Source organism: Pongo pygmaeus, chromosome 19, assembly GCF_028885625.2.
Source record: "Pongo pygmaeus isolate AG05252 chromosome 19, NHGRI_mPonPyg2-v2.0_pri, whole genome shotgun sequence".
In the NCBI taxonomy this organism is placed as follows: domain Eukaryota; kingdom Metazoa; phylum Chordata; class Mammalia; order Primates; family Hominidae; genus Pongo; species Pongo pygmaeus.
The window spans coordinates 41,651,666-41,795,132 of record NC_072392.2 but is presented as its reverse complement, the minus strand read 5'-3'; positions in this window follow the sequence as shown (position 1 = coordinate 41,795,132).

Below are 143,467 nucleotides of genomic sequence, written 5' to 3'. Positions count from 1 at the left end.
ATATTTCCTTTTCCAGGATAGGCCTCAATGCGCTCCAAATAAACACTTGCAGATTTTACAAAAGGAGTGTTTCCAAACTGCTCTATCAAAAGCAGTGTTCAAGACTGTGAGTTGAATGCACTCATCACACAGAAGTTTCTGAGAATGCTTCTGTCTAGTTTTTAGGAGAAGATATTTCATTTCCCAGCATAGGCCTCAAAGTGCTCCAAATATCAACTTGCAGATTCTACAAAAAGAGTGTTTCAAACTGCTCTTTCAAAAGGAAGGTTCAAGTCTGTGAGTTGAATGCACTCATCACAAAGAAGTTTCTGAGAATGCTTCTGTGTAGTTGTTATTTGAAGACATTTCCTTTTCCAGCATAGGCCTCCAAGCTCTCGAAAGAAACACTTGCAGATTCTACAAAGGAGTGTTTCAAAACTGTTCTATAAAAAGGAACGTTCAAGTCTGTGAGTTGAATGCACTCATCACACAGAAGTTTCTGAGAATGCTTCCGTCTAGTTTTTAGGTGAAGATATTTCATTTCCCAGCATAGGCCTCACAGCGCTCCAAATATACACTAGCAGATTCTACAAAAAGAGTGTTCCAAAACTGCTCTTTCAAAAGAAAGGTTCAAGTCTATGAGTTGAATGCACTCGTCACAAGCAAGTTTCTGAGAATGCTTCTGTCTAGTTTCTATGTGAGGATGTTTCCTTTTCCAGCGTTGGCGTCTAACAGTTCCAAATGTGCAATTGCAGATTCTACAGAAAGAGAGATTGAAAACTCTTCTATCACAAAGAAGGTTCAACTCCGTGAGTAGAATGCACTCATCACAAAGAAGTTTCTGAGAATGCTTCTGTCTAGTTATTATGTGACGATATTTCCTTTTCCAGGATAGCCCTCAAAGCGCTCCAAATAAACACTTGCAGATTTTACAAAAGGAGTGTTTCCAAACTGCTCTATCAAAAGCAATGTTCAAATCTGTGAGTTGAATGCACTCATCACACAGAAGTTTCTGAGAATGCTTCTGTCTAGTTTTTAGGAGAAGATATTTCATATCACAGCATAGACCTCAAAGCGCTCCAAATATCCACTTGCAGATTCTACAAAAAGAGTGTTTCAAAACTGCTCTTTCAAAAGGAAGGTTCAAGTCTGTGAGTTGAATGCACTCATCACAAAGAAGTTTCTGAGAATGCTTCTGTGTAGTTGTTATTTGAAGACATTTCCTTTTCCAGCGTAGGCCTCCAAGCGTTCGAAATAAACACTTGCAGATTCTACAAAAGGAGTGTTTCAAAACTGTTCTCTCAAAAGGAACGTTCAAGTCTGTGAGTTGAATGCACTCATCACACAGAAGTTTCGGAGAATGCTTCCGTCTAGTTTTCAGGTGAAGATATTTCATTTCCCAGCATAGGCCTCACAGCGCTCCAAATATACACTAGCAGATTCTACAAAAAGAGTGTTCCAAAACTGCTCTTTCAAAAGAAAGGTTCAAGTCTGTGAGTTGAATGCACTCGTCACAAGCAAGTTTCTGAGAATGCTTCTGTCTAGTTTCTATGTGAGGATGTTTCCTTTTCCAGCGTTGGCCTCCAACAGTTCCAAATGTGCACTTGCAGATTCTACAAAAAGAGAGTTTGAAAACTCTTCTATCACAAAGAAGGTTCAGCTCTGTGAGTAGAATGCACTCATCACAAAGAAGTTTCTGAGAATGCTTCTGTCTAGTTATTATGTGAAGATATTTCCTTTTCCAGGATAGGCCTCAAAGCGCTCCAAATAAACACTTGCAGATTTTACAAAAGGAGTGTTTCCAAACTGCTCTATCAAAAGCAGTGTTCAAATCTGTGAGTTGAATGCACTCATCACACAGAAGTTTCTGAGAATGCTTCTGTCTAGTTTTTAGGAGAAGATATTTCATTTCCCAGCATAGGCCTCAAAGCGCTCCAAATATCCACTTGCAGATTCTACAAAAAGAGTGTTTCAAAACTGCTCTTTCAAAAGGAAGGTTCAAGTCTGTGAGTTGAAGGCACTCATCACAAAGAAGTTTCTGAGAATGCTTCTGTGTAGTTGTTATTTGAAGACATTTCCTTTTCCAGCATAGACCCCCAAGCACTCGAAATAAACACTTGCAGATTCTACAAAAGGAGTGTTTCAAAACTGTTCTATCAAAAGGAACGTTCAAGTCTGTGAGTTGAATGCACTCATCACACAGAAGTTTCGGACATTGCTTCCGTCTAGTTTTTAGGTGAAGATATTTCATTTCCCAGCATAGGCCTCACAGCGCTCCAAATATACACTAGCAGATTCTACAAAAAGAGTGTTCCAAAACTGCTCTTTCAAAAGAAAGGTTCAAGTCTGTGAGTTGAATGCACTCGTCCAAGCAAGTTTCTGAGAATGCTTCTGTCTAGTTTCTATGTGAGGATGTTTCCTTTTCCAGCGTTGGCCTCCAACAGTTCCAAATGTGCACTTGCAGATTCTACAAAAAGAGAGTTTGAAAACTCTTCTATCACAAAGAAGGTTCAACTCTGTGAGTAGAATGCACTCATCACAAAGAAGTTTCTGAGAATGCTTCTGTCTAGTTATTATGTGAGGATATTTCCTTTTCCAGGATAGGCCTCAAAGCGCTCCAAATAAACACTTGCAGATTTTACAAAAGGAGTGTTTCCAAACTGCTCTATCAAAAGCAATGTTCAAGTCTGTGAGTTGAATGCACTCATCACACAGAAGTTTCTGAGAATGCTTCTGTCTAGTTTTTAGGAGAAGATATTTCATTTCCCAGCATAGGCCTCAAAGCGCTCCAAATATCCACTTGCAGATTCTACAAAAAGAGTGTTTCAAAGCTGCTCTTTCAAAAGGAAGGTTCAAGTCTGTGAGTTGAATGCACTCATCACCAAGGAGTTTCTGAGAATGCTTCTGTGTAGTTGTTATTTGAAGACATTTCCTTTTCCAGCATAGGCCTCCAAGCACTCGAAATAAACACTTGCAGATTCTACAAAAGGAGTGTTTCAAAACTGTTCTATCAAAAGGAACGTTCAAGTCTGTGAGTTGAATGCACTCATCACACAGAAGTTTCTGAGAATGCTTCCGTCTAGTTTTTAGGTGAAGATATTTCATTTCCCAGCATAGGCCTCACAGCGCTCCAAATATACACTAGCAGATTCTACAAAAAGAGTGTTCCAAAACTGCTCTTTCAAAAGAAAGGTTCAAGTCTGTGAGTTGAATGCACTCGTCACAAGCAAGTTTCTGAGAATGCTTCTGTCTAGTTTCTATGTGAGGCTGTTTCCTTTTCCAGCGTTGGCCTCCAACAGTTCCAAATGTGCACTTGCAGATTCTACAAAAAGAGAGTTTGAAAACTCTTCTATCACAAAGAAGGTTCAGCTCTGTGAGTAGAATGCACTCATCACAAAGAAGTTTCTGAGAATGCTTCTGTCTAGTTATTATGTGACGATATTTCCTTTTCCAGGATAGGCCTCAAAGCGCTCCAAATAAACACTTGCAGATTTTACAAAAGGAGTGTTTCCAAACTGCTCTATCAAAAGCAGTGTTCAAGTCTGTGAGTTGAATGCACTCATCACACAGAAGTTTCTGAGAATGCTTCTCTCAAGTTTTTAGGAGAAGATATTTCATTTCCCAGCATAGGCCTCAAAGCGATCCAAATATCCACTTGCAGATTCTACAAAAAGAGTGTTTCAAAACTGCTCTTTCAAAAGGAACGTTCAAGTCTGTGAGTTGAATGCACTCATCACAAAGAAGTTTCTGAGAATGCTTCTGTGTAGTTGTTATTTGAAGACATTTCCTTTTCCAGCATAGGCCCCCAAGCACTCGAAATAAACACTTGCAGATTCTACAAAAGGAGTGTTTCAAAACTGTTCTATCAAAAGGAACGTTCAAGCCTGCGAGTTGAATGCACTCATCACACAGAAGTTTCTGAGAATGCTTCCGTCTAGTTTTTAGGTGAAGATATTTCATTTCCCAGCATAGGCCTCACAGCGCTCCAAATATACACTAGCAGATTCTACAAAAAGAGTGTTCCAAAACTGCTCTTTCAAAAGAAAGGTTCAAGTCTGTGAGTTGTATGCACTCGTCACAAGCAAGTTTCTGAGAATGCTTCTGTCTAGTTTCTAAGTGAGGATGTTTCCTTTTCCAGCGTTGGCCTCCAACAGTTCCAAAAGTGCACTTGCAGATTCTACAAAAAGAGAGTTTGAAAACTCTTCTATCACAAAGAAGGTTCAACTCTGTGCGTAGAATGCACTCATCACAAAGAAGTTTCTGAGAATGCTTCTGTCTAGTTATTATGTGAAGATATTTCCTTTTCCAGGATAGGCCTCAATGCGCTCCAAATAAACACTTGCAGATTTTACAAAAGGAGTGTTTCCAAACTGCTCTATCAAAAGCAGTGTTCAAGACTGTGAGTTGAATGCACTCATCACACAGAAGTTTCTGAGAATGCTTCTGTCTAGTTTTTAGGAGAAGATATTTCATTTCCCAGCATAGGCCTCAAAGTGCTCCAAATATCAACTTGCAGATTCTACAAAAAGAGTGTTTCAAACTGCTCTTTCAAAAGGAAGGTTCAAGTCTGTGAGTTGAATGCACTCATCACAAAGAAGTTTCTGAGAATGCTTCTGTGTAGTTGTTATTTGAAGACATTTCCTTTTCCAGCATAGGCCTCCAAGCTCTCGAAAGAAACACTTGCAGATTCTACAAAGGAGTGTTTCAAAACTGTTCTATAAAAAGGAACGTTCAAGTCTGTGAGTTGAATGCACTCATCACACAGAAGTTTCTGAGAATGCTTCCGTCTAGTTTTTAGGTGAAGATATTTCATTTCCCAGCATAGGCCTCACAGCGCTCCAAATATACACTAGCAGATTCTACAAAAAGAGTGTTCCAAAACTGCTCTTTCAAAAGAAAGGTTCAAGTCTGTGAGTTGAATGCACTCGTCACAAGCAAGTTTCTGAGAATGCTTCTGTCTAGTTTCTATGTGAGGATGTTTCCTTTTCCAGCGTTGGCGTCTAACAGTTCCAAATGTGCACTTGCAGATTCTACAGAAAGAGAGATTGAAAACTCTTCTATCACAAAGAAGGTTCAACTCCGTGAGTAGAATGCACTCATCACAAAGAAGTTTCTGAGAATGCTTCTGTCTAGTTATTAGTGACGATATTTCCTTTTCCAGGATAGCCCTCAAAGCGCTCCAAATAAACACTTGCAGATTTTACAAAAGGAGTGTTTCCAAACTGCTCTATCAAAAGCAATGTTCAAATCTGTGAGTTGAATGCACTCATCACACAGAAGTTTCTGAGAATGCTTCTGTCTAGTTTTTAGGAGAAGATATTTCATATCACAGCATAGACCTCAAAGCGCTCCAAATATCCACTTGCAGATTCTACAAAAAGAGTTTCAAAACTGCTCTTTCAAAAGGAAGGTTCAAGTCTGTGAGTTGAATGCACTCATCACAAAGAAGTTTCTGAGAATGCTTCTGTGTAGTTGTTATTTGAAGACATTTCCTTTTCCAGCGTAGGCCTCCAAGCGTTCGAAATAAACACTTGCAGATTCTACAAAAGGAGTGTTTCAAAACTGTTCTCTCAAAAGGAACGTTCAAGTCTGTGAGTTGAATGCACTCATCACACAGAAGTTTCGGAGAATGCTTCCGTCTAGTTTTCAGGTGAAGATATTTCATTTCCCAGCATAGGCCTCACAGCGCTCCAAATATACACTAGCAGATTCTACAAAAAGAGTGTTCCAAAACTGCTCTTTCAAAAGAAAGGTTCAAGTCTGTGAGTTGAATGCACTCGTCACAAGCAAGTTTCTGAGAATGCTTCTGTCTAGTTTCTATGTGAGGATGTTTCCTTTTCCAGCGTTGGCCTCCAACAGTTCCAAATGTGCACTTGCAGATTCTACAAAAAGAGAGTTTGAAAACTCTTCTATCACAAAGAAGGTTCAGCTCTGTGAGTAGAATGCACTCATCACAAAGAAGTTTCTGAGAATGCTTCTGTCTAGTTATTATGTGAAGATATTTCCTTTTCCAGGATAGGCCTCAAAGCGCTCCAAATAAACACTTGCAGATTTTACAAAAGGAGTGTTTCCAAACTGCTCTATCAAAAGCAGTGTTCAAATCTGTGAGTTGAATGCACTCATCACACAGAAGTTTCTGAGAATGCTTCTGTCTAGTTTTTAGGAGAAGATATTTCATTTCCCAGCATAGGCCTCAAAGCGCTCCAAATATCCACTTGCAGATTCTACAAAAAGAGTGTTTCAAAACTGCTCTTTCAAAAGGAAGGTTCAAGTCTGTGAGTTGAAGGCACTCATCACAAAGAAGTTTCTGAGAATGCTTCTGTGTAGTTGTTATTTGAAGACATTTCCTTTTCCAGCATAGACCCCCAAGCACTCGAAATAAACACTTGCAGATTCTACAAAAGGAGTGTTTCAAAACTGTTCTATCAAAAGGAACGTTCAAGTCTGTGAGTTGAATGCACTCATCACACAGAAGTTTCGGAGATTGCTTCCGTCTAGTTTTTAGGTGAAGATATTTCATTTCCCAGCATAGGCCTCACAGCGCTCCAAATATACACTAGCAGATTCTACAAAAAGAGTGTTCCAAAACTGCTCTTTCAAAAGAAAGGTTCAAGTCTGTGAGTTGAATGCACTCGTCCAAGCAAGTTTCTGAGAATGCTTCTGTCTAGTTTCTATGTGAGGATGTTTCATTTTCCAGCGTTGGCCTCCAACAGTTCCAAATGTGCACTTGCAGATTCTACAAAAAGAGAGTTTGAAAACTCTTCTATCACAAAGAAGGTTCAACTCTGTGAGTAGAATGCACTCATCACAAAGAAGTTTCTGAGAATGCTTCTGTCTAGTTATTATGTGAGGATATTTCCTTTTCCAGGATAGGCCTCAAAGCGCTCCAAATAAACACTTGCAGATTTTACAAAAGGAGTGTTTCCAAACTGCTCTATCAAAAGCAATGTTCAAGTCTGTGAGTTGAATGCACTCATCACACAGAAGTTTCTGAGAATGCTTCTGTCTAGTTTTTAGGAGAAGATATTTCATTTCCCAGCATAGGCCTCAAAGCGCTCCAAATATCCACTTGCAGATTCTACAAAAAGAGTGTTTCAAAGCTGCTCTTTCAAAAGGAAGGTTCAAGTCTGTGAGTTGAATGCACTCATCACAAAGGAGTTTCTGAGAATGCTTCTGTGTAGTTGTTATTTGAAGACATTTCCTTTTCCAGCATAGGCCTCCAAGCACTCGAAATAAACACTTGCAGATTCTACAAAAGGAGTGTCTCAAAACTGTTCTATCAAAAGGAACGTTCAAGTCTGTGAGTTGAATGCACTCATCACACAGAAGTTTCTGAGAATGCTTCCGTCTAGTTTTTAGGTGAAGATATTTCATTTCCCAGCATAGGCCTCACAGCGCTCCAAATATACACTAGCAGATTCTACAAAAAGAGTGTTCCAAAACTGCTCTTTCAAAAGAAAGGTTCAAGTCTGTGAGTTGAATGCACTCGTCACAAGCAAGTTTCTGAGAATGCTTCTGTCTAGTTTCTATGTGAGGCTGTTTCCTTTTCCAGCGTTGGCCTCCAACAGTTCCAAATGTGCACTTGCAGATTCTACAAAAAGAGAGTTTGAAAACTCTTCTATCACAAAGAAGGTTCAGCTCTGTGAGTAGAATGCACTCATCACAAAGAAGTTTCTGAGAATGCTTCTGTCTAGTTATTATGTGACGATATTTCCTTTTCCAGGATAGGCCTCAAAGCGCTCCAAATAAACACTTGCAGATTTTACAAAAGGAGTGTTTCCAAACTGCTCTATCAAAAGCAGTGTTCAAGTCTGTGAGTTGAATGCACTCATCACACAGAAGTTTCTGAGAATGCTTCTCTCAAGTTTTTAGGAGAAGATATTTCATTTCCCAGCATAGGCCTCAAAGCGATCCAAATATCCACTTGCAGATTCTACAAAAAGAGTGTTTCAAAACTGCTCTTTCAAAAGGAACGTTCAAGTCTGTGAGTTGAATGCACTCATCACAAAGAAGTTTCTGAGAATGCTTCTGTGTAGTTGTTATTTGAAGACATTTCCTTTTCCAGCATAGGCCCCCAAGCACTCGAAATAAACACTTGCAGATTCTACAAAAGGAGTGTTTCAAAACTGTTCTATCAAAAGGAACGTTCAAGCCTGCGAGTTGAATGCACTCATCACACAGAAGTTTCTGAGAATGCTTCCGTCTAGTTTTTAGGTGAAGATATTTCATTTCCCAGCATAGGCCTCACAGCGCTCCAAATATACACTAGCAGATTCTACAAAAAGAGTGTTCCAAAACTGCTCTTTCAAAAGAAAGGTTCAAGTCTGTGAGTTGAATGCACTCGTCACAAGCAAGTTTCTGAGAATGCTTCTGTCTAGTTTCTAAGTGAGGATGTTTCCTTTTCCAGCGTTGGCCTCCAACAGTTCCAAATGTGCACTTGCAGATTCTACAAAAAGAGAGTTTGAAAACTCTTCTATCACAAAGAAGGTTCAACTCTGTGCGTAGAATGCACTCATCACAAAGAAGTTTCTGAGAATGCTTCTGTCTAGTTATTATGTGAAGATATTTCCTTTTCCAGGATAGGCCTCAATGCGCTCCAAATAAACACTTGCAGATTTTACAAAAGGAGTGTTTCCAAACTGCTCTATCAAAGGCAGTGTTCAAGACTGTGAGTTGAATGCACTCATCACACAGAAGTTTCTGAGAATGCTTCTGTCTAGTTTTTAGGAGAAGATATTTCATTTCCCAGCATAGGCCTCAAAGTGCTCCAAATATCAACTTGCAGATTCTACAAAAAGAGTGTTTCAAACTGCTCTTTCAAAAGGAAGGTTCAAGTCTGTGAGTTGAATGCACTCATCACAAAGAAGTTTCTGAGAATGCTTCTGTGTAGTTGTTATTTGAAGACATTTCCTTTTCCAGCATAGGCCTCCAAGCTCTCGAAAGAAACACTTGCAGATTCTACAAAGGAGTGTTTCAAAACTGTTCTATAAAAAGGAACGTTCAAGTCTGTGAGTTGAATGCACTCATCACACAGAAGTTTCTGAGAATGCTTCCGTCTAGTTTTTAGGTGAAGATATTTCATTTCCCAGCATAGGCCTCACAGCGCTCCAAATATACACTAGCAGATTCTACAAAAAGAGTGTTCCAAAACTGCTCTTTCAAAAGAAAGGTTCAAGTCTGTGAGTTGAATGCACTCGTCACAAGCAAGTTTCTGAGAATGCTTCTGTCTAGTTTCTATGTGAGGATGTTTCCTTTTCCAGCGTTGGCGTCTAACAGTTCCAAATGTGCACTTGCAGATTCTACAGAAAGAGAGATTGAAAACTCTTCTATCACAAAGAAGGTTCAACTCCGTGAGTAGAATGCACTCATCACAAAGAAGTTTCTGAGAATGCTTCTGTCTAGTTATTATGTGACGATATTTCCTTTTCCAGGATAGCCCTCAAAGCGCTCCAAATAAACACTTGCAGATTTTACAAAAGGAGTGTTTCCAAACTGCTCTATCAAAAGCAATGTTCAAATCTGTGAGTTGAATGCACTCATCACACAGAAGTTTCTGAGAATGCTTCTGTCTAGTTTTTAGGAGAAGATATTTCATATCACAGCATAGACCTCAAAGCGCTCCAAATATCCACTTGCAGATTCTACAAAAAGAGTGTTTCAAAACTGCTCTTTCAAAAGGAAGGTTCAAGTCTGTGAGTTGAATGCACTCATCACAAAGAAGTTTCTGAGAATGCTTCTGTGTAGTTGTTATTTGAAGACATTTCCTTTTCCAGCGTAGGCCTCCAAGCGTTCGAAATAAACACTTGCAGATTCTACAAAAGGAGTGTTTCAAAACTGTTCTCTCAAAAGGAACGTTCAAGTCTGTGAGTTGAATGCACTCATCACACAGAAGTTTCGGAGAATGCTTCCGTCTAGTTTTCAGGTGAAGATATTTCATTTCCCAGCATAGGCCTCACAGCGCTCCAAATATACACTAGCAGATTCTACAAAAAGAGTGTTCCAAAACTGCTCTTTCAAAAGAAAGGTTCAAGTCTGTGAGTTGAATGCACTCGTCACAAGCAAGTTTCTGAGAATGCTTCTGTCTAGTTTCTATGTGAGGATGTTTCCTTTTCCAGCGTTGGCCTCCAACAGTTCCAAATGTGCACTTGCAGATTCTACAAAAAGAGAGTTTGAAAACTCTTCTATCACAAAGAAGGTTCAGCTCTGTGAGTAGAATGCACTCATCACAAAGAAGTTTCTGAGAATGCTTCTGTCTAGTTATTATGTGAAGATATTTCCTTTTCCAGGATAGGCCTCAAAGCGCTCCAAATAAACACTTGCAGATTTTACAAAAGGAGTGTTTCCAAACTGCTCTATCAAAAGCAGTGTTCAAATCTGTGAGTTGAATGCACTCATCACACAGAAGTTTCTGAGAATGCTTCTGTCTAGTTTTTAGGAGAAGATATTTCATTTCCCAGCATAGGCCTCAAAGCGCTCCAAATATCCACTTGCAGATTCTACAAAAAGAGTGTTTCAAAACTGCTCTTTCAAAAGGAAGGTTCAAGTCTGTGAGTTGAAGGCACTCATCACAAAGAAGTTTCTGAGAATGCTTCTGTGTAGTTGTTATTTGAAGACATTTCCTTTTCCAGCATAGACCCCCAAGCACTCGAAATAAACACTTGCAGATTCTACAAAAGGAGTGTTTCAAAACTGTTCTATCAAAAGGAACGTTCAAGTCTGTGAGTTGAATGCACTCATCACACAGAAGTTTCGGAGATTGCTTCCGTCTAGTTTTTAGGTGAAGATATTTCATTTCCCAGCATAGGCCTCACAGCGCTCCAAATATACACTAGCAGATTCTACAAAAAGAGTGTTCCAAAACTGCTCTTTCAAAAGAAAGGTTCAAGTCTGTGAGTTGAATGCACTCGTCCAAGCAAGTTTCTGAGAATGCTTCTGTCTAGTTTCTATGTGAGGATGTTTCATTTTCCAGCGTTGGCCTCCAACAGTTCCAAATGTGCACTTGCAGATTCTACAAAAAGAGAGTTTGAAAACTCTTCTATCACAAAGAAGGTTCAACTCTGTGAGTAGAATGCACTCATCACAAAGAAGTTTCTGAGAATGCTTCTGTCTAGTTATTATGTGAGGATATTTCCTTTTCCAGGATAGGCCTCAAAGCGCTCCAAATAAACACTTGCAGATTTTACAAAAGGAGTGTTTCCAAACTGCTCTATCAAAAGCAATGTTCAAGTCTGTGAGTTGAATGCACTCATCACACAGAAGTTTCTGAGAATGCTTCTGTCTAGTTTTTAGGAGAAGATATTTCATTTCCCAGCATAGGCCTCAAAGCGCTCCAAATATCCACTTGCAGATTCTACAAAAAGAGTGTTTCAAAGCTGCTCTTTCAAAAGGAAGGTTCAAGTCTGTGAGTTGAATGCACTCATCACAAAGGAGTTTCTGAGAATGCTTCTGTGTAGTTGTTATTTGAAGACATTTCCTTTTCCAGCATAGGCCTCCAAGCACTCGAAATAAACACTTGCAGATTCTACAAAAGGAGTGTCTCAAAACTGTTCTATCAAAAGGAACGTTCAAGTCTGTGAGTTGAATGCACTCATCACACAGAAGTTTCTGAGAATGCTTCCGTCTAGTTTTTACGTGAAGATATTTCATTTCCCAGCATAGGCCTCACAGCGCTCCAAATATACACTAGCAGATTCTACAAAAAGAGTGTTCCAAAACTGCTCTTTCAAAAGAAAGGTTCAAGTCTGTGAGTTGAATGCACTCGTCACAAGCAAGTTTCTGAGAATGCTTCTGTCTAGTTTCTATGTGAGGCTGTTTCCTTTTCCAGCGTTGGCCTCCAACAGTTCCAAATGTGCACTTGCAGATTCTACAAAAAGAGAGTTTGAAAACTCTTCTATCACAAAGAAGGTTCAGCTCTGTGAGTAGAATGCACTCATCACAAAGAAGTTTCTGAGAATGCTTCTGTCTAGTTATTATGTGACGATATTTCCTTTTCCAGGATAGGCCTCAAAGCGCTCCAAATAAACACTTGCAGATTTTACAAAAGGAGTGTTTCCAAACTGCTCTATCAAAAGCAGTGTTCAAGTCTGTGAGTTGAATGCACTCATCACACAGAAGTTTCTGAGAATGCTTCTCTCAAGTTTTTAGGAGAAGATATTTCATTTCCCAGCATAGGCCTCAAAGCGATCCAAATATCCACTTGCAGATTCTACAAAAAGAGTGTTTCAAAACTGCTCTTTCAAAAGGAACGTTCAAGTCTGTGAGTTGAATGCACTCATCACAAAGAAGTTTCTGAGAATGCTTCTGTGTAGTTGTTATTTGAAGACATTTCCTTTTCCAGCATAGGCCCCCAAGCACTCGAAATAAACACTTGCAGATTCTACAAAAGGAGTGTTTCAAAACTGTTCTATCAAAAGGAACGTTCAAGCCTGCGAGTTGAATGCACTCATCACACAGAAGTTTCTGAGAATGCTTCCGTCTAGTTTTTAGGTGAAGATATTTCATTTCCCAGCATAGGCCTCACAGCGCTCCAAATATACACTAGCAGATTCTACAAAAAGAGTGTTCCAAAACTGCTCTTTCAAAAGAAAGGTTCAAGTCTGTGAGTTGAATGCACTCGTCACAAGCAAGTTTCTGAGAATGCTTCTGTCTAGTTTCTAAGTGAGGATGTTTCCTTTTCCAGCGTTGGCCTCCAACAGTTCCAAATGTGCACTTGCAGATTCTACAAAAAGAGAGTTTGAAAACTCTTCTATCACAAAGAAGGTTCAACTCTGTGCGTAGAATGCACTCATCACAAAGAAGTTTCTGAGAATGCTTCTGTCTAGTTATTATGTGAAGATATTTCCTTTTCCAGGATAGGCCTCAATGCGCTCCAAATAAACACTTGCAGATTTTACAAAAGGAGTGTTTCCAAACTGCTCTATCAAAGGCAGTGTTGAAGACTGTGAGTTGAATGCACTCATCACACAGAAGTTTCTGAGAATGCTTCTGTCTAGTTTTTAGGAGAAGATATTTCATTTCCCAGCATAGGCCTCAAAGTGCTCCAAATATCAACTTGGAGATTCTACAAAAAGAGTGTTTCAAACTGCTCTTTCAAAAGGAAGGTTCAAGTCTGTGAGTTGAATGCACTCATCACAAAGGAGTTTCTGAGAATGCTTCTGTGTAGTTGTTATTTGAAGACATTTCCTTTTCCAGCATAGGCCTCCAAGCTCTCGAAAGAAACACTTGCAGATTCTACAAAGGAGTGTTTCAAAACTGTTCTATAAAAAGGAACGTTCAAGTCTGTGAGTTGAATGCACTCATCACACAGAAGTTTCTGAGAATGCTTCCGTCTAGTTTTTAGGTGAAGATATTTCATTTCCCAGCATAGGCCTCACAGCGCTCCAAATATACACTAGCAGATTCTACAAAAAGAGTGTTCCAAAACTGCTCTTTCAAAAGAAAGGTTCAAGTCTGTGAGTTGAATGCACTCGTCACAAGCAAGTTTCTGAGAATGCTTCTGTCTAGTTTCTATGTGAGGATGTTTCCTTTTCCAGCGTTGGCGTCTAACAGTTCCAAATGTGCACTTGCAGATTCTACAGAAAGAGAGATTGAAAACTCTTCTATCACAAAGAAGGTTCAACTCCGTGAGTAGAATGCACTCATCACAAAGAAGTTTCTGAGAATGCTTCTGTCTAGTTATTATGTGACGATATTTCCTTTTCCAGGATAGCCCTCAAAGCGCTCCAAATAAACACTTGCAGATTTTACAAAAGGAGTGTTTCCAAACTGCTCTATCAAAAGCAATGTTCAAATCTGTGAGTTGAATGCACTCATCACACAGAAGTTTCTGAGAATGCTTCTGTCTAGTTTTTAGGAGAAGATATTTCATATCACAGCATAGACCTCAAAGCGCTCCAAATATCCACTTGCAGATTCTACAAAAAGAGTGTTTCAAAACTGCTCTTTCAAAAGGAAGGTTCAAGTCTGTGAGTTGAATGCACTCATCACAAAGAAGTTTCTGAGAATGCTTCTGTGTAGTTGTTATTTGAAGACATTTCCTTTTCCAGCGTAGGCCTCCAAGCGTTCGAAATAAACACTTGCAGATTCTACAAAAGGAGTGTTTCAAAACTGTTCTCTCAAAAGGAACGTTCAAGTCTGTGAGTTGAATGCACTCATCACACAGAAGTTTCGGAGAATGCTTCCGTCTAGTTTTCAGGTGAAGATATTTCATTTCCCAGCATAGGCCTCACAGCGCTCCAAATATACACTAGCAGATTCTACAAAAAGAGTGTTCCAATACTGCTCTTTCAAAAGAAAGGTTCAAGTCTGTGAGTTGAATGCACTCGTCACAAGCAAGTTTCTGAGAATGCTTCTGTCTAGTTTCTATGTGAGGATGTTTCCTTTTCCAGCGTTGGCCTCCAACAGTTCCAAATGTGCACTTGCAGATTCTACAAAAAGAGAGTTTGAAAACTCTTCTATCACAAAGAAGGTTCAGCTCTGTGAGTAGAATGCACTCATCACAAAGAAGTTTCTGAGAATGCTTCTGTCTAGTTATTATGTGAAGATATTTCCTTTTCCAGGATAGGCCTCAAAGCGCTCCAAATAAACACTTGCAGATTTTACAAAAGGAGTGTTTCCAAACTGCTCTATCAAAAGCAGTGTTCAAATCTGTGAGTTGAATGCACTCATCACACAGAAGTTTCTGAGAATGCTTCTGTCTAGTTTTTAGGAGAAGATATTTCATTTCCCAGCATAGGCCTCAAAGCGCTCCAAATATCCACTTGCAGATTCTACAAAAAGAGTGTTTCAAAACTGCTCTTTCAAAAGGAAGGTTCAAGTCTGTGAGTTGAAGGCACTCATCACAAAGAAGTTTCTGAGAATGCTTCTGTGTAGTTGTTATTTGAAGACATTTCCTTTTCCAGCATAGACCCCCTAGCACTCGAAATAAACACTTGCAGATTCTACAAAAGGAGTGTTTCAAAACTGTTCTATCAAAAGGAACGTTCAAGTCTGTGAGTTGAATGCACTCATCACACAGAAGTTTCGGAGATTGCTTCCGTCTAGTTTTTAGGTGAAGATATTTCATTTCCCAGCATAGGCCTCACAGCGCTCCAAATATACACTAGCAGATTCTACAAAAAGAGTGTTCCAAAACTGCTCTTTCAAAAGAAAGGTTCAAGTCTGTGAGTTGAATGCACTCGTCCAAGCAAGTTTCTGAGAATGCTTCTGTCTAGTTTCTATGTGAGGATGTTTCATTTTCCAGCGTTGGCCTCCAACAGTTCCAAATGTGCACTTGCAGATTCTACAAAAAGAGAGTTTGAAAACTCTTCTATCACAAAGAAGGTTCAACTCTGTGAGTAGAATGCACTCATCACAAAGAAGTTTCTGAGAATGCTTCTGTCTAGTTATTATGTGAGGATATTTCCTTTTCCAGGATAGGCCTCAAAGCGCTCCAAATAAACACTTGCAGATTTTACAAAAGGAGTGTTTCCAAACTGCTCTATCAAAAGCAATGTTCAAGTCTGTGAGTTGAATGCACTCATCACACAGAAGTTTCTGAGAATGCTTCTGTCTAGTTTTTAGGAGAAGATATTTCATTTCCCAGCATAGGCCTCAAAGCGCTCCAAATATCCACTTGCAGATTCTACAAAAAGAGTGTTTCAAAGCTGCTCTTTCAAAAGGAAGGTTCAAGTCTGTGAGTTGAATGCACTCATCACAAAGGAGTTTCTGAGAATGCTTCTGTGTAGTTGTTATTTGAAGACATTTCCTTTTCCAGCATAGGCCTCCAAGCACTCGAAATAAACACTTGCAGATTCTACAAAAGGAGTGTTTCAAAACTGTTCTATCAAAAGGAACGTTCAAGTCTGTGAGTTGAATGCACTCATCACACAGAAGTTTCTGAGAATGCTTCCGTCTAGTTTTTAGGTGAAGATATTTCATTTCCCAGCATAGGCCTCACAGCGCTCCAAATATACACTAGCAGATTCTACAAAAAGAGTGTTCCAAAACTGCTCTTTCAAAAGAAAGGTTCAAGTCTGTGAGTTGAATGCACTCGTCACAAGCAAGTTTCTGAGAATGCTTCTGTCTAGTTTCTATGTGAGGCTGTTTCCTTTTCCAGCGTTGGCCTCCAACAGTTCCAAATGTGCACTTGCAGATTCTACAAAAAGAGAGTTTGAAAACTCTTCTATCACAAAGAAGGTTCAGCTCTGTGAGTAGAATGCACTCATCACAAAGAAGTTTCTGAGAATGCTTCTGTCTAGTTATTATGTGAAGATATTTCCTTTTCCAGGATAGGCCTCAATGCGCTCCAAATAAACACTTGCAGATTTTACAAAAGGAGTGTTTCCAAACTGCTCTATCAAAAGCAGTGTTCAAGACTGTGAGTTGAATGCACTCATCACACAGAAGTTTCTGAGAATGCTTCTGTCTAGTTTTTAGGAGAAGATATTTCATTTCCCAGCATAGGCCTCAAAGTGCTCCAAATATCAACTTGCAGATTCTACAAAAAGAGTGTTTCAAACTGCTCTTTCAAAAGGAAGGTTCAAGTCTGTGAGTTGAATGCACTCATCACAAAGAAGTTTCTGAGAATGCTTCTGTGTAGTTGTTATTTGAAGACATTTCCTTTTCCAGCATAGGCCTCCAAGCTCTCGAAAGAAACACTTGCAGATTCTACAAAGGAGTGTTTCAAAACTGTTCTATAAAAAGGAACGTTCAAGTCTGTGAGTTGAATGCACTCATCACACAGAAGTTTCTGAGAATGCTTCCGTCTAGTTTTTAGGTGAAGATATTTCATTTCCCAGCATAGGCCTCACAGCGCTCCAAATATACACTAGCAGATTCTACAAAAAGAGTGTTCCAAAACTGCTCTTTCAAAAGAAAGGTTCAAGTCTGTGAGTTGAATGCACTCGTCACAAGCAAGTTTCTGAGAATGCTTCTGTCTAGTTTCTATGTGAGGATGTTTCCTTTTCCAGCGTTGGCGTCTAACAGTTCCAAATGTGCACTTGCAGATTCTACAGAAAGAGAGATTGAAAACTCTTCTATCACAAAGAAGGTTCAACTCCGTGAGTAGAATGCACTCATCACAAAGAAGTTTCTGAGAATGCTTCTGTCTAGTTATTATGTGACGATATTTCCTTTTCCAGGATAGCCCTCAAAGCGCTCCAAATAAACACTTGCAGATTTTACAAAAGGAGTGTTTCCAAACTGCTCTATCAAAAGCAATGTTCAAGTCTGTGAGTTGAATGCACTCATCACACAGAAGTTTCTGAGAATGCTTCTGTCTAGTTTTTAGGAGAAGATATTTCATATCACAGCATAGACCTCAAAGCGCTCCAAATATCCACTTGCAGATTCTACAAAAAGAGTGTTTCAAAACTGCTCTTTCAAAAGGAAGGTTCAAGTCTGTGAGTTGAATGCACTCATCACAAAGAAGTTTCTGAGAATGCTTCTGTGTAGTTGTTATTTGAAGACATTTCCTTTTCCAGCGTAGGCCTCCAAGCGTTCGAAATAAACACTTGCAGATTCTACAAAAGGAGTGTTTCAAAACTGTTCTCTCAAAAGGAACGTTCAAGTCTGTGAGTTGAATGCACTCATCACACAGAAGTTTCGGAGAATGCTTCCGTCTAGTTTTCAGGTGAAGATATTTCATTTCCCAGCATAGGCCTCACAGCGCTCCAAATATACACTAGCAGATTCTACAAAAAGAGTGTTCCAAAACTGCTCTTTCAAAAGAAAGGTTCAAGTCTGTGAGTTGAATGCACTCGTCACAAGCAAGTTTCTGAGAATGCTTCTGTCTAGTTTCTATGTGAGGATGTTTCCTTTTCCAGCGTTGGCCTCCAACAGTTCCAAATGTGCACTTGCAGATTCTACAAAAAGAGAGTTTGAAAACTCTTCTATCACAAAGAAGGTTCAGCTCTGTGAGTAGAATGCACTCATCACAAAGAAGTTTCTGAGAATGCTTCTGTCTAGTTATTATGTGAAGATATTTCCTTTTCCAGGATAGGCCTCAAAGCGCTCCAAATAAACACTTGCAGATTTTACAAAAGGAGTGTTTCCAAACTGCTCTATCAAAAGCAGTGTTCAAATCTGTGAGTTGAATGCACTCATCACACAGAAGTTTCTGAGAATGCTTCTGTCTAGTTTTTAGGAGAAGATATTTCATTTCCCAGCATAGGCCTCAAAGCGCTCCAAATATCCACTTGCAGATTCTACAAAAAGAGTGTTTCAAAACTGCTCTTTCAAAAGGAAGGTTCAAGTCTGTGAGTTGAAGGCACTCATCACAAAGAAGTTTCTGAGAATGCTTCTGTGTAGTTGTTATTTGAAGACATTTCCTTTTCCAGCATAGACCCCCAAGCACTCGAAATAAACACTTGCAGATTCTACAAAAGGAGTGTTTCAAAACTGTTCTATCAAAAGGAACGTTCAAGTCTGTGAGTTGAATGCACTCATCACACAGAAGTTTCGGAGATTGCTTCCGTCTAGTTTTTAGGTGAAGATATTTCATTTCCCAGCATAGGCCTCACAGCGCTCCAAATATACACTAGCAGATTCTACAAAAAGAGTGTTCCAAAACTGCTCTTTCAAAAGAAAGGTTCAAGTCTGTGAGTTGAATGCACTCGTCCAAGCAAGTTTCTGAGAATGCTTCTGTCTAGTTTCTATGTGAGGATGTTTCCTTTTCCAGCGTTGGACTCCAACAGTTCCAAATGTGCACTTGCAGATTCTACAAAAAGAGAGTTTGAAAACTCTTCTATCACAAAGAAGGTTCAACTCTGTGAGTAGAATGCACTCATCACAAAGAAGTTTCTGAGAATGCTTCTGTCTAGTTATTATGTGAGGATATTTCCTTTTCCAGGATAGGCCTCAAAGCGCTCCAAATAAACACTTGCAGATTTTACAAAAGGAGTGTTTCCAAACTGCTCTATCAAAAGCAATGTTCAAGTCTGTGAGTTGAATGCACTCATCACACAGAAGTTTCTGAGAATGCTTCTGTCTAGTTTTTAGGAGAAGATATTTCATTTCCCAGCATAGGCCTCAAAGCGCTCCAAATATCCACTTGCAGATTCTACAAAAAGAGTGTTTCAAAGCTGCTCTTTCAAAAGGAAGGTTCAAGTCTGTGAGTTGAATGCACTCATCACAAAGGAGTTTCTGAGAATGCTTCTGTGTAGTTGTTATTTGAAGACATTTCCTTTTCCAGCATAGGCCTCCAAGCACTCGAAATAAACACTTGCAGATTCTACAAAAGGAGTGTTTCAAAACTGTTCTATCAAAAGGAACGTTCAAGTCTGTGAGTTGAATGCACTCATCACACAGAAGTTTCTGAGAATGCTTCCGTCTAGTTTTTAGGTGAAGATATTTCATTTCCCAGCATAGGCCTCACAGCGCTCCAAATATACACTAGCAGATTCTACAAAAAGAGTGTTCCAAAACTGGTCTTTCAAAAGAAAGGTTCAAGTCTGTGAGTTGAATGCACTCGTCACAAGCAAGTTTCTGAGAATGCTTCTGTCTAGTTTCTATGTGAGGATGTTTCCTTTTCCAGCGTTGGCCTCCAACAGTTCCAAAAGTGCACTTGCAGATTCTACAAAAAGAGAGTTTGAAAACTCTTCTATCACAAAGAATGTTCAACTCTGTGAGTAGAATGCACTCATCCAAAGAAGTTTCTGAGAATGCTTCTGTCTAGTTATTATGTGACGATATTTCCTTTTCCAGGATAGGCCTCAAAGCGCTCCAAATAAACACTTGCAGATTTTACAAAAGGAGTGTTTCCAAACTGCTCTATCAAAAGCAATGTTCAAGTCTGTGAGTTGAATGCACTCATCACACAGAAGTTTCTGAGAATGCTTCTGTCTAGTTTTTAGGAGAAGATATTTCATATCACAGCATAGACCTCAAAGCGCTCCAAATATCCACTTGCAGATTCTACAAAAAGAGTGTTTCAAAACTGCTCTTTCAAAAGGAAGGTTCAAGTCTGTGAGTTGAATGCACTCATCACAAAGAAGTTTCTGAGAATGCTTCTGTGTAGTTGTTATTTGAAGACATTTCCTTTTCCAGCATAGGCCTCCAAGCTCTCGAAAGAAACACTTGCAGATTCAACAAAGGAGTGTTTCAAAACTGTTCTATAAAAAGGAACGTTCAAGTCTGTGAGTTGAATGCACTCATCACACAGAAGTTTCTGAGAATGCTTCCGTCTAGTTTTTAGGTGAAGATATTTCATTTCCCAGCATAGGCCTCACAGCGCTCCAAATATACACTAGCAGATTCTACAAAAAGAGTGTTCCAAAACTGCTCTTTCAAAAGAAAGGTTCAAGTCTGTGAGTTGAATGCACTCGTCACAAGCAAGTTTCTGAGAATGCTTCTGTCTAGTTTCTATGTGAGGATGTTTCCTTTTCCAGCGTTGGCGTCTAACAGTTCCAAATGTGCACTTGCAGATTCTACAGAAAGAGAGATTGAAAACTCTTCTATCACAAAGAAGGTTCAACTCCGTGAGTAGAATGCACTCATCACAAAGAAGTTTCTGAGAATGCTTCTGTCTAGTTATTATGTGACGATATTTCCTTTTCCAGGATAGCCCTCAAAGCGCTCCAAATAAACACTTGCAGATTTTACAAAAGGAGTGTTTCCAAACTGCTCTATCAAAAGCAATGTTCAAGTCTGTGAGTTGAATGCACTCATCACACAGAAGTTTCTGAGAATGCTTCTGTCTAGTTTTTAGGAGAAGATATTTCATATCACAGCATAGACCTCAAAGCGCTCCAAATATCCACTTGCAGATTCTACAAAAAGAGTGTTTCAAAACTGCTCTTTCAAAAGGAAGGTTCAAGTCTGTGAGTTGAATGCACTCATCACAAAGAAGTTTCTGAGAATGCTTCTGTGTAGTTGTTATTTGAAGACATTTCCTTTTCCAGCGTAGGCCTCCAAGCGTTCGAAATAAACACTTGCAGATTCTACAAAAGGAGTGTTTCAAAACTGTTCTCTCAAAAGGAACGTTCACGTCTGTGAGTTGAATGCACTCATCACACAGAAGTTTCGGAGAATGCTTCCGTCTAGTTTTCAGGTGAAGATATTTCATTTCCCAGCATAGGCCTCACAGCGCTCCAAATATACACTAGCAGATTCTACAAAAAGAGTGTTCCAAAACTGCTCTTTCAAAAGAAAGGTTCAAGTCTGTGAGTTGAATGCACTCGTCACAAGCAAGTTTCTGAGAATGCTTCTGTCTAGTTTCTATGTGAGGATGTTTCCTTTTCCAGCGTTGGCCTCCAACAGTTCCAAATGTGCACTTGCAGATTCTACAAAAAGAGAGTTTGAAAACTCTTCTATCACAAAGAAGGTTCAGCTCTGTGAGTAGAATGCACTCATCACAAAGAAGTTTCTGAGAATGCTTCTGTCTAGTTATTATGTGAAGATATTTCCTTTTCCAGGATAGGCCTCAAAGCGCTCCAAATAAACACTTGCAGGTTTTACAAAAGGAGTGTTTCCAAACTGCTCTGTCAAAAGCAGTGTTCAAATCTGTGAGTTGAATGCACTCATCACACAGAAGTTTCTGAGAATGCTTCTGTCTAGTTTTTAGGAGAAGATATTTCATTTCCCAGCATAGGCCTCAAAGCGCTCCAAATATCCACTTGCAGATTCTACAAAAAGAGTGTTTCAAAACTGCTCTTTCAAAAGGAAGGTTCAAGTCTGTGAGTTGAAGGCACTCATCACAAAGAAGTTTCTGAGAATGCTTCTGTGTAGTTGTTATTTGAAGACATTTCCTTTTCCAGCATAGACCCCCAAGCACTCGAAATAAACACTTGCAGATTCTACAAAAGGAGTGTTTCAAAACTGTTCTATCAAAAGGAACGTTCAAGTCTGTGAGTTGAATGCACTCATCACACAGAAGTTTCGGAGATTGCTTCCGTCTAGTTTTTAGGTGAAGATATTTCATTTCCCAGCATAGGCCTCACAGCGCTCCAAATATACACTAGCAGATTCTACAAAAAGAGTGTTCCAAAACTGCTCTTTCAAAAGAAAGGTTCAAGTCTGTGAGTTGAATGCACTCGTCCAAGCAAGTTTCTGAGAATGCTTCTGTCTAGTTTCTATGTGAGGATGTTTCCTTTTCCAGCGTTGGCCTCCAACAGTTCCAAATGTGCACTTGCAGATTCTACAAAAAGAGAGTTTGAAAACTCTTCTATCACAAAGAAGGTTCAACTCTGTGAGTAGAATGCACTCATCACAAAGAAGTTTCTGAGAATGCTTCTGTCTAGTTATTATGTGAGGATATTTCCTTTTCCAGGATAGGCCTCAAAGCGCTCCAAATAAACACTTGCAGATTTTACAAAAGGAGTGTTTCCAAACTGCTCTATCAAAAGGAATGTTCAAGTCTGTGAGTTGAATGCACTCATCACACAGAAGTTTCTGAGAATGCTTCTGTCTAGTTTTTAGGAGAAGATATTTCATTTCCCAGCATAGGCCTCAAAGCGCTCCAAATATCCACTTGCAGATTCTACAAAAAGAGTGTTTCAAAGCTGCTCTTTCAAAAGGAAGGTTCAAGTCTGTGAGTTGAATGCACTCATCACAAAGGAGTTTCTGAGAATGCTTCTGTGTAGTTGTTATTTGAAGACATTTCCTTTTCCAGCATAGGCCTCCAAGCACTCGAAATAAACACTTGCAGATTCTACAAAAGGAGTGTTTCAAAACTGTTCTATCAAAAGAAACGTTCAAGTCTGTGAGTTGAATGCACTCATCACACAGAAGTTTCTGAGAATGCTTCCGTCTAGTTTTTAGGTGAAGATATTTCATTTCCCAGCATAGGCCTCACAGCGCTCCAAATATACACTAGCAGATTCTACAAAAAGAGTGTTCCAAAACTGCTCTTTCAAAAGAAAGGTTCAAGTCTGTGAGTTGAATGCACTCGTCACAAGCAAGTTTCTGAGAATGCTTCTGTCTAGTTTCTATGTGAGGATGTTTCCTTTTCCAGCGTTGGCCTCCAACAGTTCCAAAAGTGCACTTGCAGATTCTACAAAAAGAGAGTTTGAAAACTCTTCTATCACAAAGAATGTTCAACTCTGTGAGTAGAATGCACTCATCCAAAGAAGTTTCTGAGAATGCTTCTGTCTAGTTATTATGTGACGATATTTCCTTTTCCAGGATAGGCCTCAAAGCGCTCCAAATAAACACTTGCAGATTTTACAAAAGGAGTGTTTCCAAACTGCTCTATCAAAAGCAATGTTCAAGTCTGTGAGTTGAATGCACTCATCACACAGAAGTTTCTGAGAATGCTTCTGTCTAGTTTTTAGGAGAAGATATTTCATATCACAGCATAGACCTCAAAGCGCTCCAAATATCCACTTGCAGATTCTACAAAAAGAGTGTTTCAAAACTGCTCTTTCAAAAGGAAGGTTCAAGTCTGTGAGTTGAATGCACTCATCACAAAGAAGTTTCTGAGAATGCTTCTGTGTAGTTGTTATTTGAAGACATTTCCTTTTCCAGCGTAGGCCTCCAAGCGTTCGAAATAAACACTTGCAGATTCTACAAAAGGAGTGTTTCAAAACTGTTCTGTCAAAAGGAACGTTCAAGTCTGTCAGTTGAATGCACTCATCACACAGAAGTTTCGGAGAATGCTTCCGTCTAGTTTTTAGGTGAAGATATTTCATTTCCCAGCATAGGCCTCACAGCGCTCCAAATATACACTAGCAGATTCTACAAAAAGAGTGTTCCAAAACTGCTCTTTCAAAAGAAAGGTTCAAGTCTGTGAGTTGAATGCACTCGTCACAAGCAAGTTTCTGAGAATGCTTCTGTCTAGTTTCTATGTGAGGATGTTTCCTTTTCCAGCGTTGGCCTCCAACAGTTCCAAATGTGCACTTGCAGATTCTACAGAAAGAGAGATTGAAAACTCTTCTATCACAAAGAAGGTTCAACTCCGTGAGTAGAATGCACTCATCACAAAGAAGTTTCTGAGAATGCTTCTGTCTAGTTATTATGTGACGATATTTCCTTTTCCAGGATAGGCCTCAAAGCGCTCTAAATAAACACTTGCAGATTTTACAAAAGGAGTGTTTCCAAACTGCTCTATCAAAAGCAGTGTTCAAGTCTGTGAGTTGAATGCACTCATCACACAGAAGTTTCTGAGAATGCTTCTCTCAAGTTTTTAGGAGAAGATATTTCATTTCCCAGCATAGGCCTCAAAGCGATCTAAATATCCACTTGCGGATTCTACAAAAAGAGTGTTTCAAAACTGCTCTTTCAAAAGGAAGGTTCAAGTCTGTGAGTTGAATGCACTCATCACAAAGAAGTTTCTGAGAATGCTTCTGTGTAGTTGTTATTTGAAGACATTTCTTTTCCAGCATAGGCCCCCAAGCACTCGAAATAAACACTTGCAGATTCTACAAAAGGAGTGTTTCAAAACTGTTCTATCAAAAGGAACGTTCAAGCCTGTGAGTTGAATGCACTCATCACACAGAAGTTTCTGAGAATGCTTCCGTCTAGTTTTTAGGTGAAGATATTTCATTTCCCAGCATAGGCCTCACAGCGCTCCAAATATGCACTAGCAGATTCTACAAAAAGAGTGTTCCAAAACTGCTCTTTCAAAAGAAAGTTTCAAGTCTGTGAGTTGAATGCACTCGTCACAAGCAAGTTTCTGAGAATGCTTCTGTCTAGTTTCTAAGTGAGGATGTTTCCTTTTCCAGCGTTGGCCTCCAACAGTTCCATATGTGCACTTGCAGATTCTACAAACAGAGAGTTTGAAAACTCTTCTATCACAAAGAAGGTTCAACTCTGTGCGTAGAATGCACTCATCACAAAGAAGTTTCTGAGAATGCTTCTGTCTAGTTATTATGTGAAGATATTTCCTTTTCCAGGATAGGCCTCAATGCGCTCCAAATAAACACTTGCAGATTTTACAAAAGGAGTGTTTCCAAACTGCTCTATCAAAAGCAGTGTTCAAGACTGTGAGTTGAATGCACTCATCACACAGAAGTTTCTGAGAATGCTTCTGTCTAGTTTTTAGGAGAAGATATTTCATTTCCCAGCATAGGCCTCAAAGTGCTCCAAATATCAACTTGCAGATTCTACAAAAAGTGTGTTTCAAAACTGCTCTTTCAAAAGGAAGGTTCAAGTCTGTGAGTTGAATGCACTCATCACAAAGAAGTTTCTGAGAATGCTTCTGTGTAGTTGTTATTTGAAGACATTTCCTTTTCCAGCATAGGCCTCCAAGCACTCGAAAGAAACACTTGCAGATTCTACAAAAGGAGTGTTTCAAAACTGTTCTATCAAAAGGAACGTTCAAGTCTGTGAGTTGAATGCACTCATCACACAGAAGTTTCTGAGAATGCTTCCGTCTAGTTTTTAGGTGAAGATATTTCATTTCCCAGCATAGGCCTCACAGCGCTCCAAATATACACTAGCAGATTCTACAAAAAGAGTGTTCCAAAACTGCTCTTTCAAAAGAAAGGTTCAAGTCTGTGAGTTGAATGCACTCGTCACAAGCAAGTTTCTGAGAATGCTTCTGTCTAGTTTCTATGTGAGGATGTTTCCTTTTCCAGCGTTGGCCTCCAACAGTTCCAAAAGTGCACTTGCAGATTCTACAAAAAGAGAGTTTGAAAACTCTTCTATCACAAAGAATGTTCAACTCTGTGAGTAGAATGCACTCCTCCAAAGAAGTTTCTGAGAATGCTTCTGTCTAGTTATTATGTGACGATATTTCCTTTTCCAGGATAGGCCTCAAAGCGCTCCAAATAAACACTTGCAGATTTTACAAAAGGAGTGTTTCCAAACTGCTCTATCAAAAGCATTGTTCAAGTCTGTGAGTTGAATGCACTCATCACACAGAAGTTTCTGAGAATGCTTCTGTCTACTTTTTAGGAGAAGATATTTCATATCACAGCATAGACCTCAAAGCGCTCCAAATATCCACTTGCAGATTCTACAAAAAGAGTGTTTCAAAACTGCTCTTTCAAAAGGAAGGTTCAAGTCTGTGGGTTGAATGCACTCATCACAAAGAAGTTCCTGAGAATGCTTCTGTGTAGTTGTTATTTGAAGACATTTCCTTTTCCAGCGTAGGCCTCCAAGCGTTCGAAATAAACTCTTGCAGATTCTACAAAAGGAGTGTTTCAAAACTGTTCTGTCAAAAGGAACGTTCAAGTCTGTCAGTTGAATGCACTCATCACACAGAAGTTTCGGAGAATGCTTCCGTCTAGTTTTTAGGTGAAGATATTTCATTTCCCAGCATAGGCCTCACAGCGCTCCAAATATACACTAGCAGATTCTACAAAAAGAGTGTTCCAAAACTGCTCTTTCAAAAGAAAGGTTCAAGTCTGTGAGTTGAATGCACTCGTCACAAGCAAGTTTCTGAGAATGCTTCTGTCTAGTTTCTATGTGAGGATGTTTCCTTTTCCAGCGTTGGCCTCCAACAGTTCCAAATGTGCACTTGCAGATTCTACAAAAAGAGAGTTTGAAAACTCTTCTATCACAAAGAAGGTTCAGCTCTGTGAGTAGAATGCACTCATCACAAAGAAGTTTCTGAGAATGCTTCTGTCTAGTTATTATGTGAAGATATTTCCTTTTCCAGGATAGGCCTCAAAGCGCTCCAAATAAACACTTGCAGATTTTACAAAAGGAGTGTTTCCAAACTGCTCTATCAAAAGCAGTGTTCAAATCTGTGAGTTGAATGCACTCATCACACAGAAGTTTCTGAGAATGCTTCTGTCTAGTTTTTAGGAGAAGATATTTCATTTCCCAGCATAGGCCTCAAAGGGCTCCAAATATCCACTTGCAGATTCTACAAAAAGAGTGTTTCAAAACTGCTCTTTCAAAAGGAAGGTTCAAGTCTGTGAGTTGAAGGCACTCATCACAAAGAAGTTTCTGAGAATGCTTCTGTGTAGTTGTTATTTGAAGACATTTCCTTTTCCAGCATAGACCCCCAAGCACTCGAAATAAACACTTGCAGATTCTACAAAAGGAGTGTTTCAAAACTGTTCTATCAAAAGGAACGTTCAAGTCTGTCAGTTGAATGCACTCATCGCACAGAACTTTCGGAGATTGCTTCCGTCTAGTTTTTAGGTGAAGATATTTCATTTCCCAGCATAGGCCTCACAGCGCTCCAAATATACACTAGCAGATTCTACAAAAAGAGTGTTCCAAAACTGCTCTTTCAAAAGAAAGGTTCAAGTCTGTGAGTTGAATGCACTCGTCACAAGCAAGTTTCTGAGAATGCTTCTGTCTAGTTTCTATGTGAGGATGTTTCCTTTTCCAGCGTTGGACTCCAACAGTTCCAAATGTGCACTTGCAGATTCTACAAAAAGAGAGTTTGAAAACACTTCTATCACAAAGAAGGATCAACTCTGTGAGTAGAATGCACTCATCACAAAGAAGTTTCTGAGAATGCTTCTGTCTAGTTATTATGTGAAGATATTTCCTTTTCCAGGATAGGCCTCGAAGCGCTCCAAATAAACACTTGCAGATTTTACAAAAGGAGTGTTTCCAAACTGCTCTATCAAAAGCAATGTTCAAGTCTGTGAGTTGAATGCACTCATCACACAGAAGTTTCTGAGAATGCTTCTGTCTAGTTTTTAGGAGAAAATATTTCATTTCCCAGCATAGGCCTCAAAGCGCTCCAAATATCCACTTGCAGATTCTACAAAAAGAGTGTTTCAAAGCTGCTCTTTCAAAAGGAAGGTTCAAGTCTGTGAGTTGAATGCACTCATCACAAAGAAGTTTCTGAGAATGCTTCTGTGTAGTTGTTATTTGAAGACATTTCCTTTTCCAGCATAGGCCTCCAAGCACTCGAAATAAACACTTGCAGATTGTACAAAAGGAGTGTTTCAAAACTGTTCTATCAAAAGGAACATTCAAGTCTGTCAGTTGAATGCACTCATCACACAGAAGTTTCTGAGAATGCTTCCGTCTAGTTTTTAGGTGAAGATATTTCATTTCCCAGCATAGGCCTCACAGCGCTCCAAATATACACTAGCAGATTCTACAAAAAGAGTGTTCCAAAACTGCTCTTTCAAAAGAAAGGTTCAAGTCTGTGAGTTGAATGCACTCGTCCAAGCAAGTTTCTGAGAATGCTTCTGTCTAGTTTCTATGTGAGGATGTTTCCTTTTCCAGCGTTGGCCTCCAACAGTTCCAAATGTGCACTTGCAGATTCTACAAAAAGAGAGTTTGAAAACTCTTCTATCACAAAGAAGGTTCAACTCTGTGAGTAGAATGCACTCATCACAAAGAAGTTTCTGAGAATGCTTCTGTCTAGTTATTATGTGAGGATATTTCCTTTTCCAGGATAGGCCTCGAAGCGCTCCAAATAAACACTTGCAGATTTTACAAAAGGAGTGTTTCCAAACTGCTCTATCAAAAGCAATGTTCAAGTCTGTGAGTTGAATGCACTCATCACACAGAAGTTTCTGAGAATGCTTCTGTCTAGTTTTTAGGAGAAGATATTTCATATCACAGCATAGACCTCAAAGCGCTCCAAATATCCACTTGCAGATTCTACAAAAAGAGTGTTTCAAAACTGCTCTTTCAAAAGGAAGGTTCAAGTCTGTGAGTTGAATGCACTCATCACAAAGAAGTTTCTGAGAATGCTTCTGTGTAGTTGTTATTTGAAGACATTTCCTTTTCCAGCGTAGGCCTCCAAGCGTTCGAAATAAACACTTGCAGATTCTACAAAAGGAGTGTTTCAAAACTGTTCTCTCAAAAGGAACGTTCAAGTCTGTGAGTTGAATGCACTCATCACACAGAAGTTTCGGAGAATGCTTCCGTCTAGTTTTCAGGTGAAGATATTTCATTTCCCAGCATAGGCCTCACAGCGCTCCAAATATACACTAGCAGATTCTACAAAAAGAGTGTTCCAAAACTGCTCTTTCAAAAGAAAGGTTCAAGTCTGTGAGTTGAATGCACTCGTCACAAGCAAGTTTCTGAGAATGCTTCTGTCTAGTTTCTATGTGAGGATGTTTCCTTTTCCAGCGTTGGCCTCCAACAGTTCCAAATGTGCACTTGCAGATTCTACAAAAAGAGAGTTTGAAAACTCTTCTATCACAAAGAAGGTTCAGCTCTGTGAGTAGAATGCACTCATCACAAAGAAGTTTCTGAGAATGCTTCTGTCTAGTTATTATGTGAAGATATTTCCTTTTCCAGGATAGGCCTCAAAGCGCTCCAAATAAACACTTGCAGATTTTACAAAAGGAGTGTTTCCAAACTGCTCTGTCAAAAGCAGTGTTCAAATCTGTGAGTTGAATGCACTCATCACACAGAAGTTTCTGAGAATGCTTCTGTCTAGTTTTTAGGAGAAGATATTTCATTTCCCAGCATAGGCCTCAAAGCGCTCCAAATATCCACTTGCAGATTCTACAAAAAGAGTGTTTCAAAACTGCTCTTTGAAAAGGAAGGTTCAAGTCTGTGAGTTGAAGGCACTCATCACAAAGAAGTTTCTGAGAATGCTTCTGTGTAGTTGTTATTTGAAGACATTTCCTTTTCCAGCATAGACCCCCAAGCACTCGAAATAAACACTTGCAGATTCTACAAAAGGAGTGTTTCAAAACTGTTCTGTCAAAAGGAACGTTCAAGCCTGTGAGTTGAATGCACTCATCACACAGAAGTTTCTGAGAATGCTTCCGTCTAGTTTTTAGGTGAAGATATTTCATTTCCCAGCATAGGCCTCACAGCGCTCCAAATATACACTAGCAGATTCTACAAAAAGAGTGTTCCAAAACTGCTCTTTCAAAAGAAAGTTTCAAGTCTGTGAGTTGAATGCACTCGTCACAAGCAAGTTTCTGAGAATGCTTCTGTCTAGTTTCTAAGTGAGGATGTTTCCTTTTCCAGCGTTGGCCTCCAACAGTTCCAAATGTGCACTTGCAGATTCTACAAACAGAGAGTTTGAAAACTCTTCTATCACAAAGAAGGTTCACCTCTGTGCGTAGAATGCACTCATCACAAAGAAGTTTCTGAGAATGCTTCTGTCTAGTTATTATGTGAAGATATTTCCTTTTCCAGGATAGGCCTCAATGCGCTCCAAATAAACACTTGCAGATTTTACAAAAGGAGTGTTTCCAAACTGCTCTATCAAAAGCAGTGTTCAAGACTGTGAGTTGAATGCACTCATCACACAGAAGTTTCTGAGAATGCTTCTGTCTAGTTTTTAGGAGAAGATATTTCATTTCCCAGCATAGGCCTCAAAGTGCTCCAAATATCAACTTGCAGATTCTACAAAAAGAGTGTTTCAAAACTGCTCTTTCAAAAGGAAGGTTCAAGTCTGTGAGTTGAATGCACTCATCACAAAGAAGTTTCTGAGAATGCTTCTGTGTAGTTGTTATTTGAAGACATTTCCTTTTCCAGCATAGGCCTCCAAGCACTCGAAAGAAACACTTGCAGATTCTACAAAAGGAGTGTTTCAAAACTGTTCTATCAAAAGGAACGTTCAAGTCTGTGAGTTGAATGCACTCATCACACAGAAGTTTCTGAGAATGCTTCCGTCTAGTTTTTAGGTGAAGATATTTCATTTCCCAGCATAGGCCTCACAGCGCTCCAAATATACACTAGCAGATTCTACAAAAAGAGTGTTCCAAAACTGCTCTTTCAAAAGAAAGGTTCAAGTCTGTGAGTTGAATGCACTCGTCACAAGCAAGTTTCTGAGAATGCTTCTGTCTAGTTTCTATGTGAGGATGTTTCCTTTTCCAGCGTTGGCCTCCAACAGTTCCAAAAGTGCACTTGCAGATTCTACAAAAAGAGAGTTTGAAAACTCTTCTATCACAAAGAATGTTCAACTCTGTGAGTAGAATGCACTCCTCCAAAGAAGTTTCTGAGAATGCTTCTGTCTAGTTATTATGTGACGATATTTCCTTTTCCAGGATAGGCCTCAAAGCGCTCCAAATAAACACTTGCAGATTTTACAAAAGGAGTGTTTCCAAACTGCTCTATCAAAAGCATTGTTCAAGTCTGTGAGTTGAATGCACTCATCACACAGAAGTTTCTGAGAATGCTTCTGTCTACTTTTTAGGAGAAGATATTTCATATCACAGCATAGACCTCAAAGCGCTCCAAATATCCACTTGCAGATTCTACAAAAAGAGTGTTTCAAAACTGCTCTTTCAAAAGGAAGGTTCAAGTCTGTGGGTTGAATGCACTCATCACAAAGAAGTTTCTGAGAATGCTTCTGTGTAGTTGTTATTTGAAGACATTTCCTTTTCCAGCGTAGGCCTCCAAGCGTTCGAAATAAACACTTGCAGATTCTACAAAAGGAGTGTTTCAAAACTGTTCTATCAAAAGGAACGTTCAAGTCTGTCAGTTGAATGCACTCATCACACAGAAGTTTCGGAGAATGCTTCCGTCTAGTTTTTAGGTGAAGATATTTCATTTCCCAGCATAGGCCTCACAGCGCTCCAAATATACACTAGCAGATTCTACAAAAAGAGTGTTCCAAAACTGCTCTTTCAAAAGAAAGGTTCAAGTCTGTGAGTTGAATGCACTCGTCACAAGCAAGTTTCTGAGAATGCTTCTGTCTAGTTTCTATGTGAGGATGTTTCCTTTTCCAGCGTTGGCCTCCAACAGTTCCAAATGTGCACTTGCAGATTCTACAAAAAGAGAGTTTGAAAACTCTTCTATCACAAAGAAGGTTCAGCTCTGTGAGTAGAATGCACTCATCACAAAGAAGTTTCTGAGAATGCTTCTGTCTAGTTATTATGTGAAGATATTTCCTTTTCCAGGATAGGCCTCAAAGCGCTCCAAATAAACACTTGCAGATTTTACAAAAGGAGTGTTTCCAAACTGCTCTATCAAAAGCAGTGTTCAAATCTGTGAGTTGAATGCACTCATCAAACAGAAGTTTCTGAGAATGCTTCTGTCTAGTTTTTAGGAGAAGATATTTCATTTCCCAGCATAGGCCTCAAAGGGCTCCAAATATCCACTTGCAGATTCTACAAAAAGAGTGTTTCAAAACTGCTCTTTCAAAAGGAAGGTTCAAGTCTGTGAGTTGAAGGCACTCATCACAAAGAAGTTTCTGAGAATGCTTCTGTGTAGTTGTTATTTGAAGACATTTCCTTTTCCAGCATAGACCCCCAAGCACTCGAAATAAACACTTGCAGATTCTACAAAAGGAGTGTTTCAAAACTGTTCTATCAAAAGGAACGTTCAAGTCTGTCAGTTGAATGCACTCATCACACAGAACTTTCGGAGATTGCTTCCGTCTAGTTTTTAGGTGAAGATATTTCATTTCCCAGCATAGGCCTCACAGCGCTCCAAATATACACTAGCAGATACTACAAAAAGAGTGTTCCAAAACTGCTCTTTCAAAAGAAAGGTTCAAGTCTGTGAGTTGAATGCACTCGTCACAAGCAAGTTTCTGAGAATGCTTCTGTCTAGTTTCTATGTGAGGATGTTTCCTTTTCCAGCGTTGGACTCCAACAGTTCCAAATGTGCACTTGCAGATTCTACAAAAAGAGAGTTTGAAAACACTTCTATCACAAAGAAGGATCAACTCTGTGAGTAGAATGCACTCATCACAAAGAAGTTTCTGAGAATGCTTCTGTCTAGTTATTATGTGAAGATATTTCCTTTTCCAGGATAGGCCTCAAAGCGCTCCAAATAAACACTTGCAGATTTTACAAAAGGAGTGTTTCCAAACTGCTCTATCAAAAGCAATGTTCAAGTCTGTGAGTTGAATGCACTCATCACACAGAAGTTTCTGAGAATGCTTCTGTCTAGTTTTTAGGAGAAATTATTTCATTTCCCAGCATAGGCCTCAAAGCGCTCCAAATATCCACTTGCAGATTCTACAAAAAGAGTGTTTCAAAGCTGCTCTTTCAAAAGGAAGGTTCAAGTCTGTGAGTTGAATGCACTCATCACAAAGAAGTTTCTGAGAATGCTTCTGTGTAGTTGTTATTTGAAGACATTTCCTTTTCCAGCATAGGCCTCCAAGCACTCGAAATAAACACTTGCAGATTGTACAAAAGGAGTGTTTCAAAACTGTTCTATCAAAAGGAACATTCAAGTCTGTCAGTTGAATGCACTCATCACACAGAAGTTTCTGAGAATGCTTCCGTCTAGTTTTTAGGTGAAGATATTTCATTTCCCAGCATAGGCCTCACAGCGCTCCAAATATACACTAGCAGATTCTACAAAAAGAGTGTTCCAAAACTGCTCTTTCAAAAGAAAGTTTCAAGTCTGTGAGTTGAATGCACTCGTCCAAGCAAGTTTCTGAGAATGCTTCTGTCTAGTTTCTATGTGAGGATGTTTCCTTTTCCAGCGTTGGCCTCCAACAGTTCCAAATGTGCACTTGCAGATTCTACAAAAAGAGAGTTTGAAAACTCTTCTATCACAAAGAAGGTTCAACTCTGTGAGTAGAATGCACTCATCACAAAGAAGTTTCTGAGAATGCTTCTGTCTAGTTATTATGTGAGGATATTTCCTTTTCCAGGATAGGCCTCGAAGCGCTCCAAATAAACACTTGCAGATTTTACAAAAGGAGTGTTTCCAAACTGCTCTATCAAAAGCAATGTTCAAGTCTGTGAGTTGAATGCACTCATCACACAGAAGTTTCTGAGAATGCTTCTGTCTAGTTTTTAGGAGAAGATATTTCATATCACAGCATAGACCTCAAAGCGCTCCAAATATCCACTTGTAGATTCTACAAAAAGAGTGTTTCAAAACTGCTCTTTCAAAAGGAAGGTTCAAGTCTGTGAGTTGAATGCACTCATCACAAAGAAGTTTCTGAGAATGCTTCTGTGTAGTTGTTATTTGAAGACATTTCCTTTTCCAGCGTAGGCCTCCAAGCGTTCGAAATAAACACTTGCAGATTCTACAAAAGGAGTGTTTCAAAACTGTTCTCTCAAAAGGAACGTTCAAGTCTGTGAGTTGAATGCACTCATCACACAGAAGTTTCGGAGAATGCTTCCGTCTAGTTTTCAGGTGAAGATATTTCATTTCCCAGCATAGGCCTCACAGCGCTCCAAATATACACTAGCAGATTCTACAAAAAGAGTGTTCCAAAACTGCTCTTTCAAAAGAAAGGTTCAAGTCTGTGAGTTGAATGCACTCGTCACAAGCAAGTTTCTGAGAATGCTTCTGTCTAGTTTCTATGTGAGGATGTTTCCTTTTCCAGCGTTGGCCTCCAACAGTTCCAAATGTGCACTTGCAGATTCTACAAAAAGAGAGTTTGAAAACTCTTCTATCACAAAGAAGGTTCAGCTCTGTGAGTAGAATGCACTCATCACAAAGAAGTTTCTGAGAATGCTTCTGTCTAGTTATTATGTGAAGATATTTCCTTTTCCAGGATAGGCCTCAAAGCGCTCCAAATAAACACTTGCAGATTTTACAAAAGGAGTGTTTCCAAACTGCTCTGTCAAAAGCAGTGTTCAAATCCGTGAGTTGAATGCACTCATCACACAGAAGTTTCTGAGAATGCTTCTGTCTAGTTTTTAGGAGAAGATATTTCATTTCCCAGCATAGGCCTCAAAGCGCTCCAAATATCCACTTGCAGATTCTACAAAAAGAGTGTTTCAAAACTGCTCTTTCAAAAGGAAGGTTCAAGTCTGTGAGTTGAAGGCACTCATCACAAAGAAGTTTCTGAGAATGCTTCTGTGTAGTTGTTATTTGAAGACATTTCCTTTTCCAGCATAGACCCCCAAGCACTCGAAATAAACACTTGCAGATTCTACAAAAGGAGTGTTTCAAAACTGTTCTATCAAAAGGAACGTTCAAGTCTGTGAGTTGAATGCACTCATCACACAGAAGTTTCGGAGATTGCTTCCGTCTAGTTTTTAGGTGAAGATATTTCATTTCCCAGCATAGGCCTCACAGCGCTCCAAATATACACTAGCAGATTCTACAAAAAGAGTGTTCCAAAACTGCTCTTTCAAAAGAAAGGTTCAAGTCTGTGAGTTGAATGCACTCGTCCAAGCAAGTTTCTGAGAATGCTTCTGTCTAGTTTCTATGTGAGGATGTTTCCTTTTCCAGCGTTGGCCTCCAACAGTTCCAAATGTGCACTTGCAGATTCTACAAAAAGAGAGTTTGAAAACTCTTCTATCACAAAGAAGGTTCAACTCTGTGAGTAGAATGCACTCATCACAAAGAAGTTTCTGAGAATGCTTCTGTCTAGTTATTATGTGAGGATATTTCCTTTTCCAGGATAGGCCTCAAAGCGCTCCAAATAAACACTTGCAGATTTTACAAAAGGAGTGTTTCCAAACTGCTCTATCAAAAGGAATGTTCAAGTCTGTGAGTTGAATGCACTCATCACACAGAAGTTTCTGAGAATGCTTCTGTCTAGTTTTTAGGAGAAGATATTTCATTTCCCAGCATAGGCCTCAAAGCGCTCCAAATATCCACTTGCAGATTCTACAAAAAGAGTGTTTCAAAGCTGCTCTTTCAAAAGGAAGGTTCAAGTCTGTGAGTTGAATGCACTCATCACAAAGGAGTTTCTGAGAATGCTTCTGTGTAGTTGTTATTTGAAGACATTTCCTTTTCCAGCATAGGCCTCCAAGCACTCGAAATAAACACTTGCAGATTCTACAAAAGGAGTGTTTCAAAACTGTTCTATCAAAAGAAACGTTCAAGTCTGTGAGTTGAATGCACTCATCACACAGAAGTTTCTGAGAATGCTTCCGTCTAGTTTTTAGGTGAAGATATTTCATTTCCCAGCATAGGCCTCACAGCGCTCCAAATATACACTAGCAGATTCTACAAAAAGAGTGTTCCAAAACTGCTCTTTCAAAAGAAAGGTTCAAGTCTGTGAGTTGAATGCACTCGTCACAAGCAAGTTTCTGAGAATGCTTCTGTCTAGTTTCTATGTGAGGATGTTTCCTTTTCCAGCGTTGGCCTCCAACAGTTCCAAAAGTGCACTTGCAGATTCTACAAAAAGAGAGTTTGAAAACTCTTCTATCACAAAGAATGTTCAACTCTGTGAGTAGAATGCACTCATCCAAAGAAGTTTCTGAGAATGCTTCTGTCTAGTTATTATGTGACGATATTTCCTTTTCCAGGATAGGCCTCAAAGCGCTCCAAATAAACACTTGCAGATTTTACAAAAGGAGTGTTTCCAAACTGCTCTATCAAAAGCAATGTTCAAGTCTGTGAGTTGAATGCACTCATCACACAGAAGTTTCTGAGAATGCTTCTGTCTAGTTTTTAGGAGAAGATATTTCATATCACAGCATAGACCTCAAAGCGCTCCAAATATCCACTTGCAGATTCTACAAAAAGAGTGTTTCAAAACTGCTCTTTCAAAAGGAAGGTGCAAGTCTGTGAGTTGAATGCACTCATCACAAAGAAGTTTCTGAGAATGCTTCTGTGTAGTTGTTATTTGAAGACATTTCCTTTTCCAGCGTAGGCCTCCAAGCGTTCGAAATAAACACTTGCAGATTCTACAAAAGGAGTGTTTCAAAACTGTTCTGTCAAAAGGAACGTTCAAGTCTGTCAGTTGAATGCACTCATCACACAGAAGTTTCGGAGAATGCTTCCGTCTAGTTTTTAGGTGAAGATATTTCATTTCCCAGCATAGGCCTCACAGCGCTCCAAATATACACTAGCAGATTCTACAAAAAGAGTGTTCCAAAACTGCTCTTTCAAAAGAAAGGTTCAAGTCTGTGAGTTGAATGCACTCGTCACAAGCAAGTTTCTGAGAATGCTTCTGTCTAGTTTCTATGTGAGGATGTTTCCTTTTCCAGCGTTGGCCTCCAACAGTTCCAAATGTGCACTTGCAGATTCTACAGAAAGAGAGATTGAAAACTCTTCTATCACAAAGAAGGTTCAACTCCGTGAGTAGAATGCACTCATCACAAAGAAGTTTCTGAGAATGCTTCTGTCTAGTTATTATGTGACGATATTTCCTTTTCCAGGATAGGCCTCAAAGCGCTCTAAATAAACACTTGCAGATTTTACAAAAGGAGTGTTTCCAAACTGCTCTATCAAAAGCAGTGTTCAAGTCTGTGAGTTGAATGCACTCATCACACAGAAGTTTCTGAGAATGCTTCTCTCAAGTTTTTAGGAGAAGATATTTCATTTCCCAGCATAGGCCTCAAAGCGATCTAAATATCCACTTGCAGATTCTACAAAAAGAGTGTTTCAAAACTGCTCTTTCAAAAGGAAGGTTCAAGTCTGTGAGTTGAATGCACTCATCACAAAGAAGTTTCTGAGAATGCTTCTGTGTAGTTGTTATTTGAAGACATTTCCTTTTCCAGCATAGGCCCCCAAGCACTCGAAATAAACACTTGCAGATTCTACAAAAGGAGTGTTTCAAAACTGTTCTATCAAAAGGAACGTTCAAGCCTGTGAGTTGAATGCACTCATCACACAGAAGTTTCTGAGAATGCTTCCGTCTAGTTTTTAGGTGAAGATATTTCATTTCCCAGCATAGGCCTCACAGCGCTCCAAATATACACTAGCAGATTCTACAAAAAGAGTGTTCCAAAACTGCTCTTTCAAAAGAAAGTTTCAAGTCTGTGAGTTGAATGCACTCGTCACAAGCAAGTTTCTGAGAATGCTTCTGTCTAGTTTCTAAGTGAGGATGTTTCCTTTTCCAGCGTTGGCCTCCAACAGTTCCAAATGTGCACTTGCAGATTCTACAAACAGAGAGTTTGAAAACTCTTCTATCACAAAGAAGGTTCAACTCTGTGCGTAGAATGCATTCATCACAAAGAAGTTTCTGAGAATGCTTCTGTCTAGTTATTATGTGAAGATATTTCCTTTTCCAGGATAGGCCTCAATGCGCTCCAAATAAACACTTGCAGATTTTACAAAAGGAGTGTTTCCAAACTGCTCTATCAAAAGCAGTGTTCAAGACTGTGAGTTGAATGCACTCATCACACAGAAGTTTCTGAGAATGCTTCTGTCTAGTTTTTAGGAGAAGATATTTCATTTCCCAGCATAGGCCTCAAAGTGCTCCAAATATCAACTTGCAGATTCTACAAAAAGAGTGTTTCAAAACTGCTCTTTCAAAAGGAAGGTTCAAGTCTGTGAGTTGAATGCACTCATCACAAAGAAGTTTCTGAGAATGCTTCTGTGTAGTTGTTATTTGAAGACATTTCCTTTTCCAGCATAGGCCTCCAAGCACTCGAAAGAAACACTTGCAGATTCTACAAAAGGAGTGTTTCAAAACTGTTCTATCAAAAGGAACGTTCAAGTCTGTGAGTTGAATGCACTCATCACACAGAAGTTTCTGAGAATGCTTCCGTCTAGTTTTTAGGTGAAGATATTTCATTTCCCAGCATAGGCCTCACAGCGCTCCAAATATACACTAGCAGATTCTACAAAAACAGTGTTCCAAAACTGCTCTTTCAAAAGAAAGGTTCAAGTCTGTGAGTTGAATGCACTCGTCACAAGCAAGTTTCTGAGAATGCTTCTGTCTAGTTTCTATGTGAGGATGTTTCCTTTTCCAGCGTTGGCCTCCAACAGTTCCAAAAGTGCACTTGCCGATTCTACAAAAAGAGAGTTTGAAAACTCTTCTATCACAAAGAATGTTCAACTCTGTGAGTAGAATGCACTCCTCCAAAGAAGTTTCTGAGAATGCTTCTGTCTAGTTATTATGTGACGATATTTCCTTTTCCAGGATAGGCCTCAAAGCGCTCCAAATAAACACTTGCAGATTTTACAAAAGGAGTGTTTCCAAACTGCTCTATCAAAAGCATTGTTCAAGTCTGTGAGTTGAATGCACTCATCACACAGAAGTTTCTGAGAATGCTTCTGTCTACTTTTTAGGAGAAGATATTTCATATCACAGCATAGACCTCAAAGCGCTCCAAATATCCACTTGCAGATTCTACAAAAAGAGTGTTTCAAAACTGCTCTTTCAAAAGGAAGGTTCAAGTCTGTGGGTTGAATGCACTCATCACAAAGAAGTTTCTGAGAATGCTTCTGTGTAGTTGTTATTTGAAGACATTTCCTTTTCCTGCGTAGGCCTCCAAGCGTTCGAAATAAACACTTGCAGATTCTACAAAAGGAGTGTTTCAAAACTGTTCTGTCAAAAGGAACGTTCAAGTCTGTCAGTTGAATGCACTCATCACACAGAAGTTTCGGAGAATGCTTCCGTCTAGTTTTTAGGTGAAGATATTTCATTTCCCAGCATAGGCCTCACAGCGCTCCAAATATACACTAGCAGATTCTACAAAAAGAGTGTTCCAAAACTGCTCTTTCAAAAGAAAGGTTCAAGTCTGTGAGTTGAATGCACTCGTCACAAGCAAGTTTCTGAGAATGCTTCTGTCTAGTTTCTATGTGAGGATGTTTCCTTTTCCAGCGTTGGCCTCCAACAGTTCCAAATGTGCACTTGCAGATTCTACAAAAAGAGAGTTTGAAAACTCTTCTATCACAAAGAAGGTTCAGCTCTGTGAGTAGAATGCACTCATCACAAAGAAGTTTCTGAGAATGCTTCTGTCTAGTTATTATGTGAAGATATTTCCTTTTCCAGGATAGGCCTCAAAGCGCTCCAAATGAACACTTGCAGATTTTACAAAAGGAGTGTTTCCAAACTGCTCTATCAAAAGCAGTGTTCAAATCTGTGAGTTGAATGCACTCATCACACAGAAGTTTCTGAGAATGCTTCTGTCTAGTTTTTAGGAGAAGATATTTCATTTCCCAGCATAGGCCTCAAAGCGCTCCAAATATCCACTTGCAGATTCTACAAAAAGAGTGTTTCAAAACTGCTCTTTCAAAAGGAAGGTTCAAGTCTGTGAGTTGAAGGCACTCATCACAAAGAAGTTTCTGAGAATGCTTCTGTGTAGTTGTTATTTGAAGACATTTCCTTTTCCAGCATCGACCCCCAAGCACTCGAAATAAACACTTGCAGATTCTACAAAAGGAGTGTTTCAAAACTGTTCTATCAAAAGGAACGTTCAAGTCTGTGAGTTGAATGCACTCATCACACAGAACTTTCGGAGATTGCTTCCGTCTAGTTTTTAGGTGAAGATATTTCATTTCCCAGCATAGGCCTCACAGCGCTCCAAATATACACTAGCAGATTCTACAAAAAGAGTGTTCCAAAACTGCTCTTTCAAAAGAAAAGTTCAAGTCTGTGAGTTGAATGCACTCGTCACAAGCAAGTTTCTGAGAATGCTTCTGTCTAGTTTTTAAGTGAGGATGTTTCCTTTTCCAGCGTTGGCCTCCAACAGTTCCAAATGTGCACTTGCAGATTCTACAAAAAGAGAGTTTGAAAACTCTTCTATCACAAAGAAGGTTCAACTCTGTGAGTAGAATGCACTCATCACAAAGAAGTTTCTGAGAATGCTTCTGTCTAGTTATTATGTGAAGATATTTCCTTTTCCAGGATAGCCCTCAAAGCGCTCCAAATAAACACTTGCAGATTTTACAAAAGGAGTGTTTCCAAACTGCTCTATCAAAAGCAATGTTCAAGTCTGTGAGTTGAATGCACTCATCACACAGAAGTTTCTGAGAATGCTTCTGTCTAGTTTTTAGGAGAAGATATTTCATATCCCAGCATAGGCCTCAAAGCGCTCCAAGTATCCACTTGCAGATTCTACAAAAAGAGTGTTTCAAAACTGCTCTTTCAAAAGGAAGGTTCAAGTCTGTGAGTTGAATGCACTCATCACAAAGAAGTTTCTGAGAATGCTTCTGTGTAGTTGTTATTTGAAGACATTTCCTTTTCCAGCATAGGCCTCCAAGCGCTCGAAATAAAGACTTGCAGATTCTAAAAGAGGAGTGTTTCAAAACTGTTCTATCAAAAGGAACGTTCAAGTCTGTGAGTTGAATGCACTCATCACACAGAGTTTTCTGAGAATGCTTCCGTCTAGTTTTTAGGTGAAGATATTTCATTTCCCAGCATAGGCCTCATAGCGCTCCAAATATACACTAGCAGATTCTACAAAAAGAGTGTTCCAAAACTGCTCTTTCAAAAGAAAAGTTCAAGTCTGTGAGTTGAATGCACTCGTCACAAGCAAGTTTCTGAGAATGCTTCTGTCTAGTTTCTATGTGAGGATGTTTCCTTTTCCAGCGTTGGCCTCCAACAGTTCCAAATGTGCACTTGCAGATTCTACAAAAAGAGAGTTTGAAAACTCTTCCATCACAAAGAAGGTTCAACTCTGTGAGTAGAATGCACTCATCGCAAAGAAGTTTCTGAGAATGCTTCTGTCTAGTTATTATGTGAAGATATTTCCTTTTCCAGGATAGGCCTCAAAGCGCTCCAAATAAACACTTGCAGATTTTACAAAAGGAGTGTTTCCAAACTGCTCTATCAAAAGCAGTGTTCAAGTCTGTGAGTTGAATGCACTCATCACACAGAAGTTTCTGAGAATGCTTCTGTCTAGTTTTTAGGAGAAGATATTTCATTTCCCAGCATAGGCCTCAAAGTGCTCCAAATATCCACTTGCAGATTCTACAAAAAGAGTGTTTCAAAGCTGCTCTTTCAAAAGGAAGGTTCAAGTCTGTGAGTTGAATGCACTCATCACAAAGGAGTTTCTGAGAATGCTTCTGTGTAGTTGTTATTTGAAGACATTTCCTTTTCCAGCATAGGCCTCCAAGCACTCGAAATAAACACTTGCAGATTGTACAAAAGGAGTGTTTCCAAACTGTTCTATCAAAAGGAGCGTTCAAGTCTGTGAGTTGAATGCACTCATCACACAGAAGCTTCGGAGAATGCTTCCGTCTAGTTTTTAGGTGAAGATATTTCATTTCCCAGCATAGGCCTCACAGCGCTCCAAATATACACTAGCAGATTCTACAAAAAGAGTGTTCCAAAACTGCTCTTTCAAAAGAAAGGTTCAAGTCTGTGAGTTGAATGCACTCGTCACAAGCAAGTTTCTGAGAATGCTTCTGTCTAGTTTCTATGTGAGGATGTTTCCTTTTCCAGCGTTGGCCTCCAACAGTTCCAAAAGTGCACTTGCAGATTCTACAAAAAGAGAGTTTGAAAACTCTTCTATCACAAAGAATGTTCAACTCTGTGAGTAGAATGCAGTCATCCAAAGAAGTTTCTGAGAATGCTTCTGTCTAGTTATTATGTGAGGATATTTCCTTTTCCAGGATAGGCCTCAAAGCGCTCCAAATAAACAGTTGCAGATTTTACAAAAGGAGTGTTTCCAAACTGCTCTATCAAAAGCAATGTTCAAGGCTGAGATTTGAATGCACTCATCACACAGAAGTTTCTGAGAATGCTTCTGTCTAGTTTTTAGGAGAAGATATTTCATTTCCCAGCATAGGCCTCAAAGTGCTCCAAATATCAACTTGCAGATTCTACAAAAAGAGTGTTTCAAACTGCTCTTTCAAAAGGAAGGTTCAAGTCTGTGAGTTGAATGCACTCATCACAAAGAAGTTTCTGAGAATGCTTCTGTGTAGTTGTTATTTGAAGACATTTCCTTTTCCAGCATAGGCCTCCAAGCTCTCGAAAGAAACACTTGCAGATTCTACAAAGGAGTGTTTCAAAACTGTTCTATAAAAAGGAACGTTCAAGTCTGTGAGTTGAATGCACTCATCACACAGAAGTTTCGGAGAATGCTTCCGTCTAGTTTTTAGGTGAAGATATTTCATTTCCCAGCATAGGCCTCACAGCGCTCCAAATATACACTAGCAGATTCTACAAAAAGAGTGTTCCAAAACTGCTCTTTCAAAAGAAAGGTTCAAATCTGTGAGTTGAATGCACTCGTCACAAGCAAGTTTCTGAGAATGCTTCTGTCTAGTTTCTGTGTGAGGATGTTTCCTTTTCCAGCGTTGGCGTCTAACAGTTCCAAATGTGCACTTGCAGATTCTACAGAAAGAGAGATTGAAAACTCTTCTATCACAAAGAAGGTTCAACTCCGTGAGTAGAATGCACTCATCACAAAGAAGTTTCTGAGAATGCTTCTGTCTAGTTATTATGTGACGATATTTCCTTTTCCAGGATAGCCCTCAAAGCGCTCCAAATAAACACTTGCAGATTTTACAAAAGGAGTGTTTCCAAACTGCTCTATCAAAAGCAATGTTCAAATCTGTGAGTTGAATGCACTCATCACACAGAAGTTTCTGAGAATGCTTCTGTCTAGTTTTTAGGAGAAGATATTTCATATCACAGCATAGACCTCAAAGCGCTCCAAATATCCACTTGCAGATTCTACAAAAAGAGTGTTTCAAAACTGCTCTTTCAAAAGGAAGGTTCAAGTCTGTGAGTTGAATGCACTCATCACAAAGAAGTTTCTGAGAATGCTTCTGTGTAGTTGTTATTTGAAGACATTTCCTTTTCCAGCGTAGGCCTCCAAGCGTTCGAAATAAACACTTGCAGATTCTACAAAAGGAGTGTTTCAAAACTGTTCTCTCAAAAGGAACGTTCAAGTCTGTGAGTTGAATGCACTCATCACACAGAAGTTTCGGAGAATGCTTCCGTCTAGTTTTCAGGTGAAGATATTTCATTTCCCAGCATAGGCCTCACAGCGCTCCAAATATACACTAGCAGATTCTACAAAAAGAGTGTTCCAAAACTGCTCTTTCAAAAGAAAGGTTCAAGTCTGTGAGTTGAATGCACTCGTCACAAGCAAGTTTCTGAGAATGCTTCTGTCTAGTTTCTATGTGAGGATGTTTCCTTTTCCAGCGTTGGCCTCCAACAGTTCCAAATTTGCACTTGCAGATTCTACAAAAAGAGAGTTTGAAAACTCTTCTATCACAAAGAAGGTTCAGCTCTGTGAGTAGAATGCACTCATCACAAAGAAGTTTCTGAGAATGCTTCTGTCTAGTTATTATGTGAAGATATTTCCTTTTCCAGGATAGGCCTCAAAGCGCTCCAAATAAACACTTGCAGATTTTACAAAAGGAGTGTTTCCAAACTGCTCTATCAAAAGCAGTGTTCAAATCTGTGAGTTGAATGCACTCATCACACAGAAGTTTCTGAGAATGCTTCTGTCTAGTTTTTAGGAGAAGATATTTCATTTCCCAGCATAGGCCTCAAAGCGCTCCAAATATCCACTTGCAGATTCTACAAAAAGAGTGTTTCAAAACTGCTCTTTCAAAAGGAAGGTTCAAGTCTGTGAGTTGAAGGCACTCATCACAAAGAAGTTTCTGAGAATGCTTCTGTGTAGTTGTTATTTGAAGACATTTCCTTTTCCAGCATAGACCCCCTAGCACTCGAAATAAACACTTGCAGATTCTACAAAAGGAGTGTTTCAAAACTGTTCTATCAAAAGGAACGTTCAAGTCTGTGAGTTGAATGCACTCATCACACAGAAGTTTCGGAGATTGCTTCCGTCTAGTTTTTAGGTGAAGATATTTCATTTCCCAGCATAGGCCTCACAGCGCTCCAAATATACACTAGCAGATTCTACAAAAAGAGTGTTCCAAAACTGCTCTTTCAAAAGAAAGGTTCAAGTCTGTGAGTTGAATGCACTCGTCCAAGCAAGTTTCTGAGAATGCTTCTGTCTAGTTTCTATGTGAGGATGTTTCATTTTCCAGCGTTGGCCTCCAACAGTTCCAAATGTGCACTTGCAGATTCTACAAAAAGAGAGTTTGAAAACTCTTCTATCACAAAGAAGGTTCAACTCTGTGAGTAGAATGCACTCATCACAAAGAAGTTTCTGAGAATGCTTCTGTCTAGTTATTATGTGAGGATATTTCCTTTTCCAGGATAGGCCTCAAAGCGCTCCAAATAAACACTTGCAGATTTTACAAAAGGAGTGTTTCCAAACTGCTCTATCAAAAGCAATGTTCAAGTCTGTGAGTTGAATGCACTCATCACACAGAAGTTTCTGAGAATGCTTCTGTCTAGTTTTTAGGAGAAGATATTTCATTTCCCAGCATAGGCCTCAAAGCGCTCCAAATATCCACTTGCAGATTCTACAAAAAGAGTGTTTCAAAGCTGCTCTTTCAAAAGGAAGGTTCAAGTCTGTGAGTTGAATGCACTCATCACAAAGGAGTTTCTGAGAATGCTTCTGTGTAGTTGTTATTTGAAGACATTTCCTTTTCCAGCATAGGCCTCCAAGCACTCGAAATAAACACTTGCAGATTCTACAAAAGGAGTGTTTCAAAACTGTTCTATCAAAAGGAACGTTCAAGTCTGTGAGTTGAATGCACTCATCACACAGAAGTTTCTGAGAATGCTTCCGTCTAGTTTTTAGGTGAAGATATTTCATTTCCCAGCATAGGCCTCACAGCGCTCCAAATATACACTAGCAGATTCTACAAAAAGAGTGTTCCAAAACTGCTCTTTCAAAAGAAAGGTTCAAGTCTGTGAGTTGAATGCACTCGTCACAAGCAAGTTTCTGAGAATGCTTCTGTCTAGTTTCTATGTGAGGCTGTTTCCTTTTCCAGCGTTGGCCTCCAACAGTTCCAAAAGTGCACTTGCAGATTCTACAAAAAGAGAGTTTGAAAACTCTTCTATCACAAAGAAGGTTCAGCTCTGTGAGTAGAATGCACTCATCACAAAGAAGTTTCTGAGAATGCTTCTGTCTAGTTATTATGTGACGATATTTCCTTTTCCAGGATAGGCCTCAAAGCGCTCCAAATAAACACTTGCAGATTTTACAAAAGGAGTGTTTCCAAACTGCTCTATCAAAAGCAGTGTTCAAGTCTGTGAGTTGAATGCACTCATCACACAGAAGTTTCTGAGAATGCTTCTCTCAAGTTTTTAGGAGAAGATATTTCATTTCCCAGCATAGGCCTCAAAGCGATCCAAATATCCACTTGCAGATTCTACAAAAAGAGTGTTTCAAAACTGCTCTTTCAAAAGGAACGTTCAAGTCTGTGAGTTGAATGCACTCATCACAAAGAAGTTTCTGAGAATGCTTCTGTGTAGTTGTTATTTGAAGACATTTCCTTTTCCAGCATAGGCCCCCAAGCACTCGAAATAAACACTTGCAGATTCTACAAAAGGAGTGTTTCAAAACTGTTCTATCAAAAGGAACGTTCAAGCCTGCGAGTTGAATGCACTCATCACACAGAAGTTTCTGAGAATGCTTCCGTCTAGTTTTTAGGTGAAGATATTTCATTTCCCAGCATAGGCCTCACAGCGCTCCAAATATACACTAGCAGATTCTACAAAAAGAGTGTTCCAAAACTGCTCTTTCAAAAGAAAGGTTCAAGTCTGTGAGTTGAATGCACTCGTCACAAGCAAGTTTCTGAGAATGCTTCTGTCTAGTTTCTAAGTGAGGATGTTTCCTTTTCCAGCGTTGGCCTCCAACAGTTCCAAATGTGCACTTGCAGATTCTACAAAAAGAGAGTTTGAAAACTCTTCTATCACAAAGAAGGTTCAACTCTGTGCGTAGAATGCACTCATCACAAAGAAGTTTCTGAGAATGCTTCTGTCTATTTATTATGTGAAGATATTTCCTTTTCCAGGATAGGCCTCAATGCGCTCCAAATAAACACTTGCAGATTTTACAAAAGGAGTGTTTCCAAACTGCTCTATCAAAAGCAGTGTTCAAGACTGTGAGTTGAATGCACTCATCACACAGAAGTTTCTGAGAATGCTTCTGTCTAGTTTTTAGGAGAAGATATTTCATTTCCCAGCATAGGCCTCAAAGTGCTCCAAATATCAACTTGCAGATTCTACAAAAAGAGTGTTTCAAACTGCTCTTTCAAAAGGAAGGTTCAAGTCTGTGAGTTGAATGCACTCATCACAAAGAAGTTTCTGAGAATGCTTCTGTGTAGTTGTTATTTGAAGACATTTCCTTTTCCAGCATAGGCCTCCAAGCTCTCGAAAGAAACACTTGCAGATTCTACAAAGGAGTGTTTCAAAACTGTTCTATAAAAAGGAACGTTCAAGTCTGTGAGTTGAATGCACTCATCACACAGAAGTTTCTGAGAATGCTTCCGTCTAGTTTTTAGGTGAAGATATTTCATTTCCCAGCATAGGCCTCACAGCGCTCCAAATATACACTAGCAGATTCTACAAAAAGAGTGTTCCAAAACTGCTCTTTCAAAAGAAAGGTTCAAGTCTGTGAGTTGAATGCACTCGTCACAAGCAAGTTTCTGAGAATGCTTCTGTCTAGTTTCTATGTGAGGATGTTTCCTTTTCCAGCGTTGGCGTCTAACAGTTCCAAATGTGCACTTGCAGATTCTACAGAAAGAGAGATTGAAAACTCTTCTATCACAAAGAAGGTTCAACTCCGTGAGTAGAATGCACTCATCACAAAGAAGTTTCTGAGAATGCTTCTGTCTAGTTATTATGTGACGATATTTCCTTTTCCAGGATAGCCCTCAAAGCGCTCCAAATAAACACTTGCAGATTTTACAAAAGGAGTGTTTCCAAACTGCTCTATCAAAAGCAATGTTCAAGTCTGTGAGTTGAATGCACTCATCACACAGAAGTTTCTGAGAATGCTTCTGTCTAGTTTTTAGGAGAAGATATTTCATATCACAGCATAGACCTCAAAGCGCTCCAAATATCCACTTGCAGATTCTACAAAAAGAGTGTTTCAAAACTGCTCTTTCAAAAGGAAGGTTCAAGTCTGTGAGTTGAATGCACTCATCACAAAGAAGTTTCTGAGAATGCTTCTGTGTAGTTGTTATTTGAAGACATTTCCTTTTCCAGCATAGACCCCCAAGCACTCGAAATAAACACTTGCAGATTCTACAAAAGGAGTGTTTCAAAACTGTTCTATCAAAAGGAACGTTCAAGTCTGTGAGTTGAATGCACTCATCACACAGAAGTTTCGGAGATTGCTTCCGTCTAGTTTTTAGGTGAAGATATTTCATTTCCCAGCATAGGCCTCACAGCGCTCCAAATATACACTAGCAGATTCTACAAAAAGAGTGTTCCAAAACTGCTCTTTCAAAAGAAAGGTTCAAGTCTGTGAGTTGAATGCACTCGTCCAAGCAAGTTTCTGAGAATGCTTCTGTCTAGTTTCTATGTGAGGATGTTTCCTTTTCCAGCGTTGGACTCCAACAGTTCCAAATGTGCACTTGCAGATTCTACAAAAAGAGAGTTTGAAAACTCTTCTATCACAAAGAAGGTTCAACTCTGTGAGTAGAATGCACTCATCACAAAGAAGTTTCTGAGAATGCTTCTGTCTAGTTATTATGTGAGGATATTTCCTTTTCCAGGATAGGCCTCAAAGCGCTCCAAATAAACACTTGCAGATTTTACAAAAGGAGTGTTTCCAAACTGCTCTATCAAAAGCAATGTTCAAGTCTGTGAGTTGAATGCACTCATCACACAGAAGTTTCTGAGAATGCTTCTGTCTAGTTTTTAGGAGAAGATATTTCATTTCCCAGCATAGGCCTCAAAGCGCTCCAAATATCCACTTGCAGATTCTACAAAGAGAGTGTTTCAAAGCTGCTCTTTCAAAAGGAAGGTTCAAGTCTGTGAGTTGAATGCACTCATCACAAAGGAGTTTCTGAGAATGCTTCTGTGTAGTTGTTATTTGAAGACATTTCCTTTTCCAGCATAGGCCTCCAAGCACTCGAAATAAACACTTGCAGATTCTACAAAAGGAGTGTTTCAAAACTGTTCTATCAAAAGGAACGTTCAAGTCTGTGAGTTGAATGCACTCATCACACAGAAGTTTCTGAGAATGCTTCCGTCTAGTTTTTAGGTGAAGATATTTCATTTCCCAGCATAGGCCTCACAGCGCTCCAAATATACACTAGCAGATTCTACAAAAAGAGTGTTCCAAAACTGGTCTTTCAAAAGAAAGGTTCAAGTCTGTGAGTTGAATGCACTCGTCACAAGCAAGTTTCTGAGAATGCTTCTGTCTAGTTTCTATGTGAGGATGTTTCCTTTTCCAGCGTTGGCCTCCAACAGTTCCAAAAGTGCACTTGCAGATTCTACAAAAAGAGAGTTTGAAAACTCTTCTATCACAAAGAATGTTCAACTCTGTGAGTAGAATGCACTCATCCAAAGAAGTTTCTGAGAATGCTTCTGTCTAGTTATTATGTGACGATATTTCCTTTTCCAGGATAGGCCTCAAAGCGCTCCAAATAAACACTTGCAGATTTTACAAAAGGAGTGTTTCCAAACTGCTCTATCAAAAGCAATGTTCAAGTCTGTGAGTTGAATGCACTCATCACACAGAAGTTTCTGAGAATGCTTCTGTCTAGTTTTTAGGAGAAGATATTTCATATCACAGCATAGACCTCAAAGCGCTCCAAATATCCACTTGCAGATTCTACAAAAAGAGTGTTTCAAAACTGCTCTTTCAAAAGGAAGGTTCAAGTCTGTGAGTTGAATGCACTCATCACAAAGAAGTTTCTGAGAATGCTTCTGTGTAGTTGTTATTTGAAGACATTTCCTTTTCCAGCATAGGCCTCCAAGCTCTCGAAAGAAACACTTGCAGATTCTACAAAGGAGTGTTTCAAAACTGTTCTATAAAAAGGAACGTTCAAGTCTGTGAGTTGAATGCACTCATCACACAGAAGTTTCTGAGAATGCTTCCGTCTAGTTTTTAGGTGAAGATATTTCATTTCCCAGCATAGGCCTCACAGCGCTCCAAATATACACTAGCAGATTCTACAAAAAGAGTGTTCCAAAACTGCTCTTTCAAAAGAAAGGTTCAAGTCTGTGAGTTGAATGCACTCGTCACAAGCAAGTTTCTGAGAATGCTTCTGTCTAGTTTCTATGTGAGGATGTTTCCTTTTCCAGCGTTGGCTTCTAACAGTTCCAAATGTGCACTTGCAGATTCTACAGAAAGAGAGATTGAAAACTCTTCTATCACAAAGAAGGTTCAACTCCGTGAGTAGAATGCACTCATCACAAAGAAGTTTCTGAGAATGCTTCTGTCTAGTTATTATGTGACGATATTTCCTTTTCCAGGATAGCCCTCAAAGCGCTCCAAATAAACACTTGCAGATTTTACAAAAGGAGTGTTTCCAAACTGCTCTATCAAAAGCAATGTTCAAGTCTGTGAGTTGAATGCACTCATCACACAGAAGTTTCTGAGAATGCTTCTGTCTAGTTTTTAGGAGAAGATATTTCATATCACAGCATAGACCTCAAAGCGCTCCAAATATCCACTTGCAGATTCTACAAAAAGAGTGTTTCAAAACTGCTCTTTCAAAAGGAAGGTTCAAGTCTGTGAGTTGAATGCACTCATCACAAAGAAGTTTCTGAGAATGCTTCTGTGTAGTTGTTATTTGAAGACATTTCCTTTTCCAGCGTAGGCCTCCAAGCGTTCGAAATAAACACTTGCAGATTCTACAAAAGGAGTGTTTCAAAACTGTTCTCTCAAAAGGAACGTTCAAGTCTGTGAGTTGAATGCACTCATCACACAGAAGTTTCGGAGAATGCTTCCGTCTAGTTTTCAGGTGAAGATATTTCATTTCCCAGCATAGGCCTCACAGCGCTCCAAATATACACTAGCAGATTCTACAAAAAGAGTGTTCCAAAACTGCTCTTTCAAAAGAAAGGTTCAAGTCTGTGAGTTGAATGCACTCGTCACAAGCAAGTTTCTGAGAATGCTTCTGTCTAGTTTCTATGTGAGGATGTTTCCTTTTCCAGCGTTGGCCTCCAACAGTTCCAAATGCGCACTTGCAGATTCTACAAAAAGAGAGTTTGAAAACTCTTCTATCACAAAGAAGGTTCAGCTCTGTGAGTAGAATGCACTCATCACAAAGAAGTTTCTGAGAATGCTTCTGTCTAGTTATTATGTGAAGATATTTCCTTTTCCAGGATAGGCCTCAAAGCGCTCCAAATAAACACTTGCAGATTTTACAAAAGGAGTGTTTCCAAACTGCTCTGTCAAAAGCAGTGTTCAAATCTGTGAGTTGAATGCACTCATCACACAGAAGTTTCTGAGAATGCTTCTGTCTAGTTTTTAGGAGAAGATATTTCATTTCCCAGCATAGGCCTCAAAGCGCTCCAATTATCCACTTGCAGATTCTACAAAAAGAGTGTTTCAAAACTGCTCTTTCAAAAGGAAGGTTCAAGTCTGTGAGTTGAAGGCACTCATCACAAAGAAGTTTCTGAGAATGCTTCTGTGTAGTTGTTATTTGAAGACATTTCCTTTTCCAGCATAGACCCCCAAGCACTCGAAATAAACACTTGCAGATTCTACAAAAGGAGTGTTTCAAAACTGTTCTATCAAAAGGAACGTTCAAGTCTGTGAGTTGAATGCACTCATCACACAGAAGTTTCGGAGATTGCTTCCGTCTAGTTTTTAGGTGAAGATATTTCATTTCCCAGCATAGGCCTCACAGCGCTCCAAATATACACTAGCAGATTCTACGAAAAGAGTGTTCCAAAACTGCTCTTTCAAAAGAAAGTTCAAGTCTGTGAGTTGAATGCACTCGTCCAAGCAAGTTTCTGAGAATGCTTCTGTCTAGTTTCTATGTGAGGATGTTTCCTTTTCCAGCGTTGGCCTCCAACAGTTCCAAATGTGCACTTGCAGATTCTACAAAAAGAGAGTTTGAAAACTCTTCTATCACAAAGAAGGTTCAACTCTGTGAGTAGAATGCACTCATCACAAAGAAGTTTCTGAGAATGCTTCTGTCTAGTTATTATGTGAGGATATTTCCTTTTCCAGGATAGGCCTCAAAGCGCTCCAAATAAACAATTGCAGATTTTACAAAAGGAGTGTTTCCAAACTGCTCTATCAAAAGGAATGTTCAAGTCTGTGAGTTGAATGCACTCATCACACAGAAGTTTCTGAGAATGCTTCTGTCTAGTTTTTAGGAGAAGATATTTCATTTCCCAGCATAGGCCTCAAAGCGCTCCAAATATCCACTTGCAGATTCTACAAAAAGAGTGTTTCAAAGCTGCTCTTTCAAAAGGAAGGTTCAAGTCTGTGAGTTGAATGCACTCATCACAAAGGAGTTTCTGAGAATGCTTCTGTGTAGTTGTTATTTGAAGACATTTCCTTTTCCAGCATAGGCCTCCAAGCACTCGAAATAAACACTTGCAGATTCTACAAAAGGAGTGTTTCAAAACTGTTCTATCAAAAGAAACGTTCAAGTCTGTGAGTTGAATGCACTCATCACACAGAAGTTTCTGAGAATGCTTCCGTCTAGTTTTTAGGTGAAGATATTTCATTTCCCAGCATAGGCCTCACAGCGCTCCAAATATACACTAGCAGATTCTACAAAAAGAGTGTTCCAAAACTGCTCTTTCAAAAGAAAGGTTCAAGTCTGTGAGTTGAATGCACTCGTCACAAGCAAGTTTCTGAGAATGCTTCTGTCTAGTTTCTATGTGAGGATGTTTCCTTTTCCAGCGTTGGCCTCCAACAGTTCCAAAAGTGCACTTGCAGATTCTACAAAAAGAGAGTTTGAAAACTCTTCTATCACAAAGAATGTTCAACTCTGTGAGTAGAATGCACTCATCCAAAGAAGTTTCTGAGAATGCTTCTGTCTAGTTATTATGTGACGATATTTCCTTTTCCAGGATAGGCCTCAAAGCGCTCCAAATAAACACTTGCAGATTTTACAAAAGGAGTGTTTCCAAACTGCTCTATCAAAAGCAATGTTCAAGTCTGTGAGTTGAATGCACTCATCACACAGAAGTTTCTGAGAATGCTTCTGTCTAGTTTTTAGGAGAAGATATTTCATATCACAGCATAGACCTCAAAGCGCTCCAAATATCCACTTGCAGATTCTACAAAAAGAGTGTTTCAAAACTGCTCTTTCAAAAGGAAGGTTCAAGTCTGTGAGTTGAATGCACTCATCACAAAGAAGTTTCTGAGAATGCTTCTGTGTAGTTGTTATTTGAAGACATTTCCTTTTCCAGCGTAGGCCTCCAAGCGTTCGAAATAAACACTTGCAGATTCTACAAAAGGAGTGTTTCAAAACTGTTCTGTCAAAAGGAACGTTCAAGTCTGTCAGTTGAATGCACTCATCACACAGAAGTTTCGGAGAATGCTTCCGTCTAGTTTTTAGGTGAAGATATTTCATTTCCCAGCATAGGCCTCACAGCGCTCCAAATATACACTAGCAGATTCTACAAAAAGAGTGTTCCAAAACTGCTCTTTCAAAAGAAAGGTTCAAGTCTGTGAGTTGAATGCACTCGTCACAAGCAAGTTTCTGAGAATGCTTCTGTCTAGTTTCTATGTGAGGATGTTTCCTTTTCCAGCGTTGGCCTCCAACAGTTTCAAATGTGCACTTGCAGATTCTACAGAAAGAGAGATTGAAAACTCTTCTATCACAAAGAAGGTTCAACTCCGTGAGTAGAATGCACTCATCACAAAGAAGTTTCTGAGAATGCTTCTGTCTAGTTATTATGTGACGATATTTCCTTTTCCAGGATAGGCCTCAAAGCGCTCTAAATAAACACTTGCAGATTTTACAAAAGGAGTGTTTCCAAACTGCTCTATCAAAAGCAGTGTTCAAGTCTGTGAGTTGAATGCACTCATCACACAGAAGTTTCTGAGAATGCTTCTCTCAAGTTTTTAGGAGAAGATATTTCATTTCCCAGCATAGGCCTCAAAGCGCTCCAAATATCCACTTGCAGATTCTACAAAAAGAGTGTTTCAAAACTGCTCTTTCAAAAGGAAGGTTCAAGTCTGTGAGTTGAATGCACTCATCACAAAGAAGTTTCTGAGAATGCTTCTGTGTAGTTGTTATTTGAAGACATTTCCTTTTCCAGCATAGGCCCCCAAGCACTCGAAATAAACATTTGCAGATTCTACAAAAGGAGTGTTTCAAAACTGTTCTATCAAAAGGAACGTTCAAGCCTGTGAGTTGAATGCACTCATCACACAGAAGTTTCTGAGAATGCTTCCGTCTAGTTTTTAGGTGAAGATATTTCATTTCCCAGCATAGGCCTCACAGCGCTCCAAATATACACTAGCAGATTCTACAAAAAGAGTGTTCCAAAACTGCTCTTTCAAAAGAAAGTTTCAAGTCTGTGAGTTGAATGCACTCGTCACAAGCAAGTTTCTGAGAATGCTTCTGTCTAGTTTCTAAGTGAGGATGTTTCCTTTTCCAGCGTTGGCCTCCAACAGTTCCAAATGTGCACTTGCAGATTCTACAAACAGAGAGTTTGAAAACTCTTCTATCACAAAGAAGGTTCAACTCTGTGCGTAGAATGCACTCATCGCAAAGAAGTTTCTGAGAATGCTTCTGTCTAGTTATTATGTGAAGATATTTCCTTTTCCAGGATAGACCTCAATGCGCTCCAAATAAACACTTGCAGATTTTACAAAAGGAGTGTTTCCAAACTGCTCTATCAAAAGCAGTGTTCAAGACTGTGAGTTGAATGCACTCATCACACAGAAGTTTCTGAGAATGCTTCTGTCTAGTTTTTAGGAGAAGATATTTCATTTCCCAGCATAGGCCTCAAAGTGCTCCAAATATCAACTTGCAGATTCTACAAAAAGAGTGTTTCAAAACTGCTCTTTCAAAAGGAAGGTTCAAGTCTGTGAGTTGAATGCACTCATCACAAAGAAGTTTCTGAGAATGCTTCTGTGTAGTTGTTATTTGAAGACATTTCCTTTTCCAGCATAGGCCTCCAAGCACTCGAAAGAAACACTTGCAGATTCTACAAAAGGAGTGTTTCAAAACTGTTCTATCAAAAGGAACGTTCAAGTCTGTGAGTTGAATGCACTCATCACACAGAAGTTTCTGAGAATGCTTCCGTCTAGTTTTTAGGTGAAGATATTTCATTTCCCAGCATAGGCCTCACAGCGCTCCAAATATACACTAGCAGATTCTACAAAAAGAGTGTTCCAAAACTGCTCTTTCAAAAGAAAGGTTCAAGTCTGTGAGTTGAATGCACTCGTCACAAGCAAGTTTCTGAGAATGCTTCTGTCTAGTTTCTATGTGAGGATGTTTCCTTTTCCAGCGTTGGCCTCCAACAGTTCCAAAAGTGCACTTGCAGATTCTACAAAAAGAGAGTTTGAAAACTCTTCTATCACAAAGAATGTTCAACTCTGTGAGTAGAATGCACTCCTCCAAAGAAGTTTCTGAGAATGCTTCTGTCTAGTTATTATGTGACGATATTTCCTTTTCCAGGATAGGCCTCAAAGCGCTCCAAATAAACACTTGCAGATTTTACAAAAGGAGTGTTTCCAAACTGCTCTATCAAAAGCATTGTTCAAGTCTGTGAGTTGAATGCACTCATCACACAGAAGTTTCTGAGAATGCTTCTGTCTACTTTTTAGGAGAAGATATTTCATATCACAGCATAGACCTCAAAGCGCTCCAAATATCCACTTGCAGATTCTACAAAAAGAGTGTTTCAAAACTGCTCTTTCAAAAGGAAGGTTCAAGTCTGTGGGTTGAATGCACTCATCACAAAGAAGTTTCTGAGAATGCTTCTGTGTAGTTGTTATTTGAAGACATTTCCTTTTCCAGCGTAGGCCTCCAAGCGTTCGAAATAAACACTTGCAGATTCTACAAAAGGAGTGTTTCAAAACTGTTCTGTCAAAAGGAACGTTCAAGTCTGTCAGTTGAATGCACTCATCACACAGAAGTTTCGGAGAATGCTTCCGTCTAGTTTTTAGGTGAAGATATTTCATTTCCCAGCATAGGCCTCACAGCGCTCCAAATATACACTAGCAGATTCTACAAAAAGAGTGTTCCAAAACTGCTCTTTCAAAAGAAAGGTTCAAGTCTGTGAGTTGAATGCACTCGTCACAAGCAAGTTTCTGAGAATGCTTCTGTCTAGTTTCTATGTGAGGATGTTTCCTTTTCCAGCGTTGGCCTCCAACAGTTCCAAATGTGCACTTGCAGATTCTACAAAAAGAGATTTTGAAAACTCTTCTATCACAAAGAAGGTTCAGCTCTGTGAGTAGAATGCACTCATCACAAAGAAGTTTCTGAGAATGCTTCTGTCTAGTTATTATGTGAAGATATTTCCTTTTCCAGGATAGGCCTCAAAGCGCTCCAAATAAACACTTGCAGATTTTACAAAAGGAGTGTTTCCAAACTGCTCTATCAAAAGCAGTGTTCAAATCTGTGAGTTGAATGCACTCATCACACAGAAGTTTCTGAGAATGCTTCTGTCTAGTTTTTAGGAGAAGATATTTCATTTCCCAGCATAGGCCTCAAAGGGCTCCAAATATCCACTTGCAGATTCTACAAAAAGAGTGTTTCAAAACTGCTCTTTCAAAAGGAAGGTTCAAGTCTGTGGGTTGAAGGCACTCATCACAAAGAATTTTCTGAGAATGCTTCTGTGTAGTTGTTATTTGAAGACATTTCCTTTTCCAGCATAGACCCCCAAGCACTCGAAATAAACACTTGCAGATTCTACAAAAGGAGTGTTTCAAAACTGTTCTATCAAAAGGAACGTTCAAGTCTGTCAGTTGAATGCACTCATCACACAGAACTTTCGGAGATTGCTTCCGTCTAGTTTTTAGGTGAAGATATTTCATTTCCCAGCATAGGCCTCACAGCGCTCCAAATATACACTAGCAGATTCTACAAAAAGAGTGTTCCAAAACTGCTCTTTCAAAAGAAAGGTTCAAGTCTGTGAGTTGAATGCACTCGTCACAAGCAAGTTTCTGAGAATGCTTCTGTCTAGTTTCTATGTGAGGATGTTTCCTTTTCCAGCGTTGGACTCCAACAGTTCCAAATGTGCACTTGCAGATTCTACAAAAAGAGAGTTTGAAAACACTTCTATCAGAAAGAAGGATCAACTCTGTGAGTAGAATGCACTCATCACAAAGAAGTTTCTGAGAATGCTTCTGTCTAGTTATTATGTGAAGATATTTCCTTTTCCAGGATAGGCCTCAAAGCGCTCCAAATAAACACTTGCAGATTTTACAAAAGGAGTGTTTCCAAACTGCTCTATCAAAAGCAGTGTTCAAGTCTGTGAGTTGAATGCACTCATCACACAGAAGTTTCTGAGAATGCTTCTGTCTAGTTTTTAGGAGAAAATATTTCATTTCCCAGCATAGGCCTCAAAGCGCTCCAAATATCCACTTGCAGATTCTACAAAAAGAGTGTTTCAAAGCTGCTCTTTCAAAAGGAAGGTTCAAGTCTGTGAGTTGAATGCACTCATCACAAAGAAGTTTCTGAGAATGCTTCTGTGTAGTTGTTATTTGAAGACATTTCCTTTTCCAGCATAGGCCTCCAAGCACTCGAAATAAACACTTGCAGATTGTACAAAAGGAGTGTTTCAAAACTGTTCTATCAAAAGGAACATTCAAGTCTGTGAGTTGAATGCACTCATCACACAGAAGTTTCTGAGAATGCTTCCGTCTAGTTTTTAGGTGAAGATATTTCATTTCCCAGCATAGGCCTCACAGCGCTCCAAATATACACTAGCAGATTCTACAAAAAGAGTGTTCCAAAACTGCTCTTTCAAAAGAAAGGTTCAAGTCTGTGAGTTGAATGCACTCGTCCAAGCAAGTTTCTGAGAATGCTTCTGTCTAGTTTCTATGTGAGGATGTTTCCTTTTCCAGCGTTGGCCTCCAACAGTTCCAAATGTGCACTTGCAGATTCTACAAAAAGAGAGTTTGAAAACTCTTCTATCACAAAGAAGGTTCAACTCTGTGAGTAGAATGCACTCATCACAAAGAAGTTTCTGAGAATGCTTCTGTCTAGTTATTATGTGAGGATATTTCCTTTTCCAGGATAGGCCTCGAAGCGCTCCAAATAAACACTTGCAGATTTTACAAAAGGAGTGTTTCCAAACTGCTCTATCAAAAGCAATGTTCAAGTCTGTGAGTTGAATGCACTCATCACACAGAAGTTTCTGAGAATGCTTCTGTCTAGTTTTTAGGAGAAGATATTTCATTTCCCAGCATAGGCCTCAAAGCGCTCCAAATATCCACTTGCAGATTCTACAAAAAGAGTGTTTCAAAGCTGCTCTTTCAAAAGGAAGGTTCAAGTCTGTGAGTTGAATGCACTCATCACAAAGGAGTTTCTGAGAATGCTTCTGTGTAGTTGTTATTTGAAGACATTTCCTTTTCCAGCATAGGCCTCCAAGCACTCGAAATAAACACTTGCAGATTCTACAAAAGGAGTGTTTCAAAACTGTTCTATCAAAAGGAACGTTCAAGTCTGTGAGTTGAATGCACTCATCACACAGAAGTTTCGGAGAATGCTTCCGTCTAGTTTTTAGGTGAAGATATTTCATTTCCCAGCATAGGCCTCACAGCGCTCCAAATATACACTAGCAGATTCTACAAAAAGAGTGTTCCAAAACTGCTCTTTCAAAAGAAAGTTTCAAGTCTGTGAGTTGAATGCACTCGTCACAAGCAAGTTTCTGAGAATGCTTCTGTCTAGTTTCTATGTGAGGATGTTTCCTTTTCCAGCGTTGGCCTCCAACAGTTCCAAAAGTGCACTTGCAGATTCTACAAAAAGAGAGTTTGAAAACTCTTCTATCACAAAGAATGTTCAACTCTGTGAGTAGAATGCACTCATCCAAAGAAGTTTCTGAGAATGCTTCTGTCTAGTTATTATGTGACGATATTTCCTTTTCCAGGATAGGCCTCAAAGCGCTCCAAATAAACACTTGCAGATTTTACAAAAGGAGTGTTTCCAAACTGCTCTATCAAAAGCAATGTTCAAGTCTGTGAGTTGAATGCACTCATCACACAGAAGTTTCTGAGAATGCTTCTGTCTAGTTTTTAGGAGAAGATATTTCATATCACAGCATAGACCTCAAAGCGCTCCAAATATCCACTTGCAGATTCTACAAAAAGAGTGTTTCAAAACTGCTCTTTCAAAAGGAAGGTTCAAGTCTGTGAGTTGAATGCACTCATCACAAAGAAGTTTCTGAGAATGCTTCTGTGTAGTTGTTATTTGAAGACATTTCCTTTTCCAGCGTAGGCCTCCAAGCGTTCGAAATAAACACTTGCAGATTCTACAAAAGGAGTGTTTCAAAACTGTTCTGTCAAAAGGAACGTTCAAGTCTGTCAGTTGAATGCACTCATCACACAGAAGTTTCGGAGAATGCTTCCGTCTAGTTTTTAGGTGAAGATATTTCATTTCCCAGCATAGGCCTCACAGCGCTCCAAATATACACTAGCAGATTCTACAAAAAGAGTGTTCCAAAACTGCTCTTTCAAAAGAAAAGTTCAAGTCTGTGAGTTGAATGCACTCGTCACAAGCAAGTTTCTGAGAATGCTTCTGTCTAGTTTTTAAGTGAGGATGTTTCCTTTTCCAGCGTTGGCCTCCAACAGTTCCAAATGTGCACTTGCAGATTCTACAAAAAGAGAGTTTGAAAACTCTTCTATCACAAAGAAGGTTCAACTCTGTGAGTAGAATGCACTCATCACAAAGAAGTTTCTGAGAATGCTTCTGTCTAGTTATTATGTGAAGATATTTCCTTTTCCAGGATAGCCCTCAAAGCGCTCCAAATAAACACTTGCAGATTTTACAAAAGGAGTGTTTCCAAACTGCTCTATCAAAAGCAATGTTCAAGTCTGTGAGTTGAATGCACTCATCACACAGAAGTTTCTGAGAATGCTTCTGTCTAGTTTTTAGGAGAAAATATTTCATTTCCCAGCATAGGCCTCAAAGCGCTCCAAATATCCACTTGCAGATTCTACAAAAAGAGTGTTTCAAAGCTGCTCTTTCAAAAGGAAGGTTCAAGTCTGTGAGTTGAATGCACTCATCACAAAGAAGTTTCTGAGAATGCTTCTGTGTAGTTGTTATTTGAAGACATTTCCTTTTCCAGCATAGGCCTCCAAGCACTCGAAATAAACACTTGCAGATTGTACAAAAGGAGTGTTTCAAAACTGTTCTATCAAAAGGAACATTCAAGTCTGTGAGTTGAATGCACTCATCACACAGAAGTTTCTGAGAATGCTTCCGTCTAGTTTTTAGGTGAAGATATTTCATTTCCCAGCATAGGCCTCACAGCGCTCCAAATATACACTAGCAGATTCTACAAAAAGAGTGTTCCAAAACTGCTCTTTCAAAAGAAAGGTTCAAGTCTGTGAGTTGAATGCACTCGTCCAAGCAAGTTTCTGAGAATGCTTCTGTCTAGTTTCTATGTGAGGATGTTTCCTTTTCCAGCGTTGGCCTCCAACAGTTCCAAATGTGCACTTGCAGATTCTACAAAAAGAGAGTTTGAAAACTCTTCTATCACAAAGAAGGTTCAACTCTGTGAGTAGAATGCACTCATCACAAAGAAGTTTCTGAGAATGCTTCTGTCTAGTTATTATGTGAGGATATTTCCTTTTCCAGGATAGGCCTCAAAGCGCTCCAAATAAACACTTGCAGATTTTACAAAAGGAGTGTTTCCAAACTGCTCTATCAAAAGCAATGTTCAAGTCTGTGAGTTGAATGCACTCATCACACAGAAGTTTCTGAGAATGCTTCTGTCTAGTTTTTAGGAGAAGATATTTCATTTCCCAGCATAGGCCTCAAAGCGCTCCAAATATCCACTTGCAGATTCTACAAAAAGAGTGTTTCAAAGCTGCTCTTTCAAAAGGAAGGTTCAAGTCTGTGAGTTGAATGCACTCATCACAAAGGAGTTTCTGAGAATGCTTCTGTGTAGTTGTTATTTGAAGACATTTCCTTTTCCAGCATAGGCCTCCAAGCACTCGAAATAAACACTTGCAGATTCTACAAAAGGAGTGTTTCAAAACTGTTCTATCAAAAGGAACGTTCAAGTCTGTGAGTTGAATGCACTCATCACACAGAAGTTTCTGAGAATGCTTCCGTCTAGTTTTTAGGTGAAGATATTTCATTTCCCAGCATAGGCCTCACAGCGCTCCAAATATACACTAGCAGATTCTACAAAAAGAGTGTTCCAAAACTGCTCTTTCAAAAGAAAGGTTCAAGTCTGTGAGTTGAATGCACTCGTCACAAGCAAGTTTCTGAGAATGCTTCTGTCTAGTTTCTATGTGAGGATGTTTCCTTTTCCAGCGTTGGCCTCCAACAGTTCCAAAAGTGCACTTGCAGATTCTACAAAAAGAGAGTTTGAAAACTCTTCTATCACAAAGAATGTTCAATTCTGTGAGTAGAATGCACTCATCCAAAGAAGTTTCTGAGAATGCTTCTGTCTAGTTATTATGTGACGATATTTCCTTTTCCAGGATAGGCCTCAAAGCGCTCCAAATAAACACTTGCAGATTTTACAAAAGGAGTGTTTCCAAACTGCTCTATCAAAAGCAATGTTCAAGTCTGTGAGTTGAATGCACTCATCACACAGAAGTTTCTGAGAATGCTTCTGTCTAGTTTTTAGGAGAAGATATTTCATATCACAGCATAGACCTCAAAGCGCTCCAAATATCCACTTGCAGATTCTACAAAAAGAGTGTTTCAAAACTGCTCTTTCAAAAGGAAGGTTCAAGTCTGTGAGTTGAATGCACTCATCACAAAGAAGTTTCTGAGAATGCTTCTGTGTAGTTGTTATTTGAAGACATTTCCTTTTCCAGCGTAGGCCTCCAAGCGTTCGAAATAAACACTTGCAGATTCTACAAAAGGAGTGTTTCAAAACTGTTCTGTCAAAAGGAACGTTCAAGTCTGTCAGTTGAATGCACTCATCACACAGAAGTTTCGGAGAATGCTTCCGTCTAGTTTTTAGGTGAAGATATTTCATTTCCCAGCATAGGCCTCACAGCGCTCCAAATATACACTAGCAGATTCTACAAAAAGAGTGTTCCAAAACTGCTCTTTCAAAAGAAAGGTTCAAGTCTGTGAGTTGAATGCACTCGTCACAAGCAAGTTTCTGAGAATGCTTCTGTCTAGTTTCTATGTGAGGATGTTTCCTTTTCCAGCGTTGGCCTCCAACAGTTCCAAATGTGCACTTGCAGATTCTACAAAAAGAGAGTTTGAAAACTCTTCTATCACAAAGAAGGTTCAGCTCTGTGAGTAGAATGCACTCATCACAAAGAAGTTTCTGAGAATGCTTCTGTCTAGTTATTATGTGAAGATATTTCCTTTTCCAGGATAGGCCTCAAAGCGCTCCAAATAAACACTTGCAGATTTTACAAAAGGAGTGTTTCCAAACTGCTCTATCAAAAGCAGTGTTCAAATCTGTGAGTTGAATGCACTCATCACACAGAAGTTTCTGAGAATGCTTCTGTCTAGTTTTTAGGAGAAGATATTTCATTTCCCAGCATAGGCCTCAAAGCGCTCCAAATATCCACTTGCAGATTCTACAAAAAGAGTGTTTCAAAACTGCTCTTTCAAAAGGAAGGTTCAAGTCTGTGAGTTGAAGGCACTCATCACAAAGAAGTTTCTGAGAATGCTTCTGTGTAGTTGTTATTTGAAGACATTTCCTTTTCCAGCATCGACCCCCAAGCACTCGAAATAAACACTTGCAGATTCTACAAAAGGAGTGTTTCAAAACTGTTCTATCAAAAGGAACGTTCAAGTCTGTGAGTTGAATGCACTCATCACACAGAAGTTTCGGAGATTGCTTCCGTCTAGTTTTTAGGTGAAGATATTTCATTTCCCAGCATAGGCCTCACAGCGCTCCAAATATACACTAGCAGATTCTACAAAAAGAGTGTTCCAAAACTGCTCTTTCAAAAGAAAAGTTCAAGTCTGTGAGTTGAATGCACTCGTCACAAGCAAGTTTCTGAGAATGCTTCTGTCTAGTTTTTAAGTGAGGATGTTTCCTTTTCCAGCGTTGGCCTCCAACAGTTCCAAATGTGCACTTGCAGATTCTACAAAAAGAGAGTTTGAAAACTCTTCTATCACAAAGAAGGTTCAACTCTGTGAGTAGAATGCACTCATCACAAAGAAGTTTCTGAGAATGCTTCTGTCTAGTTATTATGTGAAGATATTTCCTTTTCCAGGATAGCCCTCAAAGCGCTCCAAATAAACACTTGCAGATTTTACAAAAGGAGTGTTTCCAAACTGCTCTATCAAAAGCAATGTTCAAGTCTGTGAGTTGAATGCACTCATCACACAGAAGTTTCTGAGAATGCTTCTGTCTAGTTTTTAGGAGAAGATATTTCATATCCCAGCATAGGCCTCAAAGCGCTCCAAGTATCCACTTGCAGATTCTACAAAAAGAGTGTTTCAAAACTGCTCTTTCAAAAGGAAGGTTCAAGTCTGTGAGTTGAATGCACTCATCACAAAGAAGTTTCTGAGAATGCTTCTGTGTAGTTGTTATTTGAAGACATTTCCTTTTCCAGCATAGGCCTCCAAGCGCTCGAAATAAAGACTTGCAGATTCTAAAAGAGGAGTGTTTCAAAACTGTTCTATCAAAAGGAACGTTCAAGTCTGTGAGTTGAATGCACTCATCACACAGAGTTTTCTGAGAATGCTTCCGTCTAGTTTTTAGGTGAAGATATTTCATTTCCCAGCATAGGCCTCATAGCGCTCCAAATATACACTAGCAGATTCTACAAAAAGAGTGTTCCAAAACTGCTCTTTCAAAAGAAAAGTTCAAGTCTGTGAGTTGAATGCACTCGTCACAAGCAAGTTTCTGAGAATGCTTCTGTCTAGTTTCTATGTGAGGATGTTTCCTTTTCCAGCGTTGGCCTCCAACAGTTCCAAATGTGCACTTGCAGATTCTACAAAAAGAGAGTTTGAAAACTCTTCCATCACAAAGAAGGTTCAACTCTGTGAGTAGAATGCACTCATCGCAAAGAAGTTTCTGAGAATGCTTCTGTCTAGTTATTATGTGAAGATATTTCCTTTTCCAGGATAGGCCTCAAAGCGCTCCAAATAAACACTTGCAGATTTTACAAAAGGAGTGTTTCCAAACTGCTCTATCAAAAGCAGTGTTCAAGACTGTGAGTTGAATGCACTCATCACACAGAAGTTTCTGAGAATGCTTCTGTCTAGTTTTTAGGAGAAGATATTTCATTTCCCAGCATAGGCCTCAAAGCGCTCCAAATATCCACTTGCAGATTCTACAAAAAGAGTGTTTCAAAGCTGCTCTTTCAAAAGGAAGGTTCAAGTCTGTGAGTTGAATGCACTCATCACAAAGGAGTTTCTGAGAATGCTTCTGTGTAGTTGTTATTTGAAGACATTTCCTTTTCCAGCATAGGCCTCCAAGCACTCGAAATAAACACTTGCAGATTGTACAAAAGGAGTGTTTCCAAACTGTTCTATCAAAAGGAGCGTTCAAGTCTGTGAGTTGAATGCACTCATCACACAGAAGCTTCGGAGAATGCTTCCGTCTAGTTTTTAGGTGAAGATATTTCATTTCCCAGCATAGGCCTCACAGCGCTCCAAATATACACTAGCAGATTCTACAAAAAGAGTGTTCCAAAACTGCTCTTTCAAAAGAAAGGTTCAAGTCTGTGAGTTGAATGCACTCGTCACAAGCAAGTTTCTGAGAATGCTTCTGTCTAGTTTCTATGTGAGGATGTTTCCTTTTCCAGCGTTGGCCTCCAACAGTTCCAAAAGTGCACTTGCAGATTCTACAAAAAGAGAGTTTGAAAACTCTTCTATCACAAAGAATGTTCAACTCTGTGAGTAGAATGCAGTCATCCAAAGAAGTTTCTGAGAATGCTTCTGTCTAGTTATTATGTGAGGATATTTCCTTTTCCAGGATAGGCCTCAAAGCGCTCCAAATAAACACTTGCAGATTTTACAAAAGGAGTGTTTCCAAACTGCTCTATCAAAAGCAATGTTCAAGGCTGAGATTTGAATGCACTCATCACACAGAAGTTTCTGAGAATGCTTCTGTCTAGTTTTTAGGAGAAGATATTTCATTACCCAGCATAGGCCTCAAAGCGCTCCAAATATCCACTTGCAGATTCTACAAAAAGAGTGTTTCAAAACTGCTCTTTCAAAAGGAAGGTTCAAGTCTGTGAGTTGAATGCACTCATCACAAAGAAGTTTCTGAGAATGCTTCTGTGTAGTTCTTATTTGAAGACACTACCTTTTCCAGCATAGGCCTCCAAGCGCTCGAAATAAACACTTGCAGATTGTACAAAAGGAGTGTTTCAAAACTGTTCTATGAAAAGGAAAGTTCAAGTCTGTGAGTTGAATGCACTCATCACACAGAAGTTTCTGAGAATGATTCCGTCTAGTTTTTAGGTGAAGATATTTCATTTCCCAGCATAGGCCTCACAGCGCTCCAAATATACACTAGCAGACTCTACAAAAAGAGTGTTCCAAAACTGCTCTTTCAAAAGAAAGGTTCAAGTCTGTGAGTTGAATGCACTCGTCACAAGCAAGTTTCTGAGAATGCTTCTGTCTAGTTTCTATGTGAGGATGTTTCCTTTTCCAGCTTTGGCCTCCAACAGTTCCAAATGTGCACTTGCAGATTCTACAAAAAGAGAGTTTGAAAACTCTTCTATAACACAGAAGGTTCAACTCTGTGAGTAGAATGCACTCATCCAAAGAATTTTCTGAGAATGCTTCTGTCTAGTTATTATGTGAAGATATTTCCTTTTCCAGGATAGGCCTCAAAGCGCTCCAAATAAACACTTGCAGATTTTACAAAAGGAGTGTTTCCAAACTGCTCTATCAAAAGCAATGTTCAAGTCTGTGAGTTGAATGCACTCATCACACAGAAGTTTCTGAGAATGCTTCTGTCTAGTTTTTAGGAGAAGATATTTCATTTCCCAGCATAGGCCTCAAAGCGCTCCAAATATCCACTTGCAGATTCTACAAAAAGAGTGTTTCAAAACTGCTCTTTCAAAAGGAAGGTTCAAGTCTGTGAGTTGAAGGCACTCATCACAAAGAAGTTTCTGAGAATGCTTCTGTGTAGTTGTTATTTGAAGACATTTCCTTTTCCAGCATCGACCCCCAAGCACTCGAAATAAACACTTGCAGATTCTACAAAAGGAGTGTTTCAAAACTGTTCTATCAAAAGGAACGTTCAAGTCTGTGAGTTGAATGCACTCATCACACAGAAGTTTCGGAGATTGCTTCCGTCTAGTTTTTAGGTGAAGATATTTCATTTCCCAGCATAGGCCTCACAGCGCTCCAAATATACACTAGCAGATTCTACAAAAAGAGTGTTCCAAAACTGCTCTTTCAAAAGAAAAGTTCAAGTCTGTGAGTTGAATGCACTCGTCACAAGCAAGTTTCTGAGAATGCTTCTGTCTAGTTTTTAAGTGAGGATGTTTCCTTTTCCAGCGTTGGCCTCCAACAGTTCCAAATGTGCACTTGCAGATTCTACAAAAAGAGAGTTTGAAAACTCTTCTATCACAAAGAAGGTTCAACTCTGTGAGTAGAATGCACTCATCACAAAGAAGTTTCTGAGAATGCTTCTGTCTAGTTATTATGTGAAGATATTTCCTTTTCCAGGATAGGCCTCAAAGCGCTCCAAATAAACAGTTGCAGATTTTACAAAAGGAGTGTTTCCAAACTGCTCTATCAAAAGCAATGTTCAAGGCTGAGATTTGAATGCACTCATCACACAGAAGTTTCTGAGAATGCTTCTGTCTAGTTTTTAGGAGAAGATATTTCATTACCCAGCATAGGCCTCAAAGCGCTCCAAATATCCACTTACAGATTCTACAAAAAGAGTGTTTCAAAACTGCTCTTTCAAAAGGAAGGTTCAAGTCTGTGAGTTGAATGCACTCATCACAAAGAAGTTTCTGAGAATGTTTCTGTGTAGTTCTTATTTGAAGACACTTCCTTTTCCAGCATAGGCCTCCAAGCGCTCGAAATAAACACTTGCAGATTGTACAAAAGGAGTGTTTCAAAACTGTTCTATCAAAAGGAAAGTTCAAGTCTGTGAGTTGAATGCACTCATCACACAGAAGTTTCTGAGAATGATTCCGTCTAGTTTTTAGGTGAAGATATTTCATTTCCCAGCATAGGCCTCACAGCGCTCCAAATATACACTAGCAGACTCTACAAAAAGAGTGTTCCAAAACCGCTCTTTCAAAAGAAAGGTTCAAGTCTGTGAGTTGAATGCACTCGTCACAAGCAAGTTTCTGAGAATGCTTCTGTCTAGTTTCTATGTGAGGATGTTTCCTTTTCCAGCTTTGGCCTCCAACAGTTCCAAATGTGCACTTGCAGATTCTACAAAAAGAGAGTTTGAAAACTCTTCTATCACACAGAAGGTTCAACTCTGTGAGTAGAATGCACTCATCCAAAGAAGTTTCTGAGAATGCTTCTGTCTAGTTATTATGTGAAGATATTTCCTTTTCCAGGATAGGCCTCAAAGCGCTCCAAATAAACACTTGCAGATTTTACAAAAGGAGTGTTTCCAAACTGCTCTATCAAAAGCAATGTTCAAGTCTGTGAGTTGAATGCACTCATCACACAGAAGTTTCTGAGAATGCTTCTGTCTAGTTTTTAGGAGAAGATATTTCATTTCCCAGCATAGGCCTCAAAGCGCTCCAAATATCCACTTGCAGATTCTACAAAAAGAGTGTTTCAAAACTGCTCTTTCAAAAGGAAGGTTCAAGTCTGTGAGTTGAAGGCACTCATCACAAAGAAGTTTCTGAGAATGCTTCTGTGTAGTTGTTATTTGAAGACATTTCCTTTTCCAGCATCGACCCCCAAGCACTCGAAATAAACACTTGCAGATTCTACAAAAGGAGTGTTTCAAAACTGTTCTATCAAAAGGAACGTTCAAGTCTGTGAGTTGAATGCACTCATCACACAGAGTTTTCTGAGAATGCTTCCGTCTAGTTTTTAGGTGAAGATATTTCATTTCCCAGCATAGGCCTCATAGCGCTCCAAATATACACTAGCAGATTCTACAAAAAGAGTGTTCCAAAACTGCTCTTTCAAAAGAAAAGTTCAAGTCTGTGAGTTGAATGCACTCGTCACAAGCAAGTTTCTGAGAATGCTTCTGTCTAGTTTCTATGTGAGGATGTTTCCTTTTCCAGCGTTGGCCTCCAACAGTTCCAAATGTGCACTTGCAGATTCTACAAAAAGAGAGTTTGAAAACTCTTCCATCACAAAGAAGGTTCAACTCTGTGAGTAGAATGCACTCATCGCAAAGAAGTTTCTGAGAATGCTTCTGTCTAGTTATTATGTGAAGATATTTCCTTTTCCAGGATAGGCCTCAAAGCGCTCCAAATAAACACTTGCAGATTTTACAAAAGGAGTGTTTCCAAACTGCTCTATCAAAAGCAGTGTTCAAGTCTGTGAGTTGAATGCACTCATCACACAGAAGTTTCTGAGAATGCTTCTGTCTAGTTTTTAGGAGAAGATATTTCATTTCCCAGCATAGGCCTCAAAGCGCTCCAAATATCCACTTGCAGATTCTACAAAAAGAGTGTTTCAAAGCTGCTCTTTCAAAAGGAAGGTTCAAGTCTGTGAGTTGAATGCACTCATCACAAAGGAGTTTCTGAGAATGCTTCTGTGTAGTTGTTATTTGAAGACATTTCCTTTTCCAGCATAGGCCTCCAAGCACTCGAAATAAACACTTGCAGATTGTACAAAAGGAGTGTTTCCAAACTGTTCTATCAAAAGGAGCGTTCAAGTCTGTGAGTTGAATGCACTCATCACACAGAAGCTTCGGAGAATGCTTCCGTCTAGTTTTTAGGTGAAGATATTTCATTTCCCAGCATAGGCCTCACAGCGCTCCAAATATACACTAGCAGATTCTACAAAAAGAGTGTTCCAAAACTGCTCTTTCAAAAGAAAGGTTCAAGTCTGTGAGTTGAATGCACTCGTCACAAGCAAGTTTCTGAGAATGCTTCTGTCTAGTTTCTATGTGAGGATGTTTCCTTTTCCAGCGTTGGCCTCCAACAGTTCCAAATGTGCACTTGCAGATTCTACAAAAAGAGAGTTTGAAAACTCTTCTATCACAAAGAATGTTCAACTCTGTGAGTAGAATGCAGTCATCCAAAGAAGTTTCTGAGAATGCTTCTGTCTAGTTATTATGTGAGGATATTTCCTTTTCCAGGATAGGCCTCAAAGCGCTCCAAATAAACAGTTGCAGATTTTACAAAAGGAGTGTTTCCAAACTGCTCTATCAAAAGCAATGTTCAAGGCTGAGATTTGAATGCACTCATCACACAGAAGTTTCTGAGAATGCTTCTGTCTAGTTTTTAGGAGAAGATATTTCATTACCCAGCATAGGCCTCAAAGCGCTCCAAATATCCACTTGCAGATTCTACAAAAAGAGTGTTTCAAAACTGCTCTTTCAAAAGGAAGGTTCAAGTCTGTGAGTTGAATGCACTCATCACAAAGAAGTTTCTGAGAATGCTTCTGTGTAGTTCTTATTTGAAGACACTTCCTTTTCCAGCATAGGCCTCCAAGCGCTCGAAATAAACACTTGCAGATTGTACAAAAGGAGTGTTTCAAAACTGTTCTATGAAAAGGAAAGTTCAAGTCTGTGAGTTGAATGCACTCATCACACAGAAGTTTCTGAGAATGATTCCGTCTAGTTTTTAGGTGAAGATATTTCATTTCCCAGCATAGGCCTCACAGCGCTCCAAATATACACTAGCAGACTCTACAAAAAGAGTGTTCCAAAATTGCTCTTTCAAAAGAAAGGTTCAAGTCTGTGAGTTGAATGCACTCGTCACAAGCAAGTTTCTGAGAATGCTTCTGTCTAGTTTCTATGTGAGGATGTTTCCTTTTCCAGCTTTGGCCTCCAACAGTCCCAAATGTGCACTTGCAGATTCTACAAAAAGAGAGTTTGAAAACTCTTCTATCACACAGAAGGTTCAACTCTGTGAGTAGAATGCACTCATCCAAAGAAGTTTCTGAGAATGCTTCTGTCTAGTTATTATGTGAAGATATTTCCTTTTCCAGGATAGGCCTCAAAGCGCTCCAAATAAACACTTGCAGATTTTACAAAAGGAGTGTTTCCAAACTGCTCTATCAAAAGCAATGTTCAAGTCTGTGAGTTGAATGCACTCATCACACAGAAGTTTCTGAGAATGCTTCTGTCTAGTTTTTAGGAGAAGATATTTCATTTCCCAGCATAGGCCTCAAAGCGCTCCAAATATCCACTTGCAGATTCTACAAAAAGAGTGTTTCAAAACTGCTCTTTCAAAAGGAAGGTTCAAGTCTGTGAGTTGAAGGCACTCATCACAAAGAAGTTTCTGAGAATGCTTCTGTGTAGTTGTTATTTGAAGACATTTCCTTTTCCAGCATAGATCCCCAAGCGTTCGAAATAAACACTTGCAGATTGTACAAAAGGAGTGTTTCAAAACTGTTCTATCAAAAGGAACGTTCAAGTCTGTGAGTTGAATGCACTCATCACACAGAAGTTTCTGAGAATGCTTCCGTCTAGTTTTTAGGTGAAGATATTTCATTTCCCAGCATAGGCCTCACAGCGCTCCAAATATACACTAGCAGATTCTACAAAAAGAGTGTTCCAAAACTGCTCTTTCAAAAGAAATGTTCAAGTCTGTGAGTTGAATGAACTCGTCCAAGCAAGTTTCTGAGAATGCTTCTGTCTAGTTTCTATGTGAGGATGTTTCCTTTTCCAGCGTTGGCCTCCAACAGTTACAAATGTGCACTTGCAGATTCTACAAAAAGAGAGTTTGAAAACTCTTCTATCCCAAAGAAGGTTCAACTCTGTGTGTAGAATGCACTCATCACAAAGAAGTTTCTGAGAATGCTTCTGTCTAGTTATTATGTGAGGATATTTCCTTTTCCAGGATAGGCCTCAAAGCGCTCCAAATAAACACTTGCAGATTTTACAAAAGGAGTGTTTCCAAACTGCTCTATCAAAAGCAATGTTCAAGTCTGTGAGTTGAATGCACTCATCACACAGAAGTTTCTGAGAATGCTTCTGTCTAGTTTTTAGGAGAAGATATTCCATTTCCCAGCATAGGCCTCAAAGCGCTCCAAATATCCACTTGCAGATTCTACAAAAAGAGTGTTTCAAAACTGCCCTTTCAAAAGGAAGGTTCAAGTCTGTGAGTTGAAGGCACTCATCACAAAGAAGTTTCTGAGAATGCTTCTGTGTAGTTGTTATTTGAAGACATTTCCTTTTCCAGCATAGGCCCCCAAGCACTCGAAATAAACACTTGCAGATTCTACAAAAGGAGTGTTTCAAAACTGTTCTATCAAAAGGAACGTTCAAGTCTGTGAGTTGAATGCACTCATCACACAGAAGTTTCTGAGAATGCTTCCAACTAGTTTTTAGGTGAAGATATTTCATTTCCCAGCATAGGCCTCACAGCGCTCCAAATATACACTAGCAGACTCTACAAAAAGAGTGTTCCAAAACTGCTCTTTCAAAAGAAAGGTTCAAGTCTGTGAGTTGAATGCACTCGTCACAAGCAAGTTTCTGAGAATGCTTCTGTCTAGTTCCTATGTGAGGATGTTTCCTTTTCCAGCTTTGGCCTCCAACAGTTCCAAATGTGCACTTGCAGATTCTACAAAAAGAGAGTTTGAAAACTCTTCTATCACACAGAAGGTTCAACTCTGTGAATAGAATGCACTCATCCAAAGAAGTTTCTGAGAATGCTTCTGTCTAGTTATTATGTGAAGATATTTCCTTTTAAAGGATAGGCCTCAAAGCGCTCCAAATAAACACTTGCAGATTTTACAAAAGGAGTGTTTCCAAACTGCTCTATCAAAAGCAATGTTCAAGTCTGTGAGTTGAATGCACTCATCACACAGAAGTTTCTGAGAATGCTTCTGTCTAGTTTTTAGGAGAAGATATTTCATTTCCCAGCATAGGCCTCAAAGCGCTCCAAATATCCACTTGCAGATTCTACAAAAAGAGTGTTTCAAAACTGCTCTTTCAAAAGGAAGGTTCAAGTCTGTGAGTTGAAGGCACTCATCACAAAGAAGTTTCTGAGAATGCTTCTGTGTAGTTGTTATTTGAAGACATTTCCTTTTCCAGCATAGACCCCCAAGCGCTCGAAATAAACACTTGCAGATTGTACAAAAGGAGTGTTTCAAAACTGTTCTATCAAAAGGAACGTTCAAGTCTGTGAGTTGAATGCACTCATCACACAGAAGTTTCTCAGAATGATTCCGTCTAGTTTTTAGGTGAAGATATTTCATTTCCCAGCATAGGCCTCACAGCGCTCCAAATATACACTAGCAGATTCTACAAAAAGAGTGTTCCAAAACTGCTCTTTCAAAAGAAAGGTTCAAGTCTGTGAGTTGAATGCACTCGTCCAAGCAACTTTCTGAGAATGCTTCTGTCTAGTTTCTATGTGAGGATATTTCCTTTTCCAGCATTGGCCTCCAACAGTTCCAAATGTGCACTTGCAGATTCTACAAAAAGAGAGTTTGAAAACTCTTCTATCACAAAGAAGGTTCAACTCTGTGAGTAGAATGCACTCATCACAAAGTAGTTTCTGAGAATGCTTCGGTCTAGTTATTATGTGAAGATATTTCCTTTTCCAGGATAGGCCTCAAAGCGCTCCAAATAAACACTTGCAGATTTTACAAAAGGTGTTTCCAAACTGCTCTATCAAAAGCAGTGTTCAAGTCTGTGAGTTGAATGCACTCATCACACAGAAGTTTCTGAGAATGCTTCTGTCTAGTTTTTAGGAGAAAATATTTCATTTCCCAGCATAGGCCACAAAGCGCTCCAAATATCCACTTGCAGATTCTACAAAAAGAGTGTTTCAAAGCTGCTCTTTCAAAAGGAAGGTTCAAGTCTGTGAGTTGAATGCACTCATCACAAAGAAGTTTCTGAGAATGCTTCTGTGTAGTTGTTATTTGAAGACATTTCCTTTTCCAGCATAGGCCTCCAAGCACTCGAAATAAACACTTGCAGATTGTACAAAAGGAGTGTTTCAAACCTGTTCTATCAAATGGAACATTCAAGTCTGTGAGTTGAATGCACGCATCAGACAGAAGTTTCTGAGAATGCTTCCGTATAGTTTTTATGTGAAGATATTTCATTTCCCAGCATAGGCCTCAAAGTGCTCCAAATATCCACTAGCAGATTCTACAAAAAGAGTGTTTCAAAACTGCTCTTTCAAAAGGAAGGTTCAAGTCTGTGAGTTGAATGCACTCATCACAAAGAAGTTTCTGAGAATGCTTCTGTGTAGTTGTTATTTGAAGACATTTCCTTTTCCAGCATAGGCCTCCAAGCACTCGAAAGAAACACTTGCAGATTCTACAAAAGGAGTGTTTCAAAACTGTTCTATCAAAAGTAACGTTCAAGTCTGTGAGTTGAATGCACTCATCACACAGAAGTTTCGGAGAATGCTTCCGTCTAGTTTTTAGGTGAAGATACTTCATTTCCCAGCATAGGCCTCACAGCGCTCCAAATATACACTAGCAGATTCTACAAAAAGAGTGTTCCAAAACTGCTCTTTCAAAAGAAAGGTTCAAGTCTGTGAGTTGAATGCACTCGTCACAAGCAAGTTTCTGAGAATGCTTCTGTCTAGTTTCTATGTGAGGATGTTTCCTTTTCCAGCGTTGGCCTCCAACAGTTCCAAATGTGCACTTGCAGATTCTACAAAAAGAGAGTTTGAAAACTCTTCTATCACAAAGAAGGTTCAACTCTGTGCGTAGAATGCACTCATCACAAAGAAGTTTCTGAGAATGCTTCTGTCTAGTTATTATGTGAAGATATTTCCTTTTCCACGATAGGCCTCAATGCGCTCCAAATAAACACTTGCAGATTTTACAAAAGGAGTGTTTCCAAACTGCTCTATCAAAAGCAGTGTTCAAGACTGTGAGTTGAATGCACTCATCACACAGAAGTTTCTGAGAATGCTTCTGTCTAGTTTTTAGGAGAAGATATTTCATTACCCAGCCTAGGCCTCAAAGTGCTCCAAATATCAACTTGCAGATTCTACAAAAAGAGTGTTTCAAAACTGCTCTTTCAAAAGGAAGGTTCAAGTCTGTGAGTTGAATGCACTCATCACAAAGAAGTTTCTGAGAATGCTTCTGTGTAGTTGTTATTTGAAGACATTTCCTTTTCCAGCATAGGCCTCCAAGCACTCGAAAGAAACACTTGCAGATTCTACAAAAGGAGTGTTTCAAAACTGTTCTATCAAAAGGAACGTTCAAGTCTGTGAGTTGAATGCACTCATCACACAGAAGTTTCGGAGAATGCTTCCGTCTAGTTTTTAGGTGAAGATATTTCATTTCCCAGCATAGGCCTCACAGCGCTCCAAATATACACTAGCAGATTCTACAAAAAGAGTGTTCCAAAACTGCTCTTTCAAAAGAAAGGTTCAAGTCTGTGAGTTGAATGCACTCGTCACAAGCAAGTTTCTGAGAATGCTTCTGTCTAGTTTCTCTGTGAGGATGTTTCCTTTTCCAGCGTTGGCCTCCAACAGTTGCAAATGTGCATTTGCAGATTCTACAGAAAGAGAGATTGAAAACTCTTCTATCACAAAGAAGGTTCAACTCCGTGAGTAGAATGCACTCATCACAAAGAAGTTTCTGAGAATGCTTCTGTCTAGTTATTATGTGACGATATTTCCTTTTCCAGGATAGGCCTCAAAGCGCTCCAAATAAACACTTGCAGATTTTACAAAAGGAGTGTTTCCAAACTGCTCTATCAAAAGCAATGTTCAAGTCTGTGAGTTGAATGCACTCATCACACAGAAGTTTCTGAGAATGCTTCTGTCTAGTTTTTAGGAGAAGATATTTCATATCCCAGCATAGGCCTCAAAGCGCTCCAAATATCCACTTGCAGATTCTACAAAAAGAGTGTTTCAAAACTGCTCTTTCAAAAGGAAGGTTCAAGTCTGTGAGTTGAATGCACTCATCACAAAGAAGTTTCTGAGAATGCTTCTGTGTAGTTGTTATTTGAAGACATTTCCTTTTCCAGCATAGGCCTCCAAGCACTCGAAATAAACACTTGCAGATTCTACAAAAGGAGTGTTTCAAAACTGTTCTATCAAAAGGAACGTTCAAGCCTGTGAGTTGAATGCACTCATCACACAGAAGTTTCTGAGAATGCTTCCGTCTAGTTTTTAGGTGAAGATATTTCATTTCCCAGCATAGGCCTCACAGCGCTCCAAATATACACTAGCAGATTCTACAAAAAGAGTGTTCCAAAACTGCTCTTTCAAAAGAAAGGTTCAAGTCTGTGAGTTGAATGCACTCGTCACAAGCAAGTTTCTGAGAATGCTTCTGTCTAGTTTCTAAGTGAGGATGTTTCCTTTTCCAGCGTTGGCCTCCAACAGTTCCAAATGTGCACTTGCAGATTCTACAAAAAGAGAGTTTGAAAACTCTTCTATCACAAAGAAGGTTCAACTCTGTGCGTAGAATGCACTCATCACAAAGAAGTTTCTGAGAATGCTTCTGTCTAGTTATTATGTGAAGATATTTCCTTTTCCAGGATAGGCCTCAATGCGCTCCAAATAAACACTTGCAGATTTTACAAAAGGAGTGTTTCCAAACTGCTCTATCAAAAGCAGTGTTCAAGACTGTGAGTTGAATGCACTCATCACACAGAAGTTTCTGAGAATGCTTCTGTCTAGTTTTTAGGAGAAGATATTTCATTTCCCAGCATAGGCCTCAAAGTGCTCCAAATATCAACTTGCAGATTCTACAAAAAGAGTGTTTCAAACTGCTCTTTCAAAAGGAAGGTTCAAGTCTGTGAGTTGAATGCACTCATCACAAAGAAGTTTCTGAGAATGCTTCTGTGTAGTTGTTATTTGAAGACATTTCCTTTTCCAGCATAGGCCTCCAAGCTCTCGAAAGAAACACTTGCAGATTCTACAAAGGAGTGTTTCAAAACTGTTCTATAAAAAGGAACGTTCAAGTCTGTGAGTTGAATGCACTCATCACACAGAAGTTTCTGAGAATGCTTCCGTCTAGTTTTTAGGTGAAGATATTTCCTTTCCCAGCATAGGCCTCACAGCGCTCCAAATATACACTAGCAGATTCTACAAAAAGAGTGTTCCAAAACTGCTCTTTCAAAAGAAAGGTTCAAGTCTGTGAGTTGAATGCACTCGTCACAAGCAAGTTTCTGAGAATGCTTCTGTCTAGTTTCTATGTGAGGATGTTTCCTTTTCCAGCGTTGGCGTCTAACAGTTCCAAATGTGCACTTGCAGATTCTACAGAAAGAGAGATTGAAAACTCTTCTATCACAAAGAAGGTTCAACTCCGTGAGTAGAATGCACTCATCACAAAGAAGTTTCTGAGAATGCTTCTGTCTAATTATTATGTGACGATATTTCCTTTTCCAGGATAGCCCTCAAAGCGCTCCAAATAAACACTTGCAGATTTTACAAAAGGAGTGTTTCCAAACTGCTCTATCAAAAGCAATGTTCAAATCTGTGAGTTGAATGCACTCATCACACAGAAGTTTCTGAGAATGCTTCTGTCTAGTTTTTAGGAGAAGATATTTCATATCACAGCATAGACCTCAAAGCGCTCCAAATATCCACTTGCAGATTCTACAAAAAGAGTGTTTCAAAACTGCTCTTTCAAAAGGAAGGTTCAAGTCTGTGAGTTGAATGCACTCATCACAAAGAAGTTTCTGAGAATGCTTCTGTGTAGTTGTTATTTGAAGACATTTCCTTTTCCAGCGTAGGCCTCCAAGCGTTCGAAATAAACACTTGCAGATTCTACAAAAGGAGTGTTTCAAAACTGTTCTCTCAAAAGGAACGTTCAAGTCTGTGAGTTGAATGCACTCATCACACAGAAGTTTCGGAGAATGCTTCCGTCTAGTTTTCAGGTGAAGATATTTCATTTCCCAGCATAGGCCTCACAGCGCTCCAAATATACACTAGCAGATTCTACAAAAAGAGTGTTCCAAAACTGCTCTTTCAAAAGAAAGGTTCAAGTCTGTGAGTTGAATGCACTCGTCACAAGCAAGTTTCTGAGAATGCTTCTGTCTAGTTTCTATGTGAGGATGTTTCCTTTTCCAGCGTTGGCCTCCAACAGTTCCAAATGTGCACTTGCAGATTCTACAAAAAGAGAGTTTGAAAACTCTTCTATCACAAAGAAGGTTCAGCTCTGTGAGTAGAATGCACTCATCACAAAGAAGTTTCTGAGAATGCTTCTGTCTAGTTATTATGTGAAGATATTTCCTTTTCCAGGATAGGCCTCAAAGCGCTCCAAATAAACACTTGCAGATTTTACAAAAGGAGTGTTTCCAAACTGCTCTATCAAAAGCAGTGTTCAAATCTGTGAGTTGAATGCACTCATCACACAGAAGTTTCTGAGAATGCTTCTGTCTAGTTTTTAGGAGAAGATATTTCATTTCCCAGCATAGGCCTCAAAGCGCTCCAAGTATCCACTTGCAGATTCTACAAAAAGAGTGTTTCAAAACTGCTCTTTCAAAAGGAAGGTTCAAGTCTGTGAGTTGAAGGCACTCATCACAAAGAAGTTTCTGAGAATGCTTCTGTGTAGTTGTTATTTGAAGACATTTCCTTTTCCAGCATAGACCCCCAAGCACTCGAAATAAACACTTGCAGATTCTACAAAAGGAGTGTTTCAAAACTGTTCTATCAAAAGGAACGTTCAAGTCTGTGAGTTGAATGCACTCATCACACAGAAGTTTCGGACATTGCTTCCGTCTAGTTTTTAGGTGAAGATATTTCATTTCCCAGCATAGGCCTCACAGCGCTCCAAATATACACTAGCAGATTCTACAAAAAGAGTGTTCCAAAACTGCTCTTTCAAAAGAAAGGTTCAAGTCTGTGAGTTGAATGCACTCGTCCAAGCAAGTTTCTGAGAATGCTTCTGTCTAGTTTCTATGTGAGGATGTTTCCTTTTCCAGCGTTGGCCTCCAACAGTTCCAAATGTGCACTTGCAGATTCTACAAAAAGAGAGTTTGAAAACTCTTCTATCACAAAGAAGGTTCAACTCTGTGAGTAGAATGCACTCATCACAAAGAAGTTTCTGAGAATGCTTCTGTCTAGTTATTATGTGAGGATATTTCCTTTTCCAGGATAGGCCTCAAAGCGCTCCAAATAAACACTTGCAGATTTTACAAAAGGAGTGTTTCCAAACTGCTCTATCAAAAGCAATGTTCAAGTCTGTGAGTTGAATGCACTCATCACACAGAAGTTTCTGAGAATGCTTCTGTCTAGTTTTTAGGAGAAGATATTTCATTTCCCAGCATAGGCCTCAAAGCGCTCCAAATATCCACTTGCAGATTCTACAAAAAGAGTGTTTCAAAGCTGCTCTTTCAAAAGGAAGGTTCAAGTCTGTGAGTTGAATGCACTCATCACCAAGGAGTTTCTGAGAATGCTTCTGTGTAGTTGTTATTTGAAGACATTTCCTTTTCCAGCATAGGCCTCCAAGCTCTCGAAAGAAACACTTGCAGATTCTACAAAGGAGTGTTTCAAAACTGTTCTATAAAAAGGAACGTTCAAGTCTGTGAGTTGAATGCACTCATCACACAGAAGTTTCTGAGAATGCTTCCGTCTAGTTTTTAGGTGAAGATATTTCATTTCCCAGCATAGGCCTCACAGCGCTCCAAATATACACTAGCAGATTCTACAAAAAGAGTGTTCCAAAACTGCTCTTTCAAAAGAAAGGTTCAAGTCTGTGAGTTGAATGCACTCGTCACAAGCAAGTTTCTGAGAATGCTTCTGTCTAGTTTCTATGTGAGGATGTTTCCTTTTCCAGCGTTGGCGTCTAACAGTTCCAAATGTGCACTTGCAGATTCTACAGAAAGAGAGATTGAAAACTCTTCTATCACAAAGAAGGTTCAACTCCGTGAGTAGAATGCACTCATCACAAAGAAGTTTCTGAGAATGCTTCTGTCTAGTTATTATGTGACGATATTTCCTTTTCCAGGATAGGCCTCAAAGCGCTCCAAATAAACACTTGCAGATTTTACAAAAGGAGTGTTTCCAAACTGCTCTATCAAAAGCAATGTTCAAATCTGTGAGTTGAATGCACTCATCACACAGAAGTTTCTGAGAATGCTTCTGTCTAGTTTTTAGGAGAAGATATTTCATATCACAGCATAGACCTCAAAGCGCTCCAAATATCCACTTGCAGATTCTACAAAAAGAGTGTTTCAAAACTGCTCTTTCAAAAGGAAGGTTCAAGTCTGTGAGTTGAATGCACTCATCACAAAGAAGTTTCTGAGAATGCTTCTGTGTAGTTGTTATTTTAAGACATTTCCTTTTCCAGCGTAGGCCTCCAAGCGTTCGAAATAAACACTTGCAGATTCTACAAAAGGAGTGTTTCAAAACTGTTCTCTCAAAAGGAACGTTCAAGTCTGTGAGTTGAATGCACTCATGACACAGAAGTTTCGGAGAATGCTTCCGTCTAGTTTTCAGGTGAAGATATTTCATTTCCCAGCATAGGCCTCACAGCGCTCCAAATATACACTAGCAGATTCTACAAAAAGAGTGTTCCAAAACTGCTCTTTCAAAAGAAAGGTTCAAGTCTGTGAGTTGAATGCACTCGTCACAAGCAAGTTTCTGAGAATGCTTCTGTCTAGTTTCTATGTGAGGATGTTTCCTTTTCCAGCGTTGGCCTCCAACAGTTCCAAATGTGCACTTGCAGATTCTACAAAAAGAGAGTTTGAAAACTCTTCTATCACAAAGAAGGTTCAGCTCTGTGAGTAGAATGCACTCATCACAAAGAAGTTTCTGAGAATGCTTCTGTCTAGTTATTATGTGAAGATATTTCCTTTTCCAGGATAGGCCTCAAAGCGCTCCAAATAAACACTTGCAGATTTTACAAAAGGAGTGTTTCCAAACTGCTCTATCAAAAGCAGTGTTCAAATCTGTGAGTTGAATGCACTCATCACACAGAAGTTTCTGAGAATGCTTCTGTCTAGTTTTTAGGAGAAGATATTTCATTTCCCAGCATAGGCCTCAAAGCGCTCCAAATATCCACTTGCAGATTCTACAAAAAGAGTGTTTCAAAACTGCTCTTTCAAAAGGAAGGTTCAAGTCTGTGAGTTGAAGGCACTCATCACAAAGAAGTTTCTGAGAATGCTTCTGTGTAGTTGTTATTTGAAGACATTTCCTTTTCCAGCATAGACCCCCAAGCACTCGAAATAAACACTTGCAGATTCTACAAAAGGAGTGTTTCAAAACTGTTCTATCAAAAGGAACGTTCAAGTCTGTGAGTTGAATGCACTCATCACACAGAAGTTTCGGACATTGCTTCCATCTAGTTTTTAGGTGAAGATATTTCATTTCCCAGCATAGGCCTCACAGCGCTCCAAATATACACTAGCAGATTCTACAAAAAGAGTGTTCCAAAACTGCTCTTTCAAAAGAAAGGTTCAAGTCTGTGAGTTGAATGCACTCGTCACAAGCAAGTTTCTGAGAATGCTTCTGTCTAGTTTCTATGTGAGGATGTTTCCTTTTCCAGCGTTGGACTCCAACAGTTCCAAATGTGCACTTGCAGATTCTACAAAAAGAGAGTTTGAAAACACTTCTATCACAAAGAAGGATCAACTCTGTGAGTAGAATGCACTCATCACAAAGAAGTTTCTGAGAATGCTTCTGTCTAGTTATTATGTGAAGATATTTCCTTTTCCAGGATAGGCCTCAAAGCGCTCCAAATAAACACTTGCAGATTTTACAAAAGGAGTGTTTCCAAACTGCTCTATCAAAAGCAATGTTCAAGTCTGTGAGTTGAATGCACTCATCACACAGAAGTCTCTGAGAATGCTTCTGTCTAGTTTTTAGGAGAAAATATTTCATTTCCCAGCATAGGCCTCAAAGCGCTCCAAATATCCACTTGCAGATTCTACAAAAAGAGTGTTTCAAAGCTGCTCTTTCAAAAGGAAGGTTCAAGTCTGTGAGTTGAATGCACTCATCACAAAGAAGTTTCTGAGAATGCTTCTGTGTAGTTGTTATTTGAAGACATTTCCTTTTCCAGCATAGGCCTCCAAGCACTCGAAATAAACACTTGCAGATTGTACAAAAGGAGTGTTTCAAAACTGTTCTATCAAAAGGAACATTCAAGTCTGTGAGTTGAATGCACTCATCACACAGAAGTTTCTGAGAATGCTTCCGTCTAGTTTTTAGGTGAAGATATTTCATTTCCCAGCATAGGCCTCACAGCGCTCCAAATATACACTAGCAGATTCTACAAAAAGAGTGTTCCAAAACTGCTCTTTCAAAAGAAAGGTTCAAGTCTGTGAGTTGAATGCACTCGTCCAAGCAAGTTTCTGAGAATGCTTCTGTCTAGTTTCTATGTGAGGATGTTTCCTTTTCCAGCGTTGGCCTCCAACAGTTCCAAATGTGCACTTGCAGATTCTACAAAAAGAGAGTTTGAAAACTCTTCTATCACAAAGAAGGTTCAACTCTGTGAGTAGAATGCACTCATCACAAAGAAGTTTCTTAGAATGCTTCTGTCTAGTTATTATGTGAGGATATTTCCTTTTCCAGGATAGGCCTCAAAGCGCTCCAAATAAACACTTGCAGATTTTACAAAAGGAGTGTTTCCAAACTGCTCTATCAAAAGCAATGTTCAAGTCTGTGAGTTGAATGCACTCATCACACAGAAGTTTCTGAGAATGCTTCTGTCAAGTTTTTAGGAGAAGATATTTCATTTCCCAGCATAGGCCTCAAAGCGCTCCAAATATCCACTTGCAGATTCTACAAAAAGAGTGTTTCAAAGCTGCTCTTTCAAAAGGAAGGTTCAAGTCTGTGAGTTGAATGCACTCATCACAAAGGAGTTTCTGAGAATGCTTCTGTGTAGTTGTTATTTGAAGACATTTCCTTTTCCAGCATAGGCCTCCAAGCACTCGAAATAAACACTTGCAGATTCTACAAAAGGAGTGTTTCAAAACTGTTCTATCAAAAGGAACGTTCAAGTCTGTGAGTTGAATGCACTCATCACACAGAAGTTTCTCAGAATGCTTCCGTCTAGTTTTTAGGTGAAGATATTTCATTTCCCAGCATAGGCCTCACAGCGCTCCAAATATACACTAGCAGATTCTACAAAAAGAGTGTTCCAAAACTGCTCTTTCAAAAGAAAGGTTCAAGTCTGTGAGTTGAATGCACTCGTCACAAGCAAGTTTCTGAGAATGCTTCTGTCTAGTTTCTATGTGAGGATGTTTCCTTTTCCAGCGTTGGCCTCCAACAGTTCCAAAAGTGCACTTGCAGATTCTACAAAAAGAGAGTTTGAAAACTCTTCTATCACAAAGAATGTTCAACTCTGTGAGTAGAATGCACTCATCCAAAGAAGTTTCTGAGAATGCTTCTGTCTAGTTATTATGTGACGATATTTCCTTTTCCAGGATAGGCCTCAAAGCGCTCCAAATAAACACTTGCAGATTTTACAAAAGGAGTGTTTCCAAACTGCTCTATCAAAAGCAATGTTCAAGTCTGTGAGTTGAATGCACTCATCACACAGAAGTTTCTGAGAATGCTTCTGTCTAGTTTTTAGGAGAAGATATTTCATATCACAGCATAGACCTCAAAGCGCTCCAAATATCCACTTGCAGATTCTACAAAAAGAGTGTTTCAAAACTGCTCTTTCAAAAGGAAGGTTCAAGTCTGTGAGTTGAATGCACTCATCACAAAGAAGTTTCTGAGAATGCTTCTGTGTAGTTGTTATTTGAAGACATTTCCTTTTCCAGCATAGGCCTCCAAGCACTCGAAATAAACACTTGCAGATTCTACAAAAGGAGTGTTTCAAAACTGTTCTATAAAAAGGAACGTTCAAGTCTGTGAGTTGAATGCACTCATCACACAGAAGTTTCTCAGAATGCTTCCGTCTAGTTTTTAGGTGAAGATATTTCATTTCCCAGCATAGGCCTCACAGCGCTCCAAATATACACTAGCAGATTCTACAAAAAGAGTGTTCCAAAACTGCTCTTTCAAAAGAAAGGTTCAAGTCTGTGAGTTGAATGCACTCGTCACAAGCAAGTTTCTGAGAATGCTTCTGTCTAGTTTCTATGTGAGGATGTTTCCTTTTCCAGCGTTGGACTCCAACAGTTCCAAATGTGCACTTGCAGATTCTACAAAAAGAGAGTTTGAAAACTCTTCTATCACAAAGAAGGTTCAACTCTGTGAGTAGAATGCACTCATCACAAAGAAGTTTCTGAGAATGCTTCTGTCTAGTTATTATGTGAGGATATTTCCTTTTCCAGGATAGGCCTCAAAGCGCTCCAAATAAACACTTGCAGATTTTACAAAAGGAGTGTTTCCAAACTGCTCTATCAAAAGCAATGTTCAAGTCTGTGAGTTGAATGCACTCATCACACAGAAGTTTCTGAGAATGCTTCTGTCTAGTTTTTAGGAGAAGATATTCCATTTCCCAGCATAGGCCTCAAAGCGCTCCAAATATCCACTTGCAGATTCTACAAAAAGAGTGTTTCAAAGCTGCTCTTTCAAAAGGAAGGTTCAAGTCTGTGAGTTGAATGCACTCATCACAAAGGAGTTTCTGAGAATGCTTCTGTGTAGTTGTTATTTGAAGACATTTCCTTTTCCAGCATAGGCCTCCAAGCACTCGAAATAAACACTTGCAGATTCTACAAAAGGAGTGTTTCAAAACTGTTCTATCAAAAGGAACGTTCAAGTCTGTGAGTTGAATGCACTCATCACACAGAAGTTTCTCAGAATGCTTCCGTCTAGTTTTTAGGTGAAGATATTTCATTTCCCAGCATAGGCCTCACAGCGCTCCAAATATACACTAGCAGATTCTACAAAAAGAGTGTTCCAAAACTGCTCTTTCAAAAGAAAGGTTCAAGTCTGTGAGTTGAATGCACTCGTCACAAGCAAGTTTCTGAGAATGCTTCTGTCTAGTTTCTATGTGAGGATGTTTCCTTTTCCAGCGTTGGCCTCCAACAGTTCCAAAAGTGCACTTGCAGATTCTACAAAAAGAGAGTTTGAAAACTCTTCTATCACAAAGAATGTTCAACTCTGTGAGTAGAATGCACTCCTCCAAAGAAGTTTCTGAGAATGCTTCTGTCTAGTTATTATGTGACGATATTTCCTTTTCCAGGATAGGCCTCAAAGCGCTCCAAATAAACACTTGCAGATTTTACAAAAGGAGTGTTTCCAAACTGCTCTATCAAAAGCATTGTTCAAGTCTGTGAGTTGAATGCACTCATCACACAGAAGTTTCTGAGAATGCTTCTGTCTACTTTTTAGGAGAAGATATTTCATATCACAGCATAGACCTCAAAGCGCTCCAAATATCCACTTGCAGATTCTACAAAAAGAGTGTTTCAAAACTGCTCTTTCAAAAGGAAGGTTCAAGTCTGTGAGTTGAAGGCACTCATCACAAGAAGTTTCTGAGAATGCTTCTGTGTAGTTGTTATTTGAAGACATTTCCTTTTCCAGCATAGACCCCCAAGCACTCGAAATAAACACTTGCAGATTCTACAAAAGGAGTGTTTCAAAACTGTTCTATCAAAAGGAACGTTCAAGTCTGTGAGTTGAATGCACTCATCACACAGAAGTTTCGGAGATTGCTTCCGTCTAGTTTTTAGGTGAAGATATTTCATTTCCCAGCATAGGCCTCACAGCGCTCCAAATATACACTAGCAGATTCTACAAAAAGAGTGTTCCAAAACTGTTCTTTCAAAAGAAAGGTTCAAGTCTGTGAGTTGAATGCACTCGTCACAAGCAAGTTTCTGAGAATGCTTCTGTCTAGTTTCTATGTGAGGATGTTTCCTTTTCCAGCGTTGGACTCCAACAGTTCCAAATGTGCACTTGCAGATTCTACAAAAAGAGAGTTTGAAAACACTTCTATCACAAAGAAGGATCAACTCTGTGAGTAGAATGCACTCATCACAAAGAAGTTTCTGAGAATGCTTCTGTCTAGTTATTATGTGAAGATATTTCCTTTTCCAGGATAGGCCTCAAAGCGCTCCAAATAAACACTTGCAGATTTTACAAAAGGAGTGTTTCCAAACTGCTCTATCAAAAGCAATGTTCAAGTCTGTGAGTTGAATGCACTCATCACACAGAAGTTTCTGAGAATGCTTCTGTCTAGTTTTTAGGAGAAAATATTTCATTTCCCAGCATAGGCCTCAAAGCGCTCCAAATATCCACTTGCAGATTCTACAAAAAGAGTGTTTCAAAGCTGCTCTTTCAAAAGGAAGGTTCAAGTCTGTGAGTTGAATGCACTCATCACAAAGAAGTTTCTGAGAATGCTTCTGTGTAGTTGTTATTTGAAGACATTTCCTTTTCCAGCATAGGCCTCCAAGCACTCGAAATAAACACTTGCAGATTGTACAAAAGGAGTGTTTCAAAACTGTTCTATCAAAAGGAACATTCAAGTCTGTGAGTTGAATGCACTCATCACACAGAAGTTTCTGAGAATGCTTCCGTCTAGTTTTTAGGTGAAGATATTTCATTTAACAGCATAGGCCTCACAGCGCTCCAAATATACACTAGCAGATTCTACAAAAAGAGTGTTCCAAAACTGCTCTTTCAAAAGAAAGGTTCAAGTCTGTGAGTTGAATGCACTCGTCCAAGCAAGTTTCTGAGAATGCTTCTGTCTAGTTTCTATGTGAGGATGTTTCCTTTTCCAGCGTTGGCCTCCAACAGTTCCAAATGTGCACTTGCAGATTCTACAAAAAGAGAGTTTGAAAACTCTTCTATCACAAAGAAGGTTCAACTCTGTGAGTAGAATGCACTCATCACAAAGAAGTTTCTTAGAATGCTTCTGTCTAGTTATTATGTGAGGATATTTCCTTTTCCAGGATAGGCCTCAAAGCGCTCCAAATAAACACTTGCAGATTTTACAAAAGGAGTGTTTCCAAACTGCTCTATCAAAAGCAATGTTCAAGTCTGTGAGTTGAATGCACTCATCACACAGAAGTTTCTGAGAATGCTTCTGTCAAGTTTTTAGGAGAAGATATTTCATTTCCCAGCATAGGCCTCGAAGCGCTCCAAATATCCACTTGCAGATTCTACAAAAAGAGTGTTTCAAAGCTGCTCTTTCAAAAGGAAGGTTCAAGTCTGTCAGTTGAATGCACTCATCACAAAGGAGTTTCTGAGAATGCTTCTGTGTAGTTGTTATTTGAAGACATTTCCTTTTCCAGCATAGGCCTCCAAGCACTCGAAATAAACACTTGCAGATTCTACAAAAGGAGTGTTTCAAAACTGTTCTATCAAAAGGAACGTTCAAGTCTGTGAGTTGAATGCACTCATCACACAGAAGTTTCTGAGAATGCTTCCGTCTAGTTTTGAGGTGAAGATATTTCATTTCCCAGCATAGGCCTCACAGCGCTCCAAATATACACTAGCAGATTCTACAAAAAGAGTGTTCCAAAACTGCTCTTTCAAAAGAAAGGTTCAAGTCTGTGAGTTGAATGCACTCGTCACAAGCAAGTTTCTGAGAATGCTTCTGTCTAGTTTCTATGTGAGGATGTTTCCTTTTCCAGCGTTGGCCTCCAACAGTTCCAAAAGTGCACTTGCAGATTCTACAAAAAGAGAGTTTGAAAACTCTTCTATCACAAAGAATGTTCAACTCTGTGAGTAGAATGCACTCATCCAAAGAAGTTTCTGAGAATGCTTCTGTCTAGTTATTATGTGACGATATTTCCTTTTCCAGGATAGGCCTCAAAGCGCTCCAAATAAACACTTGCAGATTTTACAAAAGGAGTGTTTCCAAACTGCTCTATCAAAAGCAATGTTCAAGTCTGTGAGTTGAATGCACTCATCACACAGAAGTTTCTGAGAATGCTTCTGTCTAGTTTTTAGGAGAAGATATTTCATTTCCCAGCATAGGCCTCAAAGCGCTCCAAATATCCACTTGCAGATTCTACAAAAAGAGTGTTTCAAAGCTGCTCTTTCAAAAGGAAGGTTCAAGTCTGTGAGTTGAATGCACTCATCACAAAGGAGTTTCTGAGAATGCTTCTGTGTAGTTGTTATTTGAAGACATTTCCTTTTCCAGCATAGGCCTCCAAGCACTCGAAATAAACACTTGCAGATTGTACAAAAGGAGTGTTTCAAAACTGTTCTATCAAAAGGAACATTCAAGTCTGTGAGTTGAATGCACTCATCACACAGAAGTTTCTGAGAATGCTTCCGTCTAGTTTTTAGGTGAAGATATTTCATTTCCCAGCATAGGCCTCACAGCGCTCCAAATATACACTAGCAGATTCTACAAAAAGAGTGTTCCAAAACTGCTCTTTCAAAAGAAAGGTTCAAGTCTGTGAGTTGAATGCACTCGTCCAAGCAAGTTTCTGAGAATGCTTCTGTCTAGTTTCTATGTGAGGATGTTTCCTTTTCCAGCGTTGGCCTCCAACAGTTCCAAATGTGCACTTGCAGATTCTACAAAAAGAGAGTTTGAAAACTCTTCTATCACAAAGAAGGTTCAACTCTGTGAGTAGAATGCACTCATCACAAAGAAGTTTCTGAGAATGCTTCTGTCTAGTTATTATGTGAGGATATTTCCTTTTCCAGGATAGGCCTCAAAGCGCTCCAAATAAACACTTGCAGATTTTACAAAAGGAGTGTTTCCAAACTGCTCTATCAAAAGCAATGTTCAAGTCTGTGAGTTGAATGCACTCATCACACAGAAGTTTCTGAGAATGCTTCTGTCTAGTTTTTAGGAGAAGATATTTCATTTCCCAGCATAGGCCTCAAAGCGCTCCAAATATCCACTTGCAGATTCTACAAAAAGAGTGTTTCAAAGCTGCTCTTTCAAAAGGAAGGTTCAAGTCTGTGAGTTGAATGCACTCATCACAAAGGAGTTTCTGAGAATGCTTCTGTGTAGTTGTTATTTGAAGACATTCCCTTTTCCAGCATAGGCCTCCAAGCACTCGAAATAAACACTTGCAGATTCTACAAAAGGAGTGTTTCAAAACTGTTCTATCAAAAGGAACGTTCAAGTCTGTGAGTTGAATGCACTCATCACACAGAAGTTTCTGAGAATGCTTCCGTCTAGTTTTTAGGTGAAGATATTTCATTTCCCAGCATAGGCCTCACAGCGCTCCAAATATACACTAGCAGATTCTACAAAAAGAGTGTTCCTAAACTGCTCTTTCAAAAGAAAGGTTCAAGTCTGTGAGTTGAATGCACTCGTCACAAGCAAGTTTCTGAGAATGCTTCTGTCTAGTTTCTATGTGAGGATGTTTCCTTTTCCAGCGTTGGCCTCCAACAGTTCCAAAAGTGCACTTGCAGATTCTACAAAAAGAGAGTTTGAAAACTCTTCTATCACAAAGAATGTTCAACTCTGTGAGTAGAATGCACTCATCCAAAGAAGTTTCTGAGAATGCTTCTGTCTAGTTATTATGTGACGATATTTCCTTTTCCAGGATAGGCCTCAAAGCGCTCCAAATAAACACTTGCAGATTTTACAAAAGGAGTGTTTCCAAACTGCTCTATCAAAAGCAATGTTCAAGTCTGTGAGTTGAATGCACTCATCACACAGAAGTTTCTGAGAATGCTTCTGTCTAGTTTTTAGGAGAAGATATTTCATATCACAGCATAGACCTCAAAGCGCTCCAAATATCCACTTGCAGATTCTACAAAAAGAGTGTTTCAAAACTGCTCTTTCAAAAGGAAGGTTCAAGTCTGTGAGTTGAATGCACTCATCACAAAGAAGTTTCTGAGAATGCTTCTGTGTAGTTGTTATTTGAAGACATTTCCTTTTCCTGCATAGGCCTCCAAGCGTTCGAAATAAACTCTTGCAGATTCTACAAAAGGAGTGTTTCAAAACTGTTCTGTCAAAAGGAACGTTCAAGTCTGTCAGTTGAATGCACTCATCACACAGAAGTTTCGGAGAATGCTTCCGTCTAGTTTTTAGGTGAAGATATTTCATTTCCCAGCATAGGCCTCACAGCGCTCCAAATATACACTAGCAGATTCTACAAAAAGAGTGTTCCAAAACTGCTCTTTCAAAAGAAAGGTTCAAGTCTGTGAGTTGAATGCACTCGTCACAAGCAAGTTTCTGAGAATGCTTCTGTCTAGTTTCTATGTGAGGATGTTTCCTTTTCCAGCGTTGGCCTCCAACAGTTCCAAATGTGCACTTGCAGATTCTACAAAAAGAGAGTTTGAAAACTCTTCTATCACAAAGAAGGTTCAGCTCTGTGAGTAGAATGCACTCATCACAAAGAAGTTTCTGAGAATGCTTCTGTCTAGTTATTATGTGAAGATATTTCCTTTTCCAGGATAGGCCTCAAAGCGCTCCAAATAAACACTTGCAGATTTTACAAAAGGAGTGTTTCCAAACTGCTCTATCAAAAGCAGTGTTCAAATCTGTGAGTTGAATGCACTCATCACACAGAAGTTTCTGAGAATGCTTCTGTCTAGTTTTTAGGAGAAGATATTTCATTTCCCAGCATAGGCCTCAAAGCGCTCCAAATATCCACTTGCAGATTCTACAAAAAGAGTGTTTCAAAACTGCTCTTTCAAAAGGAAGGTTCAAGTCTGTGAGTTGAAGGCACTCATCACAAAGAAGTTTCTGAGAATGCTTCTGTGTAGTTGTTATTTGAAGACATTTCCTTTTCCAGCATAGACCCCCAAGCACTCGAAATAAACACTTGCAGATTCTACAAAAGGAGTGTTTCAAAACTGTTCTATCAAAAGGAACGTTCAAGTCTGTGAGTTGAATGCACTCATCACACAGAAGTTTCGGAGATTGCTTCCGTCTAGTTTTTAGGTGAAGATATTTCATTTCCCAGCATAGGCCTCACAGCGCTCCAAATATACACTAGCAGATTCTACAAAAAGAGTGTTCCAAAACTGCTCTTTCAAAGAAAGGTTCAAGTCTGTGAGTTGAATGCACTCGTCACAAGCAAGTTTCTGAGAATGCTTCTGTCTAGTTTCTATGTGAGGATGTTTCCTTTTCCAGCGTTGGACTCCAACAGTTCCAAATGTGCACTTGCAGATTCTACAAAAAGAGAGTTTGAAAACACTTCTATCACAAAGAAGGATCAACTCTGTGAGTAGAATGCATTCATCACAAAGAAGTTTCTGAGAATGCTTCTGTCTAGTTATTATGTGAAGATATTTCCTTTTCCAGGATAGGCCTCAAAGCGCTCCAAATAAACACTTGCAGATTTTACAAAAGGAGTGTTTCCAAACTGCTCTATCAAAAGCAATGTTCAAGTCTGTGAGTTGAATGCACTCATCACACAGAAGTTTCTGAGAATGCTTCTGTCTAGTTTTTAGGAGAAAATATTTCATTTCCCAGCATAGGCCTCAAAGCGCTCCAAATATCCACTTGCAGATTCTACAAAAAGAGTGTTTCAAAGCTGCTCTTTCAAAAGGAAGGTTCAAGTCTGTGAGTTGAATGCACTCATCACAAAGAAGTTTCTGAGAATGCTTCTGTGTAGTTGTTATTTGAAGACATTTCCTTTTCCAGCATAGGCCTCCAAGCACTCGAAATAAACACTTGCAGATTGTACAAAAGGAGTGTTTCAAAACTGTTCTATCAAAAGGAACATTCAAGTCTGTGAGTTGAATGCACTCATCACACAGAAGTTTCTGAGAATGCTTCCGTCTAGTTTTTAGGTGAAGATATTTCATTTCCCAGCATAGGCCTCACAGCGCTCCAAATATACACTAGCAGATTCTACAAAAAGAGTGTTCCAAAACTGCTCTTTCAAAAGAAAGGTTCAAGTCTGTGAGTTGAATGCACTCGTCACAAGCAAGTTTCTGAGAATGCTTCTGTCTAGTTTCTATGTGAGGATGTTTCCTTTTCCAGCGTTGGCCTCCAACAGTTCCAAATGTGCACTTGCAGATTCTACAGAAAGAGAGATTGAAAACTCTTCTATCACAAAGAAGGTTCAACTCCGTGAGTAGAATGCACTCATCACAAAGAAGTTTCTGAGAATGCTTCTGTCTAGTTATTATGTGACGATATTTCCTTTTCCAGGATAGGCCTCAAAGCGCTCCAAATAAACACTTGCAGATTTTACAAAAGGAGTGTTTCCAAACTGCTCTATCAAAACCAGTGTTCAAGTCTGTGAGTTGAATGCACTCATCACACAGAAGTTTCTGAGAATGCTTCTCTCAAGTTTTTAGGAGAAGATATTTCATTTCCCAGCATAGGCCTCAAAGCGATCCAAATATCCACTTACAGATTCTACAAAAAGAGTGTTTCAAAACTGCTCTTTCAAAAGGAAGGTTCAAGTCTGTGAGTTGAATGCACTCATCACACAGAAGTTTCTGAGAATGCTTCTGTGTAGTTGTTATTTGAAGACATTTCCTTTTCCAGCATAGGCCCCCAAGCACTCGAAATAAACACTTGCAGATTCTACAAAAGGAGTGTTTCAAAACTGTTCTATCAAAAGGAACGTTCAAGCCTGTGAGTTGATTGCACTCATCACACAGAAGTTTCTGAGAATGCTTCCGTCTAGTTTTTAGGTGAAGATATTTCATTTCCCAGCATAGGCCTCACAGCGCTCCAAATATACACTAGCAGATTCTACAAAAAGAGTGTTCCAAAACTGCTCTTTCAAAAGAAAGGTTCAAGTCTGTGAGTTGAATGCACTCGTCACAAGCAAGTTTCTGAGAATGCTTCTGTCTAGTTTCTAAGTGAGGATGTTTCCTTTTCCAGCGTTGGCCTCCAACAGTTCCAAATGTGCACTTGCAGATTCTACAAAAAGAGAGTTTGAAAACTCTTCTATCACAAAGAAGGTTCAACTCTGTGCGTAGAATGCACTGATCACAAAGAAGTTTCTGAGAATGCTTCTGTCTAGTTATTATGTAAAGATATTTCCTTTTCCAGGATAGGCCTCAATGCGCTCCAAATAAACACTTGCAGATTTTACAAAAGGAGTGTTTCCAAACTGCTCTATCAAAAGCAGTGTTCAAATCTGTGAGTTGAATGCACTCATCACACAGAAGTTTCTGAGAATGCTTCTGTCTAGTTTTTAAGAGAAGATATTTCATTTCCCAGCATAGGCCTCAAAGCGCTCCAAATATCCACTTGCAGATTCTACAAAAAGAGTGTTTCAAAGCTGCTCTTTCAAAAGGAAGGTTCAAGTCTGTGAGTTGAATGCACTCATCACAAAGAAGTTTCTGAGAATGCTTCTGTGTAGTTGTTATTTGAAGACATTTCCTTTTCCAGCATAGGCCTCCAAGCACTCGAAATAAACACTTGCAGATTGTACAAAAGGAATGTTTCAAAACTGTTCTATCAAAAGGAACATTCAAGTCTGTGAGTTGAATGCACTCATCACACAGAAGTTTCTGAGAATGCTTCCGTCTAGTTTTTAGGTGAAGATATTTCATTTCCCAGCATAGGCCTCACAGCGCTCCAAATATACACTAGCAGATTCTACAAAAAGAGTGTTCCAAAACTGCTCTTTCAAAAGAAAGGTTCAAGTCTGTGAGTTGAATGCACTCGTCCAAGCAAGTTTCTGAGAATACTTCTGTCTAGTTTCTATGTGAGGATGTTTCCTTTTCCAGCGTTGGCCTCCAACAGTTCCAAATGTGCACTTGCAGATTCTACATAAAGAGAGTTTGAAAACTCTTCTATCACAAAGAAGGTTCAACTCTGTGAGTAGAATGCACTCATCACAAAGAAGTTTCTGAGAATGCTTCTGTCTAGTTATTATGTGAGGATATTTCCTTTTCCAGGATAGGCCTCAAAGCGCTCCAAATAAACACTTGCAGATTTTACAAAAGGAGTGTTTCCAAACTGCTCTATCAAAAGCAATGTTCAAGTCTGTGAGTTGAATGCACTCATCACACAGAAGTTTCTGAGAATGCTTCTGTCTAGTTTTTAGGAGAAGATATTTCATTTCCCAGCATAGGCCTCAAAGCGCTCCAAATATCCACTTGCAGATTCTACAAAAAGAGTGTTTCAAAGCTGCTCTTTCAAAAGGAAGGTTCAAGTCTGTGAGTTGAATGCACTCATCACAAAGGAGTTTCTGAGAATGCTTCTGTGTAGTTGTTATTTGAAGACATTTCCTTTTCCAGCATAGGCCTCCAAGCACTCGAAATAAACACTTGCAGATTCTACAAAAGGAGTGTTTCAAAACTGTTCTATCAAAAGGAACGTTCAAGTCTGTGAGTTGAATGCACTCATCACAAAGAAGTTTCTGAGAATGCTTCTGTGTAGTTGTTATTTGAAGACATTTCCTTTTCCAGCGTAGGCCTCCAAGCGTTCGAAATAAACACTTGCAGATTCTACAAAAGGAGTGTTTCAAAACTGTTCTGTCAAAAGGAACGTTCAAGTCTGTCAGTTGAATGCACTCATCACACAGAAGTTTCGGAGAATGCTTCCGTCTAGTTTTTAGGTGAAGATATTTCATTTCCCAGCATAGGCCTCACAGCGCTCCAAATATACACTAGCAGATTCTACAAAAAGAGTGTTCCAAAACTGCTCTTTCAAAAGAAAGGTTCAAGTCTGTGAGTTGAATGCACTCGTCACAAGCAAGTTTCTGAGAATGCTTCTGTCTAGTTTCTATGTGAGGATGTTTCCTTTTCCAGCGTTGGCCTCCAACAGTTCCAAATGTGCACTTGCAGATTCTACAAAAAGAGAGTTTGAAAACTCTTCTATCACAAAGAAGGTTCAGCTCTGTGAGTAGAATGCACTCATCACAAAGAAGTTTCTGAGAATGCTTCTGTCTAGTTATTATGTGAAGATATTTCCTTTTCCAGGATAGGCCTCAAAGCGCTCCAAATAAACACTTGCAGATTTTACAAAAGGAGTGTTTCCAAACTGCTCTATCAAAAGCAGTGTTCAAATCTGTGAGTTGAATGCACTCATCACACAGAAGTTTCTGAGAATGCTTCTGTCTAGTTTTTAGGAGAAGATATTTCATTTCCCAGCATAGGCCTCAAAGCGCTCCAAATATCCACTTGCAGATTCTACAAAAGGAGTGTTTCAAAACTGCTCTTTCAAAAGGAAGGTTCAAGTCTGTGAGTTGAAGGCACTCATCACAAAGAAGTTTCTGAGAATGCTTCTGTGTAGTTGTTATTTGAAGACATTTCCTTTTCCAGCATAGACCCCCAAGCGCTCGAAATAAACACTTGCAGATTGTACAAAAGGAGTGTTTCAAAACTGTTCTATCAAAAGGAACGTTCAAGTCTGTGAGTTGAATGCACTCATCACACAGAAGTTTCTGAGAATGATTCCGTCTAGTTTTTAGGTGAAGATATTTCATTTCCCAGCATAGGCCTCACAGCGCTCCAAATATACACTAGCAGATTCTACAAAAAGAGTGTTCCAAAACTGCTCTTTCAAAAGAAAGGTTCAAGTCTGTGAGTTGAATGCACTCTTCCAAGCAACTTTCTGAGAATGCTTCTGTCTAGTTTCTATGTGAGGATATTTCCTTTTCCAGCGTTGGCCTCCAAGAGTTCCAAATGTGCACTTGCAGATTCTACAAAAAGAGAGTTTGAAAACTCTTCTATCACAAAGAAGGTTCAACTCTGTGAGTAGAATGCACTCATCACAAAGTAGTTTCTGAGAATGCTTCGGTCTAGTTATTATGTGAAGATATTTCCTTTTCCAGGATAGGCCTCAAAGCGCTCCAAATAAACACGCAGATTTTACAAAAGGAGTGTTTCCAAACTGCTCTATCAAAAGCAGTGTTCAAGTCTGTGAGTTGAATGCACTCATCACACAGAAGTTTCTGAGAATGCTTCTGTCTAGTTTTTAGGAGAAAATATTTCATTTCCCAGCATAGGCCTCAAAGCGCTCCAAATATCCACTTGCAGATTCTACAAAAAGAGTGTTTCAAAGCTGCTCTTTCAAAAGGAAGGTTCAAGTCTGTGAGTTGAATGCACTCATCACAAAGAAGTTTCTGAGAATGCTTCTGTGTAGTTGTTATTTGAAGACATTTCCTTTTCCAGCATAGGCCTCCAAGCACTCGAAATAAACACTTGCAGATTGTACAAAAGGAGTGTTTCAAAACTGTTCTATCAAATGGAACATTCAAGTCTGTGAGTTGAATGCACTCATCACACAGAAGTTTCTGAGAATGCTTCCGTCTAGTTTTTATGTGAAGATATTTCATTTCCCAGCATAGGCCTCAAAGTGCTCCAAATATACACTAGCAGATTCTACAAAAAGAGTGTTCCAAAACTGCTCTTTCAAAAGGAAGGTTCAAGTCTGTGAGTTGAATGCACTCATCACAAAGTAGTTTCTAAGAATGCTTCTGTGTAGTTGTTATTTGAAGACATTTCCTTTTCCACCATAGGCCTCCAAGCGCTCGAAATAAACACTTGCAGATTCTACAAAAGGAGTGTTTCAAAACTGTTCTATCAAAAGGAACGTTCAAGTCTGTGAGTTGAATGCACTCATCACACAGAGGTTTCTGAGAATGCTTCCGTCTAGTTTTTAGGTGAAGATATTTCATTTCCCAGCATAGGCCTCACAGCGCTCCAAATATACACTAGCAGATTCTACAAAAAGAGTGTTCCAAAACTGCTCTTTCAAAAGAAAGGTTCAAGTCTGTGAGTTGAATGCACTCGTCACAAGCAAGTTTCTGAGAATGCTTCTGTCTAGTTTCTATGTGAGGATGTTTCCTTTTCCAGCGTTGGCCTCCAACAGTTCCAAATGTGCACTTGCAGATTCTACAGAAAGAGAGATTGAAAACTCTTCTATCACAAAGAAGGTTCAACTCCGTGAGTAGAATGCACTCATCACAAAGAAGTTTCTGAGAATGCTTCTGTCTAGTTATTATGTGACGATATTTCCTTTTCCAGGATAGGCCTCAAAGCGCTCCAAATAAACACTTGCAGATTTTACAAAAGGAGTGTTTCCAAACTGCTCTATCAAAAGCAGTGTTCAAGTCTGTGAGTTAAATGCACTCATCACACAGAAGTTTCTGAGAATGCTTCTCTCAAGTTTTTAGGAGAAGATATTTCATTTCCCAGCATAGGCCTCAAAGCGATCCAAATATCCACTTGCAGATTCTACAAAAAGAGTTTTTCAAAACTGCTCTTTCAAAAGGAAGGTTCAAGTCTGTGAGTTGAATGCACTCATCACAAAGAAGTTTCTGAGAATGCTTCTGTGTAGTTGTTATTTGAAGACATTTCCTTTTCCAGCATAGGCCCCCAAGCACTCGAAATAAACACTTGCAGATTCTACAAAAGGAGTGTTTCAAAACTGTTCTATCAAAAGGAACGTTCAAGCCTGTGAGTTGAATGCACTCATCACACAGAAGTTTCTGAGAATGCTTCCGTCTAGTTTTTAGGTGAAGATATTTCATTTCCCAGCATAGGCCTCACAGCGCTCCAAATATACACTAGCAGATTCTACAAAAAGAGTGTTCCAAAACTGCTCTTTCAAAAGAAAGGTTCAAGTCTGTGAGTTGAATGCACTCGTCACAAGCAAGTTTCTGAGAATGCTTCTGTCTAGTTTCTAAGTGAGGATGTTTCCTTTTCCAGCGTTGGCCTCCAACAGTTCCAAATGTGCACTTGCAGATTCTACAAAAAGAGAGTTTGAAAACTCTTCTATCACAAAGAAGGTTCAACTCTGTGCGTAGAATGCACTCATCACAAAGAAGTTTCTGAGAATGCTTCTGTCTAGTTATTATGTGAAGATATTTCCTTTTCCAGGATAGGCCTCAAAGCGCTCCAAATAAACACGCAGATTTTACAAAAGGAGTGTTTCCAAACTGCTCTATCAAAAGCAGTGTTCAAGTCTGTGAGTTGAATGCACTCATCACACAGAAGTTTCTGAGAATGCTTCTGTCTAGTTTTTAGGAGAAAATATTTCATTTCCCAGCATAGGCCTCAAAGCGCTCCAAATATCCACTTGCAGATTCTACAAAAAGAGTGTTTCAAAGCTGCTCTTTCAAAAGGAAGGTTCAAGTCTGTGAGTTGAATGCACTCATCACAAAGAAGTTTCTGAGAATGCTTCTGTGTAGTTGTTATTTGAAGACATTTCCTTTTCCAGCATAGGCCTCCAAGCACTCGAAATAAACACTTGCAGATTGTACAAAAGGAGTTTTTCAAAACTGTTCTATCAAATGGAACATTCAAGTCTGTGAGTTGAATGCACTCATCACCCAGAAGTTTCTGAGAATGCTTCCGTCTAGTTTTTATGTGAAGATATTTCATTTCCCAGCATAGGCCTCAAAGTGCTCCAAATATACACTAGCAGATTCTACAAAAAGAGTGTTTCAAAACTGCTCTTTCAAAAGGAAGGTTCAAGTCTGTGAGTTGAATGCACTCATCACAAAGAAGTTTCTGAGAATGCTTCTGTGTAGTTGTTATTTGAAGACATTTCCTTTTCCACCATAGGCCTCCAAGCGCTCGAAATAAACACTTGCAGATTCTACAAAAGGAGTGTTTCAAAACTGTTCTATAAAAAGGAACGTTCAAGTCTGTGAGTTGAATGCACTCATCACACAGAAGTTTCTGAGAATGCTTCCGTCTAGTTTTTAGGTGAAGATATTTCATTTCCCAGCATAGGCCTCACAGCGCTCCAAATATACACTACCAGATTCTACAAAAAGAGTGTTCCAAAACTGCTCTTTCAAAAGAAAGGTTCAAGTCTGTGAGTTGAATGCACTCGTCACAAGCAAGTTTCTGAGAATGCTTCTGTCTAGTTTCTATGTGAGGATGTTTCCTTTTCCAGCGTTGGCCTCCAACAGTTCCAAATGTGCACTTGCAGATTCTACAGAAAGAGAGATTGAAAACTCTTCTATCACAAAGAAGGTTCAACTCCGTGAGTAGAATGCACTCATCACAAAGAAGTTTCTGAGAATGCTTCTGTCTAGTTATTATGTGACGATATTTCCTTTTCCAGGATAGGCCTCAAAGCGCTCCAAATAAACACTTGCAGATTTTACAAAAGGAGTGTTTCCAAACTGCTCTATCAAAAGCAGTGTTCAAGTCTGTGAGTTGAATGCACTCATCACACAGAAGTTTCTGAGAATGCTTCTCTCAAGTTTTTAGGAGAAGATATTTCATTTCCCAGCATAGGCCTCAAAGCGATCCAAATATCCACTTGCAGATTCTACAAAAAGAGTGTTTCAAAACTGCTCTTTCAAAAGGAAGGTTCAAGTCTGTGAGTTGAATGCACTCATCACAAAGAAGTTTCTGAGAATGCTTCTGTGTAGTTGTTATTTGAAGACATTTCCTTTTCCAGCATAGGCCCCCAAGCACTCGAAATAAACACTTGCAGATTCTACAAAAGGAGTGTTTCAAAACTGTTCTATCAAAAGGAACGTTCAAGCCTGTGAGTTGAATGCACTCATCACACAGAAGTTTCTGAGAATGCTTCCGTCTAGTTTTTAGGTGAAGATATTTCATTTCCCAGCATAGGCCTCACAGCGCTCCAAATATACACTAGCAGATTCTACAAAAAGAGTGTTCCAAAACTGCTCTTTCAAAAGAAAGGTTCAAGTCTGTGAGTTGAATGCACTCGTCACAAGCAAGTTTCTGAGAATGCTTCTGTCTAGTTTCTAAGTGAGGATGTTTCCTTTTCCAGCGTTGGCCTCCAACAGTTCCAAATGTGCACTTGCAGATTCTACAAAAAGAGAGTTTGAAAACTCTTCTATCACAAAGAAGGTTCAACTCTGTGCGTAGAATGCACTCATCACAAAGAAGTTTCTGAGAATGCTTCTGTCTAGTTATTATGTGAAGATATTTCCTTTTCCAGGATAGGCCTCAATGCGCTCCAAATAAACACTTGCAGATTTTACAAAAGGAGTGTTTCCAAACTGCTCTATCAAAAGCAGTGTTCAAGACTGTGAGTTGAATGCACTCATCACACAGAAGTTTCTGAGAATGCTTCTGTCTAGTTTTTAGGAGAAGATATTTCATTTCCCAGCATAGGCCTCAAAGCGCTCCAAATATCCACTTGCAGATTCTACAAAAAGAGTGTTTCAAAGCTGCTCTTTCAAAAGGAAGGTTCAAGTCTGTGAGTTGAATGCACTCATCACAAAGGAGTTTCTGAGAATGCTTCTGTGTAGTTGTTATTTGAAGACATTTCCTTTTCCAGCATAGGCCTCCAAGCACTCGAAATAAACACTTGCAGATTCTACAAAAGGAGTGTTTCAAAACTGTTCTATCAAAAGGAACGTTCAAGTCTGTGAGTTGAATGCACTCATCACACAGAAGTCTCTGAGAATGCTTCCGTCTAGTTTTTAGGTGAAGATATTACATTTCCCAGCATAGGCCTCACAGCGCTCCAAATATACACTAGCAGATTCTACAAAAAGAGTGTTCCAAAACTGCTCTTTCAAAAGAAAGGTTCAACTCTGTGAGTTGAATGCACTCGTCACAAGCAAGTTTCTGAGAATGCTTCTGTCTAGTTTTTAAGTGAGGATGTTTCCTTTTCCAGCGTTGGCCTCCAACAGTTCCAAATGTGCACTTGCAGATTCTACAAAAAGAGAGTTTGAAAACTCTTCTATCACAAAGAAGGTTCAACTCTGTGAGTAGAATGCACTCATCACAAAGAAGTTTCTGAGAATGCTTCTGTCTAGTTATTATGTGAAGATATTTCCTTTTCCAGGATAGGCCTCAAAGCGCTCCAAATAAACACTTGCAGATTTTACAAAAGGAGTGTTTCCAAACTGCTCTATCAAAAGCAATGTTCAAGTATGTGAGTTGAATGCACTCATCACACAGAAGTTTCTGAGAATGCTTCTGTCTAGTTTTTAGGAGAAGATACTCCATTGCCCAGCATAGGCCTCAAAGCGCTCCAAATATCCACTTGCAGATTCTACAAAAAGAGTGTTTCAAAACTGCTCTTTCAAAAGGAAGGTTCAAGTCTGTGAGTTGAAGGCACTCATCACAAAGAAGTTTCTGAGAATGCTTCTGTGTAGTTGTTATTTGAAGACATTTCCTTTTCCAGCATAGGCCTCCAAGCACTCGAAATAAACACTTGCAGATTGTACAAAAGGAGTGTTTCAAAACTGTTCTATCAAAAGGAACATTCAAGTCTGTGAGTTGAATGCACTCATCACACAGAAGTTTCTGAGAATGCTTCCGTCTAGTTTTTAGGTGAAGATATTTCATTTCCCAGCATAGGCCTCACAGCGCTCCAAATATACACTAGCAGATTCTACAAAAAGAGTGTTCCAGAACTCCTCTTTCAAAAGAAAAGTTCAAGTCTGTGAGTTGAATGCACTCGTCACAAGCAAGTTTCTGAGAATGCTTCTGTCTAGTTTTTAAGTGAGGATGTTTCCTTTTCCAGCGTTGGCCTCCAACAGTTCCAAATGTGCACTTGCAGATTCTACAAAAAGAGAGTTTGAAAACTCTTCTATCACAAAGAAGGTTCAACTCTGTGAGTAGAATGCACTCATCACAAAGAAGTTTCTGAGAATGCTTCTGTCTAGTTATTATGTGAAGATATTTCCTTTTCCAGGATAGGCCTCAAATCGCTCCAAATAAACACTTGCAGATTTTACAAAAGGAGTGTTTCCAAACTGCTCTATCAAAAGCAATGTTCAAGTCTGTGAGTTGAATGCACTCATCACACAGAAGTTTCTGAGAATGCTTCTGTCTAGTTTTTAGGAGAAGATATTTCATATCACAGCATAGACCTCAAAGCGCTCCAAATATCCACTTGCAGATTCTACAAAAAGAGTGTTTCAAAACTGCTCTTTCAAAAGGAAGGTTCAAGTCTGTGAGTTGAATGCACTCATCACAAAGAAGTTTCTGAGAATGCTTCTGTGTAGTTGTTATTTGAAGACATTTCCTTTTCCAGCGTAGGCCTCCAAGCGTTCGAAATAAACACTTGCAGATTCTACAAAAGGAGTGTTTCAAAACTGTTCTGTCAAAAGGAACGTTCAAGTCTGTGAGTTGAATGCACTCATCACACAGAAGTTTCTGAGAATGCTTCCGTCTAGTTTTTAGGTGAAGATATTTCATTTCCCAGCATAGGCCTCACAGCGCTCCAAATATACACTAGCAGATTCTACAAAAAGAGTGTTCCAAAACTGCTCTTTCAAAAGAAAGGTTCAAGTCTGTGAGTTGAATGCACTCGTCACAAGCAAGTTTCTGAGAATGCTTCTGTCTAGTTTCTATGTGAGGATGTTTCCTTTTCCAGCGTTGGCCTCCAACAGTTCCAAATGTGCACTTGCAGATTCTACAAAAAGAGAGTTTGAAAACTCTTCTATCACAAAGAAGGTTCAGCTCTGTGAGTAGAATGCACTCATCACAAAGAAGTTTCTGAGAATGCTTCTGTCTAGTTATTATGTGAAGATATTTCCTTTTCCAGGATAGGCCTCAAAGCGCTCCAAATAAACACTTGCAGATTTTACAAAAGGAGTGTTTCCAAACTGCTCTATCAAAAGCAGTGTTCAAATCTGTGAGTTGAATGCACTCATCACACAGAAGTTTCTGAGAATGCTTCTGTCTAGTTTTTAGGAGAAGATATTTCATTTCCCAGCATAGGCCTCAAAGCGCTCCAAATATCCACTTGCAGATTCTACAAAAAGAGTGTTTCAAAACTGCTCTTTCAAAAGGAAGGTTCAAGTCTGTGAGTTGAAGGCACTCATCACAAAGAAGTTTCTGAGAATGCTTCTGTGTAGTTGTTATTTGAAGACATTTCCTTTTCCAGCATAGACCCCCAAGCACTCGACATAAACACTTGCAGATTCTACAAAAGGAGTGTTTCAAAACTGTTCTATCAAAAGGAACGTTCAAGTCTGTGAGTTGAATGCACTCATCACACAGAAGTTTCGGAGATTGCTTCCGTCTAGTTTTTAGGTGAAGATATTTCATTTCCCAGCATAGGCCTCACAGCGCTCCAAATATACACTAGCAGATTGTACAAAAAGAGTGTTCCAAAACTGCTCTTTTAAAAGAAAGGTTCAAGTCTGTGAGTTGAATGCACTCGTCACAAGCAAGTTTCTGAGAATGCTTCTGTCTACTTTCTATGTGAGGATGTTTCCTTTTCCAGCGTTGGACTCCAACAGTTCCAAATGTGCACTTGCAGATTCTACAGAAAGAGAGATTGAAAACTCTTCTATCACAAAGAAGGTTCAACTCCGTGAGTAGAATGCACTCATCACAAAGAAGTTTCTGAGAATGCTTCTGTCTAGTTATTATGTGACGATATTTCCTTTTCCAGGATAGGCCTCAAAGCGCTCCAAATAAACACTTGCAGATTTTACAAAAGGAGTGTTTCCAAACTGCTCTATCAAAAGCAGTGTTCAAGTCTGTGAGTTGAATGCACTCATCACACAGAAGTTTCTGAGAATGCTTCTCTCAAGTTTTTAGGAGAAGATATTTCATTTCCCAGCATAGGCCTCAAAGCGATCCAAATATCCACTTGCAGATTCTACAAAAAGAGTGTTTCAAAACTGCTCTTTCAAAAGGAAGGTTCAAGTCTGTGAGTTGAATGCACTCATCACAAAGAAGTTTCTGAGAATGCTTCTGTGTAGTTGTTATTTGAAGACATTTCCTTTTCCAGCATAGGCCCCCAAGCACTCGAAATAAACACTTGCAGATTCTACAAAAGGAGTGTTTCAAAACTGTTCTATCAAAAGGAACGTTCAAGCCTGTGAGTTGAATGCACTCATCACACAGAAGTTTCTGAGAATGCTTCCGTCTAGTTTTTAGGTGAAGATATTTCATTTCCCAGCATAGGCCTCACAGCGCTCCAAATATACACTAGCAGATTCTACAAAAAGAGTGTTCCAAAACTGCTCTTTCAAAAGAAAGGTTCAAGTCTGTGAGTTGAATGCACTCGTCACAAGCAAGTTTCTGAGAATGCTTCTGTCTAGTTTCTAAGTGAGGATGTTTCCTTTTCCAGCGTTGGCCTCCAACAGTTCCAAATGTGCACTTGCAGATTCTACAAAAAGAGAGTTTGAAAACTCTTCTATCACAAAGAAGGTTCAACTCTGTGCGTAGAATGCACTCATCACAAAGAAGTTTCTGAGAATGCTTCTGTCTAGTTATTATGTGAAGATATTTCCTTTTCCAGGATAGGCCTCAAAGCGCTCCAAATAAACACGCAGATTTTACAAAAGGAGTGTTTCCAAACTGCTCTATCAAAAGCAGTGTTCAAGTCTGTGAGTTGAATGCACTCATCACACAGAAGTTTCTGAGAATGCTTCTGTCTAGTTTTTAGGAGAAAATATTTCATTTCCCAGCATAGGCCTCAAAGCGCTCCAAATATCCACTTGCAGATTCTACAAAAAGAGTGTTTCAAAGCTGCTCTTTCAAAAGGAAGGTTCAAGTCTGTGAGTTGAATGCACTCATCACAAAGAAGTTTCTGAGAATGCTTCTGTGTAGTTGTTATTTGAAGACATTTCCTTTTCCAGCATAGGCCTCCAAGCACTCGAAATAAACACTTGCAGATTGTACAAAAGGAGTTTTTCAAAACTGTTCTATCAAATGGAACATTCAAGTCTGTGAGTTGAATGCACTCATCACACAGAAGTTTCTGAGAATTCTTCCGTCTAGTTTTTATGTGAAGATATTTCATTTCCCAGCATAGGCCTCAAAGTGCTCCAAATATACACTAGCAGATTCTACAAAAAGAGTGTTTCAAAACTGCTCTTTCAAAAGGAAGGTTCAAGTCTGTGAGTTGAATGCACTCATCACAAAGAAGTTTCTGAGAATGCTTCTGTGTAGTTGTTATTTGAAGACATTTCCTTTTCCACCATAGGCCTCCAAGCGCTCGAAATAAACACTTGCAGATTCTACAAAAGGAGTGTTTCAAAACTGTTCTATAAAAAGGAACGTTCAAGTCTGTGAGTTGAATGCACTCATCACACAGAAGTTTCTGAGAATGCTTCCGTCTAGTTTTTAGGTGAAGATATTTCATTTCCCAGCATAGGCCTCACAGCGCTCCAAATATACACTAGCAGATTCTACAAAAAGAGTGTTCCAAAACTGCTCTTTCAAAAGAAAGGTTCAAGTCTGTGAGTTGAATGCACTCGTCACAAGCAAGTTTCTGAGAATGCTTCTGTCTAGTTTCTAAGTGAGGATGTTTCCTTTTCCAGCGTTGGCCTCCAACAGTTCCAAATGTGCACTTGCAGATTCTACAAAAGGAGAGTTTGAAAACTCTTCTATCACAAAGAAGGTTCAACTCTGTGCGTAGAATGCACTGATCACAAAGAAGTTTCTGAGAATGCTTCTGTCTAGTTATTATGTAAAGATATTTCCTTTTCCAGGATAGGCCTCAATGCGCTCCAAATAAACACTTGCAGATTTTACAAAAGGAGTGTTTCCAAACTGCTCTATCAAAAGCAGTGTTCAAATCTGTGAGTTGAATGCACTCATCACACAGAAGTTTCTGAGAATGCTTCTGTCTAGTTTTTAAGAGAAGATATTTCATTTCCCAGCATAGGCCTCAAAGCGCTCCAAATATCCACTTGCAGATTCTACAAAAAGAGTGTTTCAAAGCTGCTCTTTCAAAAGGAAGGTTCAAGTCTGTGAGTTGAATGCACTCATCACAAAGAAGTTTCTGAGAATGCTTCTGTGTAGTTGTTATTTGAAGACATTTCCTTTTCCAGCATAGGCCTCCAAGCACTCGAAATAAACACTTGCAGATTGTACAAAAGGAATGTTTCAAAACTGTTCTATCAAAAGGAACATTCAAGTCTGTGAGTTGAATGCACTCATCACACAGAAGTTTCTGAGAATGCTTCCGTCTAGTTTTTAGGTGAAGATATTTCATTTCCCAGCATAGGCCTCACAGCGCTCCAAATATACACTAGCAGATTCTACAAAAAGAGTGTTCCAAAACTGCTCTTTCAAAAGAAAGGTTCAAGTCTGTGAGTTGAATGCACTCGTCCAAGCAAGTTTCTGAGAATACTTCTGTCTAGTTTCTATGTGAGGATGTTTCCTTTTCCAGCGTTGGCCTCCAACAGTTCCAAATGTGCACTTGCAGATTCTACATAAAGAGAGTTTGAAAACTCTTCTATCACAAAGAAGGTTCAACTCTGTGAGTAGAATGCACTCATCACAAAGAAGTTTCTGAGAATGCTTCTGTCTAGTTATTATGTGAGGATATTTCCTTTTCCAGGATAGGCCTCAAAGCGCTCCAAATAAACACTTGCAGATTTTACAAAAGGAGTGTTTCCAAACTGCTCTATCAAAAGCAATGTTCAAGTCTGTGAGTTGAATGCACTCATCACACAGAAGTTTCTGAGAATGCTTCTGTCTAGTTTTTAGGAGAAGATATTTCATTTCCCAGCATAGGCCTCAAAGCGCTCCAAATATCCACTTGCAGATTCTACAAAAAGAGTGTTTCAAAGCTGCTCTTTCAAAAGGAAGGTTCAAGTCTGTGAGTTGAATGCACTCATCACAAAGGAGTTTCTGAGAATGCTTCTGTGTAGTTGTTATTTGAAGACATTTCCTTTTCCAGCATAGGCCTCCAAGCACTCGAAATAAACACTTGCAGATTCTACAAAAGGAGTGTTTCAAAACTGTTCTATCAAAAGGAACGTTCAAGTCTGTGAGTTGAATGCACTCATCACAAAGAAGTTTCTGAGAATGCTTCTGTGTAGTTGTTATTTGAAGACATTTCCTTTTCCAGCGTAGGCCTCCAAGCGTTCGAAATAAACACTTGCAGATTCTACAAAAGGAGTGTTTCAAAACTGTTCTGTCAAAAGGAACGTTCAAGTCTGTCAGTTGAATGCACTCATCACACAGAAGTTTCGGAGAATGCTTCCGTCTAGTTTTTAGGTGAAGATATTTCATTTCCCAGCATAGGCCTCACAGCGCTCCAAATATACACTAGCAGATTCTACAAAAAGAGTGTTCCAAAACTGCTCTTTCAAAAGAAAGGTTCAAGTCTGTGAGTTGAATGCACTCGTCACAAGCAAGTTTCTGAGAATGCTTCTGTCTAGTTTCTATGTGAGGATGTTTCCTTTTCCAGCGTTGGCCTCCAACAGTTCCAAATGTGCACTTGCAGATTCTACAAAAAGAGAGTTTGAAAACTCTTCTATCACAAAGAAGGTTCAGCTCTGTGAGTAGAATGCACTCATCACAAAGAAGTTTCTGAGAATGCTTCTGTCTAGTTATTATGTGAAGATATTTCCTTTTCCAGGATAGGCCTCAAAGCGCTCCAAATAAACACTTGCAGATTTTACAAAAGGAGTGTTTCCAAACTGCTCTATCAAAAGCAGTGTTCAAATCTGTGAGTTGAATGCACTCATCACACAGAAGTTTCTGAGAATGCTTCTGTCTAGTTTTTAGGAGAAGATATTTCATTTCCCAGCATAGGCCTCAAAGCGCTCCAAATATCCACTTGCAGATTCTACAAAAGGAGTGTTTCAAAACTGCTCTTTCAAAAGGAAGGTTCAAGTCTGTGAGTTGAAGGCACTCATCACAAAGAAGTTTCTGAGAATGCTTCTGTGTAGTTGTTATTTGAAGACATTTCCTTTTCCAGCATAGACCCCCAAGCGCTCGAAATAAACACTTGCAGATTGTACAAAAGGAGTGTTTCAAAACTGTTCTATCAAAAGGAACGTTCAAGTCTGTGAGTTGAATGCACTCATCACACAGAAGTTTCTGAGAATGATTCCGTCTAGTTTTTAGGTGAAGATATTTCATTTCCCAGCATAGGCCTCACAGCGCTCCAAATATACACTAGCAGATTCTACAAAAAGAGTGTTCCAAAACTGCTCTTTCAAAAGAAAGGTTCAAGTCTGTGAGTTGAATGCACTCTTCCAAGCAACTTTCTGAGAATGCTTCTGTCTAGTTTCTATGTGAGGATATTTCCTTTTCCAGCGTTGGCCTCCAAGAGTTCCAAATGTGCACTTGCAGATTCTACAAAAAGAGAGTTTGAAAACTCTTCTATCACAAAGAAGGTTCAACTCTGTGAGTAGAATGCACTCATCACAAAGTAGTTTCTGAGAATGCTTCGGTCTAGTTATTATGTGAAGATATTTCCTTTTCCAGGATAGGCCTCAAAGCGCTCCAAATAAACACGCAGATTTTACAAAAGGAGTGTTTCCAAACTGCTCTATCAAAAGCAGTGTTCAAGTCTGTGAGTTGAATGCACTCATCACACAGAAGTTTCTGAGAATGCTTCTGTCTAGTTTTTAGGAGAAAATATTTCATTTCCCAGCATAGGCCTCAAAGCGCTCCAAATATCCACTTGCAGATTCTACAAAAAGAGTGTTTCAAAGCTGCTCTTTCAAAAGGAAGGTTCAAGTCTGTGAGTTGAATGCACTCATCACAAAGAAGTTTCTGAGAATGCTTCTGTGTAGTTGTTATTTGAAGACATTTCCTTTTCCAGCATAGGCCTCCAAGCACTCGAAATAAACACTTGCAGATTGTACAAAAGGAGTGTTTCAAAACTGTTCTATCAAATGGAACATTCAAGTCTGTGAGTTGAATGCACTCATCACACAGAAGTTTCTGAGAATGCTTCCGTCTAGTTTTTATGTGAAGATATTTCATTTCCCAGCATAGGCCTCAAAGTGCTCCAAATATACACTAGCAGATTCTACAAAAAGAGTGTTCCAAAACTGCTCTTTCAAAAGGAAGGTTCAAGTCTGTGAGTTGAATGCACTCATCACAAAGTAGTTTCTAAGAATGCTTCTGTGTAGTTGTTATTTGAAGACATTTCCTTTTCCACCATAGGCCTCCAAGCGCTCGAAATAAACACTTGCAGATTCTACAAAAGGAGTGTTTCAAAACTGTTCTATCAAAAGGAACGTTCAAGTCTGTGAGTTGAATGCACTCATCACACAGAGGTTTCTGAGAATGCTTCCGTCTAGTTTTTAGGTGAAGATATTTCATTTCCCAGCATAGGCCTCACAGCGCTCCAAATATACACTAGCAGATTCTACAAAAAGAGTGTTCCAAAACTGCTCTTTCAAAAGAAAGGTTCAAGTCTGTGAGTTGAATGCACTCGTCACAAGCAAGTTTCTGAGAATGCTTCTGTCTAGTTTCTATGTGAGGATGTTTCCTTTTCCAGCGTTGGCCTCCAACAGTTCCAAATGTGCACTTGCAGATTCTACAGAAAGAGAGATTGAAAACTCTTCTATCACAAAGAAGGTTCAACTCCGTGAGTAGAATGCACTCATCACAAAGAAGTTTCTGAGAATGCTTCTGTCTAGTTATTATGTGACGATATTTCCTTTTCCAGGATAGGCCTCAAAGCGCTCCAAATAAACACTTGCAGATTTTACAAAAGGAGTGTTTCCAAACTGCTCTATCAAAAGCAGTGTTCAAGTCTGTGAGTTGAATGCACTCATCACACAGAAGTTTCTGAGAATGCTTCTCTCAAGTTTTTAGGAGAAGATATTTCATTTCCCAGCATAGGCCTCAAAGCGATCCAAATATCCACTTGCAGATTCTACAAAAAGAGTTTTTCAAAACTGCTCTTTCAAAAGGAAGGTTCAAGTCTGTGAGTTGAATGCACTCATCACAAAGAAGTTTCTGAGAATGCTTCTGTGTAGTTGTTATTTGAAGACATTTCCTTTTCCAGCATAGGCCCCCAAGCACTCGAAATAAACACTTGCAGATTCTACAAAAGGAGTGTTTCAAAACTGTTCTATCAAAAGGAACGTTCAAGCCTGTGAGTTGAATGCACTCATCACACAGAAGTTTCTGAGAATGCTTCCGTCTAGTTTTTAGGTGAAGATATTTCATTTCCCAGCATAGGCCTCACAGCGCTCCAAATATACACTAGCAGATTCTACAAAAAGAGTGTTCCAAAACTGCTCTTTCAAAAGAAAGGTTCAAGTCTGTGAGTTGAATGCACTCGTCACAAGCAAGTTTCTGAGAATGCTTCTGTCTAGTTTCTAAGTGAGGATGTTTCCTTTTCCAGCGTTGGCCTCCAACAGTTCCAAATGTGCACTTGCAGATTCTACAAAAAGAGAGTTTGAAAACTCTTCTATCACAAAGAAGGTTCAACTCTGTGCGTAGAATGCACTCATCACAAAGAAGTTTCTGAGAATGCTTCTGTCTAGTTATTATGTGAAGATATTTCCTTTTCCAGGATAGGCCTCAAAGCGCTCCAAATAAACACGCAGATTTTACAAAAGGAGTGTTTCCAAACTGCTCTATCAAAAGCAGTGTTCAAGTCTGTGAGTTGAATGCACTCATCACACAGAAGTTTCTGAGAATGCTTCTGTCTAGTTTTTAGGAGAAAATATTTCATTTCCCAGCATAGGCCTCAAAGCGCTCCAAATATCCACTTGCAGATTCTACAAAAAGAGTGTTTCAAAGCTGCTCTTTCAAAAGGAAGGTTCAAGTCTGTGAGTTGAATGCACTCATCACAAAGAAGTTTCTGAGAATGCTTCTGTGTAGTTGTTATTTGAAGACATTTCCTTTTCCAGCATAGGCCTCCAAGCACTCGAAATAAACACTTGCAGATTGTACAAAAGGAGTTTTTCAAAACTGTTCTATCAAATGGAACATTCAAGTCTGTGAGTTGAATGCACTCATCACCCAGAAGTTTCTGAGAATGCTTCCGTCTAGTTTTTATGTGAAGATATTTCATTTCCCAGCATAGGCCTCAAAGTGCTCCAAATATACACTAGCAGATTCTACAAAAAGAGTGTTTCAAAACTGCTCTTTCAAAAGGAAGGTTCAAGTCTGTGAGTTGAATGCACTCATCACAAAGAAGTTTCTGAGAATGCTTCTGTGTAGTTGTTATTTGAAGACATTTCCTTTTCCACCATAGGCCTCCAAGCGCTCGAAATAAACACTTGCAGATTCTACAAAAGGAGTGTTTCAAAACTGTTCTATAAAAAGGAACGTTCAAGTCTGTGAGTTGAATGCACTCATCACACAGAAGTTTCTGAGAATGCTTCCGTCTAGTTTTTAGGTGAAGATATTTCATTTCCCAGCATAGGCCTCACAGCGCTCCAAATATACACTACCAGATTCTACAAAAAGAGTGTTCCAAAACTGCTCTTTCAAAAGAAAGGTTCAAGTCTGTGAGTTGAATGCACTCGTCACAAGCAAGTTTCTGAGAATGCTTCTGTCTAGTTTCTATGTGAGGATGTTTCCTTTTCCAGCGTTGGCCTCCAACAGTTCCAAATGTGCACTTGCAGATTCTACAGAAAGAGAGATTGAAAACTCTTCTATCACAAAGAAGGTTCAACTCCGTGAGTAGAATGCACTCATCACAAAGAAGTTTCTGAGAATGCTTCTGTCTAGTTATTATGTGACGATATTTCCTTTTCCAGGATAGGCCTCAAAGCGCTCCAAATAAACACTTGCAGATTTTACAAAAGGAGTGTTTCCAAACTGCTCTATCAAAAGCAGTGTTCAAGTCTGTGAGTTGAATGCACTCATCACACAGAAGTTTCTGAGAATGCTTCTCTCAAGTTTTTAGGAGAAGATATTTCATTTCCCAGCATAGGCCTCAAAGCGATCCAAATATCCACTTGCAGATTCTACAAAAAGAGTGTTTCAAAACTGCTCTTTCAAAAGGAAGGTTCAAGTCTGTGAGTTGAATGCACTCATCACAAAGAAGTTTCTGAGAATGCTTCTGTGTAGTTGTTATTTGAAGACATTTCCTTTTCCAGCATAGGCCCCCAAGCACTCGAAATAAACACTTGCAGATTCTACAAAAGGAGTGTTTCAAAACTGTTCTATCAAAAGGAACGTTCAAGCCTGTGAGTTGAATGCACTCATCACACAGAAGTTTCTGAGAATGCTTCCGTCTAGTTTTTAGGTGAAGATATTTCATTTCCCAGCATAGGCCTCACAGCGCTCCAAATATACACTAGCAGATTCTACAAAAAGAGTGTTCCAAAACTGCTCTTTCAAAAGAAAGGTTCAAGTCTGTGAGTTGAATGCACTCGTCACAAGCAAGTTTCTGAGAATGCTTCTGTCTAGTTTCTAAGTGAGGATGTTTCCTTTTCCAGCGTTGGCCTCCAACAGTTCCAAATGTGCACTTGCAGATTCTACAAAAAGAGAGTTTGAAAACTCTTCTATCACAAAGAAGGTTCAACTCTGTGCGTAGAATGCACTCATCACAAAGAAGTTTCTGAGAATGCTTCTGTCTAGTTATTATGTGAAGATATTTCCTTTTCCAGGATAGGCCTCAATGCGCTCCAAATAAACACTTGCAGATTTTACAAAAGGAGTGTTTCCAAACTGCTCTATCAAAAGCAGTGTTCAAGACTGTGAGTTGAATGCACTCATCACACAGAAGTTTCTGAGAATGCTTCTGTCTAGTTTTTAGGAGAAGATATTTCATTTCCCAGCATAGGCCTCAAAGCGCTCCAAATATCCACTTGCAGATTCTACAAAAAGAGTGTTTCAAAGCTGCTCTTTCAAAAGGAAGGTTCAAGTCTGTGAGTTGAATGCACTCATCACAAAGGAGTTTCTGAGAATGCTTCTGTGTAGTTGTTATTTGAAGACATTTCCTTTTCCAGCATAGGCCTCCAAGCACTCGAAATAAACACTTGCAGATTCTACAAAAGGAGTGTTTCAAAACTGTTCTATCAAAAGGAACGTTCAAGTCTGTGAGTTGAATGCACTCATCACACAGAAGTCTCTGAGAATGCTTCCGTCTAGTTTTTAGGTGAAGATATTACATTTCCCAGCATAGGCCTCACAGCGCTCCAAATATACACTAGCAGATTCTACAAAAAGAGTGTTCCAAAACTGCTCTTTCAAAAGAAAGGTTCAACTCTGTGAGTTGAATGCACTCGTCACAAGCAAGTTTCTGAGAATGCTTCTGTCTAGTTTTTAAGTGAGGATGTTTCCTTTTCCAGCGTTGGCCTCCAACAGTTCCAAATGTGCACTTGCAGATTCTACAAAAAGAGAGTTTGAAAACTCTTCTATCACAAAGAAGGTTCAACTCTGTGAGTAGAATGCACTCATCACAAAGAAGTTTCTGAGAATGCTTCTGTCTAGTTATTATGTGAAGATATTTCCTTTTCCAGGATAGGCCTCAAAGCGCTCCAAATAAACACTTGCAGATTTTACAAAAGGAGTGTTTCCAAACTGCTCTATCAAAAGCAATGTTCAAGTATGTGAGTTGAATGCACTCATCACACAGAAGTTTCTGAGAATGCTTCTGTCTAGTTTTTAGGAGAAGATACTCCATTGCCCAGCATAGGCCTCAAAGCGCTCCAAATATCCACTTGCAGATTCTACAAAAAGAGTGTTTCAAAACTGCTCTTTCAAAAGGAAGGTTCAAGTCTGTGAGTTGAAGGCACTCATCACAAAGAAGTTTCTGAGAATGCTTCTGTGTAGTTGTTATTTGAAGACATTTCCTTTTCCAGCATAGGCCTCCAAGCACTCGAAATAAACACTTGCAGATTGTACAAAAGGAGTGTTTCAAAACTGTTCTATCAAAAGGAACATTCAAGTCTGTGAGTTGAATGCACTCATCACACAGAAGTTTCTGAGAATGCTTCCGTCTAGTTTTTAGGTGAAGATATTTCATTTCCCAGCATAGGCCTCACAGCGCTCCAAATATACACTAGCAGATTCTACAAAAAGAGTGTTCCAGAACTCCTCTTTCAAAAGAAAAGTTCAAGTCTGTGAGTTGAATGCACTCGTCACAAGCAAGTTTCTGAGAATCCTTCTGTCTAGTTTTTAAGTGAGGATGTTTCCTTTTCCAGCGTTGGCCTCCAACAGTTCCAAATGTGCACTTGCAGATTCTACAAAAAGAGAGTTTGAAAACTCTTCTATCACAAAGAAGGTTCAACTCTGTGAGTAGAATGCACTCATCACAAAGAAGTTTCTGAGAATGCTTCTGTCTAGTTATTATGTGAAGATATTTCCTTTTCCAGGATAGGCCTCAAATCGCTCCAAATAAACACTTGCAGATTTTACAAAAGGAGTGTTTCCAAACTGCTCTATCAAAAGCAATGTTCAAGTCTGTGAGTTGAATGCACTCATCACACAGAAGTTTCTGAGAATGCTTCTGTCTAGTTTTTAGGAGAAGATATTTCATATCACAGCATAGACCTCAAAGCGCTCCAAATATCCACTTGCAGATTCTACAAAAAGAGTGTCTCAAAACTGCTCTTTCAAAAGGAAGGTTCAAGTCTGTGAGTTGAATGCACTCATCACAAAGAAGTTTCTGAGAATGCTTCTGTGTAGTTGTTATTTGAAGACATTTCCTTTTCCAGCGTAGGCCTCCAAGCGTTCGAAATAAACACTTGCAGATTCTACAAAAGGAGTGTTTCAAAACTGTTCTGTCAAAAGGAACGTTCAAGTCTGTGAGTTGAATGCACTCATCACACAGAAGTTTCTGAGAATGCTTCCGTCTAGTTTTTAGGTGAAGATATTTCATTTCCCAGCATAGGCCTCACAGCGCTCCAAATATACACTAGCAGATTCTACAAAAAGAGTGTTCCAAAACTGCTCTTTCAAAAGAAAGGTTCAAGTCTGTGAGTTGAATGCACTCGTCACAAGCAAGTTTCTGAGAATGCTTCTGTCTAGTTTCTATGTGAGGATGTTTCCTTTTCCAGCGTTGGCCTCCAACAGTTCCAAATGTGCACTTGCAGATTCTACAAAAAGAGAGTTTGAAAACTCTTCTATCACAAAGAAGGTTCAGCTCTGTGAGTAGAATGCACTCATCACAAAGAAGTTTCTGAGAATGCTTCTGTCTAGTTATTATGTGAAGATATTTCCTTTTCCAGGATAGGCCTCAAAGCGCTCCAAATAAACACTTGCAGATTTTACAAAAGGAGTGTTTCCAAACTGCTCTATCAAAAGCAGTGTTCAAATCTGTGAGTTGAATGCACTCATCACACAGAAGTTTCTGAGAATGCTTCTGTCTAGTTTTTAGGAGAAGATATTTCATTTCCCAGCATAGGCCTCAAAGCGCTCCAAATATCCACTTGCAGATTCTACAAAAAGAGTGTTTCAAAACTGCTCTTTCAAAAGGAAGGTTCAAGTCTGTGAGTTGAAGGCACTCATCACAAAGAAGTTTCTGAGAATGCTTCTGTGTAGTTGTTATTTGAAGACATTTCCTTTTCCAGCATAGACCCCCAAGCACTCGACATAAACACTTGCAGATTCTACAAAAGGAGTGTTTCAAAACTGTTCTATCAAAAGGAACGTTCAAGTCTGTGAGTTGAATGCACTCATCACACAGAAGTTTCGGAGATTGCTTCCGTCTAGTTTTTAGGTGAAGATATTTCATTTCCCAGCATAGGCCTCACAGCGCTCCAAATATACACTAGCAGATTGTACAAAAAGAGTGTTCCAAAACTGCTCTTTTAAAAGAAAGGTTCAAGTCTGTGAGTTGAATGCACTCGTCACAAGCAAGTTTCTGAGAATGCTTCTGTCTACTTTCTATGTGAGGATGTTTCCTTTTCCAGCGTTGGACTCCAACAGTTCCAAATGTGCACTTGCAGATTCTACAGAAAGAGAGATTGAAAACTCTTCTATCACAAAGAAGGTTCAACTCCGTGAGTAGAATGCACTCATCACAAAGAAGTTTCTGAGAATGCTTCTGTCTAGTTATTATGTGACGATATTTCCTTTTCCAGGATAGGCCTCAAAGCGCTCCAAATAAACACTTGCAGATTTTACAAAAGGAGTGTTTCCAAACTGCTCTATCAAAAGCAGTGTTCAAGTCTGTGAGTTGAATGCACTCATCACACAGAAGTTTCTGAGAATGCTTCTCTCAAGTTTTTAGGAGAAGATATTTCATTTCCCAGCATAGGCCTCAAAGCGATCCAAATATCCACTTGCAGATTCTACAAAAAGAGTGTTTCAAAACTGCTCTTTCAAAAGGAAGGTTCAAGTCTGTGAGTTGAATGCACTCATCACAAAGAAGTTTCTGAGAATGCTTCTGTGTAGTTGTTATTTGAAGACATTTCCTTTTCCAGCATAGGCCCCCAAGCACTCGAAATAAACACTTGCAGATTCTACAAAAGGAGTGTTTCAAAACTGTTCTATCAAAAGGAACGTTCAAGCCTGTGAGTTGAATGCACTCATCACACAGAAGTTTCTGAGAATGCTTCCGTCTAGTTTTTAGGTGAAGATATTTCATTTCCCAGCATAGGCCTCACAGCGCTCCAAATATACACTAGCAGATTCTACAAAAAGAGTGTTCCAAAACTGCTCTTTCAAAAGAAAGGTTCAAGTCTGTGAGTTGAATGCACTCGTCACAAGCAAGTTTCTGAGAATGCTTCTGTCTAGTTTCTAAGTGAGGATGTTTCCTTTTCCAGCGTTGGCCTCCAACAGTTCCAAATGTGCACTTGCAGATTCTACAAAAAGAGAGTTTGAAAACTCTTCTATCACAAAGAAGGTTCAACTCTGTGCGTAGAATGCACTCATCACAAAGAAGTTTCTGAGAATGCTTCTGTCTAGTTATTATGTGAAGATATTTCCTTTTCCAGGATAGGCCTCAAAGCGCTCCAAATAAACACGCAGATTTTACAAAAGGAGTGTTTCCAAACTGCTCTATCAAAAGCAGTGTTCAAGTCTGTGAGTTGAATGCACTCATCACACAGAAGTTTCTGAGAATGCTTCTGTCTAGTTTTTAGGAGAAAATATTTCATTTCCCAGCATAGGCCTCAAAGCGCTCCAAATATCCACTTGCAGATTCTACAAAAAGAGTGTTTCAAAGCTGCTCTTTCAAAAGGAAGGTTCAAGTCTGTGAGTTGAATGCACTCATCACAAAGAAGTTTCTGAGAATGCTTCTGTGTAGTTGTTATTTGAAGACATTTCCTTTTCCAGCATAGGCCTCCAAGCACTCGAAATAAACACTTGCAGATTGTACAAAAGGAGTTTTTCAAAACTGTTCTATCAAATGGAACATTCAAGTCTGTGAGTTGAATGCACTCATCACACAGAAGTTTCTGAGAATGCTTCCGTCTAGTTTTTATGTGAAGATATTTCATTTCCCAGCATAGGCCTCAAAGTGCTCCAAATATACACTAGCAGATTCTACAAAAAGAGTGTTTCAAAACTGCTCTTTCAAAAGGAAGGTTCAAGTCTGTGAGTTGAATGCACTCATCACAAAGAAGTTTCTGAGAATGCTTCTGTGTAGTTGTTATTTGAAGACATTTCCTTTTCCACCATAGGCCTCCAAGCGCTCGAAATAAACACTTGCAGATTCTACAAAAGGAGTGTTTCAAAACTGTTCTATAAAAAGGAACGTTCAAGTCTGTGAGTTGAATGCACTCATCACACAGAAGTTTCTGAGAATGCTTCCGTCTAGTTTTTAGGTGAAGATATTTCATTTCCCAGCATAGGCCTCACAGCGCTCCAAATATACACTAGCAGATTCTACAAAAAGAGTGTTCCAAAACTGCTCTTTCAAAAGAAAGGTTCAAGTCTGTGAGTTGAATGCACTCGTCACAAGCAAGTTTCTGAGAATGCTTCTGTCTAGTTTCTAAGTGAGGATGTTTCCTTTTCCAGCGTTGGCCTCCAACAGTTCCAAATGTGCACTTGCAGATTCTACAAAAAGAGAGTTTGAAAACTCTTCTATCACAAAGAAGGTTCAACTCTGTGCGTAGAATGCACTCATCACAAAGAAGTTTCTGAGAATGCTTCTGTCTAGTTATTATGTGAAGATATTTCCTTTTCCAGGATAGGCCTCAATGCGCTCCAAATAAACACTTGCAGATTTTACAAAAGGAGTGTTTCCAAACTGCTCTATCAAAAGCAGTGTTCAAGACTGTGAGTTGAATCCACTCATCACACAGAAGTTTCTGAGAATGCTTCTGTCTAGTTTTTAGGAGAAGATATTTCATTTCCCAGCATAGGCCTCAAAGCGCTCCAAATATCCACTTGCAGATTCTACAAAAAGAGTGTTTCAAAGCTGCTCTTTCAAAAGGAAGGTTCAAGTCTGTGAGTTGAATGCACTCATCACAAAGAAGTTTCTGAGAATGCTTCTGTGTAGTTGTTATTTGAAGACATTTCCTTTTCCAGCATAGGCCTCCAAGCACTCGAAATAAACACTTGCAGATTCTACAAAAGGAGTGTTTCAAAACTGTTCTATCAAAAGGAACGTTCAAGTCTGTGAGTTGAATGCACTCATCACACAGAAGTTTCTGAGAATGCTTCCGTCTAGTTTTTAGGTGAAGATATTTCATTTCCCAGCATAGGCCTCACAGCGCTCCAAATATACACTAGCAGATTCTACAAAAAGAGTGTTCCAAAACTGCTCTTTCAAAAGAAAGGTTCAAGTCTGTGAGTTGAATGCACTCGTCACAAGCAAGTTTCTGAGAATGCTTCTGTCTAGTTTCTATGTGAGGATCTTTCCTTTTCCAGCGTGGGCCTCCAACAGTTCCAAAAGTGCACTTGCAGATTCTACAAAAAGAGAGTTTGAAAACTCTTCTATCACAAAGAATGTTCAACTCTGTGAGTAGAATGCACTCATCCAAAGAAGTTTCTGAGAATGCTTCTGTCTAGTTATTATGTGACGATATTTCCTTTTCCAGGATAGACCTCAAAGCGCTCCAAATAAACACTTGCAGATTTTACAAAAGGAGTGTTTCCAAACTGCTCTATCAAAAGCAATGTTCAAGTCTGTGAGTTGAATGCACTCATCACACAGAAGTTTCTGAGAATGCTTCTGTCTAGTTTTTAGGAGAAGATATTTCATATCACAGCATAGACCTCAAAGCGCTCCAAATATCCACTTGCAGATCCTACAAAAAGAGTGTTTCAAAACTGCTCTTTCAAAAGGAAGGTTCAAGTCTGTGAGTTGAATGCACTCATCACAAAGAAGTTTCTGAGAATGCTTCTGTGTAGTTGTTATTTGAAGACATTTCCTTTTCCAGCGTAGGCCTCCAAGCGTTCGAAATAAACACTTGCAGATTCTACAAAAGGAGTGTTTCAAAACTGTTCTGTCAAAAGGAACGTTCAAGTCTGTCAGTTGAATGCACTCATCACACAGAAGTTTCGGAGAATGCTTCCGTCTAGTTTTTAGGTGAAGATATTTCATTTCCCAGCATAGGCCTCACAGCGCTCCAAATATACACTAGCAGATTCTACAAAAAGAGTGTTCCAAAACTGCTCTTTCAAAAGAAAGGTTCAAGTCTGTGAGTTGAATGCACTCGTCACAAGCAAGTTTCTGAGAATGCTTCTGTCTAGTTTCTATGTGAGGATGTTTCCTTTTCCAGCGTTGGCCTCCAACAGTTCCAAATGTGCACTTGCAGATTCTACAAAAAGAGAGTTTGAAAACTCTTCTATCACAAAGAAGGTTCAGCTCTGTGAGTAGAATGCACTCATCACAAAGAAGTTTCTGAGAATGCTTCTGTCTAGTTATTATGTGAAGATATTTCCTTTTCCAGGATAGGCCTCAAAGCGCTCCAAATAAACACTTGCAGATTTTACAAAAGGAGTGTTTCCAAACTGCTCTATCAAAAGCAGTGTTCAAATCTGTGAGTTGAATGCACTCATCACACAGAAGTTTCTGAGAATGCTTCTGTCTAGTTTTTAGGAGAAGATATTTCATTTCCCAGCATAGGCCTCAAAGCGCTCCAAATATCCACTTGCAGATTCTACAAAAAGAGTGTTTCAAAACTGCTCTTTCAAAAGGAAGGTTCAAGTCTGTGAGTTGAAGGCACTCATCACAAAGAAGTTTCTGAGAATGCTTCTGTGTAGTTGTTATTTGAAGACATTTCCTTTTCCAGCATAGACCCCCAAGCGCTCGAAATAAACACTTGCAGATTGTACAAAAGGAGTGTTTCAAAACTGTTCTATCAAAAGGAACGTTCAAGTCTGTGAGTTGAATGCACTCATCACACAGAAGTTTCTGAGAATGATTCCGTCTAGTTTTTAGGTGAAGATATTTCATTTCCCAGCATAGGCCTCACAGCGCTCCAAATATACACTAGCAGATTCTACAAAAAGAGTGTTCCAAAACTGCTCTTTCAAAAGAAAGGTTCAAGTCTGTGAGTTGAATGCACTCTTCCAAGCAACTTTCTGAGAATGCTTCTGTCTAGTTTCTATGTGAGGATATTTCCTTTTCCAGCGTTGGCCTCCAAGAGTTCCAAATGTGCACTTGCAGATTCTACAAAAAGAGAGTTTGAAAACTCTTCTATCACAAAGAAGGTTCAACTCTGTGAGTAGAATGCACTCATCACAAAGTAGTTTCTGAGAATGCTTCGGTCTAGTTATTATGTGAAGATATTTCCTTTTCCAGGATAGGCCTCAAAGCGCTCCAAATAAACACGCAGATTTTACAAAAGGAGTGTTTCCAAACTGCTCTATCAAAAGCAGTGTTCAAGTCTGTGAGTTGAATGCACTCATCACACAGAAGTTTCTGAGAATGCTTCTGTCTAGTTTTTAGGAGAAAATATTTCATTTCCCAGCATAGGCCTCAAAGCGCTCCAAATATCCACTTGCAGATTCTACAAAAAGAGTGTTTCAAAGCTGCTCTTTCAAAAGGAAGGTTCAAGTCTGTGAGTTGAATGCACTCATCACAAAGAAGTTTCTGAGAATGCTTCTGTGTAGTTGTTATTTGAAGACATTTCCTTTTCCACCATAGGCCTCCAAGCGCTCGAAATAAACACTTGCAGATTCTACAAAAGGAGTGTTTCAAAACTGTTCTATCAAAAGGAACGTTCAAGTCTGTGAGTTGAATGCACTCATCACACAGAAGTTTCTGAGAATGCTTCCGTCTAGTTTTTAGGTGAAGATATTTCATTTCCCAGCATAGGCCTCACAGCGCTCCAAATATACACTAGCAGATTCTACAAAAAGAGTGTTCCAAAACTGCTCTTTCAAAAGAAAGGTTCAAGTCTGTGAGTTGAATGCACTCGTCACAAGCAAGTTTCTGAGAATGCTTCTGTCTAGTTTCTATGTGAGGATGTTTCCTTTTCCAGCGTTGGCCTCCAACAGTTCCAAATGTGCACTTGCAGATTCTACAGAAAGAGAGATTGAAAACTCTTCTATCACAAAGAAGGTTCAACTCCGTGAGTAGAATGCACTCATCACAAAGAAGTTTCTGAGAATGCTTCTGTCTAGTTATTATGTGACGATATTTCCTTTTCCAGGATAGGCCTCAAAGCGCTCCAAATAAACACTTGCAGATTTTACAAAAGGAGTGTTTCCAAACTGCTCTATCAAAAGCAGTGTTCAAGTCTGTGAGTTGAATGCACTCATCACACAGAAGTTTCTGAGAATGCTTCTCTCAAGTTTTTAGGAGAAGATATTTCATTTCCCAGCATAGGCCTCAAAGCGATCCAAATATCCACTTGCAGATTCTACAAAAAGAGTGTTTCAAAACTGCTCTTTCAAAAGGAAGGTTCAAGTCTGTGAGTTGAATGCACTCATCACAAAGAAGTTTCTGAGAATGCTTCTGTGTAGTTGTTATTTGAAGACATTTCCTTTTCCAGCATAGGCCCCCAAGCACTCGTAATAAACACTTGCAGATTCTACAAAAGGAGTGTTTCAAAACTGTTCTATCAAAAGGAACGTTCAAGCCTGTGAGTTGAATGCACTCATCACACAGAAGTTTCTGAGAATGCTTCCGTCTAGTTTTTAGGTGAAGATATTTCATTTCCCAGCATAGGCCTCACAGCGCTCCAAATATACACTAGCAGATTCTACAAAAAGAGTGTTCCAAAACTGCTCTTTCAAAAGAAAGGTTCAAGTCTGTGAGTTGAATGCACTCGTCACAAGCAAGTTTCTGAGAATGCTTCTGTCTAGTTTCTAAGTGAGGATGTTTCCTTTTCCAGCGTTGGCCTCCAACAGTTCCAAATGTGCACTTGCAGATTCTACAAAAAGAGAGTTTGAAAACTCTTCTATCACAAAGAAGGTTCAACTCTGTGCGTAGAATGCACTCATCACAAAGAAGTTTCTGAGAATGCTTCTGTCTAGTTATTATGTGAAGATATTTCCTTTTCCAGGATAGGCCTCAATGCGCTCCAAATAAACACTTGCAGATTTTACAAAAGGAGTGTTTCCAAACTGCTCTATCAAAAGCAGTGTTCAAGACTGTGAGTTGAATGCACTCATCACACAGAAGTTTCTGAGAATGCTTCTGTCTAGTTTTTAGGAGAAGATATTTCATTTCCCAGCATAGGCCTCAAAGTGCTCCAAATATCAACTTGCAGATTCTACAAAAAGAGTGTTTCAAAACTGCTCTTTCAAAAGGAAGGTTCAAGTCTGTGAGTTGAATGCACTCATCACAAAGAAGTTTCTGAGAATGCTTCTGTGTAGTTGTTATTTGAAGACATTTCCTTTTCCAGCATAGGCCTCCAAGCACTCGAAAGAAACACTTGCAGATTCTACAAAAGGAGTGTTTCAAAACTGTTCTATAAAAAGGAACGTTCAAGTCTGTGAGTTGAATGCACTCATCACACAGAAGTTTCTCAGAATGCTTCCGTCTAGTTTTTAGGTGAAGATATTTCGTTTCCCAGCATAGGCCTCACAGCGCTCCAAATATACACTAGCAGATTCTACAAAAAGAGTGTTCCAAAACTGCTCTTTCAAAAGAAAAGTTCAAGTCTGTGAGTTGAATGCACTCGTCACAAGCAAGTTTCTGAGAATGCTTCTGTCTAGTTTCTATGTGAGGATGTTTCCTTTTCCAGCGTTGGACTCCAACAGTTCCAAATGTGCACTTGCAGATTCTACAAAAAGAGAGATTGAAAACTCTTCTATCACAAAGAAGGTTCAACTCTGTGAGTAGAATGCACTCATCACAAAGAAGTTTCTGAGAATGCTTCTGTCTAGTTATTATGTGAGGATATTTCCTTTTCCAGGATAGGCCTCAAAGCGCTCCAAATAAACACTTGCAGATTTTACAAAAGGAGTGTTTCCAAACTGCTCTATCAAAAGCAATGTTCAAGTCTGTGAGTTGAATGCACTCATCACACAGAAGTTTCTGAGAATGCTTCTGTCTAGTTTTTAGGAGAAAATATTTCATTTCCCAGCATAGGCCTCAAAGCGCTCCAAATATCCACTTGCAGATTCTACAAAAAGAGTGTTTCAAAGCTGCTCTTTCAAAAGGAAGGTTCAAGTCTGTGAGTTGAATGCACTCATCACAAAGAAGTTTCTGAGAATGCTTCTGTGTAGTTGTTATTTGAAGACATTTCCTTTTCCACCATAGGCCTCCAAGCGCTCGAAATAAACACTTGCAGATTCTACAAAAGGAGTGTTTCAAAACTGTTCTATCAAAAGGAACGTTCAAGTCTGTCAGTTGAATGCACTCATCACACAGAAGTTTCTGAGAATGCTTCCGTCTAGTTTTTAGGTGAAGATATTTCATTTCCCAGCATAGGCCTCACAGCGCTCCAAATATACACTAGCAGATTCTACAAAAAGAGTGTTCCAAAACTGCTCTTTCAAAAGAAAGGTTCAAGTCTGTGAGTTGAATGCACTCGTCACAAGCAAGTTTCTGAGAATGCTTCTGTCTAGTTTCTATGTGAGGATGTTTCCTTTTCCAGCGTTGGCCTCCAACAGTTCCAAATGTGCACTTGCAGATTCTACAAAAAGAGAGTTTGAAAACTCTTCTATCACAAAGAAGGTTCAGCTCTGTGAGTAGAATGCACTCATCACAAAGAAGTTTCTGAGAATGCTTCTGTCTAGTTATTATGTGAAGATATTTCCTTTTCCAGGATAGGCCTCAAAGCGCTCCAAATAAACACTTGCAGATTTTACAAAAGGAGTGTTTCCAAACTGCTCTATCAAAAGCAGTGTTCAAATCTGTGAGTTGAATGCACTCATCACACAGAAGTTTCTGAGAATGCTTCTGTCTAGTTTTTAGGAGAAGATATTTCATTTCCCAGCATAGGCCTCAAAGCGCTCCAAATATCCACTTGCAGATTCTACAAAAAGAGTGTTTCAAAACTGCTCTTTCAAAAGGAAGGTTCAAGTCTGTGAGTTGAAGGCACTCATCACAAAGAAGTTTCTGAGAATGCTTCTGTGTAGTTGTTATTTGAAGACATTTCCTTTTCCAGCATAGACCCCCAAGCACTCGACATAAACACTTGCAGATTCTACAAAAGGAGTGTTTCAAAACTGTTCTATCAAAAGGAACGTTCAAGTCTGTGAGTTGAATGCACTCATCACACAGAAGTTTCGGAGATTGCTTCCGTCTAGTTTTTAGGTGAAGATATTTCATTTCCCAGCATAGGCCTCACAGCGCTCCAAATATACACTAGCAGATTCTACAAAAAGAGTGTTCCAAAACTGCTCTTTCAAAAGAAAGGTTCAAGTCTGTGAGTTGAATGCATTCGTCACAAGCAAGTTTCTGAGAATGCTTCTGTCTAGTTTCTATGTGAGGATGTTTCCTTTTCCAGCGTTGGACTCCAACAGTTCCAAATGTGCACTTGCAGATTCTACAAAAAGAGAGTTTGAAAACACTTCTATCACAAAGAAGGATCAACTCTGTGAGTAGAATGCACTCATCACAAAGAAGTTTCTGAGAATGCTTCTGTCTAGTTATTATGTGAAGATATTTCCTTTTCCAGGATAGGCCTCAAAGCGCTCCAAATAAACACTTGCAGATTTTACAAAAGGAGTGTTTCCAAACTGCTCTATCAAAAGCAATGTTCAAGTCTGTGAGTTGAATGCACTCATCACACAGAAGTTTCTGAGAATGCTTCTGTCTAGTTTTTAGGAGAAAATATTTCATTTCCCAGCATAGGCCTCAAACCGCTCCAAATATCCACTTGCAGATTCTACAAAAAGAGTGTTTCAAAGCTGCTCTTTCAAAAGGAAGGTTCAAGTCTGTGAGTTGAATGCACTCATCACAAAGAAGTTTCTGAGAATGCTTCTGTGTAGTTGTTATTTGAAGACATTTCCTTTTCCAGCATAGGACTCCAAGCACTCGAAATAAACACTTGCAGATTCTATAAAAGGAGTGTTTCAAAACTGTTCTATCAAAAGGAACGTTCAAGTCTGTGAGTTGAATGCACTCATCACACAGAAGTTTCTGAGAATGCTTCCGTCTAGTTTTTAGGTGAAGATATTTCATTTCCCAGCATAGGCCTCACAGCGCTCCAAATATACAATAGCAGATTCTACAAAAAGAGTGTTCCAAAACTGCTCTTTCAAAAGAAAGGTTCAAGTCTGTGAGTTGAATGCACTCGTCACAAGCAAGTTTCTGAGAATGCTTCTGTCTAGTTTCTATGTGAGGATGTTTCCTTTTCCAGCGTGGGCCTCCAACAGTTCCAAAAGTGCACTTGCAGATTCTACAAAAAGAGAGTTTGAAAACTCTTCTATCACAAAGAATGTTCAACTCTGTGAGTAGAATGCACTCATCCAAAGAAGTTTCTGAGAATGCTTCTGTCTAGTTATTATGTGACGATATTTCCTTTTCCAGGATAGGCCTCAAAGCGCTCCAAATAAACACTTGCAGATTTTACAAAAGGAGTGTTTCCAAACTGCTCTATCAAAAGCAATGTTCAAGTCTGTGAGTTGAATGCACTCATCACACAGAAGTTTCTGAGAATGCTTCTGTCTAGTTTTTAGGAGAAGATATTTCATATCACAGCATAGACCTCAAAGCGCTCCAAATATCCACTTGCAGATCCTACAAAAAGAGTGTTTCAAAACTGCTCTTTCAAAAGGAAGGTTCAAGTCTGTGAGTTGAATGCACTCATCACAAAGAAGTTTCTGAGAATGCTTCTGTGTAGTTGTTATTTGAAGACATTTCCTTTTCCAGCATAGGCCTCCAAGCGTTCGAAATAAACACTTGCAGATTCTACAAAAGGAGTGTTTCAAAACTGTTCTGTCAAAAGAAAGGTTCAAGTCTGTGAGTTGAATGCACTCGTCACAAGCAAGTTTCTGAGAATGCTTCTGTCTAGTTTCTATGTGAGGATGTTTCCTTTTCCAGCGTTGGCCTCCAACAGTTCCAAATGTGCACTTGCAGATTCTACAAAAAGAGAGTTTGAAAACTCTTCTATCACAAAGAAGGTTCAGCTCTGTGAGTAGAATGCACTCATCACAAAGAAGTTTCTGAGAATGCTTCTGTCTAGTTATTATGTGAAGATATTTCCTTTTCCAGGATAGGCCTCAAAGCGCTCCAAATAAACACTTGCAGATTTTACAAAAGGAGTGTTTCCAAACTTCTCTATCAAAAGCAGTGTTCAAATATGTGAGTTGAATGCACTCATCACACAGAAGTTTCTGAGAATGCTTCTGTCTAGTTTTTAGGAGAAGATATTTCATTTCCCAGCATAGGCCTCAAAGTGCTCCAAATATCCACTTGCAGATTCTACAAAAAGAGTGTTTCAAAACTGCTCTTTCAAAAGGAAGGTTCAAGTCTGTGAGTTGAAGGCACTCATCACAAAGAAGTTTCTGAGAATGCTTCTGTGTAGTTGTTATTTGAAGACAATTCCTTTTCCAGCATAGACCCCCAAGCGCTCGAAATAAACACTTGCAGATTGTACAAAAGGAGTGTTTCAAAACTGTTCTATCAAAAGGAACGTTCAAGTCTGTGAGTTGAATGCACTCATCACACAGAAGTTTCTGAGAATGATTCCGTCTAGTTTTTAGGTGAAGATATTTCATTTCCCAGCATAGGCCTCACAGCGCTCCAAATATACACTAGCAGATTCTACAAAAAGAGTGTTCCAAAACTGCTCTTTCAAAAGAAAGGTTCAAGTCTGTGAGTTGAATGCACTCGTCACAAGCAAGTTTCTGAGAATGCTTCTGTCTAGTTTCTATGTGAGGATGTTTCCTTTTCCAGCGTTGGCCTCCAACAGTTCCAAATGTGCACTTGCAGATTCTACAGAAAGAGAGATTGAAAACTCTTCTATCACAAAGAAGGTTCAACTCCGTGAGTAGAATGCACTCATCACAAAGAAGTTTCTGAGAATGCTTCTGTCTAGTTATTATGTGACGATATTTCCTTTTCCAGGATAGGCCTCAAAGCGCTCCAAATAAACACTTGCAGATTTTACAAAAGGAGTGTTTCCAAACTGCTCTATCAAAAGCAGTGTTCAAGTCTGTGAGTTGAATGCACTCATCACACAGAAGTTTCTGAGAATGCTTCTCTCAAGTTTTTAGGAGAAGATATTTCATTTCCCAGCATAGGCCTCAAAGCGATCCAAATATCCACTTGCAGATTCTACAAAAAGAGTGTTTGAAAACTGCTCTTTCAAAAGGAAGGTTCAAGTCTGTGAGTTGAATGCACTCATCACAAAGAAGTTTCTGATAATGCTTCTGTGTAGTTGTTATTTGAAGACATTTCCTTTTCCAGCCTAGGCCCCCAAGCACTCGAAATAAACACTTGCAGATTCTACAAAAGGAGTGTTTCAAAACTGTTCTATCAAAAGGAACGTTCAAGCCTGTGAGTTGAATGCACTCATCACACAGAAGTTTCTGGGAATGCTTCCGTCTAGTTTTTAGGTGAAGATATTTCATTTCCCAGCATAGGCCTCACAGCGCTCCAAATATACACTAGCAGATTCTACAAAAAGAGTGTTCCAAAACTGCTCTTTCAAAAGAAAGGTTCAAGTCTGTGAGTTGAATGCACTCGTCACAAGCAAGTTTCTGAGAATGCTTCTGTCTAGTTTCTAAGTGAGGATGTTTCCTTTTCCAGCGTTGGCCTCCAACAGTTCCAAATGTGCACTTGCAGATTCTACAAAAAGAGAGTTTGAAAACTCTTCTATCACAAAGAAGGTTCAACTCTGTGTGTAGAATGCACTCATCACAAAGAAGTTTCTGAGAATGCTTCTGTCTAGTTATTATGTGAAGATATTTCCTTTTCCAGGATAGGCCTCAATGCGCTCCAAATAAACACTTGCAGATTTTACAAAAGGAGTGTTTCCAAACTGCTCTATCAAAAGCAGTGTTCAAGACTGTGAGTTGAATGCACTCATCACACAGAAGTTTCTGAGAATGCTTCTGTCTAGTTTTTAGGAGAAGATATTTCATTTCCCAGCATAGGCCTCAAAGTGCTCCAAATATCAACTTGCAGATTCTACAAAAAGAGTGTTTCAAAACTGCTCTTTCAAAAGGAAGGTTCAAGTCTGTGAGTTGAATGCACTCATCACAAAGAAGTTTCTGAGAATGCTTCTGTGTAGTTGTTATTTGAAGACATTTCCTTTTCCAGCATAGGCCTCCAAGCACTCGAAAGAAACACTTGCAGATTCTACAAAAGGAGTGTTTCAAAACTGTTCTATAAAAAGGAACGTTCAAGTCTGTGAGTTGAATGCACTCATCACACAGAAGTTTCTCAGAATGCTTCCGTCTAGTTTTTAGGTGAGGATATTTCATTTCCCAGCATAGGCCTCACAGCGCTCCAAATATACACTAGCAGATTCTACAAAAAGAGTGTTCCAAAACTGCTCTTTCAAAAGAAAAGTTCAAGTCTGTGAGTTGAATGCACTCGTCACAAGCAAGTTTCTGAGAATGCTTCTGTCTAGTTTCTATGTGAGGATGTTTCCTTTTCCAGCGTTGGACTCCAACAGTTCCAAATGTGCACTTGCAGATTCTACAAAAAGAGAGTTTGAAAAGTCTTCTATCACAAAGAAGGTTCAACTCTGTGAGTAGAATGCACTCATCACAAAGAAGTTTCTGAGAATCTTCTGTCTAGTTATTATGTGAGGATATTTCCTTTTCCAGGATAGGCCTCAAAGCGCTCCAAATAAACACTTGCAGATTTTACAAAAGGAGTGTTTCCAAACTGCTCTATCAAAAGCAATGTTCAAGTCTGTGAGTTGAATGCACTCATCACACAGAAGTTTCTGAGAATGCTTCTGTCTAGTTTTTAGGAGAAGATATTTCATTTCCCAGCATAGGCCTCAAAGCGCTCTAAATATCCACTTGCAGATTCTACAAAAAGAGTGTTTCAAAGCTGCTCTTTCAAAAGGAAGGTTCAAGTCTGTGAGTTGAATGCACTCATCACAAAGGAGTTTCTGAGAATGCTTCTGTGTAGTTGTTATTTGAAGACATTTCCTTTTCCAGCATAGGCCTCCAAGCACTCGAAATAAACACTTGCAGATTCTACAAAAGGAGTGTTTCAAAACTGTTCTATCAAAAGGAACGTTCAAGTCTGTGAGTTGAATGCACTCATCACACAGAAGTTTCTGAGAATGCTTCCGTCTAGTTTTTAGGTGAAGATATTTCATTTCCCAGCATAGGCCTCACAGCGCTCCAAATATACACTAGCAGATTCTACAAAAAGAGTGTTCCAAAACTGCTCTTTCAAAAGAAAGGTTCAAGTCTGTGAGTTGAATGCACTCGTCACAAGCAAGTTTCTGAGAATGCTTCTGTCTAGTTTCTATGTGAGGATGTTTCCTTTTCCAGCGTTGGCCTCCAACAGTTCCAAATGTGCACTTGCAGATTCTACAAAAAGAGAGTTTGAAAACTCTTCTATCACAAAGAAGGTTCAGCTCTGTGAGTAGAATGCACTCATCACAAAGAAGTTTCTGAGAATGCTTCTGTCTAGTTATTATGTGAAGATATTTCCTTTTCCAGGATAGGCCTCAAAGCGCTCCAAATAAACACTTGCAGATTTTACAAAAGGAGTGTTTCCAAACTGCTCTATCAAAAGCAGTGCTCAAATCTGTGAGTTGAATGCACTCATCACACAGAAGTTTCTGAGAATGCTTCTGTCTAGTTTTTAGGAGAAGATATTTCATTTCCCAGCATAGGCCTCAAAGCGCTCAAAATATCCACTTGCAGATTCTACAAAAAGAGTGTTTCAAAACTGCTCTTTCAAAAGGAAGGTTCAAGTCTGTGAGTTGAAGGCACTCATCACAAAGAAGTTTCTGAGAATGCTTCTGTGTAGTTGTTATTTGAAGACATTTCCTTTTCCAGCATAGACCCCCAAGCGCTCGAAATAAACACTTGCAGATTGTACAAAAGGAGTGTTTCAAAACTGTTCTATCAAAAGGAACGTTCAAGTCTGTGAGTTGAATGCACTCATCACACAGAAGTTTCTGAGAATGATTCCGTCTAGTTTTTAGGTGAAGATATTTCATTTCCCAGCATAGGCCTCACAGCGCTCCAAATATACACTAGCAGATTCTACAAAAAGAGTGTTCCAAAACTGCTCTTTCAAAAGAAAGGTTCAAGTCTGTGAGTTGAATGCACTCGTCACAAGCAAGTTTCTGAGAATGCTTCTGTCTAGTTTCTATGTGAGGATGTTTCCTTTTCCAGCGTTGGCCTCCAACAGTTCCAAATGTGCACTTGCAGATTCTACAGAAAGAGAGATTGAAAACTCTTCTATCACAAAGAAGGTTCAACTCCGTGAGTAGAATGCACTCATCACAAAGAAGTTTCTGAGAATGCTTCTGTCTAGTTATTATGTGACGATATTTCCTTTTCCAGGATAGGCCTCAAAGCGCTCCAAATAAACACTTGCAGATTTTACAAAAGGAGTGTTTCCAAACTGCTCTATCAAAAGCAGTGTTCAAGTCTGTGAGTTGAATGCACTCATCACACAGAAGTTTCTGAGAATGCTTCTCTCAAGTTTTTAGGAGAAGATATTTCATTTCCCAGCATAGGCCTCAAAGCGATCCAAATATCCACTTGCAGATTCTACAAAAAGAGTGTTTGAAAACTGCTCTTTCAAAAGGAAGGTTCAAGTCTGTGAGTTGAATGCACTCATCACAAAGAAGTTTCTGAGAATGCTTCTGTGTAGTTGTTATTTGAAGACATTTCCTTTTCCAGCATAGGCCCCCAAGCACTCGAAATAAACACTTGCAGATTCTACAAAAGGAGTGTTTCAAAACTGTTCTATCAAAAGGAACGTTCAAGCCTGTGAGTTGAATGCACTCATCACACAGAAGTTTCTGAGAATGCTTCCGTCTAGTTTTTAGGTGAAGATATTTCATTTCCCAGCATAGGCCTCACAGCGCTCCAAATATACACTAGCAGATTCTACAAAAAGAGTGTTCCAAAACTGCTCTTTCAAAAGAAAGGTTCAAGTCTGTGAGTTGAATGCACTCGTCACAAGCAAGTTTCTGAGAATGCTTCTGTCTAGTTTCTAAGTGAGGATGTTTCCTTTTCCAGCGTTGGCCTCCAACAGTTCCAAATGTGCACTTGCAGATTCTACAAAAAGAGAGTTTGAAAACTCTTCTATCACAAAGAAGGTTCAACTCTGTGTGTAGAATGCACTCATCACAAAGAAGTTTCTGAGAATGCTTCTGTCTAGTTATTATGTGAAGATATTTCCTTTTCCAGGATAGGCCTCAATGCGCTCCAAATAAACACTTGCAGATTTTACAAAAGGAGTGTTTCCAAACTGCTCTATCAAAAGCAGTGTTCAAGACTGTGAGTTGAATGCACTCATCACACAGAAGTTTCTGAGAATGCTTCTGTCTAGTTTTTAGGAGAAGATATTTCATTTCCCAGCATAGGCCTCAAAGTGCTCCAAATATCAACTTGCAGATTCTACAAAAAGAGTGTTTCAAAACTGCTCTTTCAAAAGGAAGGTTCAAGTCTGTGAGTTGAATGCACTCATCACAAAGAAGTTTCTGAGAATGCTTCTGTGTAGTTGTTATTTGAAGACATTTCCTTTTCCAGCATAGGCCTCCAAGCACTCGAAAGAAACACTTGCAGATTCTACAAAAGGAGTGTTTCAAAACTGTTCTATAAAAAGGAACGTTCAAGTCTGTGAGTTGAATGCACTCATCACACAGAAGTTTCTCAGAATGTTTCCGTCTAGTTTTTAGGTGAGGATATTTCATTTCCCAGCATAGGCCTCACAGCGCTCCAAATATACACTAGCAGATTCTACAAAAAGAGTGTTCCAAAACTGCTCTTTCAAAAGAAAAGTTCAAGTCTGTGAGTTGAATGCACTCGTCACAAGCAAGTTTCTGAGAATGCTTCTGTCTAGTTTCTATGTGAGGATGTTTCCTTTTCCAGCGTTGGACTCCAACAGTTCCAAATGTGCACTTGCAGATTCTACAAAAAGAGAGTTTGAAAAGTCTTCTATCACAAAGAAGGTTCAACTCTGTGAGTAGAATGCACTCATCACAAAGAAGTTTCTGAGAATCTTCTGTCTAGTTATTATGTGAGGATATTTCCTTTTCCAGGATAGGCCTCAAAGCGCTCCAAATAAACACTTGCAGATTTTACAAAAGGAGTGTTTCCAAACTGCTCTATCAAAAGCAATGTTCAAGTCTGTGAGTTGAATGCACTCATCACACAGAAGTTTCTGAGAATGCTTCTGTCTAGTTTTTAGGAGAAGATATTTCATTTCCCAGCATAGGCCTCAAAGCGCTCTAAATATCCACTTGCAGATTCTACAAAAAGAGTGTTTCAAAGCTGCTCTTTCAAAAGGAAGGTTCAAGTCTGTGAGTTGAATGCACTCATCACAAAGGAGTTTCTGAGAATGCTTCTGTGTAGTTGTTATTTGAAGACATTTCCTTTTCCAGCATAGGCCTCCAAGCACTCGAAATAAACACTTGCAGATTCTACAAAAGGAGTGTTTCAAAACTGTTCTATCAAAAGGAACGTTCAAGTCTGTGAGTTGAATGCACTCATCACACAGAAGTTTCTGAGAATGCTTCCGTCTAGTTTTTAGGTGAAGATATTTCATTTCCCAGCATAGGCCTCACAGCGCTCCAAATATACACTAGCAGATTCTACAAAAAGAGTGTTCCAAAACTGCTCTTTCAAAAGAAAGGTTCAAGTCTGTGAGTTGAATGCACTCGTCACAAGCAAGTTTCTGAGAATGCTTCTGTCTAGTTTCTATGTGAGGATGTTTCCTTTTCCAGCGTTGGCCTCCAACAGTTCCAAATGTGCACTTGCAGATTCTACAAAAAGAGAGTTTGAAAACTCTTCTATCACAAAGAAGGTTCAGCTCTGTGAGTAGAATGCACTCATCACAAAGAAGTTTCTGAGAATGCTTCTGTCTAGTTATTATGTGAAGATATTTCCTTTTCCAGGATAGGCCTCAAAGCGCTCCAAATAAACACTTGCAGATTTTACAAAAGGAGTGTTTCCAAACTGCTCTATCAAAAGCAGTGCTCAAATCTGTGAGTTGAATGCACTCATCACACAGAAGTTTCTGAGAATGCTTCTGTCTAGTTTTTAGGAGAAGATATTTCATTTCCCAGCATAGGCCTCAAAGCGCTCCAAATATCCACTTGCAGATTCTACAAAAAGAGTGTTTCAAAACTGCTCTTTCAAAAGGAAGGTTCAAGTCTGTGAGTTGAAGGCACTCATCACAAAGAAGTTTCTGAGAATGCTTCTGTGTAGTTGTTATTTGAAGACATTTCCTTTTCCAGCATAGACCCCCAAGCGCTCGAAATAAACACTTGCAGATTGTACAAAAGGAGTGTTTCAAAACTGTTCTATCAAAAGGAACGTTCAAGTCTGTGAGTTGAATGCACTCATCACACAGAAGTTTCTGAGAATGATTCCGTCTAGTTTTTAGGTGAAGATATTTCATTTCCCAGCATAGGCCTCACAGCGCTCCAAATATACACTAGCAGATTCTACAAAAAGAGTGTTCCAAAACTGCTCTTTCAAAAGAAAGGTTCAAGTCTGTGAGTTGAATGCACTCTTCCAAGCAACTTTCTGAGAATGCTTCTGTCTAGTTTCTATGTGAGGATATTTCCTTTTCCAGCGTTGGCCTCCAAGAGTTCCAAATGTGCACTTGCAGATTCTACAAAAAGAGAGTTTGAAAACTCTTCTATCACAAAGAAGGTTCAACTCTGTGAGTAGAATGCACTCATCACAAAGTAGTTTCTGAGAATGCTTCGGTCTAGTTATTATGTGAAGATATTTCCTTTTCCAGGATAGGCCTCAAAGCGCTCCAAATAAACACGCAGATTTTACAAAAGGAGTGTTTCCAAACTGCTCTATCAAAAGCAGTGTTCAAGTCTGTGAGTTGAATGCACTCATCAAACAGAAGTTTCTGAGAATGCTTCTGTCTAGTTTTTAGGAGAAAATATTTCATTTCCCAGCATAGGCCTCAAAGCGCTCCAAATATCCACTTGCAGATTCTACAAAAAGAGTGTTTCAAAGCTGCTCTTTCAAAAGGAAGGTTCAAGTCTGTGAGTTGAATGCACTCATCACAAAGAAGTTTCTGAGAATGCTTCTGTGTAGTTGTTATTTGAAGACATTTCCTTTTCCAGCATAGGCCTCCAAGCACTCGAAATAAACACTTGCAGATTGTACAAAAGGAGTGTTTCAAAACTGTTCTATCAAATGGAACATTCAAGTCTGTGAGTTGAATGCACTCATCACACAGAAGTTTCTGAGAATGCTTCCGTCTAGTTTTTATGTGAAGATATTTCATTTCCCAGCATAGGCCTCAAAGTGCTCCAAATATACACTAGCAGATTCTACAAAAAGAGTTTTTCAAAACTGCTCTTTCAAAAGGAAGGTTCAAGTCTGTGAGTTGAATGCACTCATCACAAAGAAGTTTCTGAGAATGCTTCTGTGTAGTTGTTATTTGAAGACATTTCCTTTTCCACCATAGGCCTCCAAGCGCTCGAAATAAACACTTGCAGATTCTACAAAAGGAGTGTTTCAAAACTGTTCTATCAAAAGGAACGTTCAAGTCTGTGAGTTGAATGCACTCATCACACAGAAGTTTCTGAGAATGCTTCCGTCTAGTTTTTAGGTGAAGATATTTCATTTCCCAGCATAGGCCTCACAGCGCTCCAAATATACACTAGCAGATTCTACAAAAAGAGTGTTCCAAAACTGCTCTTTCAAAAGAAAGGTTCAAGTCTGTGAGTTGAATGCACTCGTCACAAGCAAGTTTCTGAGAATGCTTCTGTCTAGTTTCTATGTGAGGATGTTTCCTTTTCCAGCGTTGGCCTCCAACAGTTCCAAATGTGCACTTGCAGATTCTACAGAAAGAGAGATTGAAAACTCTTCTATCACAAAGAAGGTTCAACTCCGTGAGTAGAATGCACTCATCACAAAGAAGTTTCTGAGAATGCTTCTGTCTAGTTATTATGTGACGATATTTCCTTTTCCAGGATAGGCCTCAAAGCGCTCCAAATAAACACTTGCAGATTTTACAAAAGGAGTGTTTCCAAACTGCTCTATCAAAAGCAGTGTTCAAGTCTGTGAGTTGAATGCACTCATCACACAGAAGTTTCTGAGAATGCTTCTCTCAAGTTTTTAGGAGAAGATATTTCATTTCCCAGCATAGGCCTCAAAGCGATCCAAATATCCACTTGCAGATTCTACAAAAAGAGTGTTTCAAAACTGCTCTTTCAAAAGGAAGGTTCAAGTCTGTGAGTTGAATGCACTCATCACAAAGAAGTTTCTGAGAATGCTTCTGTGTAGTTGTTATTTGAAGACATTTCCTTTTCCAGCATAGGCCCCCAAGCACTCGAAATAAACACTTGCAGATTCTACAAAAGGAGTGTTTCAAAACTGTTCTATCAAAAGGAACGTTCAAGCCTGTGAGTTGAATGCACTCATCACACAGAAGTTTCTGAGAATGCTTCCGTCTAGTTTTTAGGTGAAGATATTTCATTTCCCAGCATAGGCCTCACAGCGCTCCAAATATACACTAGCAGATTCTACAAAAAGAGTGTTCCAAAACTGCTCTTTCAAAAGAAAGGTTCAAGTCTGTGAGTTGAATGCACTCGTCACAAGCAAGTTTCTGAGAATGCTTCTGTCTAGTTTCTAAGTGAGGATGTTTCCTTTTCCAGCGTTGGCCTCCAACAGTTCCAAATGTGCACTTGCAGATTCTACAAAAAGAGAGTTTGAAAACTCTTCTATCACAAAGAAGGTTCAACTCTGTGCGTAGAATGCACTCATCACAAAGAAGTTTCTGAGAATGCTTCTGTCTAGTTATTATGTGAAGATATTTCCTTTTCCAGGATAGGCCTCAATGCGCTCCAAATAAACACTTGCAGATTTTACAAAAGGAGTGTTTCCAAACTGCTCTATCAAAAGCAGTGTTCAAGACTGTGAGTTGAATGCACTCATCACACAGAAGTTTCTGAGAATGCTTCTGTCTAGTTTTTAGGAGAAGATATTTCATTTCCCAGCATAGGCCTCAAAGTGCTCCAAATATCGACTTGCAGATTCTACAAAAAGAGTGTTTCAAAACTGCTCTTTCAAAAGGAAGGTTCAAGTCTGTGAGTTGAATGCATTCATCACAAAGAAGTTTCTGAGAATGCTTCTGTGTAGTTGTTATTTGAAGACATTTCCTTTTCCAGCATAGGCCTCCAAGCACTCGAAAGAAACACTTGCAGATTCTACAAAAGGAGTGTTTCAAAACTGTTCTATAAAAAGGAACGTTCAAGTCTGTGAGTTGAATGCACTCATCACACAGAAGTTTCGGAGAATGCTTCCGTCTAGTTTTTAGGTGAAGATATTTCATTTCCCAGCATAGGCCTCACAGCGCTCCAAATATACACTAGCAGATTCTACAAAAAGAGTGTTCCAAAACTGCTCTTTCAAAAGAAAGGTTCAAGTCTGTGAGTTGAATGCACTCGTCACAAGCAAGTTTCTGAGAATGCTTCTGTCTAGTTTCTATGTGAGGATGTTTCCTTTTCCAGCGTTGGACTCCAACAGTTCCAAATGTGCACTTGCAGATTCTACAAAAAGAGAGTTTGAAAACTCTTCTATCACAAAGAAGGTTCAACTCTGTGAGTAGAATGCACTCATCACAAAGAAGTTTCTGAGAATGCTTCTGTCTAGTTATTATGTGAGGATATTTCCTTTTCCAGGATAGGCCTCAAAGCGCTCCAAATAAACACTTGCAGATTTTACAAAAGGAGTGTTTCCAAACTGCTCTATCAAAAGCAATGTTCAAGTCTGTGAGTTGAATGCACTCATCACACAGAAGTTTCTGAGAATGCTTCTGTCTAGTTTTTAGGAGAAGATATTTCATTTCCCAGCATAGGCCTCAAAGCGCTCCAAATATCCACTTGCAGATTCTACAAAAAGAGTGTTTCAAAGCTGCTCTTTTAAAAGGAAGGTTCAAGTCTGTGAGTTGAATGCACTCATCACAAAGGAGTTTCTGAGAATGCTTCTGTGTAGTTGTTATTTGAAGACATTTCCTTTTCCAGCATAGGCCTCCAAGCACTCGAAATAAACACTTGCAGACTCTACAAAAGGAGTGTTTCAAAACTGTTCTATCAAAAGGAACGTTCAAGTCTGTGAGTTGAATGCACTCATCACACAGAAGTTTCTGAGAATGCTTCCGTCTAGTTTTTAGGTGAAGATATTTCATTTCCCAGCATAGGCCTCACAGCGCTCCAAATATACACTAGCAGATTCTACAAAAAGAGTGTTCCAAAACTGCTCTTTCAAAAGAAAAGTTCAAGTCTGTGAGTTGAATGCACTCGTCACAAGCAAGTTTCTGAGAGTGCTTCTGTCTAGTTTCTATGTGAGGATGTTTCCTTTTCCAGCGTTGGCCTCCAACAGTTCCAAAAGTGCACTTGCAGATTCTACAAAAAGAGAGTTTGAAAACTTTCTATAACAAAGAATGTTCAACTCTGTGAGTAGAATGCACTCCTCCAAAGAAGTTTCTGAGAATGCTTCTGTCTAGTTATTATGTGACGATATTTCCTTTTCCAGGATAGGCCTCAAAGCGCTCCAAATAAACACTTGCAGATTTTACAAAAGGAGTGTTTCCAAACTGCTCTATCAAAAGCATTGTTCAAGTCTGTGAGTTGAATGCACTCATCACACAGAAGTTTCTGAGAATGCTTCTGTCTACTTTTTAGGAGAAGATATTTCATATCACAGCATAGACCTCAAAGCGCTCCAAATATCCACTTGCAGATTCTACAAAAAGAGTGTTTCAAAACGGCTCTTTCAAAAGGAAGGTTCAAGTCTGTGGGTTGAATGCACTCATCACAAAGAAGTTTCTGAGAATGCTTCTGTGTAGTTGTTATTTGAAGACATTTCCTTTTCCAGCGTAGGCCTCCAAGCGTTCGAAATAAACACTTGCAGATTCTACAAAAGGAGTGTTTCAAAACTGTTCTGTCAAAAGGAACGTTCAAGTCTGTCAGTTGAATGCACTCATCACACAGAAGTTTCGGAGAATGCTTCCGTCTAGTTTTAGGTGAAGATATTTCATTTCCCAGCATAGGCCTCACAGCGCTCCAAATATACACTAGCAGATTCTACAAAAAGAGTGTTCCAAAACTGCTCTTTCAAAAGAAAGGTTCAAGTCTGTGAGTTGAATGCACTCGTCACAAGCAAGTTTCTGAGAATGCTTCTGTCTAGTTTCTATGTGAGGATGTTTCCTTTTCCAGCGTTGGCCTCCAACAGTTCCAAAAGTGCACTTGCAGATTCTACAAAAAGAGAGTTTGAAAACTCTTCTATCACAAAGAATGTTCAACTCTGTGAGTAGAATGCACTCCTCCAAAGAAGTTTCTGAGAATGCTTCTGTCTAGTTATTATGTGACGATATTTCCTTTTCCAGGATAGGCCTCAAAGCGCTCCAAATAAACACTTGCAGATTTTACAAAAGGAGTGTTTCCAAACTGCTCTATCAAAAGCAGTGTTCAAATCTGTGAGTTGAATGCACTCATCACACAGAAGTTTCTGAGAATGCTTCTGTCTAGTTTTTAGGAGAAGATATTTCATTTCCCAGCATAGGCCTCAAAGCGCTCCAAATATCCACTTGCAGATTCTACAAAAAGAGTGTTTCAAAACTGCTCTTTCAAAAGGAAGGTTCAAGTCTGTGAGTTGAAGGCACTCATCACAAAGAAGTTTCTGAGAATGCTTCTGTGTAGTTGTTATTTGAAGACATTTCCTTTTCCAGCATAGACCCCCAAGCACTCGAAATAAACACTTGCAGATTCTACAAAAGGAGTGTTTCAAAACTGTTCTATCAAAAGGAACGTTCAAGTCTGTGAGTTGAATGCACTCATCACACAGAAGTTTCGGAGATTGCTTCCGTCTAGTTTTTAGGTGAAGATATTTCATTTCCCAGCATAGGCCTCACAGCGCTCCAAATATACACTAGCAGATTCTACAAAAAGAGTGTTCCAAAACTGCTCTTTCAAAAGAAAAGTTCAAGTCTGTGAGTTGAATGCACTCGTCACAAGCAAGTTTCTGAGAATGCTTCTGTCTAGTTTTTAAGTGAGGATGTTTCCTTTTCCAGCGTTGGCCTCCAACAGTTCCAAATGTGCACTTGCAGATTCTACAAAAAGAGAGTTTGAAAACTCTTCTATCACAAAGAAGGTTCAACTCTGTGAGTAGAATGCACTCATCACAAAGAAGTTTCTGAGAATGCTTCTGTCTAGTTATTATGTGAAGATATTTCCTTTTCCAGGATAGGCCTCAAAGCGCTCCAAATAAACACTTGCAGATTTTACAAAAGGAGTGTTTCCAAACTGCTCTATCAAAAGCAATGTTCAAGTCTGTGAGTTGAATGCACTCATCACACAGAAGTTTCTGAGAATGCTTCTGTCTAGTTTTTAGGAGAAGATACTCCATTGCCCAGCATAGGCCTCAAAGCGCTCCAAATATCCACTTGCAGATTCTACAAAAAGAGTGTTTCAAAACTGCTCTTTCAAAAGGAAGGTTCAAGTCTGTGAGTTGAAGGCACTCATCACAAAGAAGTTTCTGAGAATGCTTCTGTGTAGTTGTCATTTGAAGACATTTCCTTTTCCAGCATAGACCCCCTAGCGCTCGAAATAAACACTTGCAGATTGTACAAAAGGAGGGTTTCAAAACTGTTCTATCAAAAGGAACGTTCAAGTCTGTGAGTTGAATGCACTCATCACACAGAAGTTTCTGAGAATGATTCCGTCTAGTTTTTAGGTGAAGATATTTCATTTCCCAGCATAGGCCTCACAGCGCTCCAAATATACACTAGCAGATTCTACAAAAAGAGTGTTCCAAAACTGCTCTTTCAAAAGAAAGGTTCAAGTCTGTGAGTTGAATGCACTCTTCCAAGCAACTTTCTGAGAATGCTTCTGTCTAGTTTCTATGTGAGGATATTTCCTTTTCCAGCGTTGGCCTCCAAGAGTTCCAAATGTGCACTTGCAGATTCTACAAAAAGAGAGTTTGAAAACTCTTCTATCACAAAGAAGGTTCAACTCTGTGAGTAGAATGCACTCATCACAAAGTAGTTTCTGAGAATGCTTCGGTCTAGTTATTATGTGAAGATATTTCCTTTTCCAGGATAGGCCTCAAAGCGCTCCAAATAAACACGCAGATTTTACAAAAGGAGTGTTTCCAAACTGCTCTATCAAAAGCAGTGTTCAAGTCTGTGAGTTGAATGCACTCATCACACAGAAGTTTCTGAGAATGCTTCTGTCTAGTTTTTAGGAGAAAATATTTCATTTCCCAGCATAGGCCTCAAAGCGCTCCAAATATCCACTTGCAGATTCTACAAAAAGAGTGTTTCAAAGCTGCTCTTTCAAAAGGAAGGTTCAAGTCTGTGAGTTGAATGCACTCATCACAAAGAAGTTTCTGAGAATGCTTCTGTGTAGTTGTTATTTGAAGACATTTCCTTTTCCAGCATAGGCCTCCAAGCACTCGAAATAAACACTTGCAGATTGTACAAAAGGAGTGTTTCAAAACTGTTCTATCAAATGGAACATTCAAGTCTGTGAGTTGAATGCACTCATCACACAGAAGTTTCTGAGAATGCTTCCGTCTAGTTTTTATGTGAAGATATTTCATTTCCCAGCATAGGCCTCAAAGTGCTCCAAATATACACTAGCAGATTCTACAAAAAGAGTGTTTCAAAACTGCTCTTTCAAAAGGATGGTTCAAGTCTGTGAGTTGAATGCACTCATCACAAAGAAGTTTCTGAGAATGCTTCTGTGTAGTTGTTATTTGAAGACATTTCCTTTTCCAGCATAGGACCCCAAGCACTCGAAATAAACACTTGCAGATTCTACAAAAGGAGTGTTTCAAAACTGTTCTATCAAAAGGAACGTTCAAGCCTGTGAGTTGAATGCACTCATCACACAGAAGTTTCTGAGAATGCTTCCGTCTAATTTTTAGGTGAAGATATTTCATTTCCCAGCATAGGCCTCACAGCGCTCCAAATATACACTAGCAGATTCTACAAAAAGAGTGTTCCAAAACTGCTCTTTCAAAAGAAAGGTTCAAGTCTGTGAGTTGAATGCACTCGTCACAAGCAAGTTTCTGAGAATGCTTCTGTCTAGTTTCTAAGTGAGGATGTTTCCTTTTCCAGCGTTGGCCTCCAACAGTTCCAAATGTGCACTTGCAGATTCTACAAAAAGAGAGTTTGAAAACTCTTCTATCACAAAGAAGGTTCAGCTCTGTGAGTAGAATGCACTCATCACAAAGAAGTTTCTGAGAATGCTTCTGTCTAGTTATTATGTGACGATATTTCCTTTTCCAGGATAGGCCTCAAAGCGCTCCAAATAAACACTTGCAGATTTTACAAAAGGAGTGTTTCCAAACTGCTCTATCAAAAGCAGTGTTCAAATCTGTGAGTTGAATGCACTCATCACACAGAAGTTTCTGAGAATGCTTCTGTCTAGTTTTTAGGAGAAGATATTTCATTTCCCAGCATAGGCCTCAAAGCGCTCCAAATATCCACTTGCAGATTCTACAAAAAGAGTGTTTCAAAACTGCTCTTTCAAAAGGAAGGTTCAAGTCTGTGAGTTGAAGGCACTCATCACAAAGAAGTTTCTGAGAATGCTTCTGTGTAGTTGTTATTTGAAGACATTTCCTTTTCCAGCATAGGCCCCCAAGCACTCGAAATAAACACTTGCAGATTCTACAAAAGGAGTGTTTCAAAACTGTTCTATCAAAAGGAACGTTCAAGCCTGTGAGTTGAATGCACTCATCACACAGAAGTTTCTGAGAATGCTTCCGTCTAGTTTTTAGGTGAAGATATTTCATTTCCCAGCATAGGCCTCACAGCGCTCCAAATATACACTAGCAGATTCTACAAAAAGAGTGTTCCAAAACTGCTCTTTCAAAAGAAAGGTTCAAGTCTGTGAGTTGAATGCACTCGTCACAAGCAAGTTTCTGAGAATGCTTCTGTCTAGTTTCTAAGTGAGGATGTTTCCTTTTCCAGCGTTGGCCTCCAACAGTTCCAAATGTGCACTTGCAGATTCTACAAAAAGAGAGTTTGAAAACTCTTCTATCACAAAGAAGGTTCAACTCTGTGCGTAGAATGCACTCATCACAAAGAAGTTTCTGAGAATGCTTCTGTCTAGTTATTATGTGAAGATATTTCCTTTTCCAGGATAGGCCTCAATGCGCTCCAAATAAATACTTGCAGATTTTACAAAAGGAGTGTTTCCAAACTGCTCTATCAAAAGCAGTGTTCAAGACTGTGAGTTGAATGCACTCATCACACAGAAGTTTCTGAGAATGCTTCTGTCTAGTTTTTAGGAGAAGATATTTCATTTCCCAGCATAGGCCTCAAAGCGCTCCAAATATCCACTTGCAGATTCTACAAAAAGAGTGTTTCAAAACTGCTCTTTCAAAAGGAAGGTTCAAGTCTGTGAGTTGAAGGCACTCATCACAAAGAAGTTTCTGAGAATGCTTCTGTGTAGTTGTTATTTGAAGACATTTCCTTTTCCAGCATAGGCCCCCAAGCACTCGAAATAAACACTTGCAGATTCTACAAAAGGAGTGTTTCAAAACTGTTCTATCAAAAGGAACGTTCAAGCCGGTGAGTTGAATGCACTCATCACACAGAAGTTTCTGAGAATGCTTCCGTCTAGTTTTTAGGTGAAGATATTTCATTTCCCAGCATAGGCCTCACAGCGCTCCAAATATACACTAGCAGATTCTACAAAAAGAGTGTTCCAAAACTGCTCTTTCAAAAGAAAGGTTCAAGTCTGTGAGTTGAATGCACTCGTCACAAGCAAGTTTCTGAGAATGCTTCTGTCTAGTTTCTAAGTGAGGATGTTTCCTTTTCCAGCGTTGGCCTCCAACAGTTCCAAATGTGCACTTGCAGATTCTACAAAAAGAGAGTTTGAAAACTCTTCTATCACAAAGAAGGTTCAACTCTGTGCGTAGAATGCACTCATCACAAAGAAGTTTCTGAGAATGCTTCTGTCTAGTTATTATGTGAAGATATTTCCTTTTCCAGGATAGGCCTCAATGCGCTCCAAATAAATACTTGCAGATTTTACAAAAGGAGTGTTTCCAAACTGCTCTATCAAAAGCAGTGTTCAAGACTGTGAGTTGAATGCACTCATCACACAGAAGTTTCTGAGAATTCTTCTGTCTAGTTTTTAGGAGAAGATATTTCATTTCCCAGCATAGGCCTCAAAGTGCTCCAAATATCAACTTGCAGATTCTACAAAAAGAGTGTTTCAAAACTGCTCTTTCAAAAGGAAGGTTCAAGTCTGTGAGTTGAATGCACTCATCACAAAGAAGTTTCTGAGAATGCTTCTGTGTAGTTGTTATTTGAAGACATTTCCTTTTCCAGCATAGGCCTCCAAGCACTCGAAAGAAACCCTTGCAGATTCTACAAAAGGAGTGTTTCAAAACTGTTCTATAAAAAGGAACGTTCAAGTCTGTGAGTTGAATGCACTCATCACACAGAAGTTTCTGAGAATGCTTCCGTCTAGTTTTTAGGTGAAGATATTTCATTTCCCAGCATAGGCCTCACAGCGCTCCAAATATACACTAGCAGATTCTACAAAAAGAGTGTTCCAAAACTGCTCTTTCCAAAGAAAGGTTCAAGTCTGTGAGTTGAATGCACTCGTCACAAGCAAGTTTCTGAGAATGCTTCTGTCTAGTTTCTATGTGAGGATGTTTCCTTTTCCAGCGTTGGCCTCCAACAGTTCCAAATGTGCACTTGCAGATTCTACAAAAAGAGAGTTTGAAAACTCTTCTATCACAAAGAATGTTCAACTCTGTGAGTAGAATGCACTCCTCCAAAGAAGTTTCTGAGAATGCTTCTGTCTAGTTATTATGTGACGATATTTCCTTTTCCAGGATAGGCCTCAAAGCGCTCCAAATAAACACTTGCAGATTTTACAAAAGGAGTGTTTCCAAACTGCTCTATCAAAAGCATTGTTCAAGTCTGTGAGTTGAATGCACTCATCACACAGAAGTTTCTGAGAATGCTTCTGTCTACTTTTTAGGAGAAGATATTTCATATCACAGCATAGACCTCAAAGCGCTCCAAATATCCACTTGCAGATTCTACAAAAAGAGTGTTTCAAAACGGCTCTTTCAGAAGGAAGGTTCAAGTCTGTGGGTTGAATGCACTCATCACAAAGAAGTTTCTGAGAATGCTTCTGTGTAGTTGTTATTTGAAGACATTTCCTTTTCCAGCGTAGGCCTCCAAGCGTTCGAAATAAACACTTGCAGATTCTACAAAAGGAGTGTTTCAAAACTGTTCTGTCAAAAGGAACGTTCAAGTCTGTCAGTTGAATGCACTCATCACACAGAAGTTTCGGAGAATGCTTCCGTCTAGTTTTAGGTGAAGATATTTCATTTCCCAGCATAGGCCTCACAGCGCTCCAAATATACACTAGCAGATTCTACAAAAAGAGTGTTCCAAAACTGCTCTTTCAAAAGAAAGGTTCAAGTCTGTGAGTTGAATGCACTCGTCACAAGCAAGTTTCTGAGAATGCTTCTGTCTAGTTTCTATGTGAGGATGTTTCCTTTTCCAGCGTTGGCCTCCAACAGTTCCAAATGTGCACTTGCAGATTCTACAAAAAGAGAGTTTGAAAACTCTTCTATCACAAAGAAGGTTCAGCTCTGTGAGTATAATGCACTCATCACAAAGAAGTTTCTGAGAATGCTTCTGTCTAGTTATTATGTGAAGATATTTCCTTTTCCAGGATAGGCCTCAAAGCGCTCCAAATAAACACTTGCAGATTTTACAAAAGGAGTGTTTCCAAACTGCTCTATCAAAAGCAGTGTTCAAATCTGTGAGTTGAATGCACTCATCACACAGAAGTTTCTGAGAATGCTTCTGTCTAGTTTTTAGGAGAAGATATTTCATTTCCCAGCATAGGCCTCAAAGCGCTCCAAATATCCACTTGCAGATTCTACAAAAAGAGTGTTTCAAAACTGCTCTTTCAAAAGGAAGGTTCAAGTCTGTGAGTTGAAGGCACTCATCACAAAGAAGTTTCTGAGAATGCTTCTGTGTAGTTGTTATTTGAAGACATTTCCTTTTCCAGCATAGACCCCCAAGCACTCGAAATAAACACTTGCAGATTCTACAAAAGGAGTGTTTCAAAACTGTTCTATCAAAAGGAACGTTCAAGTCTGTGAGTTGAATGCACTCATCACACAGAAGTTTCGGAGATTGCTTCCGTCTAGTTTTTAGGTGAAGATATTTCATTTCCCAGCATAGGCCTCACAGCGCTCCAAATATACACTAGCAGATTCTACAAAAAGAGTGTTCCAAAACTGCTCTTTCAAAAGAAAGGTTCAAGTCTGTGAGTTGAATGCACTCGTCACAAGCAAGTTTCTGAGAATGCTTCTGTCTAGTTTCTATGTGAGGATGTTTCCTTTTCCAGCGTTGGACTCCAACAGTTCCAAATGTGCACTTGCAGATTCTACAAAAAGAGAGTTTGAAAACTCTTCTATCACAAAGAAGGATCAACTCTGTGAGTAGAATGCACTCATCACAAAGAAGTTTCTGAGAATGCTTCTGTCTAGTTATTATGTGAAGATATATCCTTTTCCAGGATAGGCCTCAAAGCGCTCCAAATAAACACTTGCAGATTTTACAAAAGGAGTGTTTCCAAACTGCTCTATCAAAAGCAATGTTCAAG